Source organism: Crassostrea angulata, chromosome 2, assembly GCF_025612915.1.
Source record: "Crassostrea angulata isolate pt1a10 chromosome 2, ASM2561291v2, whole genome shotgun sequence".
NCBI lineage: Eukaryota > Metazoa > Mollusca > Bivalvia > Ostreida > Ostreidae > Magallana > Magallana angulata.
In genome coordinates, this window is record NC_069112.1 from 63,659,227 (window position 1) to 63,785,251 (window position 126,025).

Below are 126,025 nucleotides of genomic sequence, written 5' to 3' on the forward strand. Positions count from 1 at the left end.
AAATTTTAAAATTTTGAAAATATCATCGGCAATATCCAAAGAACTTTGAGGGAACCTTGCTTCATGATTTGAATGAATTGGGTTTGGAGCTTATAATTGTTCTGATTTAATAGATCCTTGTTCGGGTTATTTCAATTGTTATCTAAACTGTTTTTTAGCATGATTAGGGTGGTAACACCTCATTTACTACTTTGTGCATTTCTTACCTGGCAAGCAAGAACAAACACACTTACTGACACTAACACACTCTTTTGTTTTATTCTCTGGCAAAAAAACCCACTAAATATAACCTATCTCCCTCTTTCTGTCTCTCTTTAAATAATGTCAGTAGCTTAGTGATTTTTCTAAGCCACACTAGGTTAAATAATCAAAAAATTCTGCAAGGAAGTGTGAAACACAGAGTGAACTGATTATTTGATTATATACTCAATGGCATTTGAACCAATAGTTATATTTTAAGTGAAAATGGAAAATCATAAAAAAATGAATGTAAACAATTTTATTTTATATTTTATAAAATGTATTATAAACAACACTCTAAGAGCATTTTTTCATACAATATGTGCATCACAATATGTTTATGTAAAGAGTAATCGAAAAAGTAATTATAATTAAACTGACCTTTTTGGCTGTAATCGATTAAATTACGATTACAAGTAATCGAAAATCTCTTCGAATACAGATTACTGTCAATTACTCCAAAAATAGTAATCATTACATTCGATTACGATTACTCGATTACGATTACCCCATGCCTGGTGGTGATGATTGAAGAAGGTATAAGAGACGTTAAAGAAAGTACCTGAAAAACACTCTGGAAACTGCGGATACCCACGCCTCGCACCCATACCAGTTGAAGGTGACGGCCGCTACAACAATCCACTATGCTGGTACCGGGACAGGAATTCATTCCAGTCTGCACCACAGGGTACTTACACCATATGTGAAAATCTTACCACTGAGAAAAAAAATCATAGGGTCGCTGCAAAAAAAACTAGTTTTTTTTGTAAGCGAACAAAAATGGGCAAATGCCCATATCATCCAGGAAAATGCTCAGCATCCCATACCATGGATTCACCCATCGGCTGTGAACACTTCACCACCGAGGAAATCTGCCAAGAATTACTTACAGAGAACCTACCCTCATTAGCATTATGACTACAGATGGAGACAGTGCCGCAATCCGTAAGGGAAAACAAAACTTATTCCAAAAATATCGAATGAGAGACAAATTGATACTGACTATAAAAAGCATTTCGGTCCTGACATTGTTGCTGAAATCATCAATGTAATAGGCCGAATTAGCAGAGAACTGTTTAATGTCTCGATGAAGTCCAAACGTTATGTGAAAGACAAAGATCATCAGTTAAAGTATGAACTGTAGCGTGTACTGATGAAAGAAAAGGTTGCCCTGTGTCTACTTATTTGTGCAGGTAAAACATTTTTTCATCGGTTAGTCGGTTGGATACTATGTTAATTGCCAAATCAAGGGATAGCATCAATTATTATAAAGCATGTGACAAGGAAGGCCTTGTGTCGTTCAATTCAAGGTTGGCAAAAAAGCGAAAAATACTGGTTAATAAAGTACAACTACATATAACAGCACTTCATATTTCTTCTTAATCAAATTTGTTGAAATATAAACAATAGTACATCAAGTCGGCTATGACATTTTATAATTGTCTATGATTTCCTGTTATGGTTCATTCATACACCATTGATATTTGTTTTTAGACTCAAGTCAGGTATACGTGCATCTATACAGTTATCATAGATATGATATCAAAATGTCCTTTTCTGGTTATTTAGTGCACGTGAACATGGGCCAAAAAATTATGAAAAATAAAGTGTGACTAATCCAAAAAAATATTTCAAAAATATTATAGGCAATGATACATTTTCATGAAGAACTGACATTAAGCAGGCCGATCCTTTTAAACTATTTATACATTTAAAGATTTTTTATGTTTTATATGTCTGCGATTGACGTTCCAGCGATATACTACAGATGAATGGGTTGTTTTTAGTTGCGTCTCGGTACTTCATTAAATAGTGCTGCATGTGAACAAATATAATTTATAAAAGCCTGTGCTCGGTTTGACACATGTGAGCTCAGTATTATCAAGCATAACATATAATTTAAAAAAAAAACATTTTTCAAACATTACAAGTATGTTACATGTTATAATACAAAGCTATAATCTAATACATTTGTTAAAGATGAGTCGCGATCGGACACCGATCACAATCCCTGAATAAAACAAAAATAGGGGTTTTATCCGCCCCATCCAACACCTTAAATTATGAATGTATCTTGCATTTGAAAAAATTAGATGTACATAAAGAATTGGAATAGCTAATTAAAAAAATAATAGGAGCAACCCTATAAGGTTAACAATGCTATTTTTTTTGGTCCGGAAAATAGTAAACACAAGATCAGACAGAAGCCCCTGACTTTATGATCGGCGACTAGTAAAATAAGATCAGAAGCTCCCGACTTTATGACAGTGGACTAGTAAAAACAGATCAGAAGGATCTGAAGCATTTCTATACACACCCTTTGAAGTTCTCCATGTTTTCAATCGATTCGACTTGCATTGTGGCAAATTTCTATGTTACACATACTTGCTTCCAAAATTTCAAAATTGCATATGCAGATGGTAGACACAGGGGTCGACTTTCATATGTAATAGAACCTACTTTCATTCACACAGAAAAGAGCAAACAATAGTTAGTTTTTTCTGTTCTTTGTTGAGGATGAACCCAAATCTGAAGACTATACAAGCATTATGGTAGCGATGGTTATGAAGCGTTCATGACTGCTTCTATAATTTGCTTTCAGGATGCACCAAAACTTCTGTGCTCTACTAAAAAAAGGACAATATTCAAAGAAAGTTGAAGAATGACTTTAGAACCAGAGAGGTTGCAACCAATCATATATTATCAGATATTTTTGGGAGAGCTGTTGGAACCGTTAATAAAAAAAGGATTGATAGATAGTAGAACAACTCAAGAATTTTATGAGAAGTTATGAATTTAAAGGCAACTTGGGACTGTCTCTAGTCTTGCTTACATTCGTGGTTTGTGTTATAGTTTGTGCTCTACCCGAGATTAACCTGTACTTTGGCATTGTATTTAAAAAGAAAAAAAAATAGTGTATAAAAATGCAATGGAAAAGTTTTCATTTAATAGTTTTGCATGCAGGAAATACTAGTTGACATGATAGGTGTATGTTAATGGATATGACTTTTAAATGTTTATTCAGTATTAAGGTGGTATGGGGCACCTCCATATTGTTACTACCGGTACATGCGTTTTGAAATACACAATAAAACCAAATTTATTTTTTTTCTTTCCAAAAAGTGTTACTTATCAAAATAGTTAGCAAATTCTCAAACAGTGAAAGTATTTTGATTATGACGAATTTTTTTTCACCTTATAGACATTCCTCCTTGACTATTTATGTGTTGTAGTTAAATCATAGTTTTATTAAATTTTTATGAATCATAGTTTTATTAAATTTTGATGAATTTCAAAATGTTATTTGTAATTTAATTAATTACATCTGTAAAGTAATTGTAATTTAATTAATTACTTTTGAAAACTCTTGTAATGGTAATTTACTTGAAGAATTTAAGCAAGTAATTGTAATTTAATTAATAACTTTCCATTGTAATTGACCCCATCCCTGGTCTTGATAGATGCAATTAGTTGTTTCAAATTTTCTCCAATTTCTCCTGTGGTACAATGGAACTCTATATCAGAAAATTTATCTCATAGGACTATGATTTTCTTTAATGAGCTTGTTAACTTTAATAAACTCCCAAAACATTACCATAACTATTTTTAAAAATTTTAAAAAAACTAAGTAATTATGGTCAATAACACACACATACACACACACTCACACCCTTAACCCACTCTCACACACACATATCTCTATATAACTGAATGTGGAGAGGATAAGGTTCTCCTCGCTAAATCTCGGTTTCTTTGTTTGACTGAAAACAAACAACAGGGTTAAATAAGTAATATGTCAATGTATAAGATTTACAATAAAAAAGCAGTCGTTTTATAGAGACACTATAACTTAAAATTATTTTTTTCATCATAATAATAATTCTAAGTTAGTAAAAAACAATAATATTTACAGTTTGACTTATTAGGAAATCTTTACTTAAAAAAATATATGTATACCTTATCAACATTAATATTTTAATCAGTTTATTATAATTCATGTATTTGAAAACAGTGTATATAAACTGGAAAAGTCCACTTCTAGCTTTCTTTTTCTGTTTGTGCCCTCCTTACCCATAAAATCTCTACAACATTAATTAATATATCAAGTGTAAGTCCTGGAAATCAACTCTCATTTATGAGGCATTGAATGTGTCATTAATTCCCCTTCATTAAAGGAGGCAACCGAGAATTCTTGATCACCGATCCACTCTGTTGTGAATTCGTTAAATATGGGGGAATATTCATTAATATCTTCATCTTTTACAAAATTTCTATAAAAATATTTGGAAATAAACGTATTTTTTTTTTTACCGTTATATTTTTTTACATTGACAATGATAATCATTAAGTTGTAATCTCTAGCTTAAAGCAATCCAATCATTATCATTTTTTAAAATTCTTCAGAAACCTATATAGTCTTAAAATGTACAGAGATAATGTGATCCGTTTTTTAAAAGATATCTAATTGAATTTTTGAATTTAAACGAAAACACATTGAATTCATTTTTAAGAAGAAAAAAATCACAAATACATGTACTTGTTTGGAATAAATAATCATCGAATATACCCAAGAATTTTGAAGGAAAGGAGGTACCGTTGATTACTGTGATATGTATATTAATAGAGAAAACAGGAAAAAAAAAACGACTTAATTAACAGCCAAGTGGTATAAATTTTATAAAAAATGCACAAACCTTTTAAACTTTTTAAAAAGTCTAAACATAATTCCAAACAAATACATTTTTTACTTTAAGTAGAATTACTTACTTTACTTGATTCGACCCGGCCATTGTAAAAATGAAGATGTCACAAAATTTAAGATTTAGAAGGTATGGTGGACAGATGATATGTATTAATTGACTCCCTTAATATATAGTTCTTTTTGGGCGTCTTTGATAATTATCGATATAAGTTTGTTCCGATTTTCTGACCATTCAAAAATGTTTGTTTCAAAAAGGTCAAAAGTTTGGGGAAAAGCACAGACGCTAGCAAAAAATATTTCGCGCCAGGTCCAAAAAGCGCTTTTTGCAGAAATTGCGCCAAAACTTAAAGTCACGTTTTCGACACCCTTGCTAGCCTTCCTTAAAACGCGATAAGAGAGTTATTTATTTAACCTCATTATGGTAAAATGCAGACTGGAAAAGAGCTCGTTATTATACTTGTAAGCGTTATCATAGATATAGGTACAAGATGTCCTATATAGCAGACGCGGATCCAGCTTTTTAAATCAGGAGGGGTCCAAAAGATTGAAAGTCTGGCGAAGCCCCAGGAGACTTTGGAATTCCCATGGTTTTATGATAAAATGCAAAATTTTTGGAAATTCCATGGGGGGGGGGGGGGGGTGGGGGTGTCTCCCCCCGACCCTCTCTAGATCCGCCCTTGTTATATACGTTTGACACAGGTACCTGACGTTAATTATTTTACTATTAACCCTACCTAATAATACACAAGGTACTGTTTTCACTGTTATCATGGTACCCCTGAGTATTTATTTCGTCAGGTATACATATAATAAATAGAAAAAATAACTTTATCATAACTGATGTGTTTACCTGGAATATATTTTGATTGAATTGATGTAAACTGGTCTCATGTATTCTTGTATTATGAATGGTGACTCAATCTACATTATGAGTGCATCAAACTTGGGTACACTGATTAATTGTCATTTTATTAATGCGTAATTATAATAAATGTATTAATGCTTGCTGTGGACCATGAAGTGACACCCTTTTCCTCCGATTTGATTATTTATACTAATTAAAAGAATTAAGCATCTTAACCTATATTTTAACGGGTCAAAATTTTGTCATGTCTGCAATGAAATGCTAAAACAATCATGTGTCAACACCATGTCAGAATAATGCGCGCGGCGACCTCTTAACCTCAGTCTTACTAGAGGTCGTGTTTTCATTGGAGGATTGAATATAGAGGTGGTGACGTAGTTACTATTGAGGCCCTATAGAGGGGGACTTTTTAGAACAGTAAATTTATAGAGGTCGTGTTCTCATTGGTTGCTTTTAGAAAGGGAGGATGAATATACAGATTTAGTGAGCATGCGTAAAAAAAGTAGGAGGTTTTAGGTTATGACGAAACCATAAGATGATTATATGGTTTGAGAGCATGCGCTGTAGTATCGATAACGTAAAATAGATGATATTAAGCAATACGTGAATTTTATTTAGAAATAATAGGTCGATTTAGATGACCTATTTTGAGCAAACAGTGAAAATAAGGTATACTTACCTGTGCACAGAGAGAGATATTTTAATTTAAAAAATTACATGAAAAAATGCGGTGATGTAGCATGCGCACTTGAACATTGAAAAAGGGTGTATATTAAAAAAGTTTAGGGTATATTTTAAAAAGTAGTTACAATTTTTTATCATTTTTCAAAATGCCTTTAACACCAAACGATTCAACTCCTTCGGCTGCGGTAAACGGGCTGGATACTGCTTTACCAATCCCTGAGCATGAAGACTGGGTTTGGGAAATAGCAATGGACCCCTATCCTTCTGGGAGGTTAAGGGACATTGATGGCAGACTGGTATATATGTTTGATTATAAGTACGAACAGTACTTACAAAATCTAGAAGACCAAAAAGAAGAATATAAAGAAGAAGTAAAGGAGAAGAAGGAAGAAGAAGACAAGAGAAAAGAACAGTAGCTTCTTTGAAGCTGAAAAATTTCAACGGTCGTTTTAACGCCCACCAAATTTTTCGAAAAGATGTATCTCATACAATGAAACTGGGGGAAAAGCATTAATCAAATACAGTAGGTGAACAGGTTTTTCCCCACCTAATGTACTTGATGATGAAAGACTTTTCTTGACAGCCTACGGTTAGTTTTTTCATATGCTTAACTAGTCAAGTTTGTGATAATTAACTGTAGGAAGCAAGAAAATAAAAAAATAAGGGGAAAAACAAACAAAGTAAAATTATATTCAATATTTTTTATATAACTTTTTTTAAAAAAACATAAGTATTATAAGAATATGTTGGTTTCACAGAAATGAAGCGCACACATGCACAGCAGCGACGCTATAACAAGTTGCGCGAGGGGATAATAATGCCAATCACAAGAAGGAACGTTAGTCAGATTGTGTACTTTTTTACAGATTGTGTCGCTGTCACTGTCCCGGTAAGTCGTTGCCGATGCCCCTGTGCCGTGACCTCCTGTCGTCGGAGTTCCTTCTATGTTTCTATCAGTATTGATGTTGATAGAATGTGATGTATTAAAAGTGATGTATTAAAAATGATAGTAATTAAAGTAGAAATGATGATAGTTTGCGTGTACTATACACTGTGCGGCCAGAGAATGGTGGGTCGAGTAGACAGTGTACTGCTGTCTGCGGTGCCCGTATGATGTGATGTAGTGATGTCTGATGTCAAAGTGTGCGGGGTACTGATATTGATTGTACGTGTGGAATCAATGTTGGTAAATGGGGTCGCTGTGACAGTTTGAGAGTATGTACGTGTTGAAATTGTGTGTTGTACGGTCGACTGGTCTGCGACATATTTGATTTAAGGAGGGTTGAACAGAGGAAGTGTCTGCTAAAATTTGAATATCAAAAAGCAAAAAGCAATATCAAAGTGAATCTGCACCCGAGAAATTATTCAACAAATAAAAAATAAAACAAAATCAACATCTTCAATCATGCACATACTTACACATTGGCGGCATTGTTGCGGTGGTTGCGTCGTCTATCGGGAGGGAAAAAAACACTATTTACATTAGCTAATAACATTAAAAATAGATTTCTCCGCTATCCTTTTTTTGGAGTAAAAAAAATTATTACCAGGGCACAAAGGCCTTCCATTAACGAAACCGCAAGCCATTGCGAAATGTGATGCAATCGGCAATTAATTGTGCTTATTCATTTGATAAAAGTGACAGAGGCAGAGTTTTCTCGCGATCGGTGTTTTCTTATGATCGGTCTAACCTTAGAAGTGTGAGCGCAGAGACCCGTTTAAGGAAATAAAAAAATAATTACGTCTGCACCTGTGGTTTTTCTCCGTCGAGTCCAGCATGACTATGTCTCTGATCTGGGTCTCTTTGCATAAATGTACATACTGTACAATAGATCCGCAATTACCCCGAATTCTTAATTGTACGATCGGGACTAAGGTAGTTATATTTCGAATGAAACATTTTATGTAGCAGTGTTATTGAATAACTGAAATGCACTAATTATGAACTTTTAATCATGAAATTTAAGTTTACCCTTTCACGTGATATTTTGATCAGTCATTAACACCCGTTAACAGTGCGGGTTAGGGTGATCCCGAACAAATAAAAAGTGATGATAACCAATTTTTATTGGACTCTGTATACAGACAATCACTGTATTGTGTATATCGTCTGAGCTTTATGACATACATTTGTGTCTATCAAAATTTGCTTATTTGGTCATTCTGTACCTGACGAGGATACTGATTACACAAAAAGTCGCTTTTTCGATAATTTTAAGTTTTATGAATTGTTTTAATTTTAACGACAATTGATTTGATTTGAAATTCCCTGTTAATAATTGTAGGCCAAACCAGTTGGGAGAGTGCGTAAGGGAATTAATGTCACGCGTTCGAACTCGTGATTAACCTAGTGGCCGTGTGTGACGGTTTTAAGTTTGCAAACATGTTATTTTTCAAAAAGTCATTTAGACAATTTCTAAGGAGAAAAGTACCTACCGATCTCCTTCATCCCTTTCTCACGATGAAGTTTTAAGATAGTGATAATATATATCAAATTCCGACGGAATTTGACAGCAGGAGTACCAAATATAATTACCAAAAAGAAAAAAAAATGAACAAAAGAATAAAAAATCAAAGTAACATAAAAAATGAACGGATGAGTTTCAGAAAAGATAAGAAAGCATAATGGGCCCCTCCATCTTTTTTTCCTAAACCCAAATTGCCTCGAAATTTGATTTATAATATTTTTCTAAATTTCTTTAAAATTATAATGAGCGCGAGAATTTTCAAAGCTGTATTAAAACCGAAGAAAACGCTCAATAAAATTGTCTTTGGAATATATTCACAAGGATTCAAACATGGCAATGTAAGTTGTTTTTTTTTTTTTTTTACCTATGATTTGTGTTTCATTTTTTTTTATTTCAGAAATAAAATTAGTAAATTCCGCACAAGAAAAATGGCGATAAAATTATTTATTTCTCTTAAATATAATTTTAAGTCGCTGTACTTGCGGGGAAGTGCGTCAAGTAATGAGAAATCTCGCGCAAGCGATTAGCGACTTGGACGACCTGCCATGTCCGTGAGTAATTGATAATAGAAAAAAAAAATAACACGATTTTACTTAAAAAGTTAGCTACAAGTGAGTCAATTTTTTTTAAAACACACATTACAATGAAAACTTCACAACTGTAAAGTAAAAAAAGTAAATTTTAGGATAACTTGAAATATGAAGCAACTTTGTGTGAAAATATCTTTTGTAATAGAATGTAAAACGAAGTTGTAAATTAGTCTTTTCATTTTTTTTTTGGTTTAAGTATGGAGCAGTGTGCCACTCCACTTCTTTCTTCGTAAGTTTCGTTTGTGTTGTTTTTAGAAATAAAACGTACTCTCCAGTGTATATAGTTTTAATCTCCGTTTTGTTTACTTTAACCAAATTTTTATTCTTTATGATTTACACTTAAAAAAATAAAATTGATCATCATTTTCCACCCATATGTAAAGTACTCCACTAGCATCCAGAAAGAGGACGCACAGCTCCTCACCGGGATGTTCGTCAGGGTTAGTATTTTTCTTCCCAAAATTAAAAGTTTCAATTGTTTTATTGTTCAGAAATAATAAATTCTACACTCAACTTTCACTCAAAATTAATAGCATTTCATATTCTGTCCGTACATATATAGCACGCCGATATCAAAGAAGAGGAGGGGAAACCTGTTAGTACATTTTATATTCAATGAAACGCAATTTCTTGTAAATGATCTTAGAAATATACGTATACATTAATTTTTTCATATATTCTTAACTTTAGTCCCTTTACTCCATCGGTGCCGATTGGGTCAGTAAATTAATTTTGATTTTATCCTTTTAAATTTTAAATTCGTAATTTATACATTGTGGTATGCAGTAAATATAATGTGACCCTTAATTCTCATGTTCATTTAGATTACCCCCAATGCGCCGATTCGTCCAACGTTAGTTTGATTCTTTTTTATTGAATTAAAATATTTTTGTCACTGAGTTATGTTTTTTTAATGTTTGAATGGTTATATATGTAAAAAAATTAGCGACGAGTAAGTTACGTAACAAATTTACATGTTTCATTTGGTTTAATTTTAAATATATATAGATTTTTTTAGTTCCAAATTTTACCTCCTTTTTCCCGTAGTTCAACCACGGAGAGTTACTGCCTTCTGGACAGTAGGTATGTATGTCTTTTTTAATCACCATAGAATATCTGTTATATCAAATACTAACTGTATGATATTTATGTCATTTTTAATTGTCATGGTTTTGGATGTTTACGTTATTTATTCATGCTTTTAAGTACATAGAAACGTATAACATTATCTAACCAATTTTGCGCATTTTCTTTACACTGTCTTGTAATCATTTTATTTTAGTCTCGAGAGACAACTGCTGTGAGTTATTATTTTATATAATAACGATTTCATTTAAAAAAAAAAAAAGAAAGAAAGAGAAAATTAATGATAAATTTTTACATGTATGTAAATTAAGAACTATGAAATACAGTTATTTGTTAACAAATATTTATTCAGTATTTCATTAGATAGTCTATTTTTATTCTATTTTTCTTTCATTTATTTATTAATTCTATATTTATTTATTTTTTATTTGGTTTATATTAATTTTTTTTTACATAAGGATGACACTGTATTTGGGTAAGTTTACATTTAAGGTTGAAAATAAGATAGATATAATGGGAATATTATTGTCACGAATATATATATATATATATATATATATATATATATATATATATATATATATATGTTAATGAATTAGATAAAAATTTCTCTAACCTAATGATGAGGTTTGTGTACAATAAATTTCAGATCGCTTGAGGGAAACGCAAGTATGGCCTCGGCCAGCACCTCCACCGCGGCGATGGAGCCCGAGGAGCCCGAGAAATGATTGGAAAAGTAAGTCTATGTTGATGATTGAAAATAAAATGAATGCACTGAAATAAAATTAACAAATGAATATTTTGAATGTAATTAAAAAAAAATTTAAAAAAATGTATTTTTTTTGGTCATGCATTTAAGAGTATTGTCTTTGATTAAATTTCTTACATAAAATTAACAAACAAAAAAATTAAATATAACTTCAAAAAAAATATATATTTTTTTTTGTCATGACTTTAACAGTGTTTTGTTTGAATAAATTTCTAAACTTAAATAAACAATCAAATATTTCAAAGACATAAATGAAAAAAAAAACAAATAAATAAAATGTACTTTTTTTCCTATGAATTTAGCAATACATGTATTTTGTTTGATTTAATTTCAGATTAACAGAGGTCCCCTTCCCCCCAGACAGGAGGAGAAAATGGACATGTTTTAAAATTAATAAATATTTTTTAAAAGTGTTTGCATTGTTAGTTGTGTATATTGCAATTGAATTACTTGAAAGAAAAAAAACCTGGTATCTATAGTTCCAGAAATCTGTAGACTGAGCAATGGATTGATTGATTTAAAAAAAAATTCTGCTTTGGGGTGATGACTCATATTTCCAAGCACATTGGAAGAAAAAAAGTTTTCAATATATTCCAGAAAGTAACATTAAAGTTTGCGTTTAGGAAAAAAGAGGCATTTTGTTTTTTATATAACTATCTCTTGGACGAAAATGTACAGAAGACAATGTGTACAAACACCGTTTATCACTGTGTCCGATATTTCCGATGACGCCCTTGGGTACTTCTGATTTTTTTTCTTATCAAATATGATGATTGATTTATCTCATTTTTGGTTTCCGCAAAAAATAATTATATCAAATATTTACAACTTTATTTAAAAATTTTTTTTTTTTACTTTAACAAACATCTATTGAATTATTATATCATTAGTAAAAGACGGGAGGATTTTTTCCATTAGCGTCTTCGGATATTCTAGATCCCATATTTTTTTCATAAACGATATTCTATGTAATTTCTTCAATAATGTCTTGAGTGAATTGAAATAAATAAAAGTATGATTTATTATTATAACACACTGTTAATGTATTTAAATTATGAACCTGTGAAAATTGTTTAAGCAGAAAGACAATTTATTTTAGATCTTTGAAATTTTATGTATTAAAAACCCATCACTACTTATTTTATAAGAAACTATATTCACTTTTGTTTTTAAAGCAATACAAAACATAATTCATTTACTTTTTTATTCTAATATTATTTGATATACGACTATTAGTAAAGAAATTAAAAATATTGATATTCTATATTTAAAAGAAAATATATAAAAGAAAATGTCAGCTTGACGCCTTTGTGGTCGTTCCTTTGATTAATATCTTTTTGTAACTTTGAAAAAATAGGTATTTTAAATAATACATTTTTTTTTACATATGGAAAAATCGTTATTGATATTTTTTATAAAAAAAATTAGGAGGGTATTGCAAAATCGGGATGAAACAAAGAAAAAGAAAGATTGAACCGACTACGTAACTAATAAAGGTATAACGCTAAAAAAATACTAACTGTTGTAAATGTCAGTTCGACCCTCGGAATCTCTCAGGAAACTGGTGCCTGAAGTCGACAAAAAGGTTGGTGACGAATAAAAGAGATGGAGTTTGGCAAGAATTCCTAAGAAACCAGAATCTAATGGATTTTTGCCAAGTTCAATTTCAAAGTCAAACGACTTAAATATTAAATTGTGAAAAAATATATCTTAAGTGTGCTCAAAGATTATTTGTGTTCACTGACATTAATATGTAATTATGTTTAGGAAAAAATTGTTTCAAATTGTATGTTTTTAAACAATATTTTAAAAAATTTCTTAAAACTTTTCTTGTCATAATTGATGGGTTTGCAAATAAATTTACATTAATGATGTCAGGAAAACGCCAGAACAGGCGCCATTATAGAACTGGAAATTCGTCGCCTCAAACTGGAGGCAACATTCTCCGATCGATTTTAAATATTTACAAGTTGAATAAAATGTTTCATTCACAACTAATTAATAAAACGAGGACTTTACTGCTCACTAATATCGCTTTTATGGTTTCCTTCATCCCATTCAAACAGAAACATTTATTCAAACAGACTGTTGAATACATTTAACGGAACTGATGACATTTGTTATAAGTTGGTGCATTTTAGACATCTCGCGAGAAATAGGTAAACAACACTGTTGTTTTATGTGTGTGTTTATCACATTATATATATATATGAATCTAGAATGCCGCTTCCAGTTCGAGGCGGCGAATTTACAGTTATCGCAGTAGCGCTGGTTCTTCCGTTTTTCTTTCACAAAAAATATCAAAATTGTTTTAAAAAAGCCAGAAAAACTTCAGATATTTCAATGTAGACCACCAGAAGAATGGATTTCCACCAGTCTACCAAACCCGACACGCAGAAACGCGACGGGATGAATGTAGAAAGCAGACAAGGGGGACAAATCGCTGTACTGCTGGATACAACACTTCAGATAAATGAATGAGGGACAAAACGGAAATCAACTACTTCTTTGTCATTATTGTCTCCAAACGGTGTTTTTAAAATATAAAAAAACATAGTATTTTCGGGGGGGGGGGTTCACCTTAATTGTGCTTATGTGTTGAAAAATTTAAATCAGAACTAATGACGATGAAAAATTAGTGGTTTTTAATAAATTGCATTTATGTTATACATCATCAAAACTTCTCTACTAGGCAATCATACTATTAATCGTTTGTCAATATGATTTTAGCATACTCGCTTTTTGATGTACAAAACAAACTTTCCCGTAAGACAGTTATCCCAACGTAAGTATATCGGAAGTTCAACCCTTAGATATTTTTTGTACAAAATGCGTTTTTTCAATTTATAAAGAAGATGAATTTTTTTCGGTTACGAATTGTGAACGCCCTTATAAATATACACCCTGGGATTCATTGTTAAACAAACATGCCCACCAAGTGATTTCGAGACTTTAAAAAATGATTTTATGAATGAATAACGAATTCAAATACGTTTATAGATAACAATCAGAATACAGGTGTCACGTTTCATTCACCTGTGAGAGAGGCGCTAGAAGGATTACTCCACCTTAAATGAAACCTTCTAACATTATATAAGCATTCAGGGATACTTTTTTAAAACTTGCTGATCAATATACATCATAAACAATAGAGAAAACAAAACATACACAATGAATTCATAATACCTAAAAATAATTCGGAAATAAAAACGTTGCCAGAAAAGTTCGAAAAGTAGTTAAACATCCACAAATTGTTAATTCTATCCTAATTAGGTCGCTTGTATTTTTTTCCACTATGATGAAAAATTATCAATTTTTAGCTCATAAATTTAAGACGGATAGTGTTTTAAATGTCAAATTACTTATATGATTCTAGGTCGTATGTGTTTGATTCATTTTGATAAACGTGAATAATGTTCTAAGGTATAAATTAACATTTTGCGAAGGTCTGCAGATTTGTTAACCCGTACATAATATCATTTTTTCTCCGTTTTGAACGAAGGTCGCAAACCAATACAATTCCAAAGGTTCACTACAAATCATGGTAGAGACAAATTAAATCCCTATATTCCCGTTCGATTTTAAAGATTTCCTGCCAGCAACAGTGACTGTATGTTTTATAAGATAAAAAAACAACAACATGTTAAACAGTAAAATACATGCTTGATTTGGCCTCGTGTAGCAATGCTAATGAAATATTTTTTTTTTTTTTTTTTTACTCTCAAGAAACATAATAAATAAATTCAATACAGTTTTTTAAATATTCTTTCACGCGTGCTCACTCTCTCACACTCAATCTAATTGGTAGAGGCTGCTTAAATTAAAAAAAATAACAAAAGAATTACCCCCCCCCCCAAAAAAAAACAAAAAAAAAAACATAACTAGATGCAATCTCGTTGCGAGCAACGAGAGGTCTTCCGTTTGAATGGACCTTAAAAAGGCTGTCGAGATAGTTTCTTTTATTTCTCAACACCTTCTAAAATTCTAGTAAGCCTCTCTAAAGATTTCAACAGACATATCTTAATTCTACAACAGGGCGCTATTACTGTGATTTATGATAAAATTCAAACGGAAATTAGTAAAATCCACAATTTTAGAGATAATATTTTCAATCGAAACAAAATTAAGGGGGAAAAAAAGAGTCGGCACTCGGAGATTGAACCTGGGTCGTCCGGACAAAAGTGTTACACTCTAACGTGGATAGATTTTAGAACAAAAATACATATTCTCCATTCATTATAGGGTCTGTATGGTAACATGACTGAAAAAATATTTTAAAACAAGAAAAGGTGAAAAAAAAATGAATTTTGTTTCTTTCAATGACGACCGGAAGTTACGATGGACTTTCGGAGTGTGAAGGACACTGCGGATAAAGAGTAATAATCATCAGTGAAATTTTTAACTTTCTAATTGAAATATTTTGAAAAAAATCGTGATCAAACAAAAACATGAAATCTTTGATACATATATCTCGGGACCGGAAGTGACGATCGAAAAATTTAAATAGACATACTGTGGTTTCATCAATATTCGTTGAATACCAATTTTCGTGGATTTCGTTGTTAAGTTTATCCATGAAAATAAATGTTCACTGAAGTGCAATTTCTACTAACAGTTTGTATTGATAGTGTCATTGGCCACGAATTTACGTATCCTTGAAACTGTGATTTTCACTTTAACCACAAAAATTGATACCCTTGAGTATTAATGAAACCACAGTACATGTATATTTATACTGGACAAAAAGCGCTATCATTGTGATTAATAATTTTCATAAAATTAAAACAGAAAATCGATCGTTTTAAAGATAAAATCGTAAATCGCTGAAAATTTGAAAGTTCCATCTTTGGGACTTTTAAATACACATCGGGTGCAACCGGTCAACAGGGGATTCTTACTCATCCTAGGTACTTGATATTGATTTTTATAATGATGTTTATAGTATTAACATTAAGTACATAGAGAAGAATGCACCAGGTCGCTATAAACTACATTTGTATTATGTGTGTGTGAGAGAGAGAGAGAGAGAGAGAGAGAGAGAGATTAATTAATCATGTATGTAGTTCTTTGTAAATAATTATAAACTTAAGATTTTAACAATTTCTGTGCCACAGGGCCTATTTGGGCCTATTTGAATATCTACGTTAAGTGCCACGGGGCCTATTTGGGCCTATGGCAGTTTGAAAAAAATATACATTAAAATAAAAGAAAAATATTAAATATATTCAGGTTCTGTTTTTCATTAATGATTTTTAAAATTTGTATCAATATACATCGTATGATCTATGTGTCTAGTGAAATACTGCTGATAACGTCACAACGTAAAAAATGACATCATAATAATAACGTCACTACGTCACACAGCGCCAACTCGTCTGCGTTTTACCATGGGTGGCGTATGGTTTTTGTGAATAGATCCCCATGAATTTTCCGTCAGAACCGGAAAATAATATCAGTCCTAATGCACAACCTGGACCAAAGGAAATGCCCCTCCCCCACAGGAGCAAAACCAATCTTACTTTTTCCTACTCTGCCATATAAACCTGGGGCTCGTTTAACATAACTGACTTTTGACTAAAATCTATCTTAAGACCAAATATTTTTCACAAGATCTCACCATAGCTCATAAAATTGTCATATCTCAGGATAATCTTAAAAACTGTCAAAATAAAGGTCTTAAGTCCAACTTTAACATGGCGAGAGCTAATACTTTAGTCCACAACCAAAGGCCGAGTATAATTCGAGTGTGCGCGACTTTTTACTTTCATGCTGCCGTTAGTGCTGATTAAAAAATCAAATAAAACACATCGGTAATATCCTTGCATTTTTTTAAATTTAAAACATAAATCGGGTAAAAAGCTACTGCAGACAGCATCGTTCTCTGGTATTGTATATTATGCAAGAGATCGAGAGAATATGAATCGCTTGAAGGAGACCGTGTTGTTTTTTTTTTACTTAGAATTGAAATATTGACTGAGCACCAAAGGAAGCATGTACTTTTTATTTATTTTTTTTTTCATTCAGAGTTAATTAATGAACGGCAATATAAACTGCGATATGTCAAATAAGGAGGAATGGGGCACTGAAAAATTACTTTGATATGATCCTAGAACAAATTTTTAGCCAGATTATCAACATTAAAAAAATTTCCATCTGGTGACATTTTACGGTAGTTTTCATGCATGTGAAAGAACAACACTGAATCTTTGGACAGAAAAACCAAGAACTGCATGTTATGGTGATACTTCTTCGACCGTGTTCGAGATCGAGACTTAAGTGCTCACCCCCACCCCCCGCGCGCGCGCTTCAAGTCCTATTGATACCTTTTTCGTATCTTCTGTTTCCTTCTTCAGAGCATTTCAAACAGAGATATTCTTTCTTGAAACTTAATTTCAATTGTGTCTCTAAAACTTGATACCGCACATCATAGACATTTAATTTTTACATGGATGGTTCTGTCCGCACGGACAGTTTATGTATGATTTTAGTATATAAAATATATCAATGTTTTAATCACAAAATTTTATTATTATTATTGTTTAGACAACTCAGTTGGTCAAGCGGATTTAATCACTAAAAAACTGCAAGATCACATATTGGTAAAAAAAAAATCTCCTTAGCTCGAATCGAAATATAGAATCGTAAATGTTTTGCATTTCATAACTGTTATATTTCATCATATGATGATGAACTAGGTGTAATCGTTAACTTTCTTAGGTCTATATTGTTTTTGATTCTTTGAATATTAGAACTATAATATAAATCACAATCGTAGTTGTATCGATAAATAAGCTAAGATATTAGAGACCATTAAGAACAAAATTATACATCTTTTTCCGAGACGCGAGTTAAAACGTTTACAACTGACGATCGTGATTGTCAATATTACACGTATGGTGTGGTTAAAGTTTTTACTTTGTATGGAATAAAATGTAAAAATTAAGATAGTGTTCACCTGTCCGAGAAAAGGAAGATTTTAAAACATACGAATAATTTAAAGCTACATAGTCCGAATTTTTTTGGTCATGAGTGTATCAAATATTTTTCTATACAGTCCAAATTTATTAGAAAGATGCCTATTTACACAAGCAAAATCCGTCTCTTTTCAAAGTTTAAATTATTTAACGTACATAAAAAATTTCTGTATGGGAACACAAAAAAACAAAACAAACAAACAAACCAATTCCATCATGGGAATGTTTAGAAACGGGAACCGTTTGGTTTCGTTCCCGAATGATTGGGTTTATTCAACCCACATGTGATGTATCGATTGTATACAAAACACTTCTCCAATTATTAGTGAATAAAATGTACCGACGTTTATTTTTTGTTTGAATTTTTTTCAAAGTCGTAATACAAATATACCCGCCTTGACCTCAGCAGCGAATTTTATTATGAGACGAAAGAAATCAATACAATTTATGTCGTTTGTTTTGTAAATAACTTGTGTACATTCATTAAAATATGGCTTAGTTGACCTGGAAAACACCTGCAATGTCTATTATGATATACATACTTAGCATAGCCATCGTATAAAAGCGAACACAAAATTTTAAATGAAATCAGGCATAGCAGCTTTAAAAATTTCACGATAAGCCTATATATTATTCTATTTACGAAATCATTAATAAAGTCATTTTGAATAACACTTTTTGTTAAACTTGATTGTAAAATATGTGTAAAAACGCATGTTTAATACACAACGTTGTTTTGGTCCAACAGAAAGATCATACTCGTTCATGTGCGGACCTAGAAGGGGATGCATGACTATTCCTTCCACCTCTTGGAAAATTCAAATTAATAAGATTACCAAGCAAAATTCCCGAAATAGGCCTCAAACTTAAAAAACAAAATTATCCCTCGGAAACCCCCTGGACATGTTTTCTGGATCCGCGCATGCGGTTACAAACATACATTGTATCAATTTTCTCGCTTAATAAAGCAATTTATAGCATACAATGTAATGAGAAATGAATATTAAACAGCGTTTTCATCACACAAATTCCCTTTACCGAGGTTAGCGAGAAGATTTTAATCACAAAATAATTTATTAATGTATGTCATTTCTTCTTTAAACTCTATATACATAAATCACTTGAGTCGGAAGCAAATTGAAATGGGGGGGGGGGGGGGGTAGACTAATCCTCAGAAATGTTGACAAGTATGCCTATGACTCCAACTTCTCAATATTTTAATCATTTCAAGGTACATTTAGGAACAATTATGTTTCCTGCGAGAAAAAGTGTGATGAATGTAGGAGTAAACTTGAACGGGCGGTTATGCTTGCGCGATTTGAAATGATTATTAAAACGAACAAGGAATTGCTTACCAATCCAGCAATGTCATTCTTTGTCTGTCTGCCTATCTAACACACATTAAAAATCAAATTCTTTTTTGCGAATTTCTTAAACTGCATATTGATAAACCTTTACAGCTGCAGCCAGCAATACCCGCCTCTTAACCACTAACATATTTGTGTTATACTAATTAATTAGTTTTTGAAAATTATCAGCTATTAATGACAATGATTGTTACAAAAATATCGTATTAATGATGCATACAGGCTCTAAAACAATGTAGGTTATATAAAATCGCTTTAAAACATTTGGTGTTTGCTTAATTACACATATAGTTTACTGTTGTGCTAATATGGTTTGTACATGGTCAGTAAATCCCATACGGTGCGAGACCGAATGAAGATGTTTTATAAATAAATGTCCACATTATTCGGGGGAAAAACTTAGTTATTGCTATTTACACAATATTCTTTCGTGATAACTATTTGATAATTCCGCCCCATCAACTGAAGATTTGTGGTTCCATTTTTTACAATTTGAGGGAAACTCTGGTGTGAAAAACATGATTAAGTTTGCATTGCATGACATAAGGTTAACAAAAAAGAAATCCGATAAATTATGAGGGTTTTTTTTAAGTCAACCTACTTAAACAAACTCTCTCTCTCTCTCTCTCTCTCTCTCTCTCTCTCTCTCCCTCTCTCTCTCTCAGGAATAAGATAAAATTAATTTTTTATCGTGAAATTTATGTCTCATATATCTGCAAACAAAGAAACAAGAGATATATGCGTTAGATCTTCTAGAATAATTACAATTTCAATGATAAAATTCACATGTACGCATGCGTGAATTATAATAAAGGATTGACAGGATAAGAAAGTGATTATTTTAAAAATTGCACGTATTTGTTAAAGCTTGTGAAAATGCATCATTAATGAGGTAATTCATATTTTTTGAAAGACGTGGTTTTCTGTACATTTCTTTTTCATTTGGCGACGCTAAAAAAAAAAGAAAGAAAAGAATGGCGTAACGTCTTATTTAAAATGACAGAGAAAAAGATAAAAAGCCATTGTTTTCGATAATAAAATTAGAAATTATCAATTTAACACAAAACTGCATCCCACAATGCTAAAAAAATGTTACGGCGCGTTGTGTCAGATTGTTACGTCAAAACATGAATTTGATAACGTCATGCTTGGCACTGAAGCGTAATAACGTCTTTTTTGACGTGGCACCGAAAGGGTTAAATAATTATAACCCCCATGGACCCTGCCGTAATGAATTTTTTTTTATTAAAAGTGAAAATTCAGTCATTTTGTTTTAACATTGTATTTCGCCGATCGGTATTTACATCTGTTTAATCCCCCACAGGTGGTCAGTTTTCACACCTTGTCCCAGTCACTCGGTCCTGTGTATATTTTCGTGTTTAAGGAGGCCCATTTGGGTTTTTTTGCGGAAAAACTACAATAGCAAAACTCTTTATTTTTTAACCATATGTAATTTAAAGCAACTCTAGTTTATATGCGAAGGTTCATGAAAATCGACCGTCTGGTTCTTTTAAGGGATCATCTCAAAATAGAGATACATTTACTATAGGAATGTATGGGAAACTGTCATTTTCCGCATATCAAAGCAATTTTAAAAAATACTACAATAGCTTTTTTTCTCAAATTGTTATATATGAGAAGTAATATCATTTCCTACCTTATATGTAAAAAACACAAAATTCTACCGTCTGGTTTTTAGTGGGGGCCATCTCAAAATATTTAAATGCACCAAATTTTGCTATATATTTGGATCATCACGAATGATGATTGGTATAATGGATTCATACCAAAAATGAGGAAAATATCCTCGAGGATAGCATCATTCTGTATATAAAATTTCAACAGCGTACAATTTTTACTTTTTCTTTAATGTTATTTCTTATAACGTACTCCTACAAAGCTTCATTTTATCATAACGTCATAAAAGCGTAATGGCAATGCTCCCCTACCGCACAACGTAAAAATCGTGTTAAAAATAAAATTTCCTTTAAAAATCTAAATTTTTTATCTGTATTTTGTTTATTGTGTTCAATTTTATAAATGATATCGAAAAAAAATTCATAAGAAGTATAAAACAACTGTATTATATTAGAATGCGCAAAAACATGCGCAATAAAATCTAAAGTCGGCCTCCTTAACTTCGGAGGTTTTTCTTAATCTAAGACAGACAAAAGACTTGTATCTGTAGACATACACAAAAAGGAAAAAGTACACCACCTATAATAAAAATGATTTTTTAGTGTTGACTTTCGATTAGTAAGAAGACAATCATTAAACAATTCATTTTTTCAAATCATTTTAATCTATACTCATTATGCCGAAACTATAAATGAATACATAATTTTTGGACACCTAATGTACATTTATCCACTAGCCACATTACATACATAGGTCTTTCAGAAAGTTTGGTTGTTCAAGTCGTTACCGTTTTTGAGATCTCGGCAAAATAAGGGTTTTTTTGTCTCGGGATAGGAAACGGTCAAACGGAAGTGCTCAATGAAAATTAAAATTAATATTGATTGTCTACTTGCCTATCGTACATGCTTGTTTATAGAGCTAACTGAAATTATCAAAGGAAAACAGTTAAACTGATAAACAGCTTATAATTTGTTTGAACTATTCCGGTGTGTACCGGAAGCGATGGTCGACAAAATGAAACCGTTTAAACACATGTTCAATCAATTGTCTATCATCCATGTAAGTTTCGTGTCTTGATCACTTAAAGTTTCTAAGATATCTAGGGTACAAACATTTGCTTTTATAAAGCTACCCGAGATAATTGAGATATCTCACCGGAAGTAGAGTGTTGTTGTTTATTTAACATCGGATAGATGACATATGTAAATATTTATATATATTTCAATTCTATGTAAAGAATATTTAATGCTTAAAAAATTATTTTTGAAGAGCTTCCGGTGACGACCGGAAGTTACGACGAACAAAACAAAATAGTTTAAACACGGTCTATCATACTATAAAGTCTGGATGTTCAAGTCTTTATCGTTTTAGAGATCTCGATGCGACAAGCTTTTTGTTGCGGGACAGGAAATGGACGACTGAAAATGAACTTTAACAAAATGTAAAGAAAACGCCTGGAGATATTATCATTATCTATCATCCCTGAAAATTTTAAGAAAAACTATCCAGTCATATCTGAGAAATCTTGTGGATTTCACCATGCATCGGACACCCTTGGATTTTTATCTTTCAAAGTCCAGATATAAATAAAACTTGTTTTAAAAGTTACAAATTCTACTCTTGCTTAATTATTCGAGAAAATTTAGCGAAATTCTTCAAAAGGTATGAAATAAAGGAAATAAATAAAGTGTTTATATAGCTATTTCACCATGGATCGGACAATACTATAAGCATCGCACAGTTATACATTAGAGATTAAAAATAAGAAAATTTTCTGGTTTTAATGTGAAAATACAGAGGTTTGGAAAATTAAATTTATTCAATTGGCATTTAGATTTGTTTTAATGTAAATCCTTGAATCTACAGTCAGGAATTAGACTAGTGCTACTTTTTACAGAAATATGAACCATAGGGGTAATTTATCGTGCCAGCACCTACTGGAACTTTAGATTAAAAAGGCAGTATCTAATAAAACTCGAATTTTTAGTGGTCTGAGGAAAATGCTTTGCATTAATCATTTTTTTTTTAAATATTTTTATTTTCTTATACAACTGTCCGATGCATGGCTTCTGTTCACAGAAATATGAACCATAGGGGTTATTTATCGTGCCAGCACCTACTGGAACTTTAGATTAAAAAAGCAGTATCTATAAAATTCGAATTTTGAGTGGTCTGAGCAAAATGCTTTGCATTAATCATTTTTTTTTTATTGTATATTTTTATTTTCTTATTGAATTGTCCGATGCATGGCTTCCGTTTACAGAAATATGAACCATAAGGGTTATTTATCGTGCCAGCACCTACTGGAACTTTGGATTAAAAAGGCAGTATCTATAAAACTCGAATTTTGAGTGGTCTGAGGAAAATGCTTTGCATTAATCATTTTTTTTTTAAATTTTATTTTATTATAGAACTGTCCGATAAATGGTTAATTTCTGTTCGATCCATGGTGAAATGAATATATGAAGCAAAATTGACCTTAACATTAATTGTTCGAAGACTTATTTTAATCAAATTGTTTTAACACTAATTCACAATCAAATGCACAACATTCAAATAATGATTTTGTGTAATCTTCGTAACTTAATTTTCACTGATGGCGTATTTGACGTCATTTTACGAAGCCTATATGGCTATTTTTTTGACAATGTGACTGTCAATATAATATATGATGTAGTTCATTAGTTCTTATTCAGGGATATACGAAACAGTATAAGAGCGCATGCACATTTATTTGTATATATTTCAACGGTATTTTGAAACGAGCTCTTTTGTTTGCTGGACAAAAGGTGCTTTTATTAAATTTCTGATAAAATTAAACCATAAATATTTAAAATTCATGATTTCACAGATGAAATCGTATTAAATCAAAACAGAATTAAAGAAAAAATAACATTCGGCACTCGGGGAGTGAACCCCGGTCGCCTGGACACAAGTCCACCACTCTAACGACTGAGCTACGCGGACTATCGGTTCAGTACTTTGGAGCCCAAAAATCTCGAGAATGCTTGCATCGATTTTAAAACAAAGTATTTAAAGCGTCTTTATTGAATAATAAACAATTTTCAAAACAAAAAAGTTGAAAATTAATGTTTTTGTTTCCTTCCGGCCAAGATAGGTAAAAATGTGTGAAGCATTCCATTTTGCACTGTTTTGTGTAGTACAGTACAGATTTGATTTTTACAGACTCCAACAAATCGAACAAAGAACCAGTTTTTCTTTCAAAAGTTAAATGGCAGCTGAACATTAGTTATTCTAGCCATAACAAAGTAAAGGCAACGGGAATTTGTATTTCACTAAAAAACCCCAGAAATTCACAAAATATCTAAAATTATGATTAATGGTAGCTGAACATTAATTATTCTAGCCTTAACAGAGTAAAGGCAAAGGCAATTTGTATTTCACAAAAAAGCCACAGGCAATTTGTATTTCACAAAAAATTCACAAAATATCTGAAAATATGATTTTAAGCACTGCTTACTTAAACATATCGAAATTGAAATGAAAACAAGAAATAAGAAAACAAAAAAACCATCTTGACCATAGTCCATCAAATTATGTCTTCAGGAGACCAAATCCGAACAAAGAACCAGTTTTCTTTTAAATCTTTAATGGAAGCAAAACATAGTTATTCTAGCCTTAACAAAGAAAAGGCAACAAGAATTTGTATTTCACAACCCCCCCCCCCCCCCCCCCCCCCCCAGAAATTCACAAAATATCTAATAATATGATTAATGGTAGCTGAACATTAGTTATTCTAGCCTTAACAGAGTAAAGGCAAAGGCAATTTGTATTCCACAAAAAAGTCAAAGGCAATTTGTATTTCACAAAAAATTCACAAAATATCTAAGATATGATTTTAAGCACTGCCTACTTAAACATTTCGAAATTGAAATGAAAACAAGAAATTGAAAAACAAAAAAAAAACATTTTGACCATAGTCCATCAAATTATGTCTTCAGGAGAGCAAACCCGAATGAAGAACCAGTTTTCTTTCAAAAGTTAAATGGTAGCTGAACATTAGTTATTCTAGCCTTAACAAGAATTCATATTTCACAAAACCCCGCAAGAAATTCACAAAATATCTAATAATATGATTAATGGTAGTTGAACATTACTTATTCTAGCCTTGACAGAGTAAAGGCAAAGGCAATTTGTATTCCACAAATAAGTCAAAGGCAATTTGTATTTCACAAAAAATTCACAAAATATCTAATAATATGATTAATGGTAGTTGAACATTAGTTATTCTAGCCTTGACAGAGTAAAGGCAAAGGCAATTTGTATTCCACAAATAAGTCAAAGGCAATTTGTATTTCACAAAAAATTCACAAAATATCTGAAAATATGATTTTAAGCACTGCTTACTTAAACATTTCAAAATTAAAATTATAACAAGAAATAATTAAGAAAACAAAAAAAACATCTTGACCATAGTCCATCAAATTATGTCTTCTGGAGAGCAAATTCAAACGAAGAACCTGTTTTCTTTGAAAAGCTAAATGGTAGCTGAACATTAGTTATTCTAGCCTTAACAAAGGCAACAGGAATTTGTATTTCACAAAAAAAAACAACCCAGAAATTTACAAAATATCTAAAATTATGATTGATGGTAGCTGAACATTAGTTATTCTAGCTTTAACAGAGAAAGGGCAAAGGCAATTTGTATTTCACAAAAAATTGACCAAAGATTTTAGTGCTTACTTAAAAATTTCAAAATCAAAATGAAAGAACCAGTCTTCTTTGAAAAGTGTAATGGTAGCTGAACATTTCGTAGTTGAAATGAAAACTAGAAATTACAAAAAAAAAATAATCTTGACCATAGTCCGTCAAAGTATGTCTTGAGGAGAGCAAACTTTTAATCCGTCATGACAATTTATTCCTCTTCAGCAAGTTCAATTGATGATCTATCAATAGAAGGAAAAGAAGTAGAGAATTAGAATTTAACTTAAGTATGTTTTTTTTATAAATAAATGTACAAGTATAATGATGTTGTAACCTTTTAAATAAGGAGTGAAAATGTACTTTTAATTATAGACTTCCCATACATCACCTTAAATGGGAATGAAGCAAAGGATTCTTAAAAGAGTGAGCTGACAATAATTTGTATGTTGAAACTAGATGTGTTGTAACGCCACAAATGCCCCCACAAGCAGCCAAAACTTTAAATGGAAACATTTGTTTGATTCTAAAAGAAGTTAGTATCCCTGAGAATTACTTAATTTTCTTAAGTTCAAGAGGCATATCAGACTAGAACCGATTTCAAACTCAACCTGTATTTTCTATTAAATAACCCCCATATGAAATATCCGCTTTAGATATGCATTCCTTCAAAAGGTAGAGAGCGGAAACCGAGAGTTTGTCTTTTTTTTTCAAAGTTCAAGACGCATAACTCTGTCAAGTCATTGAACCGGAACCACATTCAAAGTTGAACTGTATTTTCTAGAAAATGACTTACATATGAATTATCAGTTTTATATAAGCACCCCTTCAAATGTTAAAGTGGAAACAAAGAATTTCCCATCTTTTTTTTCTCAATGTTCAAGAGGTAAAGGTGTCAAAAATCATTGGATTGGAAAAATTTGAACGCAACCTGTATTTTTTAGTGAAAAAAACTAACATATGAAATATCCTTTAAAATTATCGATTCGACCTGGAAAAAAGCTGGCGAACCAACCGTTACGATCTTAGGGTTATTCCTGTAAAAAATGGCTAGTTGTTTCCCCCCAAACAAATTTACAGAACATATTTCATACCAAACACTTCTGTTTTGTAAATTTTGTAAACCTGTATTGAATTTTAGCGAACCACAAAAGTGCCTTTCAAAACCATGATATGACAGTCTTAATGTGAGTGAGATTTGAAATCTTAAACCAACAAAACAATGTAATTGAAAAAAATATAAAAATTCAAATACGGTTCAAACTAATTGAATCACATTGAATGAAAAATCTACTCACCAGCGTTCTGCCCTATTTTCACAGTTCCATCCTGCAAAGTCGCAAACTTCAACAAAATGAATTCATTTCTTGTCTAATAGTCTGCAAGTGCTTCTCATTCACTGACATAGTCGTCTTGAATGAAGAATCAGGGCAAAACCAGATCCCACCATTGGCATATCTTCGCACCAACAATTCTTCAAGAACGCACACCGTCAGTGGTGATGGTCCCCGCCAAAACAATAATCAATTCCATATAGATCCATGTCCAATATAACAGATAAACAACTCTACAATCCAAAGGTTTGTACATTGCATTTAAACCAAGACAAAATCAAGTTAAAATGTATATATAAGGAAATAAATCCAAAGTAAATAGAACTCATCAGTATACAGTAAAACACGCTTATAGGGAAGTGCCAGGGACGGCGATTTTACCAGTCAGGGTGTGATTGAAATCCATCATATTGAAAAGTAACTGATTATTGTCATTTCTGCTAATTTCAGACTTACAATTTTGATAAAAAAAATGATGAAGTACAGTGATATTCATTTATCAGAGGTCAATTTATATGTTAAAATAAACTTTAAAAAAAGTTATGACTGTTTTTCATCATTATCCAAAAAATGATGGATTTCAGTTATTACTTTAATTCAGTTTTTTAACTAGAAATCATCATCTTTATATAAATTTGTAAGTCTGGCCGCACTGAATTATCTTATTTGTTTTACTGGGCGCACTGAATTATCTTATTTGTTTACTGGGCGCACTAATTTAGTTTGGTTTCAACTGTAATTAAGATGTTAAAAAATAATTGATTTATTAGGCTTTTGAGGCGATCTGGTAGTTTTTTTTTTATCTGGGTCAGAGTTCGACTCCTTTCTTTATTTCTGATTACATTGAAATTAATGTTAAAACGGGCTTGGCCCCTCTGATAAAAAGAATTCGTAAAATCCAGCCACATTTTAGTTATTTACAATTTAACGATTTTCAGAGGGTCGGCTTGTCCAGGGGTAAACTCTCAATCGATTTCAGATAATGAGTTCAAAATTTCAGGGATTGTAGACAAAAGGTTGTAGATCTGACATGTAGTGTATATATTTTCAAGTGACCAAAAGCGCCGAAGCTCGCCCGAGCTCGAAAATTACGGTTAAAAAAGCGTCGTGATTTTTCGTGGTTTTCTTTCAATATCTCTTTCTTTGATAGTATTTTGTTATAATATGTAGAACCAAAAATCTTTAAAAAGTCAAGACCTTTCATTTGACATCAAGGAAAAGGGGCTGGTCCTTCAAATAAGGGGCTGAGGAGCTCTAAAGTCTTTAAATGATAACTTTTTTCTGTGAAATATTTTGTGATACGTTATAGAAGCAATTATGTTCATTCTAACGTTAAGCTAAGTCTTGAGCGAATTTATATTGACAAGTTTGAGATATGTATGAGGAAAAGTAAAAATCCAAGTGTTGTTCGCACTCCAAATTTTCCATTGTTTTCAGAAGAACATTACTACTCATACTTATTTTTACTTATTCCCCATAGATCAGAAACTGAATTGATACAACCATATTTAACTGCAAAGGATGCATTTATCCAGAAAAGAGATATTATGGATAGTGAAATGGATTTTACTTTCTTTTCATTTACACAGCATATTGAAAATACAATGAGAAGAATCAACCTTGCTAATATGGCTAGTGAAGAAACAAATGTTCAACCAAATGCTACAGTCAATAGTACCTGTGATGTATTTAATGATATGGATTTTGAGACTGTGTATATGACAATGTGTCCTCAAGAAAACAACAAGGATGATAAAAGAACAGATAGTTCAAAAATTTTTACTTTTGATGATGATTTTCACATGCATTCTTTACACTGTTCAGTGTCCATTGATGAATTTAAAAGAAGCATTGATGGTATGACAACCTCTCAAACAAAGGCTTTGCATTTTGTGAAAAGTAAATTTGAAACACGAAATTGCCCATTTCATTTGTTTATTACAGGTGGAGCTAGCGTTGGTAAAACATATATAACAAAAGTTTTAATATCTTACATTCAACTCTACTGTGCTGAAGTTCCAAATTCTAATCCTGTCATTGTATGTGCACCTACAGGAACTGCATCTAACTAGATGTACTGTGAGCAAGCTCACAATTGATACCCCCCGCTAAGAAAAAATCATAACTCATGTATTTTTTTCTATGATGGAAAATATTGGATGAATCTATTTCACCATCCATTTTCTATAAATAACAACTGCTCTATTTTTTAAAACTGTTAATGCTAATATGAGTACACAGACCAATTTCTATTCATATAATTCTATTTTAGTTTAAGTTAACTGTTAATGCATGAGGGCATTTGCATCCTAATGTTAACAAACATGACTCGAATCAAACAAAATTCCACATGTCAAGCAGCCATTTAATATAAACATTTTGAATTATTGGTATACTGAGCCCGATTTTTTTAAAACAATGACCTTGAACTTCCTAAATTGACCTTGGGTCAAGGTCATGACACACCCTCAGGTTATAAGCGATCTTGATGTGAATTAAGAACTTCCAATATTTGTCAATTATACAAGATACAGACTGGACATGAATTTTGTGCCAGTGACCTTGGCCTTGCCTAAATGACCTTGGGTCAGGTCATGACACACCCTTAGGTCATAAGCAATCTTTGTGTGAACTGAGAACTTCCAATGTTTCTCCATAAGAAAGATATGGACCCGACAGGAATTTTGCACTTTTTCTGCCAGTGACCTTGACCTTGCCCAAATAACCTTGGGTCAAGGTCATGACACACCCTTAAATCTTAAGCATTCTTTGTGTGAAGTAAGAACTTCAAATGTTTCTCCATAAGAAAGATATGGACCGGACACGAATTTTGCACTTTTTCTGGCAGTGACCTTGACCTTGCCCAAATTACCTTGGGTCAAGGTCATGACACACCCTAAGGTCATAAGCAAACTTTGAGTGAAGTAAGAACTTCCAATGTTTCTCCATAAGAAAGATATGGACCGGACACGAATTTAGCACTTTTTCTGACCGTGACCTTGACCTTGCCCAAATAACCTTGGGTCAAGGTCATGACACATCCTTCGGTCATAAGCAATCTTTGTGTGAAGTAAGAACTTCCAATATATCTCTATAAGATAAATATGGACCGGACACGAATCGAACAGACAGACGGACGGACGGATGGACGGACAAGGTGATTCCTATATACCCCCCCCCCCCCCAAACTTCGTTTGGGGGGGTATAATAACATTAATGGCCGGACTTTGCACTTTGTATTTAAAATTCCAGTTGCAAGTTTTCTTCAGTATGGTTCATTATCTAGTTATAGCATATCAAAATTAAGACAAGAATTTAAAATGTGCATACAATTGTTATAGATGAAATCAGCATGGTGAGCAGTGAAATGTTTTCGTTTATAAGCCGAAGACTATCAGAAATAAAAAAAAACAACAGTAATGTCTCTGGGGGTTGCAATATTATTGTTATTGGAGATTTTTTTCAATTTCGACCAGTGAAAGGTAGTTTCTGTTTCAAAAATATGTTAATTTGGCAACTTTTTGATTCAATATTTTTAACAAAAAATGTGCGACAGAAAAATGATCAAGTGTATCTGCATTGTTAAATCGTGTAAGGATAGGTTATCCAAGTGACGAAGATATTTTGCTACTGAAAACAAGATTAGTATACAACACACAGGTAAACTTTTCTGAACATTTGCATATCTTTCCAACTAGAAAGCAGGTAGAATTATACAACAGAGAGCAACTGACAAAGTTATGTAACAAAACATATGTTATTCATGCTGAACATTATTTTTCTTCATCTGAACAAAATGCACATGCCCTTGTACCCATGGAAATGATACCAGTTGATAATTGTCTTGCTGGTGGTTTGGAAAAAGAGTTAATGATTTCAATTAATTGTAGAGTAATGTTGACAAGAAATATTAATACTGATCAGGGATTGGTGAATGGAGCGATGGGCGTTGTAACAAATATAGACGTTATGGGAAGTATACCATCTATTATCCATGTGAAGTTTGACAACTCTACAATTGGCCAAGTCATATGTAATGTAGAAACACAGTTCATACACCTGTACATATTCAGCGCATTGAAACTGAGTTTATTTATAAGGGGCATCACATTGTTAGATCACAGTTCCCTTTGATTCTGTCGTGGGCATGTACAGTACATAAGGTACAAGGTATATCACTGGACTCTGCAGTTGTAGACCTGGGAAGTACAGTGTTTGATTATGGAATGGCTTATGTAGCTCTTAGTTGAGTCCGAACTCTGTCTGGTTTGATACTCATTCGGTTGGATCCCATGAAAATCAAGGCTAGTGACTCCGTGATAAATGAATATGAAAGGTTGAAAAATTTATTATTATAAAATAAATATCGAACAATGAAGAAAGGTCTACATTTCCAAAATTCTTGATGTTGATAGGATGCAATTACAGTAATTTGATAAAAAGAAAAGTATACCATATCATGCCTTATTTTTCTTACAATTTGCAAAAAATGTATACAAAACTTCAGTTTATTTCAGTGTTAAAGGAAAAGTTATTTCTCATAATTTAAATGTAAAAAAATATTACATTTTATGAAATCATATAACAATAGCATTGATAATCTTGATATTATTAGTATATCCAGGCTTCCTTTCATTATTAAGTTCTATAAAAAATTATAATTAAATTCAGAATTGGAACTCTTTAAATTCATTGTGTGAGGTAAAAAAAAAATGTATCATCTGTTTTGAAATATTCTGCTATATTTCTTACGCAAACCTTCTTAAGACTCGTTCAGATGAAACATTTGAATTATCTTAAATTATGTTTGAATTTTGTATGTACATTGTAAATGTACCAAACTGTTGTGTACTATATTTTCTTAAGTTTAAACACATGTTCATGTGTCTGTGTATTATTAAAGAGTTAAAGCTACAAAATTCTCACTGCTAGTATTTAAATTTCCATATAATATAAAAATGTTTTCCTTTTCTTCTAAGGATGACACACAAGTTCTTAAAGTATGCAGAGTTTCTAAAGAAATTCAAGCTTATAAAACCTCCAAGACAGATAAAATGATGAAATACTTTAATCTGGTGTGTGCAGAAAACATGAAAACCTACCATGTCAGAGTATACCTGACTGGAAAATATGAAATGTTCAAGGAAGGCATGACATACAAGTTTAAAAATGCTGTTGCGAAAGGAGAGAATGAACTCTGGGTGACCAAAGATACTACCATTGCATATGCTGTTCCTGTGACTGTTCACCCTACACTACAAATTCCACCATTACCAGAAGATGTCCCACCACAAGGAGTAGTTCAGGACTTGCCATCAGCATTAAAATCACCATCAAAATCAACAGTAACTGGCAAAATTGTAAAAGTAAGTAACAAATAAAAAATAATATACACAATTTTTTACTGTCTTCAAGTTGATTAGTAAATTCACAATGTCAAAAGATATGTTTGTTATCAATTGCAGGTTTCTCCTCTGAAGCAGGTCCGAGATGGAACATTAAGCGTAAAGTCCTTACTGATGAAAGATAACGATGGGTTGGCAAAAGTTTGTCTATTCAGCAAAAATGCAGAAATGAATTATGAAGGAGATGTTGTACTGATAACATCCGTGTATACCAAGCAATTCTTAAATATGCCTCAACTAACTACCACCTCAGAGTCCAGATGCCAGGTAACAAATTTTTCCATTAATTTAGGTGCATTGTACTTTTATTTTCAGTTTTCTTGAAAACATTATTTATATCATGTTCAAAATTATGACGGGCAAATACTGAAAAAATAATGAATGCATAGTGTAAAATTGAAATTTTAAAAAAATTACACTCCACAATCAAAATTTAGGGAGGGGTAGGGTGCTCTATTTTAATTGTCATGTATGTCAGTATGTCTGTCCTTCTCAGCTCATTTTCAGGTTATCACAGAGAAGCTTTAACACTGATATTGAAACAAAGATTGCTAATAACTAATGCTTGACTCATAACCAGAAACAAGAGGCTTATCTTAACCATATACATTGAATCATACTGTTGGGTAATTTTGTAACTTGTACATTTACAATTTTCTTTTGTAGTTCATTCCAAATACCTTGAATGTTTCTGATCCAACAAGTGAGGAGTTAAAGGCGTTTGAAAACGATACAGACTTCCTCAATTCCACAAGTGACATTAGCACCAAAGCAATTACACTGATTGATGTATTAGAAGCTGATGTGTATGAAATCTGTGCAAAACAAGGTATTTGCAGAAAAGACCTCAACAAAAATATTCCTAGATTCTCATTGCTGATGAATAATGTTACTGCAAACTTGCTAGGGTTCTTACTCATGGACTTTATGTGATTGATCAATATAAGACACTGGGAGAAAACAGTATTTAAATCGTAAGATTTTAAATGTTTCTTAGAATCTGTATACACAGCATAGTTAAGGCTAGGAAAAATAATCTAACCGTGACCAGGCTACACTCAGGTCATGGTAAGAATTCGTCCTATATACTCCCAACTGCCCAATGTAGCAGCCACGAAGCGGATCTGCTTCGCGTCAATTTTCATTTTGTAAAAAATATTCTGCAGGGGAAAAATACATATATGTACACTACAAACCTTTGTGAATATGTACATGCCATTAAATCCACTAAATATCCACTCGGGATCATATTAAGACATTACAATAAATACACATTAATTTCCCGGAAACCAGACTTGGAACTCCTCGCTGTTTTTCCGCTAAAATGGCGGCGTAAATCCCTGTTTTCAAATTGACAAGATGACTTTCCTTCAAACATCAAATACAATGCACATATAGTGTAGCAGAACAGTATAGAAATAAATAGAGCAAAGCTCGTTGCAAAGCAACAAGTTGGTCTTCCGTTAATCTCGAAAGTAAAGCTAGAATTTTCTCTAAGAAGCAGAGTTCTTAAACCAATAAACATAAGTAACTAAAATCCTATTTCACTACTTTAGTCAAGTCAGTAATTAATAATAAGGGGGGAAACTTTACGTTGAATGTTTTTTTAATCCCTAGCATGTGCTCTTTTTTTTTAACTTCTTTTGACTTTTATTGATAGAAATCATGTAACAAATAATGCAATAATTACATTGTACTGATTAAAAATACAACGCTCTAAGTTGACAACTTAAAACTATGTGATCTTATTGATTCTTTTAGTCTTCTCAAAGTTACATGAGGCTACAAATCAGGTGACAAATTATAAGATTTATCAGGCCATACTGAGGTCAATGTCACATAAATTTCCGTCAATTACATTGAAGGAAACGGGTTATATTTTATGCTTTATATATGTACCGGTATATATACAGCTATGCCCAAAATTTTCCATTGATGAATTTCAAACACACATGCATTTACTGTCCTTTCAAGATATTTGGGCAACAGTGCACTCATTACATGTATGTACTTTGGCTGTGAAAATGGCACTGACCTTAAATTTCTATGGAGATTCAGGAAATATTGATGACCCCTGTTACAAAACACTACTTCGTTCTATACAGTGACCTAACTTTAATTATTTAATTTTGCACTGTTTAATTTTTCAAAGGTGTGGGTAAGAGTTCAGACATTGAAAAATTGTGTATTTAATTTTTTTTTCCCGTAATTTACCGGGGTCCAAGCATTGTACATGCAAATATTTTCACAGTGCTTATGAAAAATGTGTGTTGCACTGATTTACTCATTCCCTGAACACACCTTTCCTGCTGTATTTCACTGTTCCCAAGTTTACTTAAAGATGTTTAGAAATAGTAACATTCATTTTTTTCTCTCCCAGGATGTCGCCAAAAGAAGATGATAAAAGGACAGTGTCCAGTTTGTGGCGGGCAGGAAAGTGCCACTGAAAAGAACATCAGAGCTTTGTTTCTTTATGAATCGGAGGGTCAGAAAGATAACCATGTTTAAAGGTGCCATCGAAAGTGCCATGAACAAAAATGTACCAACAACAGACAAAAATGAAACCTTGATGTTCCTGATTGAAAGCTTGCCCATTTCATTTTCTGGATGCATTAGTGCATCCAACATTGTTTACAACATAAACACTGATGCATAAAAAAACCTCAACATGCTTATTCAGTCTCGGAATGGATAGAAATACTTTATCTTAATCCAAGACAAGTAGTCAATACTGTGGTTTTAAAATGTTACTATGGGATTTGCAACATTAAGAATCGCAATATTTCTGTTATTTTGTAACCTTTAAAACCTTTTTTCATCAGTTTGCATAATAGATCATATTCTTTGTCATTTATTAAAATTTGTATTATACGATAAAAATTTAATGATGAAAACAGTTGAACTTTCAGTTTACTGAAGTCTTATGTCTATCAGTATTATTCAGATTACTATTGTATTATATAAGATTACATTGGCCTATCATAACACATATTGATTTAAAATGCTAGTAAATTTTCTTCTTTTGTGTATTGTAAACTTCATTTTGGATATTCAGCTGCTGTTCATGTTATTTTCTTAATATTTGTTAATCAGAGCAGTGTTATGATGATGCTTTTTATATCATGTCCATATCTTAAGGTTTCCTACACAAGTAGTGGCTGTTCTTTGCTCATGCTTTCTAACATCCTCTGAAGAATGATACTCTTTAAAATGCTACCACAGTACTAAAATTTACAAGTTTTACAAATGAATCAGACAGTCATTTATCATTCATCACAAGTTCAAATTATTTTTTATATTGCACAATAGATCCTGTACCAGTAGTTTTCCTTAAAAGTTTTTTTATAAATGTTCTGCTTTGATATTCTGTGCTGAATTGCCTCGTTTTCTAGAGATGTTATCTTAATTCAACATCACTTTTAAAAATTCAATAATCTAGGCATATTTACAGAAAATTTTGGCAATTACTTCTCCATTCAAAAAAATTGAAGGGTTTCTTCACTTTCATTTTTTTAGTCACATTTTTGATACTCAGCAATTGTTGTTTATATTATTTTTTCAGAGCAGTGTTTGCTTTTATATATGTTAAATTTACATACGTTTGAACGCTCAGCAGTTTATTCTGCATAATTTAATATTTGTTCAGGAAAACAGTTATGATATTTTTTTGTGATACATTTAGTAATACATGTTTTAAATGTTATAATAAATGTTTTCTTGCTAATATCTTATGTTTTTTGTCCAAAAATATTGTATTCAAAATGATTGTCCATCTGTATGTCTGTTAGTCAACAATTTTATTGCATACATGTACCTTTTCAGCCTTCACAATTATTACATACAACTTTGCTTAAGGATGATTGCAGAAATTCATCATAGATGTGGAATTCACTTTTAAGATTATCACCATTGCTGTGAGGTGCTGTTTTGGTCTTTATTACCATTAAGTCATAACAGCTATTCGAATAGGTGATTTAGGCGATTGTTAAGTGATATCACCTATTCGGGTTTTGAATGAATATCACCTTTTCAAATAGGTAATGTCACCGTTCAGATAGGTAATATCATCAATCCATAATGAGTAAGTGATATTACCAGTTTGAATAGGTGACACACCTATTCGAAAGAGTGATATCTCCCTTTCAAATAGGTGATATCACTTATTTAAATAAGATTACTTATTCATTATGTAAAATAGGTGATATGACCCTTTTTGAATAGGTGACATTATCTACTCATATTAAAAAGGCTCCGTTTCGGTATTTATTCCCATTAAATTATACATCACCTATACAAATAATGATATCGCGTATTCGGATCAAACAGGTGATATCACTTATTGATAAATGCCGAAACAGTGCTTCATTGCACATTTATCCAATTCGCTACCTCAAGTATTTTTGTACCCACAGGCTTCACATTTACTACGTAAGTGGAGGATGGTTGGACCAAGACGCTTACAGAATTTTAGTCGTCAAAAGGTCAAGGCATTAAAGACTCGTATATCCGCTGCACATTTATGTGATGTGATGTCTGAAAAAAATTGTAGCCTTAACGGCCATGTTCACTATCCTCAAATATCCATAGAAAAGACACCTGTAGATATTGCTAAAAAAATAGAGGTAGTTGGTACCCTTTAAACCAAACTTTCAGAATGTGTGAAAAAAAATACTGTAGGTAATTTTTCTCAGCCCATAAATTTGGTGCTTGTACCAATAGTTTCTTGTATCAGTTATAATAAGTAATAGTTAAAAAATTATGAAGAACCTGTTTGTTAAAAGCTATCCTGGTTATCCTCGCTCTAAGGAAGCTGATTGTCCTCCACACCTGGCTCATGACAAAAAAGGGACAGCTGGGGCATTTGTGGTTGAGGGTGCTAGATTGCAAAACAATGTTTACTTGACTAATTCAAATGCTAGCTCTATCGCTAACCCCCCTCCCCCAAACACATTAATTAACATACACAAAAACACACAAACCTGCCAATGATAGTTACTAGATAAGATACATTCAAAACATAATAACAAATTTTTGAACATAATTGAGGAATATTGCTAAATGATTGAAGCATAACGACTCCCAACATTATCATTCAAACAATGAACTGAAAATCAACTATTAGATTCGTTATCTTGCAAAATCTGTTAGATCTACCCTCCTCCCAATCAAACCTGTTTTATCGTTTATACTACCATTCACTAAATGAAAAGAACACACGTACGAATTCTTCGAGCAGGTGCATGAAGTACTTGCGTAGTAACATAGCTCGCTGTAGCCATATTCTCCGTTTATCTGCATCGTTTTGAAATCTATGGACACTGACGACCTGTCCCTCTACAGTTTTCCCTCTACATATGAAGCAATACTTTCTTATCCCGAAACAGAGCTCTTCGTTTGTACGTCCATTGTGACAGTTGTCAAGAACGCACGCAGAGGTAGACGTATATTTAAGTGCATGCGCAGATTTACAATAGGAGAGTTCCAATTAGGGTAAATAACTCACGTTCTTGAAATGGTTATACTATGATTACACGCTAAATGAAAAAATACGGGTAAAATACATATACAAATAGAAAACATATACATTAAACAACACTTCTAATATAAACGTATGGCTCGTAAGTCTCTTCAACTTCTCTCCATGACGAACATTGTGTTTTTTTCCATAAAAACTTCTTTCAGGAAAGTCCTTTTTTCTCTGTTTTGAGATTGTTCGTTGTTTTTTTTTTCAAATCGGCTCGTACTTCAACTCGTCGAAGATACTGACACTGAACTTCTTCCATACCCTTCAAAGCTTTCAACAACTGAAATATTATAGCGAATTAAATTGAGGGTTAACTCTAGAAAAGTTTCTACGTAATGTTTTGACTGCCGCTTGTGACTTATATGCGAGCGAGAGAGAGAGAGAGAGAGTGAATTGAGTAAATTAAAAGTGGTGCCGCTGAAGAAATAATCGTTAGTTATAAACTTGGAAACATATTTATTAAGGTCTTAATATAAAGATTACATGTATATCCTATATTGTTATAACTTTAAAGCGTTTTGAAGAACGATTGTGTAAATTGATTAGGCCGCGCGCCGTCGACAACATGTACATGTATAAGAATTGACGAAACTAACCAACTTAATTTCCTAACATGGAGTCCGAGAATACGGGCATTAAATATTTTGAAATGTGAACGAATGTGAATTCAGTAAGAATGATATAAAATACTTTGAGACTCGACATTTCACCTGAAAGTATCTGATCAAGTAGCAGTCGAGTTGATGCTATTAGACAGATTGAAACTCCGACCAACCTTACCCAACTACGCAGATTTATTGGTTAAGTGAAATACATAGGACGATTCATTCCTGATCTAGCCTCAGTAATAAGCCCAATGACAGACCTACTGAAATCCGGAAATGCTTGGTTGTTTGACAAGGTTCAGGCTAATTCATTAAGGAATTACTTACATGTGTTCCGGTGTTGACATTATATGATCGACAGAAGCCTATTGTCGTTAGTGCATATACTAGTAGCTATGCCTATGGCCTAGGGACAGCAGTCTTTCAGAAGGAAAGAGACAATTACAAGCCAGTGGCATAGTGTTCCCGTAAAATAACTAGCACTGAACTTAAAATATGCGCAAATTGTAAGAGACTGCCTTGCGTCGCTTTGGGCTTGTGAAAAATTATCGCGCTATGAAGTAGGATAATAATGTGGGAAATGCCATTTTGGAGGAATTTTGAGTAATTTTTTTTCAAATCGGACAAATATTTTTTTTTTCAAATCGGATAAATAAACGTTTTTCCATAAAAAATGCTTTAAAAAAGTTTTGAGTCTGGGGGTAAAAGCTAGGGTCTGTCGGGAAAGCAGAAACATTTTTTCTTAGGCCTAAGCACTGTTCACCATTTGAGAAAAAACACTTCTAAATTGAACCTATTTAAAGTATTTTTAATTGTGAATAGGGCCAAATTTTGGCCCCTGACCAGAGTAGGAACTAGGAATAAGTCCCTGCAATTCAATTCAGTTTATTCACTGAAACCATGAAATGGTACATGAGGTCATTCAGTATAATTATACATATCAAAAGTCAGAGGTATATTTTATAAGTGAATAGATAGGTAGTAAATAAATAGTAATAAATAGGCATAAATATATGATGTATACAATGAAAATAGGAAAAGGTAGAATTGTGGAGGACAGACTAATATATAGTACTATATTATGCAACCCTACATTTTTTAATCAGCATGAAAGCAGAAACAAACCATTAATTAAAAAAAAAAATCTTGAGGTCTTATATCATATCCATATTTTTCAGCTTGTCTAGAAAATGGAAGTACTAACTGAAGAGTGATCATTGAACGTACAAACTGAAATCAGTCATGCTGTTACCTTGAATGCTGTGCTTGGAGTAGAATTGTACGACCGTTGGCCGTTGAAGTCGTTGGTTGGTCGTACTGCGTATATTTCATTAAGTCCTGGGATAATGTCGTCCTCAGACTTTTGCCCCCACAGTGTGAGTAGAGCAGTCCTACCCCCACACTGTAGGGTGCACTGACGCCTCTTGGAGAAATTGGAAATTAATTGTTCTCCAAACTACAAAAAGAATGAAGAGTTGTGAATAAAGTTAGAAATGTCAAAAATATATTTAGTAAATTTAATAGATAGTTAAAATTTAATATGAAGATTTTTTATTAAAATTGACCTAGCCGAGTCACTGATGTGACATTTTGCAACTGTTTTTTTTTTCATTTTTATTGGACATTTGGTGACAGTTTTATATGCCCTTCAAGATGAATTACTGCATTGAATATTCTTACTTGGGTTTATATATATATCTGATTAGTTGACATATATAGCATAACATTGATGCAAATTTCAAATCCGATTTATATCTGTGTATCATCAAAGAATTGGTTGACAGTCTTATTTCAAAAACATTTAGATATATATCGATTCATCCCATGGGAACATCTTTACTTGATACATATGAGTACCCCAATGCAAAAACATTAACCTTTATATGTTTAGTCTTAGGGTAATGCTACTCATGTGACCATCAAGGCGATCAGGCCTCTTGTTTTGAATAAGTCAGAGAATTACTGCACAATGTGAAGATAATTTATCTTTTGAATGAAGATAAAAAAAAAATTTATACAATTTTATATGTATAATGTTAATGTTGATTTTTCAGGATGAATTTGTTCAAGAAATTATTCCTTGATTTAGACGGCCATTACTAATTTCAAAATGAATGCTGAATATTTTGAAGGTAAGTGTCAGTAAAAGTTAAAATAATTATACCCCTGCAAACGAAGTTTAGGGTGATATTGGTAAGATGGCTGAGTCTTATCATTTCTACACTAGATATCTTAATGAAATCATATCTTTTTCCCCATGGATGAAGACAGGGAAAAAAATATAGCTGCCTAAGCTGGATGGGTAATTCCTTTCCCTCTTCATTCCCTCGTTCCTGTTAATGAGCGTTCCGTTGTACTCAAGAATAAATTCTCCTTAACGATAATTGCGTGTGGCAAACACGCCATTTCTTATAAATCATGAAAAGAATTACTTATAAAATATTTACAGAAAAGCACAAAAGGAAAACAGTAAACTTAAAAATTAATATAAAGAACGGTTAGTTAAATGGATGTAACGAAGAACAAGAGGCCCACAGACCTTGTCGGTCCCCTGAGTACAATAGGTTGTAGATTTTGTATGGTCTTAAACGGTAGCATTTGTGAGCATTGTGTTTTGTGAACATGGATTTTAAGCAAAAGTTGATTTTGATTTAAGACAGTGTTGAAAAATTGATTGGGTAAATTTGTTGAAACCAAGGAATTCTAAAAGACAGTTATAACGCATGAAGTACATACATGGAACTTGGCAAGCGGTTACGAGCAGTTGCTCTGCTGAACATGTTTAAAATGTCTAAAACGCCCATATTAAGCTATCGTGTCAGCCATTGAAAAAATTGTGTATTTATTGCGCATAAAAATGTGCGGTTGTTTTGGTCTGATCAACTTTCTTTTACGTAAATTATGTGAAGAAAATAGTATTTCTAAATTGTTCATGCAAATTATACTAATGGTATTGTCTCTTGACTTGGATGCGATTGTATTTCAACACCGTCACCGCCCCTGTAAAGTCAAGCGGTTTGTTTACATGTAAAATTTGCGACTCTTGATGTCGATGTGAATTTCACATACTTCTTTTTTTCTGAGGTCGGTCGGGAAATGATGGGAGATATCATTTATATATACATTTCAATTTCTTCAATATTTTTCTACCTAATAATAATCCAATATTGGTTTTTGATAATAAAATTAATACTTTTAGAACAATCACATTTACTAAAATGCTTACACATTATCAATCCGAGTGTAATTACCGGTATATAGTTTATCCATTCTAATAAGAACAACACTAAGTAATGATTTTCTTGTTTTTAATACTGGGACAGTCTGCATACACTTTGTATGGCATTAGTACAACATAATTTAAAATGCAGGCGCAGTGAGTACAGCAGTAACCTGTTGCTGTTAAATGTAAGAGCAAAATTATAACCAAAATTAGTACCAAATGTGTTTAAATCGCCTATTTGTACTTGTATATTTGTATTAAAAAAACAAACAAACAAACGAGTAGCTACAACTGCATATTACCAATATTTTTAAGTCATCGATACAAATTGCTTATTTGTACTTGTATATTTGTACTAAAAAAAATAAAAATTGAGCAGCTACAACTGCATAGTACCAATTTGTTTTAGGTCACTGATACAAATTGCTGATTTGTACTTAAAAATAAGAAAACAGTTTCATTGATCTATCCCTCAATTTTGGATGTGTCTAATGTCGAACACATGTGTGCAGCCAATGTTGAGTTTAACAGTTAGAGATACGGAATTGAGGAGCTGTGTTAATAACTGATTTGGATCAAGGACAAGGTCTGGACGGCCTCTCAACACCAAATCTGGTATGAATAACTTGGTGTTGTTGTTGTCAACTTGAGCGACTACCATACATATGCATATTTTTGTGATGTCAATGGTTCTTTGCCTCATGCTGCTGGATTGGCATTTTATGATATCGAGCTCAGAGTTGACGTTCCTCATGTCTATGCTGCAGACTGAGCATTTGTTGGCCGCGGTGCATGCAATTAACCTTTTAACACTATCTGGTTTTTATACCAAAATCATTTAACATGTACTGTTTATCAGTGATTTGGGTTAGCCAATTTTTACTTTACCAGAAGTCTTTTTGTTATGCAAAAACTGTTTTTGTTAAATATGATAAAAATACTTGCATAACTCTTCTGATCATACAACCTTTTAAATACATGATTAACTCCATTATGAAGAAGCAATGGAAGATTACTCAATTAACTTTCACAATATCTAAACTTTGATAGACAGCTCATTCTTTCTCTTTTCTAAATATGGGAATTAATTCATTTCTTTTATTGAAATTCTAGAGCAGAAGATATTAATAAGAAAAATATATTAACCCCCCCCCCCCCCACTCCCAGCCATAAACCTTGCCTTACATGTAGGTAACATTATTATAAATGACAGCTTCATTTTTTTTCTAAATATGCAGTCAGTTTTTATTCTGTGTCAGTAGACATTTTTTTTAAACATTGTAGTATATATATTGACACAAAATGACCATTTCGGCCCCACCCTAAATTTAAATCCCTTCATTGCGGGACATGAAATTTAAAATTTTGATAGATGGCTTTCTTTTCTTTCTTTCATGCAGTCAGTTTTTTTTTCAGTATCAGCAGAAATAAAGATGACAACTTTTTAAAACAGTAATGCATTAACATTATATAAACATTTTGGCCCAACCCTAGACTCAGAAAAACTACCTCATGGGACATGAAATTTATAATTTTGGAACAGGGCTTACTGGTCTAAAAAATAATGAATAGTGTGAGAGTAGAGAAGATCATTTTTAAACATTATATGCATTAACATTATACATCCATTCTGGCCCCGCCCTAAGTCAAAACCATACTCCAGGGGACCTGAAATTTACGATTTTAGTAGAGGACTTCCCAGTACCCCTAGTAAGTAGTTAACATAATTATGAAGTCAGTTTTTCTTACAGACGTGTGAGAGTAGAGATAAAGATTATAAACATTATATGCATTATCACTATATGGTTATATTGCCCCCCCCCCCTACAGCCGGAACCCCTGTCACAGGGGCCATGAATTCACAATTTAGGTAGAGCAGGTCGTGGACATCATAACCATGCAATCAATTTAGTCCCACATGTGTGGGAGTAAAGTAGAAAGCCTTCTTAGATTTAATACATTTTCACCATATGGCTACATTGGTGCCACCCTAAAGACTAAACCCCTGTCCCAGGTGTCAGTCATGAATTTCACAATTTAGGTAGAAAACTCCATGGACATCTTAACTATGCATTTAGTTTTTTCCTCACATGAATAAGAATTTTTGAAATTTTGGCTTTTTTGCATATTGGCGACACAATAGAGTACCTCCAGGAACAATGGAACTCTACAATAATAATGATAATACTGTTATTTACAGCCTTAATCAAGTATATATAATAGAGATCTTAACCATAAATATGTAATACTATAAATACTGATGTGAATTTTTATCAACTGAATAATCCTTAACTGAACCAAAGAAACAAAACTGAAATTTCCTTCAAATGAATAAATGGTTTTTATAGATGTATAAACCTCTTGATTAGACTAATAAGTGTCAGTTCACTTTTCTCTTTTGTTTCCTTGAAAACGTCAGAGATGACTTCAAGAATTGCATTATTATCCGTCTCCGTTTCAGTCTGGGATAGAGGCTTGGACACATAATCATGAAAATCTGGGATCCACAGCATTGACACAATCAACAGTAATAGAATCAATCTTTAACAGTTTCCTCGATTTAGGCAATACAGGAGGTTGAGTGTTTGACGTAGAACGAGGTGTCAAAGGAGAGAGCACCACCTTTGCACACGGATACGTTTTAAAAAGATTGGGCTGCATGTCTATTTATGTATATATAAGATGTATTTGCTTATTTACGTATATAATGTATTTTTATAATCAACTGTGACCGTCTTGTAGACTGCCAATGTAAAGGATGAATGCCTGGCGTGCTTCTCAGACGATAAGTGTGTGACGCTCTCCAGTAAGAAAAACCATTGTATTCGAGGTAGGTTGAATAGTTGCGTAATATTGCATCCACGTGTGAATATTTTATTATATCGATTTTGTTGTGGGGGGGGGGGGGGGGAGCTTAAACACCTAAAATCCCATACATTTGTTTTACAATGTGAGCATATTTATGTGTTTGTGTTCTTTGTTTCATTTCTAAGAAAAGTCGGTTGGAGTTTAATCGCATGATATTTCAGTATTAGCTATTTATGATGGAAAGTAGCTAAATTTTCAAGTAATATTAGTCGAATTAGTTTCGACATAAATAACAGAGACAGCATTTAATTATTTTTACAGACAATGCAAATCTGTTCACATAATGTATAATGAAAAAGACTACAAATGTCTATAAGTAATTGAATGATAAAACAGTGATCCCGATTTCTTAAGCTGATCAATATATTTGTTTCATTGATATGTATTTTGATGCATTACAAAAAATCGGCGCATGCATATACTTTATTTCAAGATCAATGAAAATAAATCTCTATTAAGTTTAAAAGAAACATGCATAAGCCTTGCTTATCAAAACAAAAAGTCAATAGTCACTTATGTGTCATAGTGACATACAAAAACTTGTCGAGGATACTGATATATGCATTAAATTAGGTTTCATCATGGAGTAGAAAAATCATAATATTATAATGCCTACCACCTCCCTGCAACAAATATTTCAACAGGGACTATGCGGCCTACAAATTTAGCGAAAAACTTAAAGATCCTAATAAAGTGTATGACCTGATATTGTGAAGACTGATGAAAATTATTTCCCCATATTTGTAAACTTTCAATAAATTTTGATATGTATATGCTTTGATAGATAAACTAAACCAAGGTGGCTAATTTAAAACAACCTGTGATCTCCCATCCCCCACCCCCCAGGGGAGACGGACATTCTCTCTGTGGACATTTAATCTGAAGAATAAGCTCTAAAAGCTACCACGTGTTACCCACTTCTCCTGTTAAAGCTTTTGAATATTTAACCTTCATTGTCAGATTCACCATCTGGCATTTACACCAAAACCATTTTAAATGTACTGCTTATTACTGATGTGGTGAGCAAATTTATACTAAGCTATTAACAAGTATGTTTGTTTATTTAGAAATTCATACAACTTCCTTATTCTAAATATATTAAAAAATTAATAACTAAATATGAACAAGCAAATGAAGACTTCATTATCTGGTTATACTTATAGTTATATTACGGGAAAATGGGGTTTTGTGTTCAATTTGCATCGTACTTTAAACCGATTCCAGTACATTTACTGCACATTTGATTTTTTTCTGATATGCTATTAAAATAGTGTTTTAAGAAAATGGAATGTGTGCCTTACTTTTAATACATTCACTATTAATCTCTAAAAATAACAAGATAATATTTAGTGTTGAGTAATAAGCCATGTATACATATACCTGAAATTGTTGAAACTACATTGTTTTAGATCATGTATCTAATAAACCAATATTTTTTTAGCTTACCTGAGCTGAAAGCTCGTGTGAGCTTTACTGATCACATTTTGTCTGTGTCCGTCTGTCTGTTAACTTTTCACATTTTTTAACATCTTCTCCAGAACTACTACTGGTACTGTACCAGTTATCGGCTAAGACCAGTTATCGGCTAAACTGATAGTTCGGGTTTAAAGCACGGGGCAATCCAAGATTGTTTAATTCAGTCGTCTTTTTCGAATAAAGAAAAGTAAGTTTGCTTGAAAACTTTCTTGAATATGTTTTATACATGAGCTTAAACGATCATTGTTTACCGCTGATTTTACATCTTTGCACTTTCAGCAGTGGGGGAAGTGACGTAATAAGTTAAAAATAGAATATGACTTCTTTGTGATACTTTCTTATATCCCTTCTTTGATTTGACATATAATATCAATACATATAACATGTATAAACAAAAGGAATTCATTAATTTCCGAGAGATTCGTAGCGCAGTTGAAAGCCGGATTGCACAATTATGTATTGAATAGTCTGCGATTTGGTGAATAAACGAATAATTTTATAAGTATTGTTTATAATGTATTACATCCCCGACTACTTGAGTCTGACTCCACAAGTGGCATAATTCAAATTACATTTTGCAGAGTATATAATCATCATGTACAGGGATTTTATACTATGTTATTGTTATGAAGCCGATAACTGGTACAGTAGATCGTAAAAATTCGGCAAATTCGGGGCCTGCTAAAAAGCACAAAACAAGATGTTTGGGGTTCTAAATAATGATATAAACTGCCAAATTGATAAATAAGGAGTTAAGTATTTAAAGTATGGCAAGTTTTATCCAAAAATATGAAGAAATAAGAAAATACAAAAAGAAAACATTAAATTTTAGCCGATAACTGGTACAGTGCCAGTATGCCAAATTCAACTAAACGCGGTTAAAAGCAGCCATAGGTAAAGGGGGTTCAAAATTGTGAAAATAAAGGACCACACCTTTATACAATTGGAGATAATTAGTATTTGTTTAAATGTTTTGAAAAATAAAAAAAAAATTCTCAAGAACCAAAGCTAAAACTTGTGTGGAAGCATCCTCTGATTGTGTAGATTCATTGTTGTGACAATCATGACCCCCAGGGGTAGGTTTGGGCAACAATGGGGGGGGGGGGGACAAACTTTTACATTGGATCATAGAGTGTAAGTCTTCTTTTCAGCCAGGAAAGCTGAAACTTGTGTGGAAACATTCTCTGGTAGGGTAGATTTAAGGTTTGTTCAAAGCATGATCCCATAGAGTAGGATGGGGTCACAATGTGGGAGTATTTAAAATTTAGGAATATAATGAAAACAATCTTTAAAATAAAAAAAAACCATTTGTCTATAAAAGATGCAACCTTACTAAAAGCAACCGCATATAATGTAGATTCAAGTTCTTTCTTATCAAAATTATGAGAGTAGGGTGGGGTCACATTGGGGATCCAATTTAACAAATGGAATATTTTAATTATTCGACAAAAAGAAATCTTACCATATATGGTTTTACTTATATGCAAGCATTTTGACATTGACATGTCCCTAGACGACCCTTAAAAACTATATCCCTGAGTTGACTGAAGCTCGACTGTATCAATGAAGACGGTCTTTATTAGTCTGGTAATCCGTTACTTCCTCACTCTCATCAGCACAAGACCCGTCAATTTCCTTTACCTCTTATGGAAAAAAATAAAATATTGAAGAGTAAGTAAAGAATATTAATTCTTATATCATATAAACATGAAACTAGAATTCTCACCCCAGGGCCCCATTAACCAATAAGAGGCCTACAGGCCTTGACAGTCACCTAAGAACCATATCATTTAGATCAACCTGGCGGAGGGTCTCATTTTTGCATTCAGAGCTTTATTTTGGAGTATTAACCCTTATCTAAATTTAAATTTTGTTGTAAAGAAACTTGCAGACTTTGACGGTCAACTTTTATAATATTATTTTTTTTTAATAATGCTTACTATGTGCAGTTATTTCCTAAAATATGGCAGCAATATGTTACATGTACCTACGGCAAAACGTACCCCCCCCCCCCCCCCCCAAAAAAAAAGCCCCAACCACCGCCCCAATGGCAGTGAATTTCACAATTTAACAGTACAGCAACCCGCATTGAACTTACTATACTTAACCAAATGTTACCAAAAGTCTATAGATCAAACATACACAGGAGGAATAAATAATCATTGAAATATAATAAATGATTTCATTTAATAATCTATTCATAACACTGCAACTTTGCCTGTCTATATGCATATCATAATTTAAAGAAAAAAAAGTTACTCTGTTTATTAAAGGGCCTCTGTGCGACAATATCCCCTTCCATTTTAAATTAGCATTAATATCTTTGGTTTTTTTTAAATGATCTCCAATGGTTGCCGATCTTTGTGGATTCGAATGTCATGACTAAGGAGTTTAGCTTACTGGTCCTGGCCACCTTCTCTAAGCTCATAGATTTGTGCCAGTGTTGAAATGTGTTTTCCGAGATTTATATTGTGCATTGTGCAGTTCTATTTCCCCACAAATTTCATTTAATACGTCACTTGCCCTTAGTGTTTGTGTGGAGGGTGATGGTCTAGTAAATAAATATTTGAAACTTACATTTGCACCACTTCTTTTCTTAATTAAGAGATCAATGCATTTAATCATCTCTGGAGTTAGTAATATAGCAACTTTTCTTTACTGTTTGAGTTTAATTCGAGTCAAAGAACGACAATGCGCAATTTCCATGTCTGACTAACTTGATTTAAGTTCGTCATCATCATGATCAAAGGGAACACTGTTTGTGCTTCCATAGCTTGCTTGTAATTGTTTACAGTAATACGATGCACATCGCCTCCACGCTTCCTGTTAAAGAGAGTCATGTGACAAAGTGTCATCTTTGCCAGGCAGTTCAATGTAAAAAGCCGAATCATTTGACAATTTCAGAAGAGTTTCTCTATTTTTTTTTCTTTTAAGTAAGAATTAAGCTTGTACACATCTTCACTTGGAAGTAACATTTTTTTAACATTTTACCTTTTTCTCAATCAAAGTTCGACGTGATTGAGAAGAGATGTTATCGATCCATCGGACTCTTACAACTGAATGAAAGCTGAACCATTCTCTTGTTTTGTTATTATGTGACCCAATAATACCATCTGATCTGTGAATCCTTGCACATCGTTGATTCTGAAATAATCAGAAACATTGGAATCAGAAAAATAGAATTCATCATCATCACCAAGAAATTGGTGTATAAATCTGCCATGTATCTCTGTAGACTCAGTGGCATTCCCGGCTACACAGACGTCAACTTCTTCTAAAGAATCCGTGGCATTACATTGTAGACAGCTGTCAAGTTTTTCTGGAGAATTATTGGCATTCCTATGTATACAGCTTTTAACTTTTTCTGGAGAGTCCGTGGTATCCCTTTGTACACAGTTACTTTCTAGAATCCGAACCATTCCTAGGTACATTGCTGTCAAGTTTTTCTGGATAATCTATAGCATGTCGAACTAAAGAAATAAATATATGAATATTACTTTTGACAAAAACAAAATTAATTCAGGTTACCTGACAACTCATGCTGAACAGTTTTATCGAAAGAATGCAACATAATTATAAAATGAGGGCATTATTTATTAACCAAGCATTATAAGTAAAGATCAAATTTAAAAGCTGATTATGTACATTAATACAGGAGGACTTATCCAAAATCGGCACAGGCCTTTCTGAGTTACCAATTGCTAAATTGTATTGTGAAAGTGTAATTTTAAGCTAGAACGTATTTCTTATTAAATATTTCTATTGAAATTATCATTTAACCGAATGGATAATGAAGTTCATAATGTCACCTGCTTGTAAAAAGAGTTTACTTGTCCCAAGCAATCGGATAACTGTTAATATTGATTCGTGATTTCTTTAATTTTCATTACTTCCATTTTTTTTTTCAATGTTACAAAATGCATGTATTGTAAATGAACCGGTATGTATGACTTCTATTAACAGCTGTATGCTTGCAAAGTGGACGACAACATCTTAATTGAAATGGCTTAATGATAATTGATTAAGGTCAAGATCTAGTAAAGGAAAAGTGCCTACAGGTTCATGAAATTTAAGATATTATTTCTTTCAATGATGCTTCATAATAGCTTTGCTTGATAGAGTGCAACGATGCTAAAATGTTTGGTAAACACAATGAAAAATCATGTAAACAAATTAGGTACAAGTGCATGCTTAGAAAACAAATATCCTAAATGGTTTCTTTAAAACAAAGCAAAATACAAATTAAATAAAAGGGAGGTCAAGGTCATAAGAAAGTGCATGATCAAATGTTTTGATGCAGTTGAATAGCTCCAACTAATATGTTTCAGCATATTCTGTTTGATAAAATGTCTATAATGGTTTCAAAATTGTTCTAAATACTTATCTAAGTAAAGAGAGATCAAGGTCAAAGGAAAAGTCAATGCCGAAAAATGTTAATGAAGTTTAAAAGATTGCATCAGTATGTATCAACATATAAAGTTTTATAACACATTCTCAAATGGAATCTTTAAAACTAAACTAATAACTAATTTAAGCAAAGCGAGGTCTATGTCAAGGAAAAGGTCAAGATCAAAACTTTTCAAGCATTTGAATAGATTACATTAGAATACATCAACATATGAAGCTTGACTATATCATCTTAAAATGTATCAAAACACTAACTTAAGAAAGGTGAGGTCAAAGTAAAAGGTAAGGTCAAGGTAAATAAATGTTGATGCATTTGAATAACTTACATCAGTATGTTTCAACAAATGAAGTTTGATCACACTTTCTTGGATGGTATCTTTAAAACAGAGCTAAACATCTTACAATCTGTTGAGATGTGAGCAAGACTTCATTAAAATAAATGATATATCCTAAAATATAACACAGAAGCGACATACAACACTGTCTAGCCGATACTTAATTTAATGGGAAGCGACTCCATTTTGTATAAAATTCTAACATCTTGTGATGTTAATACATTCGAGGTGTTTTCCGAGCCTGCCGGATAGGTCCGGGAAGATGCGATTGAAGGTAAACGTCAACTTTTGCAATTTCAGTGTCCCTAAACACAAACCGGATGTTTCATATGCGCAGTTAAAAAGGAATAAATTAGTTGAAAATAATAAATCCGCAAAAAATTTAGGTGGACTAACTGTATACTGTTCACACGTCTAATAAACACATTGTACGAGAAAATATGAAGTTTTTTTTTTATACCGATATAAATATTCGCAAGGATTGTATTTATTTGAAACCAATTTTTATAGGTGGTCCAGTAAGTTAGCAACATCGCACACATGTTCCTCCATAATATTGAATCTCTCGGGACCCAGTTGCGTGTCACCGCTCCGTGGTGTAATGACCACCGCTATACCCTGCATTTGATTTGTTTTCATATAGTATAGTAAGCGCCTGCCCGCTCCATGCTCCCCAACGTCATAGTATCCTTCTTGGATCCTTCCTGAGGAGTCATAGAACCGATACACAAGTATTCTGTGATCAGCTGATGCCGGATATGGGTCCAAAACTACTTGTTTGTAAAGGTTTTAGACATTACTAGATATACTCCTTACAACATTTTCAGCGAATATGGAAAGAATGCTATCTAGACATGAAGGCTTCTGAAGTAAATGATTAAATATTTAAAACTGAATAATATATTTCAGTAATTTTTTCTTGAAAAGAAACATCAAAATTTTCATTATGAATGAGAAAATCAAACCTTTGCCATTCTATTGTTGTATTTACAAAATTGTTTCTTTTACCTGTTTCTTAATCTGATATATTGAAATTAAATAAAGTTTTATCGCAGTTTTAATATTTTTAATATTTATATTTTTTTTCATTTCTTTCAGCGAACAACATTCACTGAGTGTAAAGAGTGTTCCATGTTCAAGCAGCTAAAGCTTAACAAGCTGACAAAAGAGCAGATGGTAAAGGTTCAACAGCAGAAAAAAAGCTCACTTGTTGATTTAGATTTGAGATGTTTTTGTTTGAAAAATCCTTGTTCGGAATAATTTAATTTTATGAATGTGGGATAGTGAAATTCCACTGGGGTAGTAGATTTATGGTCTAGGACGAGGTTTTAATCAACACGAAACTGACAAAAAACCTGGATTACTTAAGGTATCCCACTACATCAACACTTACATTATTTTAAGATACCATGTCATTAAAGATATTCATAACCCATCTACAAAGGACATGGGGTGATATTGATTTACCCTTTTGTGGCAGTTTGTGACAAAAACAAAAACAATTTGTTACATTTTTTTCAGCAACAATTAATAGCAGATGCTTAAAATTTTACTAATTTGTTATGACATGTCATATGGTAGGATTCATGTTTGTACCAATCGGATGTCAACTTCCTGTTAAACGGCAACTTTTGTTTATTTTTTGCCTAGATTTTCAAACAAATTTTCTTCAAAGATTTCTCAAATTGTTGCCATTGATATAGATCTCTTGAAATAAATAAATATATCTATTCAAACCATCGTGCATTTATAATTGTTTCATAACATGTTGTAATATATTGATGTAATATTTCAAATCGTTAGTATTCATTTATCACCCCCTTCCTTTTCCAATGAACTGCGTAAAGTTTGTCATTATAAATACACAAATGCATTACAATTCATATATGTACCTTTTTTTTAGGAAAAGGTTTCTAAGAAAGGGATGGCGTCCCTAAAACCACTGAAGGTGAAGTCGGGGGTTGTGAGACTGAAGCAGTCTCTCATCACGAAAACGCTACGTAGGAGAAAAAACACTTTATTCACCATGGTTTGTAATTTTAAGTAGTATATTAAGACAATTGCTTTTAAAACATATCAACCAAAGTTATTTAAGACTGCATATTTATATTACACGTGTAATAAATTCATATAGGCACACGAGCTGCATGTCGTGACGGGGGCAACTGTCGGAGTTGAGGTATATGTACCTAACTCTGACAACAGGTATCTTTACCGGAGTCATGGCTTGCCAGCAGAGGTAATACCTGTTTTACATTTTAATCAACAATTTGCAACAAATATATTAATAAAAGAGGTTCTTAAATCATGTTGGCTATAGTATGTAATAGTACATTTTTTTTAGGTTTCTTAGTTGATTAGGAATGTTATTATATTGATATTTATTAATAGGTAGAAAAATCAGCCAAAGCAAAGTTCTGTTGATGTAGAACAAACACAGCCTGGACCCTCAAGAGGACCTGTGACATACCCTTCACCCTCACGGCCTGTACGTCAGCTGGATGCAGCAACACAGACGGTTTCCGTTTATGAGGAGGAGGACAAGTGCCGCATAAATCAGGCTAATGTAAGGAAAAACCACGAGTTTCCAAAAAGTTGAGAATTAGATGTAAGACCCCAAATTTCTTAATATGTTTTTTTTCCGCAGAAGGAAAACGATTTAACTATATTTTATAAATCTTAAGGGACTAATGTGACTCCTCTTTAGCCTGCTTCTACAAAATAATTGCTTTCATTTACACACGGGCCCTGGAAGTTATTGTAAATATATTGCATGTGCATGTATAAAAAAGTAAGGGTAGGACACTCTTTTTGGGGCGAAATCGGGTTTGACGAAGTCTGGGCGTTCCTCAAACGAAATTTCGCGATAAATCGTTCAAGTATACTTTACTTACGACATATGTATACATTCGTTCCGCTCCAATGCTGTTACGTCGAAGAAAAAGGTGTTTTTATACATCCAAGTGCCTAAGAATTTCGCTAGACTGGTTTACATCCGGTTTAATCGCAGTGAATCGAAAGATAAGTTCTGATTGGTTAATAATAAAATAAATCTGCTGGTCAATAAGGTGGCGAAACTGATAACAATTTATGGTGAGTATGTATCAAATGTTTGAAAGGAGTTATGCATATAGATACTGGGTAGTTTGGCCTTTCAACAATGAAATGCGAGAATAATGAAGAAGATTGACAAATATCGATAAGAAATTAATGAATTTATTTCATTATTGACCAATCAGAACTTACCTTTCAATTTACCTTTCGATTCACTGCGATTAAACCGGATGTAAACCAGTCTAGCGAAATTCTTAGGCACTTGGATGTATAAAAACACCTTTTTCTTCGACGTAACAGCATTGGAGCGGAACGAATGTATACATATGTCGTAAGTAAAGTATACTTGAACGATTTATCGCGAAATTTCGTTTGAGGAACGCCCAGACTTCGTCAAACCCGATTTCGCCCCAAAAAGAGTGTCCTACCCTTACTTTTTTATACATGCACATGCAATATATTTACAATAACTTCCAGGGCCCGTGCATTTACATGAATTATGAAAATGTCTACCTTGCAAAAAAAGAGGGGAGTGGATGGGAGTGGATAAGTTCTCCTAGTCCCTTCTCTTCTCCGGTTCTGACGCCATTGCAATTTCTTCAAGAGTGAATGTTTTAATAATCATTTTTAATTTTATCTTTGCAGATTGGAGAGATGTCTTACACAACAACATCTAAAGAGAGGCGGGACCTCCAGCTGGGGTATGAAGGGAGAACGGTCCGTCTTACCCTCTGGGGTGAGTTCGCCAAATCCCAAAACGCCCCAGTTGGAGAGGTATTCAATATTGTTTGCATCCGACCAACAAATGATTTTGCTGGTCAACGGTGTTACAACTCGACACCGTCCACTGTGTTTGAGGTAATACACCTTATTCATCTTTTAATATTCAAATACATGTATTACTCCAAATCTTAAGCACAATAATGCGGTTGAAAAATAACAATATAATATTAAAAGGTTTTTCGTTATACATAACAACCTATTTTATCTGCAGCCGGTGACCTTTGAAGACGACGAGGTGGAGGTGTTTGAGGGACTGGTCGAGTCCGTCTCCTTTGAGAGGTAAAAGCTTTTCAATTATTCCGTATTGATATTGATGGAGAAAAACAACAATTGTGATTAATACTTTTGGATCGTTATGAATATTGGAAAAACCCATCAGCAACCAAAAAAAATCCCAAAAAACACCACTAAATACACCACTGATTACTAATTGTTATATATTTACATAATTTGCTTAACTAGGGTGGAAGCTCTCCATCAAAATTCGCTTGCATTTATTAAACACACTATTCAAAGATTTTGTTCAAAATAATTTGTTGAATTGGTGATTTCTCTCAGCAATTTCATTGAAGTAGAAGACACCCTCTTGTCAATCACCCCAGAGGTCGTTACGTCCGTGTTTGCAGAGAAGTTCGAGGCAAACAGGGAGGTGAGAGGAACAAAGAGGAACGGTTCTGTCGTGGAGATGTAAGTTATCAATTTAAATTCGGTACAAAATTTTAAAAAATATTTGAGTGTAATTTCATTTAAATAATTACCTGATTTTATTTTTCAGCGCCAGAGTAAAAAGACAGAAAGTAGAATTAATTAAAAAAAGTTTAAACTCGTGAACATTATTGATTTTTATAACGTTAAAGCGTACGAGGGTTGTTCGGAAATTATTGAGACAACTCGAATATTTTCTTTCCTAATTGACGAATATTGGTAAAAATTGGCATAGACACTGACGAAACGCCAACAAATAAAAAACAAAGTAATATTTAAAGAATATTTAGTAATTTGTATACTACGGTAGATAAACAAATCGGTAGTCGGGGTACCCGGCGCAGCCATGAACTCGGAGATTTAACAACTTAAACATCTACTTTATAAGTGTCTGTAGAATTACAGTTAATGATAAAAGAAATCAAATTAAATATGTTCATTTTGCTATTCTTTGCGACTAACTTTTGATTAAGTTTCACTGATGTTCGAGTTGAAATACGGATATGGTACACGTATATTTACCAAACAATAGAAATCTGACAACGACTTTACATTGAATTTTGACGTCAAGGCGGCGCATTGAAAACCGTCAAATCAGTGGAAATCTCAGAAGAGGACCTTTTAAGACCAATCAGTTGCTTAAAAAAATTATACAATGACAAGACAAAGTATGAAGCTTCAGTTCATCATATTTTTTCACCGATTGTTTAACTAGAATTAGGCCAAAGATATTAATTATAAAGTACTTTCGACACACTAAATGTTGTCAACAGATCTAAAATATATATTAAAAAAATGACAGGAGACATTCACAGTAATTAGACTTTCGGGAAAAATAACTCGATTTATCCCCTAAAAATAACAAGAATGAGAGAAAATGTAAATGAAAACATCTTGAAATGAAAACAAAAGATAAAAAATAAAGAATAATTTTTATTTCCGTTCGTTTGTAAGTTGTTTAAAACACAGGAGCAATAAGAAGCGTTAAAATGACGTTGCGAAAGGTTTGCGGTTGCGCCGGGTCACTGGACGAAGGCACGTTGGTCAGCTTACCAGGAATGATCTATACATGTCATGGACAAGAAACTTTTCACATTGATAATCTCTATCCTGATTTACGTTTTGGTGAAATTTCAAGGGTTTATCTTTTTTACTTATAGAATAAGAGAAAATGTCTCAATAATTTCCGAACAACCCTCGTATTTACAACAATCCACCCTAAATCATGTTTTTTTATAAGTTTTATGTTTGAAGGAGCATATGAATTATTTTTTATTAACTTCTGCTACTCTGCGTATTTCGTAATTGTTGAAAAATTTCATTGCTTGTCAGCATTCCTTGGGTATGAGAAGTGGCACTATAGCTTGGTTACCTTTAAAGCATGCATGTAAGCAATTTGCGTTCACACAAAAGCTTTTTTTGCGTCATCTTCAACATGCTTCACTCTTGCTTCATCTATCAATGCACTTTGAAGGGCATCTTCCTAATCTATGACTGTCATTCTGCTTGGCTCACCTCCTCACCTGGCATTTAACAGTGTTAATCTACAAACAGCAAAATCACGTACCTGGTTATTTTTTTTTACAGCCAAAATTTTCATGCATATCTATGGAAAGACTGACAATGTTTTCCTTTCTGCAATCTCTTGATTTCTCTATACTTGGCAGTCTAACTGGTCTTCTTAAATCAGACTGTCTCTTTTTTACTTCTAAAACATCAGCACTAGCAAAAAACTGAAGGCCAATCAGCTGTAAAACATTTGTAAACGAGAGATGAATTATGCCATTTCCTCTGCTTTTTTATACCCCCGCTCAGAAGGAGAGGGGGTATACTGTTTTACCCTTGTGTGTCTGTCTGTCCGTCTGTCTGTCCGTCCGTAACAAAAATTTCTGTCACAATTATCTCGGCAACTATTTATCGCAGAAGCTTGAAATTTTTACACAGTGTTTGTTAAGGAATGCCATATCGTGGGATATATTTTTGTACCAATCGGACGTCAACTTCCTGTTAAATGACGACTTTGCTTATCTTTCGTCAAAGATTTCTCAGCAACTATTTATCGCAGATGCTTGAAATCTTTACACGATATTTGTATAGGCATGCCATATTGTGGGATATATTTTTGTACCAATTGGAAGTCAACTTCCTGTTAAATGACGACTTTGTTTATTTTTAACTAAAAATTTTCAAACAAATTTTTGTCAAAGAATTCTCAGCAACTGTTTATCGCAGATGCGCGAAATTTTTACACAGTATTTGTATAGGCATGCCATATTTTGTGATATATTTTTGTACCAATCAGACGTCAACTTCATGTTAAATAACGACTTTGTTTATTTTTAGCAAAAATTTTCAAACAAATTTTTGTCAAAGAATTCTCAGCAACTGTTTATCGCAGATGCTTGAAATATTTACACAGTATTTTTATAGGCATGCTATATCGTTGGATGTATTTTTGTACCAATTGGACGTCAACTCCCTTTTTAATGAGTACTTAGTTTATTTTTAGCCAAAATTTTCAAACAAATTTTCGTCAAAGATTTCTCAGCAACTATTTATCGCAGATGCTTGAAATTTTAACACACTATTTGTTTTGGCATGCCATATTGTGGGATATATTTTTGTATCAAACGGATGTCAACTTCCTGTTAAATGACGACTTTGCTGATTTTTTTAACCAAAATTTTCAAACAAATTTTCGTCAAAGATTTCTCAGCAACTATTTGTATAGGCATGCCATATCGTGGGATATATTTTTGTACCAATCGGATGTCAACTTCCTGTTAAATGACGACTTTGTTTATTTTTAACCAAAATTTTCAAACAAATTTCCGTCAAAGATTTCTCAGCAACTATTTATCGCAGATGCTTGGAATTTTAAAACACTATTTGTTTTGGCATGCCATATTGTGGGATATATTTTTGTATCAATCGGACGTCAACTTCCTGTTAAATAATGAATTTGTTTATTTTTAGCCAAAATTTTCAAACAAATTTTTGTCAAAGATTTCGCAGCAGCTATTTATCGCAGATGCTTGAAATTTTAACACGCTATTTGTTTAGGCATGCCATATTGTGGGATATATTTCTGTACCAATTGGATGCCAGCTTTCTGTTAAATGTTGACTTTGCTTATTTTGCATATTCACATCAGAGCGGGGGTATCACTAGTGAGCATTGGCTCACAGATATCTTGTTTGTCCTCTTTTATCATTAGGTAATTTGTACTCATAACCTCACTTAGATATAACGCAGAGATGCTGCATCCATGAATAAATTTTGATGTTACTAATGCATTTCAATGACAACTAAATTAATAACCAGCATGAACAAATACACTGTGCTGTTGGTTTTGAATTTAAACAGTATCATGATTAACAAACATCAAGTTTTGCTAGGAAAGTTTTTACAGTCAGTAAGTTTGATTCTTAAGACATTGCATATATATTGAAAAGTTGGTACATATGCAGAACTTGGACAACACCAAAGTGATCTACAGCAGGATTACTTTAAGTTTAGTACTTTATTTTCAGTCTTTATATGCTGCTGAACCAAATTCCAAACATAATATTTAACCAATTGCCATATTCTCTCTGAAATTAACTTTTGGATGCCCTCACATTTCCTCCCTTGTAATAAAATATCGTTTTTACTTGGTGGACACTTTGAAGTAAATGTACTTTGGAATTTCTGCGCAGCAGGTGACGGTCTTCTTCTGCCCAAGGGTGTCGGATCCTTTTTTTTATTTATATTTTGCAATAGTCTCCGTCTTCTGATGGTCGTCCGACATTTAAGCTTCAACCAATTGAACAAAATCCATGAATTACATCTGTCAACAATAGTAATCACCCCTCATCCTGCCCATACTGCATTAAATGGTAAAAGGGAGACGAGAAGTTAACATTTTTATCGATAGTCATACTTAAGGTTCAACAATTCTAAAGGCGTCAATTTTGAATCAGATCAACATACAAGTAAAAACCATGATGTGGATAACACTGGCATCCAAATTGTTTCATATCTTGTTTCAATTTGGATTTATATTTGTAGCAAATCGAACATAGAAGAGAAATGGTGTTAACAACCTGTATTAAACAAAGGTCTCTCTGCTTCAGAAAGGATACTAGGTATCTGCTGTGGGTGAGTACTGGAAATCACAACAGACAAGGATTGTAAATGAGATTATTGAGGCTATTGTGAAGCTATTGAAACTATTGTGTGAGGGGACAGGCGAGCTTGACTTAAAAATAATATGTGCAGACTCTCTTCGTATCTCTTTTACTTAAAATTAAAGTAAGTTGATTTTTTTTTTCATCTAGAGCTCTGTTTGGCAAATTGTACAGCCAATCTAAGTATTCTTGTGGTCTAGGTACAAAAATAGGATTTGAGGCTACATAGGGGCTTAATCTAAATGGATAAGTGGAGCCTATTCTCGTAACTTTTTTTACTTAACGAAATCAACGTGAATTGAATATTTTTAATCTTAGAGCGCTATTTAATAACCAGCCCTGACCAATCTCAGCATTTCCATTGTACTTTAAAAAAACTTTTAATTGTTTGGCCGTTTTATGAATTCCTTCTAAAGTTCCCTGACATGCTTTAAATCTGGTTCTCTTAAAAGCTTGCCAAAGGAAGGCTGTTAAAGTTTCGACACAGGGAGTACCATGTAACCTTACTAAAACATTTTTTATTTACAAAAAAACCATCAAACTTTTATTCTATTTTCCAAATTCTTAAATGCCAAAAAAAAGTAATAAGACGTATCTTGATGTATTAATTCACATTTTGGTCATAATAAACACTTTACAATGACAAAGACAAACTGGATAAATTTATAACAATTTGATTAAAAATTGTTCTGTTAATTACCTTATTATTTCTTCTGATTGGCTTTCTGAAGACCTTCATTAAAATATCAGGGTTAATTAAGCACCATCTGATGGTTTAAAAACTCCCCCATGATCTTTTTCTGTGTTGTCTCATCATTTAACTCATCACACACTGCATTTTTAATATTTATGTATTAGACGCCATTCCTCTAATTTGTAAATTTTATAGACAAATGAAGTGATATAGTTTTTTTATCTATTACTTTTGCATCTTTTTGGCATGGTGTAGTGTATTCAAGATTCATTTAGTTTCCGCAGTATAGAAACATGGGCTGTCCACCAATAAAAATGGTTGCCGCAACGGAAACTTACTGAAACTTGAAGATTTTGCATAGTGTTAACATCCATAAATTGTTTGGATATATATGGTTTATAAAGGGTTTCCTGAATTGCAACCTACTGAAACCCTATTTTTACAACCAAGAAACTCTGCTGACTATATGAGCTAAGGATTGGATATGATATTCGAAATGGCAGCTTGGTATCTAAATTCTTTTCACCCTTCTTGAACAAATTTCCAAATTACAATTCAAAGTGAATATCAGCATTTCATTCTTTTTTAAAAGCTTCCTGCTGTAAGCGATTATTTCTGTCACACCATCATAAAGTTCGGCGTCTGATGGAAAGTTGAACCCATTCTTCGAACAATAACTTTATACATAGTCTGAAAAACCAATTTCAAACAGGTCCAAATTATTCTAAATTGTTTCCGATAATGTATAAAATACAGCCAAGATAAAATAATAGAGAGACATTCATATGGCAATTCTTTTATCGTGGACTTTTATTTAAAATATTACAAAAAATGTACAACAAAGGTTTTAACATCAATATAAAATAATAGAGAGACATTCATATGAGTAGTAAGGTATAGAGTCTGGGGTCTGTATGGGGTCAATGACGTCACGGCTCATCCCCTAAAAACCGTCTGGGGTCACCCATCCCACAAAACCGTCTGGGGTCACCCATCCCATAAAACCGTCTGGGGTCACCCATCTAGGTCATTCACCCCATCAGACCACCTGGAAATACAAACTATAGCTCGGAGCCATTTTTAAGTCATCCCCACTTTTATAAAAATGTTGGGGTCACCTTGCACTTTTGTTTAAGGAAAAGGGGTTAATTGTACTTGTTAAAAAAGATTTTAGCCATATAAAAACTTTTCTAATTATCTGTGTTTGCAACTATAAGGTTATATGTCCAAAACTATATAAAGTCCAAGTTTTCTCACATTTTCTCAGTTCAATCTCGGCATTCTCAAGAACACACCACCTTGTTCTGGTAAGTTATCTGAAGTATTTCTTGTGACCAAATTGATACTATTGTGATAAATTTTCGATACCAAAAGTAAGAACATTTTAAAAACTGCTTGATAATTTTTTTTAATTCAATATCAATAATTAAAATGTACATGATATTATAAGTATTATAAATCTAGACACATTATAAATAAGTTGAATATACAAAAAAAAATATTTTCCCAAAGAAAAATGACATATAATTGACCAGCACCGATTCAACCAATTCTAATACACCCTATAAAAAACCCCTGTTTTTAAGGGTGCCCTCAGAAAAATGAAAAGTTTTAGGTATCATATATACCACGCATGGGAATTGTCTTTACTTCCAGTTTTTCAGGTAGTCAGAAATGTAATTTACCAGCATTGACGTCTGCAGAAGATCGACGCGCACAGAATTGACTAACCCCACAAGCGCACTCAGCTCCTTCTTCAAAGGGTATTGCGCGCTTTCAGATGTGGTTGATAAGGGAAGTATATTACAATCGGGTGTCGGAAGAAACTGAGCAGGAAAAGGCGGGATATACCCTGGCGACGCTGGGCTGTATTTGGGTGTCACCAGGGTAGATGTTGATATTGTACGTTTTCAAGCGCCTCGTACTTGTTAGGGTTTTCCTGTCTGCAAAAATAGAAGTAAAGATAAAGTATCTAAACATGTTAACTTAGACTTAATCTTTCAACAAATATTAATAATCTATTACTTTTGGTTTAGCAGAGATTTATATATATTTTTAGAATTGTAATTGGAGTGAGTAATAATTAAATCATATTGTTTATTTCACTGTTTAAGACCACTTTACCTTAATTTCATTATCTGGGGGTCTTCTTGACTCCTCTGTTGGGAAAACTCTTCAGATTGTCTCGTCAAGTTCCTTAAGATTTTTAAAAACAGCAAGTTTAATTTCAATTAATAATTATACATCTTATAAAACTCTGAATTTGATGTTAAACTCATTTTAGAATGCAACAATAAAAGCCGTTTAAAAACACCAACTTTAAATTTTAAAAAAAGGTTAGTTGAAGAGAGAGAGAGAGAGAGATAGAGGTTTTTTCTAATATGTAAGAAAAGATTACCTCCTCGAAATAATAAGTGAGTCTTCCGCCTCGCTTAATTGTCTCTTTTTTGACCCATCCATAGCTTGACTTTGGTCAACATGGGAATTTCTAATTAAAGAGAATGTTTTATGAATACTCGTTATAGTGAAGAAAATAAAAGATTGTACATGACAAAATAATGATTGTGTATTTATTATCAGTCTTGGTAAGCAGTTATCCTTTGAAAAATGTCTCTTCAATTTCTGAAAAGGTTGATTTTTTTAACAAGCGACTAATTTTAAGATTACAAACGAACCCCGAATCAAAAATTACTCAAAAGTCACGACCTATCTGCAGCCATTCCTCTTCGAAATCTGGAAGATTTCGGGAGTGTGAAGAGGTACGTTTCTGATCCCTGGAAAATCAAAAGTCATAGAATGATAACCCAAATCCTTTGTATGTGTTTTTTCGTAAAATGTTTACACACCTTGCGATTGTTTTGTTTTGGGCAACCGATTAAAAATTACAGTAAAACTGCTTTGATGTTTGTTTGTATAGTCTTTTAAATTAAAAAAATTAAAAACACATATTAAACTTAATATACCTGGTCCATGTTCTTCAGAGAAACTTATGACCCAGACCAAAATTTTCTTTTGCAATTCTTTTTCAGTATTCTTTACATTGATGGAATTGTGATTTTAATGTTATTAAATATCAAGATATTAAGTTATTTGATATTACGTTTGTATAAGCTCACAAATATAAAATGCATTCAGTCGACAAGTTACTAAATCTTCGTAACATTCGTACGTTCTTTCGTAAAACATGGATCGTGCACTTTAAGTTTACTTTAAATATCTATATTTTTAAAATAAAACTTAAATCAAATTAATTCCTATTTAATTACAAAAATAAATACAGCTATATTTGAACAATAAAATATTTCTTTATAATATAATTCATACCGAAATTTAGGAATGCTTCTGCCATTCTTGCTTCTTTATATTGACTGGTATTTTTTAGTCAATAGTTAATTTTACATTAAATTCCCTCTATTTATACTCTGTGGATGGATTGGAAATGTTACATGTACTTTAGGATATGTTTCTCTATTTAATTCAAAATATTGTTAATTGTGTGGGAATTGGAAAATTTGGTTGAAATCTCGTTTCACATGATTTTTATCAGTGACGCATAATCTTGTTCAAATTAGAAGCGGTCTTCATTTTGTACTTTTAAAACTAACGCGACCTTCTTTTTTTTTTACATTTCCACCTCTTCGATCTTAAACAATATTCTATCATATATTCTGTGTTTTATAACCATAAATATTACATGTACCATTTCTACTGATATTTACATAATGTATGATCAAGTACGATATATAACTATCTAATGAATTTAATTAAAATATCATTTACCTTCAGACCCCTTCCGCTGAGGGCGGGTTGTGGAGAAATCCGGGACAGGGACCCCTCCCCCAGTCTACACTCTTTATTGAGGCGCGGACGCCTCCGCACTGGGGCCCGGCACTGTACGTTGTAGCGCTTGAGGAGTGCGCGCAATGCGCACCCCAAAGCCATCACCACTACAAGGGCGAGCGCCGCCACACCCATGTTATAAGCTTCAGTTACTTAAAAAATATCAAATAAAACAATGTTTAGAGAGGGAAAATGTTAGGGTTTTTTGTGATTTAATAAAATGATATTGTAAATGCCTTCTTTTTATTTTTTTATTTAAGAGTTAATTTATTATTTAAATGCTATTATTGTTTGACATGACTATTTCTTTAAAAATAAATCGCTATATATTCTGTATTCTCTAATATTGCCATTTCTCTGAATAATCACCCCCCCCCCCCCTTTTTTTTACAAGAATACCTCACACACTTACTTACATGGATATGAACTACCGGATCATGCAACTTCACCTCATGCAATGCAAATGTAGTAATGATATAAAAAATAGAGAAACAATTAATAAATCATGCACTGTACGAAAAGAAAACATGCAATATAACAATATAACGTTTCCTTGTTGTAAAAAGTGTAATCTAAGAAATCGTTGCGAAAATTTTGAAACCAAGCACTAGCAACTTTTATGTCTTTTCAGCATTCAAAACTAAATCCACGTTTCCTCCGCATTGCCGGAAACCGAACCGATATTTATATTATATTCGTAAAATAAGATTTTTGGGTTAAATTAACTTTTATTATCATTTATGTTCACGTTTTATTTTAAAAAGAAACTATGAAATCCTTTCCACAAAAATTGTTATTGTTAAATACCTTAGAATTGAACCAACATATTAAACAACTGCGAATTGGTTATTCGGAGTTGTGCGGTAGACTCAAAATCGTGAGTCCCATACTTCCTTAAGTTATAAATCACATGCTAAGGTTGATGTATGAATTTAATTTAAAAAATCATTGGCAATTCTCTTTGTGTCATCAGATTTTGTTCAAATTTGGAATAAAAAACTTCAAACTTTGGAGTGCTAATTTCAGCAATATATTGATACAATTTTGATATTTCTATGTACAAAAGCCAATGTTCAAACAGGTTTGAAAATGATTTGCAAATTAATTTCATCAAATTAAATAATTAATGCATAAAATTGAAATTGTTCAACAAAATTATAATGCCAGAAAAAGAAGATAATTCCTTTCAAAATATCAAATTCGTTCCCAGCAACACTCAGTGGCAATGTCTGCAGTTCCAGGGATTTCCCCTGATGGTCTTGTATGCCTGTATGGAAATCCCCGCATAACTTCGATGAAACCATTGCTGGCCTGAAGGGCAAGCATCCCAGCAAAGTCAATGGAGGCCTCTTCTCCCTTTCTTCCCACAAGTGGCACAACGGTCCTTAAAAAAAGAAACCATATTTTACTAATTTGGCATACTCTCATCTAAATCAGCATTTAAATCAAATCCTACGTTTTTCACCTATTTGATTTCTCTATTTTAATTATTTAATCTCTTCAATAACATTAGTACCTCCAAGTAAAGGCACTAAAGATAAAAATTATGATTGATATGCTCGGAATTAATTATTGATGATGACATAAGGTTTCATTTATAATATAATTTCTACATAGTTCGCCATATACACACATTCCTATATTTTTATAACTATACTGATTACACGACTAAAATGAATAACAACATTTTCTGATATGCCAATTAAACTCTGCTTTATTATATACTTATGTATTGAATAAGACACATTACTTTGAGGTGATATATTAAGTTCGGCGTGTGGTCAAATCCAATAAAGCCTGAAGGGCTTTATGCTAGATTTAATCATGCTTTAATCAAAATTATCACCTCATGATAATGACACTTTATTACTTGGTTATATTTCAAATTTCTACACTTTATAACAACATATGAAAAGCACTATGATTTTATGTAGCACATGTAATGTACATAATTATTACTATGCGGCGCAGCCAATACCATTTCTCGCTTATACTATAGGACATGCCCATTTTGTGTTGCTCATCTTTTATGAAATTATTGGGCCATAGGCTTCAAAATTGATTTGTAATGTTATCACCGACAAAGACAGCTGAAAATGTAAATATTGTATAATTAGGCTTTTAAAATGTGTTTACATCATTCAATATGTTAGTGGAAACATTATCATACTTACACTCATCGGTACCCTCTGAACAGACTCCAGAGGCAGTCTGGATGGGGAGGGGAGGGGCTCATCTGCCTGAGGTCCTTCTAATGCGGTACCCATGTCCACTGTCATATTCCCTATCATTTCAATAAATGGTGGTGGTGGAAAATCATTGGAGATGGACTCATTTAGTGATGGTAGAGGTGGTGGTGGTGGAGGGAGGTCACCCAAGTCGAAATAATCCTGTTCCGTCACCGGGGTATCTACTACAGAGAATTATTATATTCGTTAAATTTTCTTCAGAGTTTAACTATAGTGAAGATCAATAGTTCATGTTACTTCAATATTAAAGTATCACTACTAGATTTGGTGTCTCTAATCAATTTGCATTGTTATCATTCCATTTAAAAGAATTGTCTTGATGATTTAATTTTGAGCCCAACGGTATATAATTATAATTTCAAATTATGTTACCATTGCCCTCAATCTCTGGGAAGGTTGTCTCATTCACTCTAGTTTCTCCAACTTCATCATCTGATTCTACTACAAAAAAAATGGATATCAATGATTTGGACACGCTTTGCTTTTAGTAAAAAAACATGTGCAATATCAAGGAGTTGTATGAAAAATCTCAAAATTATATTATATTCAATAAAATATAATTCCTCTGAAGGAGCTCATCATAAGAACAAATGCATGAAACTTCAATGTACACTACTTCTTATAAGATCATCATATGGAAAATTGAGACTGCTCTATAATATGGTTTGTGTATCGCATTTAAAGTACAAGCTGACCATGATGTAATATATCACTATATCACACAATAAAGCAAACAATGAATCTCTGTTATGAATTACCTGAGGTAAGGCATCGAATGGTGTCTTTAGATAGAACGCCCAGGGGGATTTTCGCCACCTTCCTCTCTTTCCCCATAATCCTCCCTGATTTGTTAATCTCTGCCCTAGGCGTGTTTTTAGGATTGCAATCACATCAGGAACTGCAAGGTTCAATGCTGTGGCTGCTCTGGCCTTGTCCAGCAGGACAGAGTCCTCCAAACATCTGGGGATGTCTTTTTTCTCCTACAAAATTGAAATGTAATGTAAGAGAAGGTGGATATGTTTGGATAAATATGGCAGATATTATCATTACTTTTAAAGTGTATTTCATATTTCTAGTTATATGACCTCTTAATATTTAAAGACGTGAACTCACATGTTGGCACAACCCTCCAATTTCTTTCAACATGTGATTTGCTACTTGGGATGGTTGATGGTTTAAAGTTGTTTTTTCATGCTAGGGCAGCAACACATCCTTGACATAGGCCCTGACTTCCTGCCAAAAATGCCCTTTGGCTGTAACCTCCAGCATCTAAAGCATCAATTTTCTGTCTATTATATATTTTCTCATGTTCAGCTTTTAATGAGGCCGACTTTAATTTGCACTGCCTGTGTTTTTGCCTTTTCTAATGAAATGAAAAAAAGAAAAAAAACCTGCAATTTATCTTAAGAAAAATACTGCCCGAAATAATTTTTAAAAAGAATTTGAACTTAGTTTCTTAAAAAAAAATCCCTCGGATCAAGTTACTTTATACTTTTGTTCTGAGGTTTTCTTTTTCTTCTTCACATCTGAAAAGAAAAAAAAAAGTTTTTTTAAATCAATTTGCAAATTGATAGGAAAAGAGATGTGTCAAACATCTTGATAAACTGATAAATTAAATTCACTTGAACTTACATTTCACAAATTTCGCTGTTGTGTTTCATCCCCACCACCTCCACTAACTTGGAACACCAGGTTGTTCTTTGATATCGTTAACATGTGATCCTGGATTTCGATGAGATTGCTACCATAAATTGGTAATTTTGAACGTCAATGATTATGTTGACAGTAAAAGTATAAATTATAAAATGTAGCCTTAAAAATCAGACAATAATAAAATTAACAATAATGATAATAATAGTTATATTATAAGCAAAAGAATAAAACTAGTTAATGCACTAAACACCAGCAGTATTCTTATAGTCTATAAGAACGGAAAATGCAATTTAAAAAAATAATAAAACGAAAGAAAAAACTTAAAGTAATACCTGCATGGTAAACGATACTGACTGCACCACTTCTTCAAAATGTTCCCTCAAGTCCGCGCTTTCGTTGACTGAAATTATAGACCAATATTAATAGATATAACAGTGTGCTCAAAATTCAAAATAATATTGTCTTATGAAGAATTATTTTTTTTACAATATTTCAATAGCATGCGTTTAGAAATATAAAATTTATTGGATTTTTAAGTTGATTTTACAAAAAAAATTGATAAGATATTGCAATGAGATAGTGTATATCCATTTTACCTCAAACTTTGTTAGGGGTGTGAAAGAGTAGCAACGCTGTTGGTTGAAGTCGTTACTGGGGACTATATTCTGTACGATGTACAGCTCCCTAGCAACGACTTCAAGATCTGTCTCTTAACCCCAGAGGATAAGGAGGGCAGATCTACCCTCCATTGCTAACTGCACCTCTCTCCGCCTTGGCCTGGTAGAAACAACACCGGTCTCACCAATCTGAATTTGAAATCAAATATGAATACATCATGTACTTGTACACACTCAAAAAGACATCGAGGTACATTAATTTTACACTTTTGACTTGTACTGGGCCAAGGCAGAGTCTCGTGCAGTTTGGCAACGAGAATGCGTCAGCCATCGAAAATGTTTTCGGAAAATAGAACTCGGTCCTAATTCACACCTCCTCCTCTGTGAGGTCAAACAAGGTGTCCATGATCAACAAAAGATACATAATAACTGCACAATATTCGTATAATTTATATAGGTATACATAGTGTGCCTGTGAGTGTGTGTTTGTGTTTATTGTGTTACTTTTAATTTAATTATTAGGGACGTAAACTAAAGAAAAGCAATAAACCAAACAAAAAACAAAAAAAACAACAACGTACGACCGAGTCCGTCTTAAGCTCAATGCAAAAGGTTGGGTGGCAAGTGGCATTTACAAGTCGATAATACTTTCCCGGCTTCAGCGACTCAATGAGCGTTATCTTGAAGGTAGAAATGCTTTTGCGTGTTGCTTCTCCCCGGACAACAGCATAGTACATAGTACTTCAGACTCCGTCCGGACTTCTCATACCGGCTTTTAATGATCTTTTAGTTTAATCATGTAGAATGACGCTTCCTGACAATCTCTAAATACGGAAGGTGACCTGAAACGATTTTTCTCAGGTATAATTTCAAGAAAGGTGTTTTTTTCAAGTTCAATCAAAATACTAAGACTGTTTTGGGCTGGTCACCAAATAGTGCTCTAAGATTAAAAACAATTAATTCACTTTTATTTCTTTAGTATACACAGCTAATTGTGCCACATACGTTTCACATATGTTTGAACTTAACACACGTACAACATACGTTAAACATACGTTACACACATGTGAAGTTAAACCGTACGTTAAACATATGTTGAGAAACGCATGGTTAACATACGTGTGATAACATACGTTGAACATCACATATGTTTAACATACGTTAGATTTTACATATGTTAAACATATGTGAATCACATGTTTTACATATGTAGATCTCAACCACATGTTACACATATGTTAATAAACACATGGTAAACATGAGTTCTAAAAACCATGTTACACGTGCGTTAATAATATATATGTTTTACATATGTGTGAACTGAGGGCATGCATTTGAATAACTTTACATTAAAATTATCTGCATGCACGGATCTAATGAGCGGGGGGGGGGGGGGGGTCGGAGGGAAACCCCCCCCCCCCGGAAAATGAAAGTTAATGAAATTTACACAGTAAAATTATCGCAAATATGCCACGAATCCCCCCCCCCCCCCGGGCAAACACAATTATCCTTCGGACCCCCTACCCCCCCCCCCCCCCCGGAAAAAAAATCCTGGATCCGCGCATGATCTACATGTACATGTCTGATGTTGCTTTATCACTCATGTCTCTGAAATGAATGCATGTGAACATGTGTGAGGAAATTCTTGCTATTGTGCGTGTTTATTGGTTTAAACTATGCATAAATAAAGTTGTTTCATTAACAGAAGCCATGTGTCTTCTTAAAATTAATTCGATAACGAATCCGGAATTAATACGAAATCGGTTTTATTTTTGTCGATGACAAAATATACGTCACATTTATACGCCACGGAGGCAGAAGATCGAACTACAGGATGGATTTAGCAGAGGTAATGATTGTCAAGCATTCGTTTTTATTTACTTGCATTTGAACATTATATCGTACAATTACCGATGTCAAAAGAGTAAACATGTAGCACGGAGCTGTAACTGTGTTCTCCGGGAAAATTCGGGTTGAATTAATGACGATAAAAATGATGTTTCCCCAGAGAGCTACATCTAAGCAGCTATTTGGTTTAGTTAATATAGAAGAACCAATACTTATTAAAACCCATTAAATATATGTCGATCTTGGATAAGACGCATTTGAAAACTGAAATATTTGAAAGTAGAGAAAAACTAGAGCAAAGCCTATGCAAAGTAACGAGTAGGTCTTCCATTGCAACTAAGTGAAATGATTATTGAATTGCCTCTATTAAGTTGTATTCTAATTGCATGGTAATTGAAATTTTTTTATAGGCATGCATTGGCTGCTTGACATATCCCTGGAAGAGGACACCAACTAGCTAACACAGTCAATGACAGATGTCTCTTTGAATTGATAAAATCATAATGTAAGTACACATACCATTGCATTTCACAATGTAAACATTTTTTAAGGGTCATCAACACCGCTGGGAATTTTTTTTCCATACAAATCCAACCTAATAAATAACTCAAAGGTATGGATTTCTATGACATAGTTCATTAATAGTAGAAGTCACTGGGTGTTCAGGATCATTATAGTCTGTCCCAAGATATTTTTGCCGCATATTTTCTTAAATTATTCAATATTTATAAATACCTCTTGGTTCAGACAATGTTCATTCAATAGTATGAAAAAATCCCAAGATTTCCCCTTTGAAACGCCCCCTCTAGCTTGTCGGGTATCAGTACACGGCTAAAAATAAAAAGTCTACGAAGTTTTTCCATTGCCAAGGAGATGAAGACGCCCGGATGATAACGTTGAAAAATTGCGCGAGGGGTCCCGAGTATTTCCGAATGGAGAAAAGATGTCAACATTCCCCATTATAAATCTCCGTAGGAAATCTGTTTTCGTTCCTGTGAATTTTTACGAGGGAAAAATGATAATGTGTGAATGAAGTTATCTTGGGAATTTTCCCTTCCATCGATTTTAATTGCACTTCAGTCACAGGTATGTGTATTTTTATTAAAAATCGTTCAAATATGCAGCAAAAATAACTTGGGACAGACTATAATGATAATCTGTTGCATGACACCTACATGTACATTTGTATTTCCTAGTAAGTAAGTGTAAAATTTTGATATATCTAATTATCTAATACATGTATTATATTTTGTAGCAAATGGATATAATACAGAAGTTTCAAAGATCTGAAGATTTTGTAATGAATGATCCAGGATCCAAAAGTTCTTCACGGAGTTCAAAGACAGTTACAATGTGGTTGCTAATTTAGTGACAGATTAAGGTAATTCAATTTAGATAAGGATTAATACAGGCATGTATCCAGTTACCCCCCCCCCCCCTTTTTTTTGTTGCAGCAAAGATTTTTCTTAAATTTTCATATAAAAAGTGAATTATCAAGTAGTTGCCCCCCCCCCCCCATGCATGCACAAACACACACACTTTTCTGGGGACTATGTGAAACTATGTGTAAGTGTACTTTAGAATATCATTTCACCCAAATGATTCAAGCTTATTTGCATAAAAAAATATTTACCTGTATACGTTGTTTTCCGCTTACATGTATAAATTATATTTTTTATCGTGTATTTAAAAACTCTAATGGTTGTATGTACTTAAGTTTGTATTAATATTTTAGAAAGAAGTTCAAACAAGCATTGTCATGGGAAAACATGAAAAAGGAAGAAGTTGGAGGTGCACAAAAATCAGGATGAATATACTAGAGGTAAAAATTATTTTGTCAAATTAATACTTGTGATTGACCTTGTATTTTGCCCCCCCCCCTCTCTTTCTCTCTCTCTCTCTCTCTCTCTCTCTCTCTCTCTCTCAGAGCTTGCAAATAAAAGAAAAAATTATTAACAATTGTTAACTTTCTTCATGTTGTATTTGCAATAAAATCTAAACGGATCCTGTTATTCTTTATCAATGTTGTTGAATAACCAACCGAGGCATTTGCAAATTTTACTTTATCATAAAATGAAATTTAATGTAAAATTCTTTGTTTTTTTTTCCAGAAACTATTAAAGCACTATTAAAGCACAGAAGAATGACAACAATATAAATCTAAATGTAATCATTCAAGGAATTAAATTCATTTTTAATCTCGAAACTGGTTTTTTTCTGTAACTCTAGTTTTAGATTAACAAGAAGCTGGAAATGCAAAATGAATGTTTCCAAAGATCCATTGAAGTAACTGAGTAATCAATTGAAGTCATTCAAGTGATTCAAGCAGCCAGATGAAGTATATCAAGAATGAACTGAAAAATTAAAAATATTCAAGTAATTCAATTTTAAGCAATTTACATGTGATACGTATGTAATTCATGTAAAAACGTACGTTGGATCCACATACGTAAAACGTGTAACATACGTTTCACATATGTTCATTAACGTACGTTAAACACACGTGGTACTTAAATCACGTTAAACGTACGTGAGGTCACATACGTATCACACATGTTTAACGTATGTGAAACGTATGTGACACATTTTGCTGTGTATGAGGTCCGAGGGCAGTCTCCACATTTCCTATTCAGGTTAGGCCCCTGTCCCCTCACATCTTATTTTTGTCTATAGACCCAATAAACTTAGATTACTTTTGGCAGGTAACCAAACAGCCCTGTAAGATGAAAAAAACCCAAATCAAATTATTTTTCTAAGTACCAGAGCAACGAGGATAATCTTTACATATCACATATAGATGAAGCCCTGTATCGTAGTCCCTTCACACCACTATTTTTTAGCATTTGTTATAAATCACAACGCTGCTTGTAAGGTTCTCATATATTATATCTTATGAATCCTGTAATTTCAATAAAACGCATTTATACATATTTTAACAGTCACACAATTAATTTTTAAACAAGTATCTGACATACATATACCAAATATACAACTAAAGGGACATTAATAATTCATATAATTTATTCGTCTGCAAGGGAGACAGAATTATAACACTTATTTTTTGAAGTATTGGTAAACCAAATAATCTTTTGTTTACTAGCCACATAAAAAAAATAAAGTAGTTGTCATCAAACATTAAAACTCTCAGCAGCTGTGTCAAAGTTGCGGGGTTTTTTTTCTCTTTGATACGCTCGTAATTCTATGAGGGAATTTAAAATGACCTGACTTACGACATGATTTACAGCTTCATAACTTCTTGCATAACACCGATCTGTACATTAATTAATCTTTTTTTTCCTGATGGTTAAATGAAATTAGGTCTCAGAAAATGGCTTAATTTGATTGGATCAAAAGACAAAACTATCACTCTACCTTTGGATGATAATAACTAGTCTATTAGGTCTGCACCATATGCCTTTCTTTTTTTTCTGGGCTTGAAATATATTCAAGGGCAAGTTTGGCATCATTCTGTTTGATAACTGGAACAGAACTGTCTCTCTAAATTTTTAAATATAGATGAACATATTGCACCGACATCTTTTTTTTAATCTATGACTAATTAACTATTTCTAAGAAAAAAAAAACAATACCTTTCCACTGACGGTCCTTAAATCCTGCTTGTTTATTAAATGCTGCTCCAGTTCAGTCAGGTCCTCTAAAAGAATGTTGTTGATGTCTGCTAGCTGAGTGCATCCTGTAGCATACTGCTTTACGCTGAAAATTATTGAACGTTCAAAAAGATATACATTAAGAGTAACTCATACGATCATATCACCATGTAATAACTTATTTTAGGAAAATAAATTTAGTGTTGCCTTATGTAATCGATCTCTTCTGACATCCTCTATTTGTATAAAACAAATCTTATTTGACACAGAACAACTGATTTTCTATACGTAGATTCCAAATAATTCGGCAGGTTATGTATGGAGAGTACTGTACATGTATGTTCAGTTTAGGTTTTATGTCATCCACAGAATGAATGACCATCTTCACGTTCTCCTTAAAGGTGGCTTAAGAGTAGCTTAAAAACGGTCTTTAAGCCACCTTTAAGCTAACTTTAAGTTTCACTGTGGCTTATAGATGGCTGCTATGTCTATAAAGGCGGCTGAAAGACTGACTTCAAGCCACAATTAAGGACAACTTATAGGTCCTTAATGTCTAAACTTCTTGTTGTCACATGTTAGCCATTTTTTTTTAATTCACAGTATGGGAGGGTTTAATCAGTTGTTTGCTTACTTTTACCACCAAATGTTCTATTTTTTTAAAGAAAGTGTTTGGATGAATACTGATTATTTCTTATCATTCTTTAATCTCTCTCACACTGCAAGGTAATCATATAGTTGTTTTTCTTACTTTTTTTCATAGAGATGGAAGTTTCTATTGTTTTCTTCATACCTGGTACTTAATTTTATTAGTCTTTGTTGTGTTAGGTGACCTAGTATACCATTGTGGTAATAGAAATATAACGTGTTTAGTTATGTCAAGAAAAGACTTACAATGTGTAAACGTGGCTCAAACAGCTTTATTTTACATTACAGAAAGACTTGTTCTTGTACTCGGAGCACTAAATGTAAAAGTAAAGCAAAAGCAAGTATTCCTTTTGAAGAAATGATCGGCAATAATGATATATCATTATAGCAATCAACATGATCAGATTGATGTAAAATAATTTAAAAAGTACTATTTTTTTGTTACAAAATATAGAATATTTTGTATCTGTACACCATTATTTTATCATTATAAACCGTCAATAAAAGACTAAGTGCGGTTTTATGCAATTTTTGCCCCCCAAAATCAAAGTTTCAGAAAGAGTCTTAAAATAAGGTGAAAGATAGTCAAAATCATATTGGAAATAAAGGTGTAAAAGGTTATCACCACAGTGACGTCATAATGTAGAAATGACGTCATGAATATTGCATTATTTTGATAAATTGATGTTTTGTAGCAAAATATGGGTGTTTTCCGATGGTTTTTCGACTGGGAAACATCGAGCGCAGGCTTGCTCAAGTACCATTTTTTAGTATAATATGTATAACTATCTGAAGAAATACATATGTTAAAATCGCACTTGAGCAGACCTGCGCTTTATACTTCCGAATGCAAAATAAAGAGCAAAAATGAGAATATCATCATTTGTTTGCAAATTTGCGGGAATTAGGTCATTTAAGTGACGTCATAGAGAAACAGCGAGTGAGCAATGATGACTAAAATCAAGATTAAAGTTATAGGAATCCTCTTTACAATGATTTGTGAAGATTTCATTTTTATACGATACTATTTAAAAATTGGTTGAAATCGGGGGCAGACCATACCGCACATAGTCCTTTAATTTTGAAATAAATTTGGGGAAGCCGGTCGTAAACTCCTTGTCTAGTTTTATATTTTTAACTTAATAATTAAATGTTAATGTATCTTCTTCTTCTTCAGAATACTGAGTAGGGCTCTTCAAAGAGCATTAACACATATACAAAGAAAGAGTTGTATTAACATAATTTAATGAGACTGAAAAACATTAAATTCCAGCGTAACATGCTATCGAGGTCGCATTATAATGAACCTTGGTTATAAATGAAGCAGTCTTCCTAGCTACTATTATACAACATTATTAGATCGAGGTCAGTTCATGGAGCATCTTCTTATGATTTAGGTCAATTCAACGAGGTCAACTGCATTACTGAATGAATCTTTCGATCAAATTTTTACGCGTGAGACAAGATGTGCATTCTTGAATTAACAGGTCGAACTGTATTTTATGTATGTTTGCATATCATAAGGTAAATGAACTGAAATTAAACTGGGTAAAATGTTATATAAATACTAAACCAAACTTCAAGTTTTTATAAGAATTACTTATGCAAGCGGAATGTGTGCGCACGTGGAAGCATTTGCCGGATGCCTCATATGGACACAACAGTGATCGGCAAAAAAACAATGTTAGAGACAAAATTTTATTTTGAAAAGAACTATGAAGTTAGAAAAATATTAAAAACAGGTTTGCACAATAAAATAATAATTTCAAAGGCACTTGAAATTGTAAAATATTGTGTACATTTTTCTTGTATATACTCTGTCAACTGACTCCTATAAAGCTTTAATAATTAATAGTAGCCAGCAGCAGTGCCTCTACATGAAGGCAGATATAAATGGAAACATGCAAAAAAGAAAAACATAGTACATACAAAGTATATGCCAATATGTATTAAATGCTTCCTATCAAACATTAAGAAAACGTTGTCTTCCCATTTAGCCATTGTTTTCATTTTTTTCATTTCCTGTCCATTCTTCATATTTACGTCATTGTGGTTGACACATATTTTCACACAAAATCCAATTCCAAATACCTTTCTACACATACAGATATAAAACTAGTTACAAAACCTTTTTATTTTTCATCCTCTCGTACAATTTAAATTCAATCCGTGTCACTTGCACTACTTTCATTCTCACTCTCTCCGTTCGCGCATGCGTTCCAGTCACTCCCTTGAGCTCAAATCCATTGGTTTGATGGTAAGTTGCGTTAAATATTTTATAACACTTTTTGGAAGGTGTTTTTCAATAGATTGTTTTTTGAATGATGAAATATTGGCTATCGTCTTTTCCCCCTTGACAATAGCTTGTACAAAATATTTAGTCGATTTCCCGGAAAGGCTAAATCGGGAATTTATGATTCTGGTTTCTATTTTACCCAATGCGTAAATTTTGATGCCCTACAAAGAAATAAATATGCAAAATAAATTAATGGTTTTTTGAAATCCTATTGATTCTTAACACGAATAAAGAATAATGTAAATGATTTCATGAACGACTTAGCAAAACACAAAACCAATATGTTTAAGTACGAGTTAATACTGATTCTATGTTGAGTTAACTTTAATTTAAGCCTCATTCCAAAATCAAAGTACTGAAAGTACTGACACGAGTTGATGATTCAGAACATGCATTGATTGGTGATTTTATTCTTGTTCTCAGTATGCAGAATTTGATTATGAATTACATGTAAGTTAGTAATGAAGTTTATAAGTATAAAAACAATTACAATGAAATTCCAAGAAATGTTGAAAGTATACAGCCTTCGTAAACTTGTCGCATTATAAAAAAAGAGGCCCACAGTGTTCATTTTAAAAATAGGCAATTCATCTTTTAATAAAATATTTAAAAATTGCACAATGTCAGAAATAGACAAATAAAGTTTTATGTAGGATATTTAGTTCTTTAAATTTTGATATTGGTTTTGGGTCTTAAGGTATTCTTTCAGTACTTTAGTTTAAATTGTGAATTTTTCTCTTTGACTCGCACATACAAAAAAAACAGTTTTTAAATGAACAATTTATTATAGTCAGTAACAAGAATTTTGTATAAGAATCTGAGTAGTTTGTATAAGCATTGGAGCATTTGGCACGAGGTAATATTCATGTAAAAAATATAAGAAATGTTTACACATAATACAAGAGAACTGAAAAGAAAAAAAAGGTGACAATAATAATGACAAAAAATAAACAAATACTGTTATGGACATTGGTTACCAAATAAAAACATAATGAAAGAAAGACGTAATATATGGAAATGTATTGTAAAAACTGACACAACATGGACATGAAATTGACAAGCACCTGTGTATTGTTGAAGCTTTGAAATATAAAGGTAATGTGTTTAAATTTTCAGGAAATGTTTGTAAAGGTATATTTGGGACATCAAAATTTATATTAACCTTTATAGTATTGGAAGAAAAATAAAATGATCACAAAAATTTTTGTAATGAAAGATAAACTTCAAAAACTACACACACTAATACTTTACAAAATTTACATCTTGACTTTCTACATAAATCTGTATAATTGGGCAAGCAGTTTCATTAAATGGCACCAATTTACACTTAAAGTTTTAATATTGTCAGAATATTTTTTTTTTGCTTTGTTAAGCAAATGTTTTAAAATACAAAAATGTTATTGAAAAATAAGTGAAATTTGAGACATCAAAAAATTTATGTAAACCTTCACAGTTTTGGAAGAAAATTAAATGATCACTTAAGTTTTTGTGATGAAATAAAATCACAGAAACTCTACACACTAATACTTAAAAAAAATTACAACTTGACATTCTACATGTAAATAAACCTGTATAATTGGGCAAGCAGTTTCATCAAATGGCATCAATTTACACAAAAACTTCTAATAACGGTACTGTCAGAATAATTTTTGGTTTTTTAAGCAATGTGTTTTAAAATACAAAAATGTTGTTGAAAAATAAGTGACATTTGAGACATCAAAAAATTCATTAAACTTGTGCAGTCTTGAGAGAAAAATAAAATGATCACAAAAATATTGTAATGAAAGATAAACATCAAAAACTACACACACTAATACTCTAAAAAATTTACATCTGGACCTTCTACATAAAACTGTATAATTGGGCGAGCAGTTTCATCAAATGACATCAACTTCTAATACTGTCAGAATAATTGTTTTCATGTGTTAAGAAATATGTTTTGAAATACAAAAATGTTATTGAAATATAAGTGAAATTTGAGACATCAAAAAATTTATGTAAACCTTCACAGTTTTGGAAGAAAAATTTACTGATCACTAAAGTTTGTGATGAAATAAAATCACAGAAACTCTACACACTAATACTTAAAAAAAATTACAACTTGACATTCTACATGTAAATAAACCTGTATAATTGGACAAGCAGTTTCATCAAATGGCATCAATTTACACAAAAACTTCAAATACTGTCAGAAAATATTTTGCTTTGTTAAGCAATACGTTTCAAAATACAAAAATGTCCTTGTGTGACATCAAAAAATTTCAACATTTAAAGCAAAATAAATATTTGAATGATCATTAAAATTTCTGTGGTATAAGATAAACACTAAAGCTCCACTTATAAACACTAATAAAAAGATTTGATGAGGAATTCAATGCAAAAACAAATAGCAGTTTCAATGTTAAAGGTAGAAACCCAGTAAATTCAAATAAGTTGCTGCCTTTCTGCTAGTAACAATGTTAATGATACAATTTAGTACATACAGTTACAAGCTTAAAATGAAGTAAAATAACCCAATTCAATACAAACACTATGAACATCATCATACCACCAACACATAAAACATGTACATGAGGAGCCGTACATGACTAGTTCAGTTTTGTTCAATGACAGAAAACAACTCATTACTGCAAACTGATTTCCTCCACATTTCCATTTTTGACCTTACATAAACATGTCAAAGGCATTCTAATCTTCAAGTTGCTCACTAGTTCTTCTTCTTTGCAGTCTAATGCCAATATCATTTGACACTTTTCAACTTCAAAAGTTGTATACTTATCTTCTTCTTCTTGAATAAGAATAGAGAACGCATTATCTAAATCTTCATATGCAATAATGGTGCCCTCTACGCTCGATACGGGTGGCTCACACTCCTGTGTCAAAAACAAATTACCGGTAATGTACAAGTTGTAAAATGCAAACCAATAACTAAAAATGATACAACTCTCTGTGCATACAATGCTTGAAATGAAGATTAAAATAATTACATTCAGAATTTTCTTCTTATTTAGAATAACTTGGTTACTAATTGATTTAATAGTTGTCTATATAAATGCAATAATAATACAAAGTATACATTGCATATATCATTTTATTCAAGGATACAAATAATGTAAAAAATTTCGGTTATAAAGAATAGTAATACATATTGTTATACTTTCAAGTTAATTACTGAAATCTGATTGGTTAAGACGCAGTTCCTAATCCGTTCTATTACCCTCAGCGTTAGCAACGCACTTAGCAATGGGTAACATTACAAATTGTTACATGCGCGAAAATTCTGCGCGTACGGTTTGCTGTAGAGTTCACGTTATTCCTATATAAAAGCAGTAACATTTTATTAAAAAATAAGACATTCAGTATAACAAAATAAATAGTGCCTGTTTGGGAGGATAACAGTTGCAATTGACACCCCTCGAAAATCATTGTCAACCTCCGCTTTGCGTCGAATGACAATGCTTTTCTTGGGGTGTCAATTTCAACTGTTACCCTCCCAAACAGGCACTATTTATATAATATGTTTGAAAAAAAATAAAATAACACTAACTATTCACCTTAATTGATGTTTTCGATGGAGTGGAGACTGATGTTTCCTCTTTAAAGGATGTTACTACAACATCTGTAAAGCAGAGGTATTTGCCAACTCCTGATGTTGATGTCAAGTCAAAGGGACACTTTGACAGTGTCTGTGTCATCCTTTATTGTTCTTGATTTTACCTGGACATCGTTGCCCTTCACTTTAACTGTTTTGTGAGGTCCTCCTGTAAATAGCATAAAACTGTAATTCCATTTCACATAAAAAAAGATATGAACGTTAAAATTTATTACATTATTCTACTTGTCAAACAGAATGAGAATTTTACTAATTGATATAAATTGATATATTTATTAAATAACATAAATTCATACTTACAGATATAACTGTTCCCTTCACTGACACAAGGCACTTAATCGGGGACCTTTTGACCTGTTTTATGGTCAATGTTTCAGCAGGTGGGGGTTGGCAATCAATGCTCCATGTCTTTGAATTTCAGTAGGAACATCAACATCAGAGGTCTTCATGACCTTGGTATTTTTGGTGATGATTATCCCTTCAGTAGGCTCAGTTTTATGTATGTAGTTCATCACTATCACTGATGTGCCTTCAGCAAGATTTGCTTTCTTGCTGATGTCATACAGAGTTGCCTTCATGGCCATGCTGTGGTCTGCAATTCCAATGACACAGTATTCTTTTTTCTCTCCACTCTCTTTTCTCTCCACTCTCTACTTGATATCGAGCAGTATTGCTTACTCCAGAAACTTTTATCTTTAATGGCTGAGAGTATGGTTTGTTCCCTTTGCTAGCCTTTAACTTGGCTAAAGTCAGCATCTGTAACAATGAAAAGTACTGTTTGAGAATTGAATAGTAGATGTTTATATTCTTTTGAATTTTTGATATATATATCCTTTTGGGTTTTTTCCCCAATTGATTTTTATCTTCGAAAAGAAATAAACAAAGGCTTATGGTCTGAATAATATGATTCTTGGGTACCCCAAGTCAGTATTTTGTCATGCAGTACATTTGTATACATATGGTCTAAAGCAGAATTATAGTCTGTGGTGCTACTTGTTTTCAAATATTGAACATTAAACTTATCAATCATGTATTTTACAAGATAATCTTCAGCTAAATTGTCCAAATTGAAATCACCAGCTAAAATTATTGAATTGGCATTACTTGTGTGCATGGTTAATATACAATTGATTATGCTTCTCACAGTTTCTTTATTTGTCTTTGGAGGGATGTACAAAAATATAAAAGTAATAATTTGTTCTCCGACTTCAAAATCAACTGACAACACTTGAACTTTTTCGAATAGATTTTCCTTCAAATTTGCCACTTGGCATGTGATTGTGTTTTTTACATACACTGCCAAACCATAAACTGGCCTCCCTATACCCTCAGCTTTAAAATCACTTCGATGCAATGTAAATCCTTGTAAAAAAACAGATTCATGATCATCACTTGCCATCAAACGAGATTCTGATACAAAAATAATGTCAGAAGCAAGAACTGAGAAATCTTTTCTCAAGTCATGAATGTGACGATGAAGAGACCGAATATTGAAAAAGGAGACAATTGAAGCAGTTGAATGATCATTAAGCAAATTTTCGACACAGAACTGAAGTTTACATTCTTCTCTAAGCCTTCTCATCTCATTTATGACAGCAGTTGAGACAGCAATTTTTTTTTCATTTAAGTGCAAAATGTGCAAATTTTCCGAACAAGTTACACGGCTCAATCCAACATAGTGCATATGATCATTTTTTCTTGAGCCAAAATGCACAACTGCATTAGTCAGGGTAGATCCCTGTGATTTATGAACAGTTTTAGCAGCACTTAGCTGGAGAGGAAATTGTTTCCGTTTAACCTGGTAAGTTCCATTGATATGAACCTTAAACATTCTTGTAATTTCTAGTATTGGGGTCCATGATCTACATATGCCTGGTTTGAATAATCTTGCTAATTTTGTTTGTAATATTTTTCCTATGCTGGAATCTGTAAATTTGACCCAAATAATGCTGCATCTATTTGATCCCTCTACTCTGTAGTCAAAATGTTTCACAATGCAAGAGGCACCATTTGTTAACCCATCTTGCACATCAACATTGTTTGTAATTTCAGCTGTGACATCAACAACCAGTCTTAGCTCTGAGAATAATCCCATAGTTTTTGAACTATCATCTGGAATACGTTGCAACACTTTGGATTGTATATTTGTATTGGAAGTGCCAAACACCCAATCAAGTGCTTTTATGCTGACTTTCTTGTCTCTTTCTTCTTCGTTATACACCACTGTGTTGTACATCTGTACTTCTTTTCTTGTTGTAAACAAGTGGGGAAAGCTTGACATTTGGTTATTTTCTTCCTTCACATGTTGTTTCAAAATGTTGATATCATCTACAGTATGATGTCCTTCCCTGAGTCTATTTAACAATTCTGCGAAATCCTTGTCATCTTTCTGTCTCATGATTATGGCAAGTTCATACATTTTGAAATTGTCTTTCCACAAATTTATTCCAAGAGGTCCATAATCTCTTGAATTTTGACAGAAAATCCAGCTATCATAAACTGGCTTCAGTTGGAATAAATCCCCTACAGTTATTACACATATGCCACCAAAGAGTGAAGTGCATCCTCTTATCTCTTGAAGTCTCAAGTTAACAAAATTGAACATGCTTTGACCCACCATAGATATTTCATCGATGACAAGTACTTTGAGATGCATATACTTTGTTCGCAGTGTATTGAGTTGCTGCATATCCAGTGGTTTGTAAGAAAATCCTTGTCCAGCAGGAATACAGAATGCTGAATGAACTGTAGCACCATTTATATTATGTGCAGCTTTTCCGGTTGGTGCACAAAGCAGAACATGAAGGTTATCTGGATTTTGACTTACCTGATGCGAGTAGTATTTCAACAATGCCTGATACAAAGCTCGAGTGACAACACTTTTCCAAACACCTGCACCTCCTGTCAAGAACACATACATGGGGTCAGTTTTAGTTTTATGCCAGTGCAAAACATGGTTGAAAAATTCTTTTTGTTGTACTGTTCTGTCCAAAAAGTTAGTCAGAAATCAGTCACACAAAACACATGTAGTTTATTAGGGCGGAAAACATACAATGACAAATAACAGACAAAACCAACATGATAAGACAAAGACAATTCCGGAATACTACATTCCTCCCCCTTTAAGTTAATTTCATAATGATTTTGACTAGATCATCAACTGTAAATAAAACATATTTAAACTACTTACATATATATCAGTATATGCAATATCTTCAAAATTATAGTTATTATATCGTTAACTTTAACAGTTCAAAAGGTGGGTACACACAACATAAAGGCACAAATCTGTCCCTTCCATTTCAACCGTTTATTTATGGAGTTACGTAGTCGTCCAGATAGGCTGGTTTTTTAACAGAACGAGATGATCTGCGTGGACTGGTTACGCTTGGAGCGCTGGACGATGTTGAAGTACATGTAGTGGATAATGGTAAAGTCGTATCGGTCACGGACTCGCAGTCGGATGCTTTGGATGTAGGACTCTCTTCTATGGTTACTGGGGTATGAGTATAGTCGCTTCCATCAGGATTGTCCAGTTCCATAGATGGTTTAAAATGTCGCTGCTTGATATGATCGACATGTCTGCGTGCGATTCCTCCGTCTGGTAGTGCGACTCTGTATGATACTGGTCCTGTCTTTTGTGTTATTTCCCCACATTTCCACTGTCCACTTGGAAAACTTTTCACAATAACGGCATCTCCTTCCATAAAGGTTCGTCCTTTTGCATGTGCATCATGGTAGTGCTTGAATTTCTTCTGTCGATTTTCTACTCGTTCTCGAATTTCAGGTTTGACGAAGTCTAGCTTTGTTCGTAATTTCCTATTCATGAGGAGTTCTGCTGGAGTTACACCCGTCGTAGTATGTGGAGTTGTTCGGTAGTTTAACAAAAACCTTTGCAACTTGGTCATCAATGATCCAGGGCCTTTATCCATCTTCTTCATCCCTTCCTTAAAAATTCGAACAGCCCGCTCAGCCAACCCATTGGATGCGGGGTGGTATGGTGAGGTCTTCACATGTAGAATACCATTCTCCGATGTAAAACAGGAAAATTCATGACTTGTAAAACAGGTCCCATTGTCCGTAACAAGTACATCAGGGATTCCATGTGTTGCAAATGCCTGTCTGAATTTTTCGATGGTCACTTCAGATGTAGAAGTAGATGACTTATAGACCTCAATCCACTTGCTATAAGCGTCAATTAGGATCAAAAACATGGATCCCATAAAAGGTCCTGCATAATCTGCATGTACTCTAGACCAGGGGCGATCTGGCCATTCCCAGGGATGCAAGGGCGCCACTGCCGGCATGGCGCTTTGTGCCTGGCAATCTTCACATCCTCGTACTTTGGTCTCAATAGCTTCATCAATTCCTGGCCACCACAAGTAGCTCCTTGCCAGGTTTTTCATCCTGACTATTCCAGGATGTCCTTCATGCAACAAATCCAATAATTTTTCTCTTCCTGGTTCTGGGATCACCACACGACTTCCCCATAGAATACACCCTTCATGAGCACTTAGTTCGTTTCGTCTGCTAAAATAAGGACGAAGTTCCTCATCCTTATTTTTCTCTTTCCATCCATTCTTTATACAAAAGGTTACTTGACGCAGGAGTGGGTCCAACTGTGTCCATTCTTCAATTTCTTCAGCATGTACTGGTGTACTGTTTAAGTGTTCAATGAGTAAAATAGTCTCCCCCGGTACAGGTACATCCACACTCACCTTGAGTGGAAGACGACTCAAACAATCTGCATTACCATTCTTCTTACCCTCCTTGTACAATATTTCATACTCGTATCCGGCCAGGATCAGAGCCCATCTCTGAATTCGAGCGGCAGCCATGGTTGGAATGGCTCGGTCAGGTTTAAACAGGCCCAATAATGGTTTGTGGTCAGTATAGATAACAAAATGATGACCATACAGGTACTGATGAAGTTTTTTCACTCCGAATATAATTGCAAGTCCCTCCTTTTCCAACTGAGAGTAGTTCTTTTCTGCTGGTGCCAGGGTTCGTGACACATAAGCTATTGGCTTCTCTCCTTCTTCTGTAATGTGTGACAACACAACACCCAACCCAGTTGGCGAGGCATCACAGGACATGACAAGCTTCTTGGCTGAATCAAAATGAACTAGTATAGATGAAGATCTCAAAAGGTTTTTTGACTCCTGCATTGCGTTTGACTGTTTAGGACCCCAAGACCATGCAACATCTTTTCCTAAGAGTTCATGTAATGGTGCTAATACAGTTGACAGATTTGGTAAGTAGCAACCAGAGTAGTTAAGCATTCCAAGAAAAGCCTGTAATTCTTTAACGTTATTTGGTTCAGGTAAGTTCTTGATCGCTTGCACCTTGTCTTCAGTTGGCTGTCTTCCATGCTTATTTATGCGATGTCCAAGGTATGTAACTTCATCTGCCAAGAAAACACACTTCTCTCTTTTCAGTCGAACTCCCGCTGCTTCCAACTTCTTTAACACTTCCGCAAGATTTTGTAAATGTTCACCACGGGTTTTTCCAGTCACAAGTATATCATCTAATCGAACAATAACACTGGATATGCCCTGGAGCAGGTTTTCAATAGTTCTCTGAAATATGCCAGGAGCAGATGAGATTCCGAAAGGTAGACGATTATACTGAAAAAGCCCCTTATGTGTGTTAATAGTGGTGTATTTCTTGGATTCCTCATCTAACTCTAACTGCTGATAGGCTTGACTCAGGTCGAGTTTGGAAAAATGTTCGCCACCCCCTAATATTGCAAATAGATCCTCCGTTTTTGGAATAGGATAGTTGTCCAGCTTCGAAACTCTATTCACTGTGACTTTATAATCACCGCAAATACGTACGGTCTTGTCGCTCTTTACTATTGGTACGATAGGCGTTGCCCACTCTGAAAACTCTACAGGTGTAACAGTTCCTTCACGAACTAATCTGTCCAACTCATGTTCAATTTTCTCTTTCAAGGCAAAAGGTGGTGAACGACTTTTAAAGTATCTCGGTTTTTCCTGAGAGTCAACATATATCTTTGCTTTCACTCCTTGGACTGTCCCCAATTCTTTCTTGAACACAACTTTATATTTTTTCAGAATCTGTTCCACATCAGACTGTACTTCTGTTTTAATCTGAAATACTTCATCCCAGCACAGTTTAATGACATCAAGCCAATCACGGCCAAGTAAACACGGTGTCTTCCCTTTTACCACTTCTGCTTTCAGATCATACTGTTTATCTTTGTACTTCACAATCAACTGTACTGTTCCTAGGATGGGAATAAGTTCCCCAGTGTAAGTACGCAATTTTGTGCATGAAGGTTCTAAGTTCAACCGAGAGTCGGATTTACATAAAGTCTTGTATACTTCTTCACTAATCACGGTCTTACTGGCTCCCGTATCCAACTCCATAGACTGATCTACTCCATTCAATGCTAAAAACACACGATATGGTGGCTGCGCGGGGGTGTTAAGGAAGCATATGGAATCTGAGTTACATGTTATTCGGTGAAATCACAAATCTTACTAATTATGTACATATTCAAATATCTAAGCAACGAAACGTAGACCAAAAACTAATTCAAAATACTGACGACAATTTTTTTCCAGAAATTAGTTTGTATTACGTAGATTTACACATTGATGACGTCATGACTAAAAGTTGAATGTCGTGTGAATTTGATCGGAAAGCATTGTAAACATAGTCAAAATATAACTAATCTAAGAACTCTAATAAAGTATTGTGGTGTGATTTATTGAGAATTGAACATAAGAATACTGGGAAATAAGTTAGTTTTATCATTCATTCGCGAAAAGGTATGTAAATTTGCTTTTATTTATCGGCCAGGCTTTCCTCTGTCGTTGTTTACGATATAAAAATCCACCTAGAACAACACTACCCCGTATATATTGAACTTGAAATTTTATACGTTTCGTTAGTTTGATCAATGCTTTATTTGAAAAGTGCTGCTAGAATCCCATGTTTTGTGTTGTTTTGATGGAACATAGTGCTTTCCGTGCAAACTTTATAAAAGTTGGGAAGGTTTTACGAGAGCCGGATGAATAACGATTTAATCAAGAAGAACATGGAATTCTAGCAGCGGTTTTGATTAAACTGAGATGATTTGCCTTTACTTGGTATGTTTATTTTATTTTAGAAACCGCGGGGTAGTGTTGTTCTATCACATTTTATGTTAAGGAATATACGTAAGCTATTTATAGTTGTCACGTAATAATGCTTCAATGTGGCAGTAATGTACTACCCGATTTTTTTACACGGACATCTGTTTTAAAGGATAATACTAAGTTTTTGATCTTATTCAAAATATTTATTTAATTTCACGATTTTGAATATAACAGTCAAAATAAGACGCGAAATTGTCCATATGCTTCCTTAACACCCCCGCGTGCTTGCCCGGCTCCATCATATGATACAAGGTATACTCAGTGGGGTCTTCTTCTTCATCGGGTGTATCACATACATTGTGCACATTTTCTCTTCTGAACTGATCCCTTGGTTTGTTACTCCAAAAATTGCCTCTCGAGTTTCCTCTTCCTTTTCCCCGATTAGCGACTTGGTCTGCCTTCTTTTCCCTACACTCTGCGGCAAAGTGTCCAAATAAGTGACAATAATAACACTTTATGCTACTTTTGTCTTTTTGTGGTTTTTCACCATCACTCACTTTGTTTACAGTTTCAGCATGTGGAGTTCCACTCTGTAGATCAAGTACTCCCTTCGCCGCAGTTTCCATTGATATTGCAGTTTCATATGCTTTCTTTAAAGTCAAATCCTTCTCCGCTAGCAGGCGTCTCTGTATCTTATCGTCCATGATCCCGCAAACCAGACGGTCCCTAATCATCACTTCAATAGCCGCACCAAAATTGCAATGTTCCGTTAAATGACGTAATTCGGCCACAAACGAGGCCACAGACTCTCCTGGTCTGCGAAAACGATTATGGAATTTGAATCTTTGGACTTTTTCCGAGGGTTTGGGTGCATAATGATCTTGCACTAATTTTACAAGTTCATCAAAAGTTTTCGTACCTGGTTTATTTGGTGCTAAGAGGTCACTCATCAGTTTATATATTTTACTGCCACACACACTGAGCAAAATAGACCGCCTCTTTTTTTTATCCGCCTCTTCGGTGTCACCGATTCCATTTGCTATGAAATAATGTCCCAGACGCTCACAGTAATGTTCCCATGTCTCTTTGCCCTCCTCGAAAGAATCTATTTTCCCGAAAACTGCTGTCATCTTGACACTTTAATCCTCGTCGCCACTGTTCTGTCCAAAAAGTTAGTCAGAAATCAGTCACACAAAACACATGTAGTTTATTAGGGCGGAAAACATACAATGACAAATAACAGACAAAACCAACATGATAAGACAAAGACAATTCCGGAATACTACATTGTACATTCAAATTTCTCACCATATCTCTGTATGAATTATCATCTAATTCTCCAAGCTGTGAGATATCTTCATCTAGTTGTTTACGTGCAATACCCAATTCTAATCCAATGTCGTACTCTGGAGCATGTTTTCCAGGATCAAAACAGCCATATGCCTCCGACATTGTTGGTCCTTCTTCTCTATCCATCTGTTCCTGATGTTCACAACCAGGTGCAAAATACTCTGAGCAAGTGTTATCATCCATATATTGAGAAATTGCCTCTACATCATCAAGGTTTACTCCTTTTTTTCATACTCCTCCTGTTTTTTTTTTTTCAATCTGACCTTTTGCAGATTTAAAACTTTCTTCAAATGAATTAAATGATTTGAGGAGGTCTTTATCTTCTTTGCGCCAATGTGTGAAAAGCATAAGTAGTTCACGATAATATTTTTCAGAATCAGTTTCTTTATCAAAATGAACCCATCTAAGAACACATGGTTTTTTCCTTTTCACTATCTCTACACCATTTCTGAAAATATAACTTTGTGAAAGTTCTTCCACTAACAAATTACTTTCTTGATCTTCTGACATATCATTGTCGTCATTTTCTGGCAAATATTCTTCGGATGTAGGGTTTTTATTCTGTTGAGACTTATTGTTTGTGTACGGTTCTTATTCTTTCCCACTCTGATCTACTTCGTCGTGTTGCTGAGAGGGCTGAACAGAATTGTACAAAATTCTAGGATATGATAGGCGTGCATATCTAGATCTGCATCCGGTTTGATGTCTCATTTGGGAGTTGGCCAACCCCTTTTCTGGGGGGTCAACTGGGTGTGGGGTATAACATTGAACCTTATTGGAAATAACGTGGACTTTTTTGGAAAATGTTTTAGCTTGAAAATGGACAGAAATAATTACAAAAAGTTTTTAAAATGATATATTGACTGATATATGTATTATAGGGGGTTAGTTGGATCTTACCCATGGAGTCATCCCCACCCCCAGAAATTGGAAGAGCCCAAATATCTTGGTTGACCTCCCTATCCTTAAACTATATATATTCTTGTTCCTTGTGTCAAAGGGCATCAAATGTAGGTCATGGGCCCCTCGGGTGGTCCCGACTCCCCCCCCCCCCTCGAACAGGAAGTGCCCAAATATCTTGAAAATGGTTGAGATTCCTACCCGTAAACACCCCTTAACCATACATATTCTTTTTCCTTGGTTCATGTTGGTTCACCTGATGTATAGATAATGTATAGATATATGTATAGATAATGTATAGATAATCTGAAATCAGATGATTTTGTGACCTGTTGGAATTCTCCACATGCTGAAAAGTTGGAAAACTGATTCTGCCATCAGTAAAAATGATCTGGACTGGTCACACTGCACATGTATGCCAACCTTAGATAAAATGAATGCAAACGTTTTTGTTAAATCGTCTAGAAAAACTGGTGTTGTAAAGGATCTACTGGGTAAGAGGAGTGGTCATCAAAAACACATGTGGCTATAGTGGCATCACTCAAAACTGCTGGCCTGTGATTGAGTAAAGGAAAATTTGGGTAAGTTTTTGACTGGACAAAGGTAAAGTTACTGTCTATTAGATGTGTGACATTGACGCTGCCAAGCATAGACTTCAGGCAAGAATTCTCCAAGTTCTCTCGTAAATAAGGAACCATCGCATTCCACCTACAACAAACCAAAGCAATCGTTCTAATGTGACAAACTTGCGGCAATCACCAAATTGCTGAAAATGCCTGCATAAGGAAACAGAATTTGGGAAGTAAATGGCAACTGCTTTCCCTGCCTGATCGGGAAAACCATTAGCATCTCTAGCATATGAGTCAAAAAGATGATAATGGTCATCATGGCATATGATGGATGTGTTGTAGTCATCAAATCTGACCAGAAACCCATCTATGTTATCATTCTGATGCAAAAATTTTGTAAACTCGCTCTGAAAATTCTGAAATATGAAAAAAGTTGGGGTTAACATATTTACCTGAAAGGAAACAGGAGTATTGGCGATGAGGATGGTTGGCTCTTTGGGTAAGTCATCAATTGCAAGGCGTTGATCTAAATCTGGGACATTCCTGTGTAAAAAAATTAATTGATTACCCGTGTGTAGAAGGTCCAAGTCAGACTTGGAATTTCCGAATAATTATTTGGAAATCATAATTTGGAATTTCTAAATAACAATTTGGAGTATTGGAACACTATTCCGAATGCTTCCGAATGAATTCCAAATATCAAACAGCTAAATACATTCTCAAAACCTCCGTGTAATTTCCAAGTAACTTCCGAATTACTTCCAAGTCGCCTCCGAATGGTTTCCAAGTTAACCTCCAAGTGGTTTCCGAATCACTTCCAAATGAAAATAAAAACTAACAAGGCCTCACAGTGATCCAAATATGAAAAATTATTATTAAATACATGAAGATAATATTATCTGAAATATATACATACAAAAACAATTAACATGCACAATTCATATCCTGAGTTTGTGTAAATAATAATTAAAAAATCACATTAAAATTCTTCGCGTCCGAACCTAATTCCATTTTCTCAGATCAAAATGATCTTATGATAAGATATAATGTCAAACATCGATTAATGGGGTAGTTTAAATCAAGTGCTGCCAATAGACCTTTAAAGAGTTCATGACATCCCAGCTGCAGACGGTTTGACCACATCAGCAAGCACTAAATTAATGTCTGTAATCATTCGGCCAGGATACTTTTCCATTATGATGTCTGCATTTAACCCAAAAAAAAAATGAAATGAAAGAGAAAATTATTTCATTACAGGCAAAATTGATATAAAAATCTAATATGCTAAGGAGGGCATCATGCAGTGTTTAATTTATACAACTCTGATTTAATCAAAAAATTTAGCAGCGCTCACTAAAAGATTGAGATTGAAGTTTCAGTCATATTTTCAGTCTTCAATAGGGCATACTAAGAAATTGTTAACCTCAGCTACTGATTCAACATATTTAAAATGTCATTTGAACCTGAGCACATTATCATTATCTGATTATACATTAGAAAGTCAGAAACTCAGTTAATGTTGCTTTAAATAGTACTTCAATTACATATATTATTATTCATGGCTAGTTACCATAAAGGACTCGAAGTTTGTCTCGGTTTTCTAACGGGGGCCGAGCTGCTCCAGTCTTTTTGCTGCCATGATGGCCAGTTATAGAATGGCCTTTCAGTTCTGCTAATGAAAACATTCTCCTTAGCAGCCACTTAGCATCAGACTTCCATCCTCTGCTAGGAAGGTCATGTTCCAGCTGTGCCTAATTTTTCATTTAAAAAAGGTGCGAAATGTTGAAACCTATCTTTATTTATATGTAGAGACAACTTAATCATATCTAGAAAAAAGCAAACCAACACCAATACATGTATATGAGATTAGTAAATGATTTAAAAATTCAAAGTCAAAGTTTAATTACTTCATGTAAATCATGTAAGGAGAAAACACTTAATGTACATTACTAAAATAGTAAATAAATCTGGAATTCACCTATCAATTACTTATTATTGACAAAAGACTACTGTAGATTTCTAATTAAACGCGAGGAATTAATATCCGCGTAAAATCGCGAGAAGCAACACTCGCGGATTTAAAAATCTCGCTTTTAATTTCTAGAGAGTTTTGAACTATAGGAAATCATAATAAAAATTCGGTGCTCGCGATTTTATATTCTCGCGATTTGATACAGAACAGCGGAATCGCTGAATTAAGTACTCGCGTAAAATATGGATTTTACAGTATTCATTTCCTATAATTTTACACTTACCTTTGTAAATCCATTATATAGAATTTCTGAAACTACTTCAACTGTTGGTTGTTGATCCTATTTTAAGATTGATACAAACTGAGTTAACATGTAATTAAATACATATATTATATGATGTACATGTACCACCCATATAGTCTATATTACAATTAATAAGATGATGTAATCATATAAAACATTGTCAAATCACTTCTGATGGTGGGGAAAGTGGTAGTTACATAATATGAATTTCATGATTTAAATACCTGTAGTCCACTGATGCCTGCCACAGTTCCTGGAATATTCGACTGCATTTGTGTCACCTGCTGTTCAAGCTGTGAATAATTAAACCAGTTTACTTCTTATATGGTTATCAAATAAAATTATTTAAAAAATAACTCACTTACAGATCTACACTAAAAAGACATAATTCATATTTGTTTAACAATCCATGAATGATCACACAAGTGTCACCAATTTACCTGATATAATCTGGTGTTGTAGACAGAGTATGTCTGCTGCAATTCATATAACTGACGCTGCAGAGTCTCAATGTTAACTTTCAATTGGTCACAGCTTCTACAAGAGGATTGATACGTCTGGCTTGTCTGAAGTCTGTCAATATCCATTGACACTGCAACAGCCTCTCCTAATAAGGAACTTGAGGACTGATAACCACCCTCCTGCGAATGAAGCGATGTACCTGACGACTGAGGTGATGTCCAAGATGAAGATGGATGTTGTTGGGGCTGTGGTGTCCAGAGTGAAGAATGTGACTGAGACTGTTGTTGTGTCCATGATGATTCACAATGTTGTGTCCATGAGGATGATACTGGTTGGGATTGTGGTGTCCATGTTGATGATGAATGAGGTGTCCATGTTGATGATGAATGTGGCGTTGATGATGAATGTGGCGTCCATGATGAGGACGAATGTGGTGTTCATAATGAGGATGAATGTGGTGTCCGTGATGAGGACTGTGGTGCCAACGACGATGACTGTGGTGTCTTTGATGAGGTTGTCGCTGTTTCTGGCTGTGCAGAAAATAAAGGTGTTGGAGACGATGATCTTGATGATGTCAAAGAAAGCTGGCTTGTTAGTTTTGGGTCTCCAGCAGATTGTGATCCACTTTTCAGGGGAGAAGAATTGTTGGAATCTTCCTCCTCCATTAGTGAGGACATTAATATGTCAGCAACATGAGATAGATCTTTCTTCTATAATTTCAAAAACCTGGTGTTAAAATGGCATTAAATGTCACACAAAGATCATGATTAAACTTTAAAAGTACATATTTCAACTTACATTTTTTTCTGTTGCCCTTTTAATCGAAGCTTCCTTACTTCTTTGATTTATCCTAAAATGTGTTTGTAAAAAGGTTTATGCATAAAAATAAGCATGGTTAGGTATAAAATCCAATTGGTCATCCTATAATGCATCAAAGAAACAAGAAAAAAATGTTGAAGATGATGGGTAAAATAAATATACATACTGGTAATGTCTCAACACTTTCAAGACATGTAGCTGATGGCAATTGTTCTCTTTTACTTGATTTTTTTCTCTAAAAAAATATAGAAAGGATTTTAAGGATAATCATAAAATGATTCATTGTTAAATAAAAATACTCATCTGGTTTTAGAAAATTGGTGCATGCAGTTAGATATACTCAAATTGCTATGTGAAAGGAAAACACTGATCAATTTTTTTTATACAGTGGTCAACATAAAAGTTAATAAATAAACTAGTATTTTTTGTACCTGTCCGTTTGTCTGCAGATTGCCTTTCTTAGCAGGCTTTACTGAGGACCTTGTGACATCCTGTCCAAAATGATATTTTAAAAAAAATAATCAGAAAATTGTATATTCTTCAAAGCAAAAACATTTTTATTCAGGATATTTACAATTAAAATTTTTCATGATGATGTTAAAATGGTTTTATTTTTGTCATTTTAAGTAAGTAGAATTAATAATATTAGAGAGGTTAAGATTTCAAACGTGTACTGGTACGTGTACGTGAACTAGGGGAATCACCTAAATTCTTCGCGTATTACGTCACCAGTTTTTGTGACGACATGGTTTCTACACGTTCTCTAAACTTGTAGAGTATCATCTACACGTTAGTACAAACGTGTAGCTTTTTACAACAAATAAAATCTTATTGATGAGTGAATGTATTATTGTGATTTATTGCATAGATTTTTAAACTTCATTTGCATGAAAATTGATAAGAAATTTACCATTTATTGGAATTAACTAAATAAATTCATGTCACAAAACTGCGTCGATTTAAGTACACGTTTATATCTTACAAGTCAAGAAATCTCAACTGATGAATTACAAAAACCTGTACTTGTACGTGTAATTTTAACACACGTACGCGTACCCGTTCATGTTTTAAATCTCAACCTCTCTATTCTCAGGTAAGACTGTTGATAGATTAAATCACATCTCAATATCATATAACTATAATACAGGTATATGTCATCATGAGAGCAGTAAAATTTTTGTCTGTCTATCTTAATTCCCATACCTTTGTACTCTCTTCCATTTTTGAGGTCATTTTTCTCTCTCTTTTCCCATCTTTTCTGACACTACAGCAACATCTTTGGGTGCTTCGGTCCTTTCTGCAAGTTCTTGCTTTGCAGAAGTTTTGGTATCTGAAAAATTATTAGAGCATGTTATCACATATGTGAGGAAAATGAATGGAAATTGCAAATAATTGGAATTTTTCTACGTGCAAGGGGCATAACTGTTGAAAATTGCTTGATTGTACTCAATGTCTAACTTGACTTAGATATTATCATGATTAACCTGTACACCAAATATGTTAATCCTCTGCGATGAAAATGAACAGAAACTGTTGGTGGACCTACAGACAGACATACCTACCGACAAACAGACAGCAGCAAAGCAATATCCCTTCTTCGAAGGAGGGCATAATACATGATAATAATAAACAATTCTCTGTTTTGTTTGAGGAAGGGGCTGACCAAAAAATCTAAGGGGAAATTCATATTCAATGGAACTCCTTTTTAAACAATAAGCATGCACATCTAATACAGTTACATGTTGTTCTGCAAATACAGTGGGTTACTTTATAAATGATCAGTATCAAAATTAATTCAAATAATTTTTACGGTTTAACTGCATGGGAACTTTGAGTTTTCATATTATCTCAATACTAAAATTAAATTTTAAACTCATAAAAAAAAATGCAGATCTGCTTACATTAATGAGAATTTTTAGAGCAATAAAATGATATCAAAGAAGCTTAAGTAATGAATGCTTGGAACAAGAATCTGTCTGTTTAATTAGATCAATGCATGCTAATTAAAAACATGCATATCAATAGTACAACTGGTAACAGTGGATAATAAACATAAAAGAAGTGACTGATTTATTAATCACCTAAATACTGCATGTAAATCTGTAACAATAATCTTACATTAAGTTCCTGTATAAGCCATATGTGCATGGTTTTCAGTTTGGAAAAAATGATGTTTCTTGCAGGTGTAAAGACCCCCTACCCCGCATCATTACATACATGTATCTATAACCAAATATTATTAATTTATAAGCATCATTTAATAGTTTACATCCTCTCCTTTGTAGATTTGTGAAGTATTATGTATTACAAATGTATTATTACTGGGTGGGGGTGGGATGGGAATGCAACATATCAGATTATCTTGTGAAGAGTTCTTGATAAAATGAATTATTAATAAAATTTGATAGTACATGTACCCATGGAGGGGTGGGGATGCGTTGCAAGCATAACAACTGTTTGCATAAAGTGCAATATATCAGATTACTGAGTGAACATTTCTTGATTCAATAAGTCAATTCTAGGGGGTGGCACATTACCAAATGTAACAGGATGGGAGAAATAATGACAACTAGACCACACTGGATTTCAAACCTGGGCCCCCTAATCTCTAGTCCGTGCTCTACCAACTGAACTATCCGTCGCTGGTATTTAAAACTGGTCTGACAGTCACACAAGAAAAAATAACATATTTTGTTTTTCCATTGATAAATGGAAAATTTGGTGCATTATTTCATAGCTGAAACTTATCATGACTTTATGCTGTAAAAAAGTTGTACCTAGTATCAACAAGCTCAATGCTTAAGTTGACAACAGAATTTTTTTAATGAATAATAAAATCTCAGCAATTCGGTGTTTGGGGATTGTAAAATCTCCAAAGACCATACTTTTTAGCCTATTGTAATACAAACATACAATAAGTATGCAAACCTGAAGCGATAGAATTGTACTTCAAAACTGAATTATATTTTGTTTAGGGATGAATGTGCAATCTGACTAATAGGCCTAGTGCATGGTTATTGATTATATCATTAATAATATATGCCAAATTTTTCATTAAGATCACAAAATTAACTGGTATTTTTATTCACATTCTTTAAGTAAAAAAATGGTTAATGAGGGTTAAAATTTTAATTAGATTTTAGGCTAGTTTAAAACAGTGAAATCGGGGGGGGGGGGGTAAATTTCTACATATACCCCCCCCCCCCCCTCAAAAAAGAAAAAAACCCATGATATCATCGTGATCATTATGACTAATAATGCCTAACTGTCATCACGTATTCTCAAACGTTCATTCCCATTATTATTATTATATCATCAAAAACACTACTTACTGTGGAATGATGAAATTTTCCCTTCAAACATTTTCTTCCCAAACTGCTTGAGAACTGCATTTCCTTCCTTGACAACAACATCGTCTTCTTTATAGTATTCAGATGTTTCGTCTTCCCAATCAACGATTATAAACTTCGACATTATTAATTGTATTTGAGCTCGATTTTGGTTACCGTTATCATGTTTATACTGCATCAAACTTTTATCAATCAAAATTTGGCGCACAACGATTTTGATTGGTTATCGCAAACGAGATAAAATCGTCCTCGGCTGCTGGACGCTTGCTGATCATGGTCATCACAGGAGATTGATACAAGTACCTAGATAACCTAGATGAAAGCCATCACGAAGTCAACATGTGCAACACGGAGCTGGCATTTTTCACACCAATTACGATAAGCCCATTAACAGGTACAATTTTATGACATTGTAATTTGTACATTCAATTATGGTGTTATTGTTTAAAACAGTTAAACACATATTCCAAGTATCGTTAACTTTCAATCAGTTGAGGCTGATACGCCACCATGCTGACTTTCATGAGGCCGCGGCAGGCGATAGATGGTACCAATACAAAAAACCGGCAAGAATATGGTCAGAATAAAATGAATAAAAATGACGTACTTGATTTGGTTTATATCAGTATTTTATTACATTGTGGTTATCTTGTCAATTAAGTACTTCGAAAAGTAATGAACTACGCGGCGGGGGGGGGGGGGGGGGGGGTTGATTTTTTTTCAAACAGCTGAGAAAACACATGTATTACCAGAGACATAAATAACAGACTAGATTGGCAACTCTGTCATTTAAGCGTGTTTTATTGTTAAAAATGGTATAGGACCAACCTTACTTTGAGAACTACATTTTAGTAAGTATATTGTGTGAAAGAAAAGTGTGCATAGGTTTTAGACATTTTTTAAACAAAAAATCGAAAAATAAGATTAATATAAAGCATCAGCGAAATCTCGGACAACGGGTAGCCAACTGCCTCCTAAAAACTCCTCTTTTAATATTGTTTATATGACATAAACTCATGAAAATATAATATTTTGAATATTTTTGTAATAGGTTTTAGCTGTTTGTATTTCGATATAATTGTTTATTATAAATATATACTGATATAAACTGGGAACACTTTACAATAGGGATGGCGAAATTTTGATCAGTTGCCAATCTCTGTTAATTATGTCTCTGGTAATACTGAATCATTGAATTTTGTTTAGTTTATTCAAGGTGTGCCGATATTCAACATGATATAGGTTAATTTGAAACTTATTAACAACTAATTTATTTCAAACTTGTTTTCAAATGATCATGTTATAGATTGCTCCGGGTCATCATTTTCATCGTTTTTTGACAAAGAACTAGGTACGGTATATGCCAAAAATGGCCCTATCTCTAAATCGAACGATATTTTACTAAAAGGTAGACATTAATATGTAACTTCATGAAATAGAACAGTTTTGATAATTTCTTCATAATTTTTGTGTGTGCCACTGCTCAAATAGTGTGTCATTTTAGTCATGTTATAATGACGTCGCATTTAGCATCGTAACGTTATACACGTAAGCAATGGGATTCATATGAATCATCCCTCATAATAGTAACGTTAAATAAGACGTTAAGTTCTATAATGATCATTATTATGTACATATAATTATTAACTTATATCTATTCACGGTAAATGAAAAGTTCAATATCTCGTGTGCTTCTGGAAAGCTCAAATTATAGTGCTCCATATATAAATCAATGTTAACACATCTGCCTTTAGAATTACGTTACATCATTTATACATTCTCTTTTGAAATGGTTGATATCTTTTTTAAAAGAAATAAATATTGTAAATTATTATAGTCTTTAACAATTAAACATAATCTGATTAATTTCCGTATTTCAATTTGCATCCAAACTAGTTATGTTAGGATTAGGGCTCGCAGTGTGGTTTCAAAATACGAAATCGGGATTTTCTTGATAAGGTAACAACTTATTTTTGTTATTGGGTGTTTGTGTCATCGCATTCGCCAGCATCAACGATGAGTTTTGTTTGAGATATGCATGCCTGAAATCGTTGAGTATAAATGCATTTATGCCATAAACAATCCGCTTGTTTTTTTCATCTTGTATTTTCCCATCATATTCAGAATTTTTGTGTCCCCTGAAAATATAAAGCGTCGCCGTAATCGATTTACCTTAACGGGTTTTTAAAGGGTTTTTTTTTGTTATTTCCGAAAGGCAAACAAAGTTGCGATCAGTAGTTACCGTTGGTATTTCTATATCATTTGAATTAACACTTACCTGCGGAAACCATTACACATATTTTAAAAACAAAGGGTTTTTGTAAAAAATTAAAAAATACATTTGCATGCAGATTTACATGTACCGAATATTTCGGGATTATCATTATATAACAAAACCTCAAAAGTCATTAGCTAAATACTGTTTATTGTACCTTCATATTAAATACTTAAATCTGTATGGTTTAGACGCAGTTGATAATCCGTTCTATTACACTCAGCGTTGGCAACACACTTGGCAACGGGTAACACAACGAATTTTTACATGCGCGTAAATTATGTGCGTACAGTTCGCTGTAGAATTCACGTCATTTTTATATAAAAGTAGAAAAATTTTCTCTTAAATTAAGACATTCAGTATAATAAAAAAAGTGCCTGTTTGGGAGGGTAACAGTTGAAATTGACACCCCTCGAACATCATTGTCAACCTCTGCTTTGCGTTGACAATGGTTTTCTCGGGTGTCAATTTCATCTGTTACCCTCCTAAACAGGCGCTTTTAAAGTAATGTTCTTAATGAAACTCGAGGAATTAATTTCCGCGTAAAATCACAAAAAGCACATATCGCGGGTTTTAAAATCTCGCTTTTATTTTTCGGACATATGTCAACTAATTGAGACTATGATAAAAGTTTGGCGTTTGTGATTTTATATTCTCGCCATTTGATTCAAAACAGTTGAGTCGCGGAATGAAGTACTCACGTAAATAAGGAATATAAAGTATGTGACACAAAATGTAAGGAAAAACGGTACAATACATACTCTTGATTTATAAAAGTAGTACATTCAGTTTATTTATTCAATGAATTAACTGAATAGCATTGCCCTTTTGATAACATTTACCGTTATCAAAACTAAAGACATGATCACAGACAGTTGTTCTTTCTTCAAGAGAATGATATAAAGTTTCGTATATTTAGAATGAGTTTAAATATTTGTTATCTTTATTACTTACATGTGATGTACAATTTTTACCACGCGCCGTATAATATTTTAAGTTTCATTTGTTCCAAGAAACAAACGAACGATTTCATTAGTTTTTGATAAATGATAGTCATTTTACTCTCAAATGTGCAATACATTGATATGAAATACTTTTAAATCTTTATAATTAACCATAGATAATGCACACTGTGGTTTAATCGATCCATCCAACAGTCAATCACCTGTCAATCAAATCAGTCTGCGAGCTGCATCATGTGCTCTTCCATTTTCGTTCAATTGTTTTTCATTTCAAGAAACATGCGTCTAACAATAATGTATTTTGCAGTATTTGTGATGTTTGATGTCATGATTTTAGTGCCTCTGTGAAGATTAATTCTTACATACACTACGTTGTTTAAACTCTCTCTCTCTCTCTCTCTCTCTCTCTCTCTCTCTCTCTCATGTTTGTGCAAACAATACAGAAGTAATAGTCTTGTTTGCATGGATTTTATTCATTTTTAATACTAATGGTAAGTATAGCGCTTTCAACGCATGAATATACGTTTGTAGACTATCATCGGCTTTATCGGTAAAAATACTATTTGTTCATATTAAAACATAAAGTAAATGAACCTGTGCTTGCAAAAAAATTTATTCACTGATGCAGAAAAATAGTAAAACTAACAAAATGAAAAATATATACATGTACATTTGACTAAACGGCAAACGCACGACATGATCGCGGCAAGGTGTGAATATCAGACCGTAGGCCTATAGAACCTCTATATCGTTATCATCAATTACTTGTCCTCTTGAATTAATTTAAGCATTGAAGATTTGTCATGTAAACTTATTTTAAATATTTTATTGTATATCATGGTCTACATCAGCAACCTTTAGTTTGATGTCGGGAGTCCTCTAACAATGTCGAGTAAAAAAAAATCGCTAAGCCTAACGTTAATTTCTTTCACTTACGACCCGCCTTACTCAAAGAATGTGACGTCATGTAAACAAACTTGTTCTGTACATGCGATTGAAATGTTTCAAATGAAATTTACTGATATTTTCTGAGTGAATGGATCATTCACCGAACATTTGGACTTATTGTAGAAGTAATGATGTTTTCTTGTGTTGTGTAAACAAATATGAATATTATGCGGTGGAAAAAAGTGCTACTTTGTTACCGAAGGCGTTTCAAGAGCTCGAGAGTGAAGTATGGCGAATATATATATATATTTGATTTTATTCATTTGCCAAGTCGAAGAATCGTTTCAAGAAGCTCAAAGTATGTAGTGTGAATGAGGAAAAAACTATACAAAACCTACAAGTACGTGGAAAACAAAAGGAAACATGACTTTACAGTATACGGTAGGCCTAAATACAGTTGACGGAAGACCTAAAGTGAAAACAAAAATGATCACGTCCTATATTCACTATCATGATAATAATTTATCAGAACTTATTATAGATACCATTTTTTTGTAATGAAAATAACTGAAGATAAATTCATCTTATATTGTCTGATTTTCGTCATCGATAATTGATTATACAGCGAATATAACCGCATCTGCCTGACTGAATCCACCACTAAAACTCGTCACAAAACGGGACATTTAACTATCAGCGCAGGCCTCGAGCAAAATGTAATCATGTTTAAATATTTTCTCTTTTTAATCATATTTTAATAAATTATGTTTCGTTTTGCTCGAGGACTGCGCTCTATATACATTTTCAAATTTTATAGTAAAAATTGCCTTGAATATGTTAATTTCCGGTAAACATCGTGCATTTAGCGGATGCTAGTGTTGCTTAGCAACGCTTTGCACGATTATTTTTACGGATTTATCGCTTACACTTGACATCATATTTGTAATTATGCATTTATTTACTTTTCATAAACAACTTGAAAAATGTTGGAATTTTAGGCATTTATACCATTACAACCGTACCTAGTTCTTTCAGCAATAATACACCTGTCTGTTAAAGAAGTACAATTGAAATCAATAGATGCATGGAAATAAAAACTTGATTTTTTTTATTTGACACTTCATCTTTTTTACCCTGATAGATTTAAAAAGAACAAAATTAAATCCATTATGGAGTTCTATAATGAGAAATGTTTACATTTTTTCTTAGTTTGGATGTACTTATAATCTGGTTACTTTCCTGTTTGTTGCAATGCAAAATTTTTGTAGACCTTGTATTTCTGGCTGTGTATTTTAAAGAAGCTGGAGGGATCATTTAAAAAAGAATATCTTGGAACTTTTCCATATTATCGTGTGAACATTTTTTAAACCCTGAGGTATTAATAAATATCAAATAATTAAGCAAAATATGAATCAAGGACATCTTGGGACGGAGTATTAGTGTAAATATTAAGCATGTTATTTTTTGGATGATACAGAGATCACTGAATCAAATAAACATATATACATGTATTAATTTTATATAAAAAAGCTTTTCATTGAGGTTTCATATAGCAAATTGTTGAAGATAAATGTTTCAACCCTTGTATTAACTATACAACAATGCAATTAATATATGATATTTCAGGTTCATCATGGATGAATTTGATGTGAATTCCTGTTTCCACTCTGATCAATGGATTTGTCCTATTGCAGACTGTGGGAAAAAACTAAGCCGAAAACAAACGCTACAAACCCACCTTTTATGCATTCACTCTGTAACAGGTACATATACATATCCCACTTTGAATAGCAATTTGCTGAGTATTTAAAATCATGTTGATGTAATTACTTATATGAAATGTATTTGAAAAAAAAAATGATTATTCAACAGGTTAGAATAAATTTGATTTAGTACATAATTTTTAAATGCATGCTTACTTATCTACATACTTTAGATTAGCAAATAATCGAATTTTAACCCACCCATTGTGAATAAACAATTCATTTTCAATTTCAAATAAACTTATTTAATTTTGAATTTCTTGCTGCAGGAAATTAAAGCCATTGTGATTGGTACTTTTGTGAATTTTTAACTTCATTAACTAAAAATAATAGAAGTTGAATTTATTTGTTTTCAGTGGGAAATCCAGTCAAAAGATATAAACAATATGACCATGATGACTTTCAATCACAACCAAGAACTACTAAATGGAGGAAGATTAAGTAAGTGTCTTGTGATCTTTTAATTATATAAACTTGTTAAACAGTCCACCCCACATATATTGAAATCACTAAATATTTTGAAATTCCCCTTATTTTGAAATTAGATTATTAAATCTTCTTTATCTTAAAATAATGTTTCTAATGAAATCAGCTATATTGAAATATCGCTTATATTGAAGCCACTGATCGGCCCCCACAGAGGTGATGATGAGTTGTTTTAAATTTTATAACGCTTATATTGAAGTACTACTCCCTGGCAATTGTTGTCACAGTTGATGACAGTAATTATGCTGGACTGACCGGTTGATATACAAAGGTGTGAACCAAATTAATTTATGTGGGTTTGTCCTTTTTTAAGATAGGGGTTGAACTTTTAAAAATGGCGGCCTCACATCAGTCGATTCCACTTATATTGAATTATGGATATATTGAAATAACTTGCATGGTCCCTGGAATTTCAATATATCAGGAGTAGGCTGTACTTGTCATTAATATGTTCACTTTTTCTGCTTTCAATTTGTTGTGGTTTTACCATTTTGAAAAAGTCAACATTCTAATCTTAACTCACAATATTCTTTACAGACAAAATACTGCAGACATTGATGTGTACAATGAAGGCGCAAGCTCTTCCGCTGATGTAACAGCTTCTTTAACATCCACACAATGTATTGCCACTCAGCCTGAAGAAACATTTTGCTCAACAGCAGTTGAGCAGAGTTCCAATGGACAAAATCTCGAAGCAGAAATTGAGGAAATTATTAATTCAGACTATGCTGGAAATGTAGAAATAGACATGGAGTTAAAATTCAGAAAATTCTACAACATCGTCTTCAGAAAGTGATGAGTCAGAAGAAGAAGAATATAAAAAAGGATTCAGAAATTCCTGAAAGTGAAAGTGTTCCCTTGTATGTTTTATCGCTAAGTGATTCAATTTATTCTTCTGAGATAACTCACAAGGAACATCTTTTATCGTTATGCGCCTTTTCTACCAAAAATCACCTTTCACGCACAGCATTTCAGCAATTACTGAAGTTAATAGATATCCATCTGCCAGAAAAAAATTTGTGTGAGACCAGTGTGAACAAAATCAAAGAAAAGGTTGGATTTCATGGAAGTTACTTTCAATGCCATGAATATTGTGACACCTGTGGAGCTCTCTATCCAAATGATAAGCTTATTCATCAATGCACTACTCCTAGATGTACTGGAATGAGATGTGATACTAAGGATGGCAAAAGCAACTATTTTGTAAGTGGGGACATGAGAACACAATTAAAAGAAATTCTTGAAAATGAAGAAAACTGGAATGAAGTTATATCCTCTCTACAACGTACAAAAAAGGATGAAATATATGACATCTTGGATGGAAGGAAGTATCAAGAGCTAAAAAGCAAATGCAAATATATGACAGTAACATTGACAATGTTTACAGATGGCGTGTCACTATTCAAGTCATCAAAAGTTTCCCTTTGGCCAGTTTATCTTGTTGTGAATGAACTTAGTCCATTTTCAAGATTTCTTAGGAAAAATATGATCTTGTGGGGTTTGTGGCAGGTCAAGGGAAGCCTAAGATGAACACTTTTTTTCCATTTGTTAAAGAAATGAGAACACTTTACAATGAAGGATTATCCGTGGAAACAATTGCAGGAAAACAAACCATTTACATCATCACTAATACATTGACCATGGACCTGCAAGCACAGGCTTGTGTATTTAATATGATGCAACACAATGGTTTATGCGCATGCATATTCTGTGAAGAAACCGGAGTTGTTGTTAAAAGTGGAAAAGGCCACACTCGTAGCTTCCCTTACCGTGAAATAAAACCAAAAGCACGTACAAGCGAATCAATCGATGCCAGTGTAGAACAGGCTGTACAACAGAAAAAACCAGTCTGTGGATTCCATGGGAGATATATTTTAAAACATCTCCCTTGGAATGAATTTCATGTCAACTGCACCATTGACTACATGCATGGCTTTCTTCTTGGATTTTTAAAAAGAATGATGACCCTTTGGATAGATGGTTCAAGTTTTGAACAACCTTATTTCATTGGACATAAACTGAAAGAAATTGACAAAACCTTGAAAAACATCAAAACACCTTACATCATTCATCGAACTCCAAGGAAAATTCAAAATAACTTAAACCACTGGAAAGCATCGGAGTTTCGTTCCTTTCTGCTTTATTATGGAATACCTTGTGTAGAAGGAATTTTACCCAATTCTTACTTAGAACACTTTGCCTGTCTTGTCGAAGCAACATTTCTTCTACTTCAAGAAAAGATTACTGCGAAAGATCTAAACCGATGTAAGAAACTTCTTGATGTTTTTTACAAATGCATGGCTCCACTTTATGGAGAAGAAACTTGTGGACTCAATGTCCACAACCTTAGCCACATTGTTGAATGTGTGGAAAACTGGGGACCTTTGTGGGCTTACTCATGTTTTTCTTTTGATTCATGTAATGGAGAAATCTCAAAAGCTATCCATGGAAAGGGAAATGTAAGTGGTGAGGTCTACTGGGCTGTTCACAGTGAAAAGATTCTTGAAAATGAAATAAAATCGCTTCCACATGGAAAAGCTAAAGTTCTCCTGAAAGAAATTATGTCATCCAGAAATACACCTAACAATGAGAATCTTGAAGTTGGTGAACAATGTTACGTTATGAAGCCATTAGTTAAAATGAACATCATCCCACCTTCACTAGCAAAAGAGATATCAATTCATTTGAAGATTGAAGAGGATAAACTGCAGAGAATTGATATTTTCAAAGCTGTAAAAATCCAAAGAAACAGATTTGTTTTTTATAGCAAACAATGTGGCAGAGTAAAGCAAAACAATTCTTACACTGTTTTACTTCAACAACCCATCAATAGATGTGACATAGTTCAGGTGGAATACTTCATTCATATCAGTAGTCCACGAACGACCATAGGTGTATGCAGTGGATTTCAGCGGGTCCACAGCTTGGTAAAAGGAAGGGCACCTCATATACAAGTATTGGAGCTCAAAAGGTAATTCTTTTCATTGTGCTGCAAAGGCTTGAATTATGAGCAGATCCAAAAGCTTTTGTGTTTTTGTTGGGTAGGGAGGGGTCTGAAACCAATTAAGTTTTGGAAATTTAAAAAGTTTGAATGTTTCGGAGCAGTTGGGTGGGGGGGGGGGGGGTGAGGTCCATATCCACCCCCCCCCCTTCCCCTTATAGATGCTTAATGAAAAAACTATTTTATAAATATGCAGGTATATAATATCATCTAAGTTACTTTTGATTAGATTTCACAATACTTAAGAAGTTTTGAAGAAAGATTGAATATATAAAGGTTATTCTGGAAAAAAAAATATTGTGTAATTTTGTTTAATTCTCTGATGAAATTGTATGAAAGCTACAATTAATTTAACTTGTTTAAAAAATTAATTTTGTTGTGTTAATTTAATAATATATTATAATAATATGTTACTCTGATAAGTTTACATTTTTTGTTGCAGTCAAGAAGAGGATAATTTTATGCTTGTTCCAGTTTCTTTGTTTGAGGAGCACATTGTATACATGGAGGCCAGTGGAAGAAAAATCATTGCCCGCTTCCCAAATTTCATAGAGAGGGACTAATCAGATTACATAGTAACAGTTATTCATCTTTCATAATTGTGTTGATGAATTTAAGTCTATTTAAATCAAGGATTTAAAACTGAATGGTGTTGTTTCATCAAGGTGTTCTGTTATTATGACAAGATTCACATACAGGATGTTTATCATTACACTGTGCACTACATGTGAAGAACGAATGCAATTTGGACATTTTACGTACTCATTGATGGATGATAAATTGTGCTCAATACAGCAATATTTAGAGAAGTGTCATACACATTTTATTTTGAATTATAAACATGATATGTTACAATGGGTATTGAGGGACATTAATACAGAACAATCCACAGCATATTATTATTGAAAAAATACCTCTGTTGTGCCTTGATTGTTTTAGTTGTGACTTGAATGAAAATGTTACACTTTCCTATCTGTTCTGTTGTTGTTTGAGGAATCCTAATGACTGAAAAAACTTTAACTTTTTGATTTTTAAAAGTTTTCATGTAATATGCCAAGGTGTTATTTATAGGATACTCATTGGGGTGTTATTTATAGAATTCTAATCAATTACATGTACCGTAGAGACTGAAAAGTATTTGCATAATGATGTTCCTATATCACTGAAATTTCTATTGAAGCATCTTTAAAGAACCAGTATAATTTTCAAGTATTCCTCTAAAAGGTTTAAGTTCAACTAATGAAAATTTTCTAAGTCTGACTTTAAAACTTCCAAATAGTTCCGAATGAGTTTCAAATGGTTTTACGAATGACATGGAAAGTTTTCCAAGTAAAATCCCTCCGAATGATTTGGAACTATTTGGAATCCGAATGATTCCGAATCATTCCAAGTCATTTCCGAATTACTTTTGGTGCTGACTTGGAGATTCTACACACGGGTACTTCTTTCAATGCATGACAACAGCTCTCTGGGGAGTGCGCAGTCTGTTATCAAACGAACCGAAACCTATCGGTTTTGAGAATGGACCTGTTTAAAGCTAGATGTTTTGAGAAATTGCCGTATCGTGTGTCTTTTTGTTATGTAATCTGATGAGATAGGTAACAAATAACATTTTCTCTTAATATCTTGTCACGAGAAATACGAACTGACTTTAAAGAATCTATTTCCTTCTGAACTATTATAAAGTGTAAAGAATTACTGATATGATACATTGAAACATCAGTTATTATAATAATTATACGGATACACCAAACACGTCAACTTCGCATAGAGTGAGAGCCCTGGTTGTCTTGGAGATCTTTACGAATCTCCCCTGTGGTAATGTCGGACAGTCGATGACGACGAGCTGTGACAAAGTACCGGGACCAGCAAAGAAACCACAGGGAGTGTTGACGTCTGATTCAGTCAGCCCTACAGTGACGGTTACATCTCGTAGCCGAAATGAAAAATCTAGAACAGTGTAAAAAACATAATAAAAAAATTACAAAAATAACACTCAAAGAACTGCATGTTTCACATTTAAATAGTCTATTTTCTCATTATATCACTCTTGTGCATGTTATTTATAAAAAAAGAATGACTTTACAGCAATACATTTAACACAAATTAAACCTGATAGGTAAAAAATTCTTCTAGCAAAGAGAACAAGGAAGTAACGTTTAATTTTACGCTATAAATTCAATAATTTTGTCGAAGTTTGGACTATTACAGCATAACTAATAAACATGTAATGCATCCACCCATTATATCTCTATTTTGCTAGGTTGAGACTTCTTACCTCCGTATTCATCTATACCTCTGTTGAGTATTCTGACAGATATGATGGAATACACAGCCTGCAGATCCACCCTCCACCAGGGATTGGTGTCGTCTTTATATGTGTGTGCACACTTGTCTTTGAGTATATTTGTACCTCTGTTGCCGTCTACTGCATATTCAGCCCCATAGGACAAATGTGTGGACGACTGTTCCGCATGTTTACCCAATGCAAGATCAGACAGAACTGCCAATGATATAAAAAAATGCGGTTTATAAAATAGCGTAAACTGTCCCAAGTTATGTTATATCGTATAACATACGTCAAAATTAAATTCATTCCTTATAATTTAATACTTAAAACAAATCTAACTCTGCTTTTGTTTTAACCGTAAATGACATTTTAAACTACCCGCGCATTAGTACAACATCATGAGTACCAGGTGATCCAGATTGAACGGCCATATTTGAATTTGGTGTTTGGACGCTGGTTCGCGTCTTCACAGTTTACTTCTCAAAGTTAAAGGTACTGTTGTTAAAAGTTGAATTAGACATAAAGTGTGAAAGTATCGAGATTGCAGGGGAAGGCCTCTTGGGGCCGTTGATGAAGCACGCGTCAAGTTCATGTTCGATGATCTACTCGGATATTGGGAGCGGAGTGTGAAATGACCGAGCATGCTGAAAATGGACTGTTTGTATTTTGCCGCTTTACAGTAAGTACATAAAACTAAGAGTTTCGCTCATTTGTTTTCTCTGAGCCATCGAGATTGTAACTGTTAACAGAGGATTCATATTCACAGTTTATGATTTATATCCCAACATCAACTATTTAACCTGTTAACAGTCTATAGTAATGGGGGGGGGGGGGGGGGGGCTAGCGCAATCAGATGAAAATCTGCTCGCCAATTTATTTTTACGAAAAGAGGCATCAAAATATTAAAACCACACCAAAATACTACCATAAACCTAGATAGCTTAAAAGTAAAGCGCCCTGAAAAGAGAGATTTGGGTGCAATTCCCATTCTGGGTTAAAATTTGGTGTATTGGTAAATAAGGCGCTTATTTTTACTATGGTATAAAATTTATTGATATTTGTTTATTCATCCTTTTTATACCTTGAAAAAGATTCAACTCCCCCTAAAGTTTTGTGCTCCTTTTCGTAGAAATTCAATTTTATCTGTTTTGAAGTTGTTTCAGTTCCATTTGAGAGACATTTTAAAATCATTTTAAATTTTTTCAAGTTGGAAAGATTGGAGCATATATATATATATATATATATATATATATATATATATATATATATATATATATATATATATATATATTTATATAAATTTATAGTATGCAAATGAAAAGAGATAAACTTTGTCATATTTTGTACTATTATAAACACATGCATGCAAATGTACATGTAAGGTTTACATGTAAAAAAAAAAGTAGTTCCGGATAGATGTTGTCAAGTGGGTGTGTCCCCAAACAAAGGTATGTTATACAATATAATATATGTCCCTCCATCTGTATCGGCCAATCAAATGAGGCGTTTCCACCAAAATTAAATTATTAAAGTATTAAATACAAGAAGATAGCATTAAGTTAAATAGATGTTAATTAAATATGTCACAGCATTCTAAAGTATCGTAGCTGCGACATGTAGGACCCGTTCTGTAAACTTCAGGGGCTCGTTTCATAAAAGGTCGTACGTCGAGACTTAACGCTGCGCCGGTTTAAATACGGAACTAGTTCGAATATCTGCGTTTCATTAAAGAGCGGATCTTTACGTCCGACGAAAGTTAAGCCAGAATTTTACGTCCACTCAAAGGTAGGCGTAAGTTCGGATGTAACCATTAGTAAGCATATATATTATGAAACGACGATTGCATTTAATCACTAATGAGATTTACTGTATTGTCACATTTAGATACTGAGAAAGAACGATTCATACTTTTAATTCTGGACTTTCATTGCCACGGGAGTTCCTCCGGAATTAATGTGCACACGGAGGTTTCTCCCGAATAAATGAGAGAAAGATCGAGAGAGAGATCGAGAGAGAGAGAGATCATAATTTATATAAAAAAAACGTACCCAAATTTTGATTTTATGTGTTGCATTTTATAAACTTACATTATATTTTTCTAAAACTTTTTTTTCTTTCTACACAATTTTACAATTGAACTGTTACTGCATGAAAACATTTGCATCCTTATGATAACAAACATGACGGGAATCAAACGATAAACCACGTGAACAGCATCCATTCAAAAAATGATTTGAATTTTTGATATTTTGATATACCAAGCCCAATTGTTTTTCCTCCAAATAAAGAAGATAAAATACATCGGGGCGGAAAGGGATGAAAATCTAACAATTAATTTTTATGTGGCCTGCAATAACCAAGCGTTGTGTCAAATTATACCTTCTAATCATTGACATTTATATAAGACATTACACGGAAAGGAATTAAGCATTTTATGAAAAGTGACCTTTAACTTGCCAAAATGACTTTTGTTCAAGGTCATGACACACCCTCGGGTCATAAGCAACCTTAGTTTCCAATGTTACTCCATAAAAAAAATATGGACAGGACAGTTTGTGCAATTTTTCTACCAGTGACTTGACCTAGCCCAAATGACTGGGTCAAGGTCATAACATATCTTTAGGTTATAAGCAATATATGTGTGAAGTAAAAGTTTCCAATGTTTCTCCATATTTAAGTTATGAACCGGACACGAGTTTTGCACTTTTTCTGCTAGTGCCTTTGCCCGAAGGACATACATGTAGTGTCAAGGTTATTACACATCTTTCGGTGATAAGCAATCGATGTGTGAGGTAAGAGCTTCCAATGTTTCTCCATACGAAAGATATGGACCGGCCACAATTTTTGCACAGACAGACAGACAGACCGACGGACAAGGTGATATACTAGTATACCCCCTAAACTTCGTTTGTGGGTGGTATAAAGAGAGACAAAAAGTCCATATTCAGGTGATGAATGTATATCGCTACACAAATAAAAAAAAAAGTTGAATTCATCACGTTTATCGTAAAATTCTATTGTTTTCCAAATAGGACATCATTGTAATCTTAATGCTTTACTTCTACAAAAATTAAAAATATCAGTCATTTGGACAAAGTCAGTTTACTCTTTATGGCGTTGTTTTTTTTTGCACACTGTAGTTATTATATTCAAACAATCATTTTGTTTAAAAGTCTTTATTATTGATTTTTTTCTTCTAAGGTTTACTAACTGCAAACATTATCCTTGAAAATTTCACCGCGCTTACTTAAATTGTTCGTGAGCGTAGTTCCGCACTTGTAATTTTGTAAAGAAAGAAAAATAAATAAAAGTAATGAATAAAAAATATGTTTATTTCAAATGCTTTTAAACGCCAAGGTTAATTAAGGAAAAAATGGTTTGTAAAATGTAAAAACAATTCACCTTCTTTACAGACAATGTCGTATTTCCACTCTCCATTTTACTGACATACATGTATATATCCAACCGATGTAATCATTTTACCATGTGTTACGTAATTAAGGGTTTTTAGGGGCCAAAAGTCCAAAATTTTGATCACCCATATCTCAGAAAGGGAAAATATTTTGTAATGCAGTACAGAAGAAAAGTTGTTTAAAATTATGTTCTTAACAATATGCGACCTTTAATTTTTCGTCAAACGGCCCCTATAAGGAGTTAAGGGATCGGCCCCTAAAACCTTCTTTCGCATATATCTCCAGAACAGTAACAAATTTCTAAACACTTGTTGAACAAAATTTGTGTAGAATCAAATGACCGTTCATTTGATATCAAGAAAAAGGGGCTGGCCCCTCAAATAAGGGGATTAAAGAGCTCCAAAGTCTTTAATCTGTAGTCCTTTACCGAGAGATATTTTGTGAAAGGTTATAGAAGCTAATGTGTTTATCTTACAGTCATGTATTCAAGCAATGTAATGATTTTATCATGTGTTTCGTAATTAGGGGTTTTTTAGGGGCCAAAAGTCCAAAATTTTGATCACCTATATCTCAGAAAGGAAAAATATTTTGAAATGCAGTACAGAAGAAAAGTTGTTTAAAACTATGTTCTTAACAATATGTAACCTTCAAAATTTCGTCAAACGGACCCTATAAGGAGATAAGGGATCGGCCCCTAAAACATTCTTTCTCATATATCCTCAGAATGGTAACTAATTTCTAAACACTTGTTGAACAAAATTTGTTTAGAATTAAATGAACTTTCATTTGATATCAAGAAAAAGGGCTGGCCCCCCAAATAAGGGGATTAAAGGGCTCTAAAGTCTTTAATCTTTAGCCCTTTACTGAGAGATATTTTGTGAAATGTTATAGAAGCAAATGTGTTTATCTTACAGTTATGTATTCAAGCAATGTAATGATTTTATCATGTTTTTTAAAATTAAGGGTTTTTAGGGGCCAAAAGTCCAAAATTTTGATCACCTATATCTCAGAAAGGAAAAATATTATGAAATGCAGTACAGAAGAAAAGTTGTTCAAAATGATGTTCTTAACAGTTTGCAACCTTCAACATTTCGTCAAACGGCCCCTTTAAGGAGATAAGGGATCGGCCCCTATAACCTTATTTCTCATATATCTCCAGAACGGTAACGAATTTCTAAACACTTGTTGACAAAATGTGTTCAGAATTAAATGTCCTTTCATTTGATTTCAGGAAAAAAGGACTGGCCCCTTAAATTAGGGGATCAAAGAGCTCTAAAATCTATAGTCCTTTAATGAGAGCCATTTTGTGAAAGGTTAATAAAGCTAGATTTGGTATAATACGTTTATATATCCTAACAATTTAATGAGTTTCTCTTGCGTTACCCAATTAAGGTTTTAGGGACCAGAGGTAAACAAGTTTAATCTTTTCTATCTTAATTGGAAGAAATGCAAATATTTAAAAAAGCTATGTCAGAGAACTTATAAACAGCGATACAATAAAGCAGTAGTACTTCACTCCTTTTTCCATAACATGTTTTGTTGTCGAAAATCAAAGCCGATGATGTCATATTTCATTCTAAAAATCGGACGGAAGACCTCCTCGTTGCTCGCAACGAGATCGTGTCTAGTTATAAAGTATATTTCTTCCTAGGGCCAGCAACGTTATTTTAAAAAAATAAGCATTGTTTACATTTAAACTATCTTCATGTTTGTCCTGCCCCGGAATTAAAATCTCTATCCCGGGGTCATAAAATTTATAAATGTCTTGATTGCTGTATAGTCTTTCTTATTGGGGCAGAGTCACGATTTTGGTGAAATTCTATTTTTCTGTTTTTATTATTTACAATGCTTTAGGAATGCATTTCCAAAGACCAAATAGATTGGTGAGTCGGAAATGAAGTTATAAGCAAGATACAGGGCTCACAATTCTTTGTCATGTATACAAGGCTCGTGCCCTCTTTCTGTTTACATTAGTTCAATATACCGGTCAAGCTGATTTTTCCATCTTCTTATTCATTTTAAGCATAAATAAACAGATCTTAACGTTTACTACATTCATTTTCGGTCTAAAACTGGAGTTTCCACTTCAACGTTTAAAATAGAAACAAAAGCTTTGTTGTTATAGCAAAGAAGTGTAAGCTCTGTAACTTGCTTATAACTCAAAGAATGACACTTAAATTTTGGTTGCCTATAAAAAATGCCTTACTGAAGCATTGTAATTTTTAAAATCAAGAAAATAATTTTTGGCTAAATCCGTGACCATGCCTCCTTAATATGCAGTCAGTTTTTACTTAGTGTCAGCAGAAGAAAAAAAAACGATTTTTAAACATTTAATACATGTGTGTATAAAATCATTCTATATCACCATTTTACCCTGACTTATACTCATCAAATTCCGTTTAGCGTGCGCTCACCGTTCTCTCAGAGTGCGCTTACCGTTTTCTCAGAATGCGCTCACCGTTCATCCACCGTTCAAGTGGGAAAGTAGAACGTTTCAGGGACTGTAACGGTCTTTGCTTCTACCCATGTTTGAAACACCCTTAATTATCCGGATTTTTTTTATTTGTACCATAAATCTGCCTTTTATATAGACTGACTTTGTATGTCTTGTGTTAATAATACGATCAGGTATTCAACAAAATGATTGGCATTTGTTCCACGGAGGTCGACTACAAATAGATAAAGGGATCCGAGCCGCCACCGCATTCGTGTACAATGTCTTTATTTTTCTATTTGATCGCATTATATCCATTGAGAAAATTGCAATAATTTTGTAAAATGCTTATGTACCATTTATATATATCTTAATTCAATTTCATTTATAAAGTGTGAAGGAAAAATTAACAAAAACTAAGATGAAAAGATAATGTGGATAAGGATCCATCAACAGTGTAGTGACGGCAGAAGTAAAAAGGATAATTCTTTAACATTATATAACATTTTACTAAATGCATTTCCAAAGACCAAATAAAATTGGAGAGTTGGTAATGAAGTTATAAGCAAGATACAGGGCTCACAATTCTCTGTCATGTATACAAGGCTCGGGCCCTCTTTCTGTTTACATTAGTTCAATTTACCGGTCAAGCTGATTTTTCCATCTTCTTATTCATTTTAAGCATAAATAAACAGATCTTAACGTTTACTACGTTCGTTTTCGGTCTAAAACTGGAGTTTCCACTTCAACGTTTATAATAGAAACAAAAGCTGTGTTGTCATAGCAAAGAAGTGTAAGCTCTGTAACTTGCTTATAACTCAAAGAATGACACTTAAATTTTGGTTGCCTATAAAAAATGCCTTACTGAAGCATTGTAATTTTTAAAATCAAGAAAATAATGTTTGGCCAAATCCGTGACCATGCCTCCTTAATATGCAGTCAGTTTTTAATTAGTGTCAGCAGAAGAAAAAAAACCGATTTTTTAAACATTTAATACATGTGTGTATAAAATCATACTATATCACCATTTTACCCTGACTTGTATTAATAACCCTATACCCAGAGGTCATAAAATGTTAAAAAAAAATATGTAGAAAGCTTTGTAGTCTTTCTTGATATACAGTCAATTTCTTTTCAGTGTCCGCACGTGAAAAGAAGAGTTTTTAACATTATATGCAACGATACTAAACTAGCATTTTTGCATCGACCTAGAGGTGAAACCCGTAAATTTGAACACATGAAATTTACAATTATGGTAGAGATATGAATGCATTATTTTCAGTAGATTTTCTTAGATAAGCAGAGAAAAATGGTCAAACTTAGCAAATTTGGTCCTGCCCATAGGCAATCGTAGCAAAGAGTCATAAAATTTACAATTTATGATGCATCATGTCACATTTTAATAGAAACGGCCAAAGTAATTTTTATTACGAAGTTATAAATAGGCAAATGTTAACGCACGACAAGCGTCGCATTAACACGGACGGCGACGGTGAAATACTAATTCTAATAAGTAATCAGAGTGCCTCAAGTGACCTAAAATTAAAAATTCCTGATGTACTTTACAACAGTTCCTTTTATTTGAATGTTTGAGAATTAGGTATATTTCAAATACGTCAACATCAAATAAAGCTTATGAATTTGTAAACCTTTTAAACATTAGATCTGACTTCTTCTTTACAAAGAATATAAACGTCAAACATCCCTGTATTGATATAATAATGAAACTATATACAACAAAAAGAAGCTACAAATAACAGTTTCTTTCTTTATACAAATAGAAAAGATAAAGTTGTAATAACATGTTGGTATTTAAAAGTACAAACACTGTAAAGATAAGTATCCATTTAGAGATATAATGACAAACATGAGAGAGAAAGGCCTATACACAGAAATAAATATTGTAATGTATTGGAATTTTACACTTATTTTTGCATACACGTAATTTTTGACATTGTACATTCAATGAATACCATTTTTACACAGAATAAGAAAATCCTACGCAAGAAATAAAACTTAAAATTTGGTAAGGGTTCACCGTTAACTTTATATTCCCCGTTTTTTTGTTCTGCCCCCCCCCCTCCCCCACTTTATAAAGCGATCAGAATATACGAGAGCAAATGTGACAATTTCTTCCTCAACTACTTACTACTTTTAATAAGGAGTATTTATGCTAAATTACATTAAATTTGACTCAGTAGTTCTTGAGAAGTTTTTAAAAAAATATACCCCCCTTTTTCTACAGTTTCGAGTTTTAAATAAAGCTCGGTCTTTTATTTCTGCAATTTATATTTGTCTTTCCCTAAGGATGCTTTGTTTTAAATTTGGTTGAAATTGGCAAAACCGTTTTAGAATGAAGTTCAAAATGTAAAAAGTTTACAGACGAAAGATGGACAAAATGTGATCAGAATAGTTTCGAGTTTTGAATAAAGATCGGTCTTTTATTTCTGCAATTTATATTTGTCTTTCCCTAAGTATGCTTTGTTTTAAATTTGGTCGAAATTGGTCAAACGGTTTTAGAATGAAGTTCAAAATGTAAAAAGCTTACAAACGAACGACGGACAAAATGTGATCAGAATAACTCAGTTGAGTTTCGGCTCAGGTGAGCTAAAAAGTATGACTGGTAAATCTTATAAATTAAGACGTTTTGCTTATAAACTAAAAAATGCTAGAACCAGATTAACACCTATGACATTTCTATAATATGCTTCTATAATACTGGTATATCAAAATGAAAGAGAGGTGAAATATTAAATATATATACATACACCTGACACTAATATAAACCGCTTAACCTCGTCTTACCAGAAACAGCAACCCCGATAGTTTATTACTGAGCTACATGTAAGATATATCTTAACCATATGAAATACAGATACATAGTTTTTTACGATTTTGTTACTTAACTATATAAAGACAACCACAACACTTTTATGATGGTGTTGTTACTTTGTGGCATCCACTTACTGATTTTGCATATTCCTTGAGCTCTTAAGAATAATCCATCCGGGCAGTCTTTGCTCTGTAAAAATAGAAACAATGCCAATACATTAAACATAGATATATAAACGAATGAAATACTAATTAATTAATCAAAATTTAATGACAGGTAAACGTTTAATCACTGTTATTGAAGTAATTGTTATCAAATATATCGCTGAAATATATTACAGTTATTTGTCATACAAATTGAGTTTAGATATTCAAACTGATTCATGTCAGGTAAACAAACTTTGCAGACGGCAATTGTTTTGGTTACATATTGTTTGGATGTCTATTTTGAGAAAAAGATAAAGTATAATAAAACTTTATTTTAGAGAGTTAAAGGAGAAAGATTACAGTGTATAATGTAGTCGGCCGACGTATTGTACTACAATTGTTCTACATTGTACAATGGTGAGAATCCGCGACACACCCTGCTGTGGCTACAAGATTAGACACCTTTTTATGTCAGGATGTTGTTATCATGTGTATTTTGTTCTGAAAACATATAACGTCTCTACTACAGCAACTGACACAAAAAGTAAGATTTAATAATCAAGTATAATGATTGCGAAAGTCGTTAACACAGTATAAATGTATGAAACTACAACTTAATACTCTGTTAAATGCATTCTAATTGAACAAAACATATAACAAACACCTCAAATTTAATTTAGAGAAAAGATTTTCATTTCTACCACCACAATAGATGTCATTTTAGCAGCAATCATTCAATTTTTTGAGGGGGCTTCAACTCCATAGGATCCCACTGCTTAAGCGAAGGAGTGAATTGTATCGCGCAAATGATGAATAAATGTCATAGCTTTGCATTGATTACATTAACTCAAACATTGCGGTTGTAAATGTGTAAAATCTGCATTGATTAAAACATATCAAGAATGAATGCTAATGTCATTATTGCGTATGACAACATCACAAATTGAATTTGTACGCCATGATTAAAAAACCTTGATCTAGTCGTCGACCCTTTACAGAACTTCCGACAGAGCTCTGATACATGTAACACATCGAATACTTTAACCTCATGGTATATTAAGAAATCATACCAAATGGCGTAGCTTCTTATCGTTTTGAGAACTTGTTCGACAGTCTTGAATGTTTATCATTGTTTTAGGCTCTTTGTGTGGTTATGTGTTAGAAAGTACTAAAAAGGAAATGAGACGTTAATGATCCCGTTTTAGCTTATATCATTGAGTATAGTTCAAACATCTGGATAATACATTGTCCGTATTTCATATACATATATATGTATATATATATTTACGAATAGCGGTAGTCATGAATGCCTCCGCCAGTAAGGCCCGAGAAAGTGCAAATGTCCCTGGTCGATTTTATTTTGAAACATACAATGAAAATTCAGGAGCGGTTCATGAGCTTGTAATATAGTGCCATCCCCTTTTTTAAATACCAGAATTACAAGCAAAGCTCAAGTATGTTAAGCCCAGTATGGATTATATTCACTTATCGTTCGCTTTACGAACAATTATGATATATTAAATTGTAGTGTAAATATAAAATAAAAACATGTATCGCCAATAGGATCAAACAGGATTTATAACAATTCAATCTACAATTTAGTACTTTGATATTTTTAAAAAGTAACATTTCAAATCAGGTTACATTCTTATTTTTATTATTATGAACACAAGGCCAAACCGAAAATTCTGATTCTTTAATTTTCCACTCCCCATCCTTCATTCATTTTCAAAAATGTTTAACACGGAAAAATAAAATACTAAAAAAAAATATTTTTCAGCACATTTCAGCACATTTTTTCTTTCACTACCAAATAGATTTAAAGGAAAAAATATATTAGATGTGCTTAATACATTGTAGCTGAAAATTCTAATTTCATTATTTTCTATTCCACTTTTGCTTTTTAAAAACGTTTTTGAGATAGAGGTCTGCAATAAAATGACGATTTTTATTAAGTCAGAATTTTATTCCTCAGATTTAATTCCTCTAATGACTGAGATTATTTTATTTCTTAATCATATGTTAAATTAAAAACGTTCAAAATATTTCTGAAAGATTTTTATGTTGAATTTTTTTTTATTTAATGGCTTAGACAATAAATTTTCAGCAAATTATTGACATATTTATACAAACTAGACCAAATTCAAATAATGTGAGTAAGTTGCAGTCCTACTTAAACATTATTTATCTATGTTCTAAACTCTTAATATAATTGTACTTACAGTTGTGATTTCATAAACCTCACATTGTGTAATGGTGTTTGAAAGGTGAGCATGTCCATAACGGAATCGGCAGGTGTATAAACCATCAAGAAAGCAAAAGTCCACAGCGTTACAAAGTAAATTCATGCCACAACGCAATGCACACTCTACAAGAGACTTTATTTCCAGGATGTGTACAGCAAAAACACCTTCATCCATGCTCTTGGACACATAACCTTGCTTGATAAAGTCCGAAGTTAAAGGTAACAGTTGTCCATAAGTATACATCAAGATAAAACAAAGTAAATATGAACTTGCTGCAAAGAAGTTCATTGTGCAGCTTCTTATTTCATCATAGTTTTGAACGATATTCGACATGAACATATAATTTATACTAAAGTTCGATCAATATTTATTCCAGATCAACCAATCCGTACACATTTGTCATTTTCATAATATGTTGATAAACAACTCATGATATGGAAAGGATGATACATCGACTTAATTTTGATTTCTGGTTTAAGAAATCAATCTTATTCTCTAGATTTTAAAAGCAAGAAAGACCATAGCAGTTACAATCATAAGTCTTTGGTGCATGTTAAAAGATAAATTTATTAAGTTATTAATCAAATATTTCCGGAGATAACATACATCAGTATCCTAAATTTAAATTTAAAATATCTATGCACAAGTTAATTAAAAAATAGACGCATAATAAACAGATGTTACATGTAAATATATGGTAGTGAAGTTATTAAAGAAGATAGTTACAGATAGACTTTTCCAGTTTTCTAGACTTATTGTTTCTTTAAGCGGGGTCACAGATTCTTTGAATTACATGTATCTTGTTGAAAGCTCTGATTATGAAAAAAGCATCACTGATATATTGATTTCTTCTGGTTCAACAATTGAATAAATCTAATAAAGTAAATTATAATATCAAAAGGTCTTAGACACGATTTGAGCTCAAAATTTGCAAATTTGATTTTCAAATTTTAATTCTTAGAATGGTTTATATGGGTTTTTTTAATGCTTTGTCGAAATTTCAAAGTCAATTATTGAGTTTTAAGCAATATATAGAGTTTGGAATTCTGTGTTATGTAAACAAAACGCTAGTCTTGCTATTGTTTACATATTTGTTTTATTGGTATAAGTTTCAATCAAATGTTGCTTTCTTTTGTTGATAATATTATTAATGAACAAATTGAATAAGTTTACCCTGTTTGCCATGAGTCATTTTGTCAAACAAACGGTAATTTCACATCTTTCATTATTTGTTAACAAATATAAGACTTGAGCTTTGTTTATATAACAATGAATTCTTACCTCTGTATATCTCTTCTAACTTGACTACGAACATTCAAATTTTGGTCATCCATTCAAAATGTGCATGTGATCCATTATATTACATTTCATACATTAAAATAAAAACTAAAAGTTTGATCTAAAATCGTGTGTATGTCCTTTAAAACTTGTGCAGACCTTTATCTTTTTAACATTTGATTTAAAGAAGCTTTCAAAGTTGTAAGTGAAAAAAACTGCATCAAATAATGGTTCGTTTTCAAACTTGAATGGTTGATTAAACTTATTAAATGACTCATAACTATCTTCAAATAAAAGAGTGATTTTGATTATCAGGAGGCTACGGCAAGTGTAAGATTTAAGACTAAATTCGTTTTTTTTAACACCCAGATAATCCTTTTATTGCAGTTATCTGCATCTTAACTGAGTTATTTTATTGATTAACAGTAAATGTTATGAAATAAATATTTAATCTTAAAAACGTGTTGTTGAAATTGAAATTCTAAATTTTTTTCATTGCAATTCCCCGATTATCATTTATTTCGATTGGTCTTCAAGGAATTGTATATTGAATTAAAAATGAATATTTGATAGTCAAACAATTTCAGAAAATTCTGAACAAGACTTGAATGGGTCATATTCACGTTTTTGGTTGAATTTTTTTTTTTACTGTTTTCAATGATTCAGTAAGGTAAAGGTAGGTATAAGGAAACCTGGTAGTCGATCAAAATTTGACTGTCCGTCGTCGAGTTATAAGCGATATACAAAGCGCACAGTTCTTTGTCATGTTAACAAAGCTCGGCTTATATTTTTGTTTTGTTTTGCAATTAGAAGTCCAACCATGGCTCGTTGTCAATAAAGAAACGTGATAGCTTCATTTACCATTCAGGGATATATTGACTTCCCACCCTTTCCATGCTTCATTGGTTATTTAATTTTATTGATATACAAGGAATGGTGGTTTATGAAATAAATATTTTTACAGAAAACAAACTGTTTTACTAAAAATTCAGAGAAATATTTTACTACAATTTTTTCATCCGGTTGCTAAGGTGAAATGAAGGCATTATGCAAAAACAAGTTGGTTTATAATAAGGTGGCTCACTACACCTTGAAATATTTTCAAATCAGCAGAAAATTACTTGATTGTGATAAATATCATAATGGATAAGAAGATATTTAAGGTATCCCACTCCTCAATGTTCTTGTATCAAGAATTTCTTGAGAGGTATTCTATTGAAATCTGTAGACAAAACACACTTAAATAATACAAAGATAATGGTAGGTCAGTGTTCATCCCTCTGAGTTATGGTCAAATAAATTTGACCTTTTTGCACCTAAAATGCGATTTCAGCCTGATTAGGATTTGTTTCAGAGTTTTCGATTAAGCAAACTCTTTTTTTTTAAATGTTGCTTTTAATTATGTACAATGGTCACACTGAATAGAGGGATTACGAAAAAAATTTGCATAAAGCTGCATAAATGTTTGTATGACCTTTTTGCACTTAAAATAGACAATTTTTATACTAGTTACAATTTGATTTAAAATAAAAACATTTTGAATATCAAGAATTTTAGAAGATTAATCCAGTTTGCCTACATATGTATTCTGTATCATTTTGACATAATAAAACATGGGGGTCAGTGATTTCAAATTTTAGATACATGGCTTCAAAGGTAAAATGATTGCAAAATTTGGCTTAAACAAATTCAGACATTTTCTATATATTTGCATGATTTTATACTAAACGTCTAAACTCATTCTCTCAAAATTTAGTTTAGTACAAGTCATAGAGAACCTATAGAACATGTCACAAACCTATCAAATGTTAAAAATGAGAATAGTGAATAAAGTATAATAAAAAGAAAAGTATATTGAAAATTCATAAAATTGCTTATTTCTGTCATTTTCGACTAAAAAACCTTCCGCACGAGAAAATAGTTCCCCCCAAAACTTGTTCGTTTCTTGAATTCAAATGGATTTTCTTTACGAATGTTGTGTAATTATGAAATGATGATCTTTTTGTGAGGTTTAAATTAATAAAATCATATTCATTTAAAATATAATGAACATCTGCGCAATGAAATCAAAACATGAGGAGTGATATACCTTAAGTCAAATAAAAGTATGCAAAATTTGATGGAAAATTACAGTTTTGATAATTTATTTCAGTAAAGATGAACAAAAGCTCCAGGCGGATTCGAAATGATGATTTTTGGTTCAAAAGCCCAATATTTTAATCACTGAGCTACGCCCTATACTATCCAATCAAACGAAAAAAATACTTTAACTAAACATTTAGATCGCCATCGTATGACTTACTTTCTTAAAAAGTACAAGTCTAGGTATAGTAAAGTACCTAAATACATTGATCTGTGTTTTAAAAAATGTTGAGATTTTGTGTTCTGTAACAGGATAAGGAGGTACATGTAGCGACATTGCAGAAAAAATACCTAACGCGGGTCATGTAATTTTTCCTGAAATGATCGCTACCTTCATAACCCGAGTGAAGTATCAAAGAAAGCATTTTATTGTTTATATTAACATCTTTCTTTTTGCTAATTGATAAATTGATTATAAAAACTAAGTAAAATTCACTAAAACACTGTTATTGTAGGTTAGTACGTTAGCTAATAGCTAACAGCCAAATCATCTTCTGTTAGACTTTCAGTCTGACATCGTCATAATTATTTGGTGCAGTCCGTAATTTTTTTAGGTCGTTGAAGGTTTGGACTAATCAATAAACGGGGCGTGTCGATATCTGTCCTGTCAGTTTCTTGTCAAGTTTTGCCGTTGTAGATTTCGACCAATCGATAAACGGGGCGTGTAGATTTCAGTCTGGCTGTTTCTAAAGAGCTATGAATAACTACAAGTTGCCGTAAGAAATAATGGGAGTAATACTTGGTAGGTGTAAATATATCTCATTAAGCTTTCAATTGCAAATTCTTCAAAGGTTCTAATACGAGTTGAACAACTGCTCTCAACTGTAAAACTTCCTGAAATAACTGATAGTTCTTGTGCATTTTTACATGAATATCGATGCATGTCTTTTTAAAACACCAACTAGTTAAATAAAGACAAACAAATCTTAATGTCTGCCTGCACTTTAATGAGATGTCATTTTTATGGGCGTACTGTTAAATCGATCAATGTTGCTTTTGAGTGAATTTAAATAATCTTGGTAATTGAATGGACAATTTTTTATGGAAAACAATTTCCCTCTTCAACGAAGCATGTATATAAATTGGTTTGACTCTGTCACATGGTACTGTGTCTGACCTTCTTTTTTAAGGCTGTGTTTATTGGCATACACTAAATCAATCTGAGTAGTAGTTAAAAAGAATGGTCAGCAAGGCTCTCTTGTCAACCACTGTGACCAGTGGAAGGGGGTCCAGATAGGGGTTGGTATGGTGTTGACTATTGATCCCCCTTCCATCTTGATCTGAAAACTAGTATGCATCATTGGTCTTATTCCTGAATTGATTCTCTCTCCCTATCTGTCTTTTTCTCTGTCGGTCTGTCTGTCTGTCTCTCTCTCTTTCTCTCATTTGCATTCATCGACCATCTCGACCAACATTGTATATTGTTACATATCAGTGAAATATCAAGATGATTGATGCTGCGACCTGGAAAATACTGAAATGCTGCTTTAAAACCAGCTAGACTGACTCCTAACATTTTGATAATAAAGAAAAGCTTACGCTATGTAAATCGGCAATGACTATTATCAGAGAAAATTAAATAGTTTTCAAAAATATTAACATACATGTAATAAAAGAAATTCATTAGAAACAAAAACAAAAATGAAGGAATGTTTGTGAAAAGATTTTCTTAGAATTATGAAACCAGTTAACCCAGACTAACATACACCTTAACCAACCATGCCATATCTTTTAAAAGCTACAGCACAAAACAAAAGTTAAGAAAAAATCAAAATGTTTTTTGAAAGAAAAATCAATAAATGTCAAGGGAGGATTAGGATTATTTTCAACACAAAAAAGAGCTCTCAAATATAAACAAATCCCTGACAATAAAACTGAACCGTGTAAAACTATATTTAAGCATACGCGGGAAGATCCCTGCTAATGCAGGTCAAATTTAAAAACAATAAGCAACATCAAGCCAAATTAATTTTCTTAAAGCATGGGTTGTAAGGGACACTTACAATTGTAAAATCCAAAATGGAGGGCTTAAAGAACATA

General features: G+C 33.0%; 6 protein-coding genes, 2 long non-coding RNA genes and 2 pseudogenes across 8 annotated transcripts; 5 read left to right on the plus strand and 5 right to left on the minus strand.

Annotated features, from left to right (window-relative positions):
• Positions 1-5,576: 5,576 nt before the first annotated feature.
• Positions 5,577-11,794, plus strand: LOC128172839 (uncharacterized). Its single transcript, XR_008242348.1, has 4 exons — positions 5,577-10,632; positions 10,832-10,849; positions 11,285-11,371; positions 11,739-11,794. It is a non-coding gene; the product is annotated as an uncharacterized LOC128172839 (long non-coding RNA).
• A 20,185-nt stretch (positions 11,795-31,979) lies between these two features.
• On the plus strand, positions 31,980-38,686 carry LOC128172690 (uncharacterized). The gene is made up of 4 exons (XM_052838461.1): positions 31,980-32,745; positions 32,845-33,051; positions 33,451-33,613; positions 35,165-38,686. The coding sequence occupies exons 1-4, from the start codon at positions 32,338-32,340 to the stop codon at positions 35,290-35,292; spliced, it is 906 nt and encodes a 301-aa protein (XP_052694421.1). The 5' UTR covers positions 31,980-32,337; the 3' UTR covers positions 35,293-38,686.
• A 15,280-nt stretch (positions 38,687-53,966) lies between these two features.
• Positions 53,967-72,707, plus strand: LOC128172849 (uncharacterized). Its single transcript, XR_008242361.1, has 4 exons — positions 53,967-54,607; positions 71,245-71,339; positions 72,090-72,215; positions 72,570-72,707. It is a non-coding gene; the product is annotated as an uncharacterized LOC128172849 (long non-coding RNA).
• Positions 62,019-69,977, minus strand: LOC128172694 (uncharacterized; annotated as a pseudogene).
• Positions 72,708-79,746: 7,039 nt separating the features above from the next.
• Positions 79,747-81,918, minus strand: LOC128172692 (uncharacterized; annotated as a pseudogene).
• Positions 81,919-83,653: 1,735 nt separating this feature from the next.
• LOC128174673 (uncharacterized protein K02A2.6-like) lies at positions 83,654-89,622 on the minus strand. Its single transcript, XM_052840167.1, has 2 exons — positions 88,459-89,622; positions 83,654-87,466 (listed from the first exon to the last, which is right to left on the minus strand). The coding sequence occupies exons 1-2, from the start codon at positions 89,230-89,232 to the stop codon at positions 84,311-84,313; spliced, it is 3,930 nt and encodes a 1,309-aa protein (XP_052696127.1). The 5' UTR covers positions 89,233-89,622; the 3' UTR covers positions 83,654-84,310.
• A 2,164-nt stretch (positions 89,623-91,786) lies between these two features.
• LOC128172741 (uncharacterized) lies at positions 91,787-93,784 on the minus strand. Its single transcript, XM_052838495.1, has 5 exons — positions 93,638-93,784; positions 93,422-93,490; positions 93,177-93,233; positions 92,492-92,672; positions 91,787-92,124 (listed from the first exon to the last, which is right to left on the minus strand). Exons 1-5 carry the CDS (start codon positions 93,782-93,784, stop codon positions 92,030-92,032), a joined length of 549 nt encoding a protein of 182 aa, XP_052694455.1. The 3' UTR covers positions 91,787-92,029.
• Positions 93,785-102,129: 8,345 nt separating this feature from the next.
• Positions 102,130-105,028, plus strand: LOC128172758 (uncharacterized). The gene is made up of 3 exons (XM_052838512.1): positions 102,130-103,716; positions 104,073-104,157; positions 104,740-105,028. The coding sequence occupies exons 1-3, from the start codon at positions 103,587-103,589 to the stop codon at positions 104,996-104,998; spliced, it is 474 nt and encodes a 157-aa protein (XP_052694472.1). The 5' UTR covers positions 102,130-103,586; the 3' UTR covers positions 104,999-105,028.
• Positions 105,029-105,033: 5 nt separating this feature from the next.
• Positions 105,034-108,350, plus strand: LOC128172646 (uncharacterized). The gene is made up of 2 exons (XM_052838422.1): positions 105,034-107,173; positions 107,646-108,350. The coding sequence occupies exons 1-2, from the start codon at positions 105,729-105,731 to the stop codon at positions 107,764-107,766; spliced, it is 1,566 nt and encodes a 521-aa protein (XP_052694382.1). The 5' UTR covers positions 105,034-105,728; the 3' UTR covers positions 107,767-108,350.
• Positions 108,351-108,606: 256 nt separating this feature from the next.
• On the minus strand, positions 108,607-120,683 carry LOC128172733 (fucolectin-like). Its single transcript, XM_052838488.1, has 5 exons — positions 120,542-120,683; positions 118,308-118,362; positions 118,111-118,116; positions 109,482-109,706; positions 108,607-109,153 (listed from the first exon to the last, which is right to left on the minus strand). The coding sequence occupies exons 1-5, from the start codon at positions 120,665-120,667 to the stop codon at positions 108,939-108,941; spliced, it is 627 nt and encodes a 208-aa protein (XP_052694448.1). The 5' UTR covers positions 120,668-120,683; the 3' UTR covers positions 108,607-108,938.
• Between the last annotated feature and the right edge of the window lie 5,342 nt (positions 120,684-126,025).

Bases quoted from the DNA above. Each gene is read 5' to 3' on its own strand.
- LOC128172646 (XM_052838422.1), top strand. From the start codon at position 105,729: ATGAACACTTTTTTTCCATTTGTTAAAGAAATGAGAACACTTTACAAT. The intron at 107,174-107,645 runs GTAATTCTTTTC...TTTTTGTTGCAG, and splicing joins CAAGTATTGGAGCTCAAAAG to TCAAGAAGAGGATAATTTTA.
- LOC128172741 (XM_052838495.1), bottom strand. From the start codon at position 93,784: ATGGATATTGACAGACTTCAGACAAGCCAGACGTATCAATCCTCTTGT. The intron at 93,491-93,637 runs GTAAATTGGTGA...AATTATTCACAG, and splicing joins ACAACACCAGATTATATCAG to CTTGAACAGCAGGTGACACA. The intron at 93,234-93,421 runs GTATTTAAATCA...ATCTTAAAATAG, and splicing joins CAGGCATCAGTGGACTACAG to GATCAACAACCAACAGTTGA.
- LOC128174673 (XM_052840167.1), bottom strand. From the start codon at position 89,232: ATGACAGCAGTTTTCGGGAAAATAGATTCTTTCGAGGAGGGCAAAGAG. The intron at 87,467-88,458 runs GTATGTGATACA...ACATGTAACTCA, and splicing joins GAAGAGAAAATGTGCACAAT to GATTCCATATGCTTCCTTAA.
- LOC128172690 (XM_052838461.1), top strand. From the start codon at position 32,338: ATGTTTTCCTTTTCTTCTAAGGATGACACACAAGTTCTTAAAGTATGC. The intron at 33,052-33,450 runs GTAACAAATTTT...TTTCTTTTGTAG, and splicing joins CCTCAGAGTCCAGATGCCAG to TTCATTCCAAATACCTTGAA. The intron at 33,614-35,164 runs GTATTTGCAGAA...TTTCTCTCCCAG, and splicing joins TGAAATCTGTGCAAAACAAG to GATGTCGCCAAAAGAAGATG.
- LOC128172758 (XM_052838512.1), top strand. From the start codon at position 103,587: ATGGATGAATTTGATGTGAATTCCTGTTTCCACTCTGATCAATGGATT. The intron at 103,717-104,072 runs GTACATATACAT...ATTTGTTTTCAG, and splicing joins ATGCATTCACTCTGTAACAG to TGGGAAATCCAGTCAAAAGA. The intron at 104,158-104,739 runs GTAAGTGTCTTG...TATTCTTTACAG, and splicing joins ACTAAATGGAGGAAGATTAA to ACAAAATACTGCAGACATTG.
- LOC128172733 (XM_052838488.1), bottom strand. From the start codon at position 120,667: ATGAATTTACTTTGTAACGCTGTGGACTTTTGCTTTCTTGATGGTTTA. The intron at 118,363-120,541 runs GTAAGTACAATT...CTATTTTTACAG, and splicing joins AGGTTTATGAAATCACAACT to AGCAAAGACTGCCCGGATGG. The intron at 109,154-109,481 runs GTAAGAAGTCTC...ACACTGTTCTAG, and splicing joins AGGTATAGATGAATACGGAG to ATTTTTCATTTCGGCTACGA.